The 144,179-nt window shown below is 40.6% G+C and overlaps 6 protein-coding genes and 1 pseudogene across 26 annotated transcripts; 3 read left to right on the top strand and 4 right to left on the bottom strand.

Moving 5' to 3' along the window:
* Positions 1-24,503: 24,503 nt before the first annotated feature.
* LOC131245374 (pentatricopeptide repeat-containing protein At2g44880-like) lies at positions 24,504-26,904 on the top strand (annotated as a pseudogene).
* Positions 26,905-36,013: 9,109 nt separating this feature from the next.
* LOC131245373 (uncharacterized) lies at positions 36,014-53,164 on the top strand. Of its 15 annotated transcripts, none has more exons than XM_058244789.1 (10): positions 36,017-36,397; positions 45,838-45,998; positions 47,993-48,097; positions 48,265-48,357; positions 49,776-49,850; positions 51,298-51,360; positions 51,570-51,679; positions 52,512-52,551; positions 52,694-52,769; positions 52,845-53,164. In XM_058244789.1, exons 1-9 carry the CDS (start codon positions 36,151-36,153, stop codon positions 52,697-52,699), a joined length of 900 nt encoding a protein of 299 aa, XP_058100772.1. In that variant the 5' UTR covers positions 36,017-36,150; the 3' UTR covers positions 52,700-52,769; positions 52,845-53,164. The 15 variants fall into 15 exon arrangements, with proteins under 15 accessions (XP_058100783.1, XP_058100777.1, XP_058100779.1 ...); XM_058244792.1 differs by having other exon boundaries at positions 36,019-36,397; positions 45,877-45,998; XM_058244791.1 differs by having other exon boundaries at positions 36,019-36,397; positions 45,874-45,998.
* A 15,208-nt stretch (positions 53,165-68,372) lies between these two features.
* LOC131246914 (uncharacterized) lies at positions 68,373-69,559 on the top strand. Its single transcript, XM_058247380.1, has 3 exons — positions 68,373-68,513; positions 68,627-69,117; positions 69,181-69,559. The coding sequence occupies exons 1-3, from the start codon at positions 68,373-68,375 to the stop codon at positions 69,557-69,559; spliced, it is 1,011 nt and encodes a 336-aa protein (XP_058103363.1).
* Positions 69,560-73,289: 3,730 nt separating this feature from the next.
* Positions 73,290-75,015, bottom strand: LOC131245371 (plant-specific TFIIB-related protein PTF2-like). Its single transcript, XM_058244788.1, has one exon. The coding sequence runs from the start codon at positions 75,001-75,003 to the stop codon at positions 73,420-73,422; it is 1,584 nt and encodes a 527-aa protein (XP_058100771.1). The 5' UTR covers positions 75,004-75,015; the 3' UTR covers positions 73,290-73,419.
* A 3,844-nt stretch (positions 75,016-78,859) lies between these two features.
* LOC131245370 (probable inactive dual specificity protein phosphatase-like At4g18593) lies at positions 78,860-82,460 on the bottom strand. 6 transcript variants are annotated; one of them, XM_058244783.1, is made up of 4 exons: positions 82,312-82,383; positions 79,719-80,007; positions 79,445-79,638; positions 78,860-79,214 (listed from the first exon to the last, which is right to left on the bottom strand). In XM_058244783.1, the coding sequence occupies exons 2-3, from the start codon at positions 79,999-80,001 to the stop codon at positions 79,484-79,486; spliced, it is 438 nt and encodes a 145-aa protein (XP_058100766.1). In that variant the 5' UTR covers positions 80,002-80,007; positions 82,312-82,383; the 3' UTR covers positions 78,860-79,214; positions 79,445-79,483. The 6 variants fall into 6 exon arrangements, with proteins under 6 accessions (XP_058100766.1, XP_058100769.1, XP_058100767.1 ...); XM_058244786.1 differs by lacking the exon at positions 78,860-79,214 and adding an exon at positions 81,754-81,872 and having other exon boundaries at positions 79,371-79,638; positions 79,719-79,977; positions 82,312-82,415; XM_058244784.1 differs by lacking the exon at positions 78,860-79,214 and having other exon boundaries at positions 79,371-79,638; positions 79,719-79,977; positions 82,312-82,460.
* A 4,412-nt stretch (positions 82,461-86,872) lies between these two features.
* LOC131246913 (ketol-acid reductoisomerase, chloroplastic-like) lies at positions 86,873-100,572 on the bottom strand. The gene is made up of 11 exons (XM_058247379.1): positions 100,377-100,572; positions 97,374-97,708; positions 97,156-97,248; positions 92,806-92,871; positions 91,139-91,279; positions 90,172-90,399; positions 89,896-90,013; positions 89,602-89,741; positions 88,396-88,563; positions 87,556-87,711; positions 86,873-87,462 (listed from the first exon to the last, which is right to left on the bottom strand). The coding sequence occupies exons 1-11, from the start codon at positions 100,570-100,572 to the stop codon at positions 87,094-87,096; spliced, it is 2,010 nt and encodes a 669-aa protein (XP_058103362.1). The 3' UTR covers positions 86,873-87,093.
* Positions 100,573-101,161: 589 nt separating this feature from the next.
* On the bottom strand, positions 101,162-136,375 carry LOC131245369 (clathrin heavy chain 2-like). Of its 2 annotated transcripts, XM_058244780.1 has the most exons (30): positions 136,181-136,375; positions 131,274-131,478; positions 129,794-129,882; positions 129,613-129,691; positions 129,338-129,465; positions 127,584-127,682; positions 127,351-127,459; positions 117,789-117,868; positions 117,487-117,714; positions 117,347-117,412; positions 114,971-115,087; positions 114,430-114,627; positions 109,847-109,963; positions 109,616-109,675; positions 109,241-109,327; positions 108,255-108,338; positions 108,046-108,180; positions 107,286-107,348; positions 107,101-107,205; positions 106,907-107,019; positions 106,561-106,813; positions 106,257-106,393; positions 105,708-105,986; positions 104,602-105,604; positions 103,987-104,472; positions 103,210-103,380; positions 102,926-103,111; positions 102,322-102,435; positions 102,112-102,231; positions 101,162-101,816 (listed from the first exon to the last, which is right to left on the bottom strand). In XM_058244780.1, exons 1-30 carry the CDS (start codon positions 136,223-136,225, stop codon positions 101,673-101,675), a joined length of 5,100 nt encoding a protein of 1,699 aa, XP_058100763.1. In that variant the 5' UTR covers positions 136,226-136,375; the 3' UTR covers positions 101,162-101,672. The 2 variants fall into 2 exon arrangements, with proteins under 2 accessions (XP_058100763.1, XP_058100764.1); XM_058244781.1 differs by lacking the exons at positions 106,561-106,813; positions 106,907-107,019; positions 107,101-107,205; positions 107,286-107,348.
* Positions 136,376-144,179: the final 7,804 nt, after the last annotated feature.

Below are 144,179 nucleotides of genomic sequence, written 5' to 3'. Positions count from 1 at the left end.
CTCGATGTAACATGCTGATAAATGAATATGAACTGTTTCATTTTATTCATTTTTTACTCAGTTTACATGCCTGTTTTTTCCGAGTCTTTTTCATTGCTTTGCCGTGCGGACTTTAGGGGTAATAGGTTTTCAGATGCTCGGCGTTCCACGGGTGAGACAATAGTCATCCGGTTAGGTCTTCCAACTGATATGTCCCTGGTCGAATGGTGGCTGAGACGATATAGGGCCCTTCCCAGTTGAGTCCCAGCGTTCCTGAGCCAACTTCCTTAGTGTTGAGGAACGTATTTTGGAGAACCACGTCTCCCACTCGAAAACGTCTGACTTTGACTCGGGTGTTGTAGAAATGAGTAACCTGCTGTTGCCGAGCTCTCATAAGTTGCCGAGCTCTTTCTCTTTGTTCCTCAACAAGATCGAGTCCGAGTGTCAGGAGTTGTTCATTATCTTCTTCGTCAAAAGAACTGACTCGGGCTTAAGGCAATCCAATCTCGACCGGAGTGACGACTTCCAAGCCATAAGCAAGGGAGAAAGGAGTTTCGCCCGTAACAGTTCTCGTTGTAGTTCGATATGCCCACACTATTTTCGGGAGTTCTTCAGCCCACGTTCCTTTGGCTCGGTCGAGTTTGGTCCGGAGGTGGTGTTTGATGATCTTGTTGACTGCCTCAACCTGCCCGTTCGTCTGAGGATGGTGGGGCGATGAGTATACGTTTCTGATCCCGAGGTTGCCACACATTTCTCGAAAGCTTTTATTGTCGAACTGCTTCCCGTTGTCGGTAATAATGATCCGGGGTATTCCGAACCGACAGACAATACTTTCCACATGAAATCAATGATCTTTTGTTCAGTTATTCTCTCCAATGACTTGGCCTCGGCCCATTTCGTGAAGTAATCAACGGCCACGACAATGAACTTAGTCTGGCCTTTTCTAACTGGAAGCGGCCCTATGATGTCGATTCCCCATTGTGCGAAGGGCCAAAAACTGGTCATAGGTGTCATCTCTTCTGGAGGTCGTCTCGGGTAATTCGCGAATCTCTGACATCTATCGCATTTCTGAACGAGCTTACGAGCGTCGTGTTGAATGGTCGGCCAGTAGTATCCCTGACATAACACCTTATGCGCGAGTGACTGACCTCCTGAATGGTTCCCGTAGATCCCTTCATGGATTTCCCGTAGTACATAGTCCGCTTCGCTGGGGTTTAGACATCGCAGTAGTGGAGTATAATAACCTTTCTTGTATAAAGCCCCGTTGAATATGGTATAACGGGAGGCTCGGACTTTTAATCGTCGGGCCTCGTCGCGGTCTTCAGGTAACTCACCCTTATTGAGATATCGGACGATCGGATCAATCCAAGAAGGTTCCGTGTCGATCGTATGTACGATCGTGCTAACTGGTTCCTTGATACTTGGCTTAGCTACAAACTCGATTGGAACAGACCTGGGTATATCGTCTTCATCGGCGGAGGCGAGCTTTGCTAACAGGTCGGCTTTAGTGTTCTCTGTCCAAGGGATTCGAATAATGATACAATATTGAAAACCTTTGATCAGTTCTTTCGCGTTCTTCATATACGCTTTTAATTGTTCTTTTCGTGTTTGATATGTACCGGTAACTTGGTTGACGACCAGTTGAGAATCGCTGAAAATATTTAGATGCCTTACACCCAGGCTGGCCACGAGTCGAAGGCTGAGTAATAACGCTTCATATTCTGCTGTATTGTTCGATGCTTAAAATTCGAGTCTTAAGGCATATTGCATGTAGGTCTGATCTGAAGTTTTCAGGACTATTCCTACCCCGCTTGCTTTAAAGTTGGAGGAACCGTCGACATACAGTTTCCAGGGTATCGGATCAGCCGATGAGACGGGAGAAGCAGTAGTTAATTCTTCAATGGGCTCGACAGTATGCCCATTTGTCACGTTGGCCTGCGGTGTTACTTCAGCAATGAAGTCGGCCACAACTTGCCCTTTGATTGCTACTCTCGGCTTATATTGAATGTCGAACTCGCTGAGTTTGATCGTCAATTTCATAAGTCGGCCGGAGGCATCCGGTTTCTGTAGAATCTGACGCAATGGAAGATCGGTCATAACGACGATGGTATGAGCTTGGAAATATGGTCGAAGTCAGCACGAGAAAACTACTAGAACTAGGGTTACCTTTTCTAAGAGTAGGTATCTTGTCTCCGCCGGTAATAGTGCTTTGCTGACATAATAAACCGGCAGCTGCTTTCCTTCGTACTTACGTATCAGGGCTGAACTAACTGCCGCCTCGGATACCGCCAGGTACAACAGTAAAGCTTCTCCTGACTCGAGTTTTGATAAGACTGGGGGAGATCCGAGGTATGACTTTAACGGCTGAAACACTGTTTCGCACTCTTCCGTCCAATTCGATGTTTGTCGTCCCCTCAATTGTCTAAAGAACGGGAGATATTTATCCGTGACTTTGGACAAGAAGTGATTAAGTGCTGTTACACGTCCAGTTAATCTTTGTATATCTTTAATCGTTTTTGAAGACTCCATGTCAAGCAAAGATTTTATCTTTTCCGGGTTAGCCTCTATCCCTTGCTGATTGACCAAGAAACCGAAAAACTTTTCCGAGCTTACGCCAAAGGCGCACTTGTTCGGATTTAGCTTCATTCGGAACTTATGCAAGATGAGGAACGTTTCTTCTAGGTCGGCTATGTGATCGGTCACGCGTACACTTTTGACGAGCATGTCGTCAATGTACACTTCCATCGTCTGGCCGATCAGCCGAGCAAAGAGTCTGTTTACCAATCTCTGATAAGTCGCACCAGCATTTTTCAAACCAAATGGCATCACACGGTAACAATAAAGGCCTTTATTAGTGACAAAGGTCGTTTTAGATTTATCGGACTGATACATTATAATTTGATTATATCTTAAATACGCATCCATAAAGCTAAGAAGCTCATGCCCCGCGGTGCTATCTACCAACTGGTCTATCCTTGGAAGAGGAAAGCTATCCTTCGGGCAGGCTTTATTTAGATCGGTATAGTCTATACAGACTCGCCATTTTCCGTTAGCTTTCTTCACTAGTATGACATTTGCTACCCATTCCGGATAGTATATCTCCTCTATAAATTTTACTTTTAGGAGCTTGCTAACCTCTTCCCTTATGACTACGTACCTTTCGGGGCTGAGAGGTCGTCGCTTCTGTCAGATTGGCCGGTAGTCGGATCGACATTGAGTCGGTGGGTGATCACCGACGGATCGATTCCTTGCATATCTTTATGGCTCCAAGCAAATATGTCAGCATATCGTCGGAGCAGGGCTACCAGATTATCCTTCAATGGTGATCGTAGAGACGAGCCAATCTGCACCGTTTTGGACTCATCTGCCTCGACCAAGGGCACTGAAACAAGATCTTCAAATGGCTGCCCTCGTTCATGCGTCTCAACCCGGGGGTCTAGTGACTCGATAATTGATACTTTTGTTAGAGCTTTCTCGGTGGGTCTCTTTACAGCGTCATGTAGCAACGCCTTGCGTCCTGCTGATCTCCTTTGACGACTCCTACTCCCGACTTAGTTGAAAATTTCATGGAGAGGTGGTACATAGATACGACGACCTAGAGGATACTCAGGGAGGGCCGACCGAGTATAGCGTTGTACACAGACGATTGGTCGACTATCAGGAAATCAACCATTGTTGTTGCTTGGTGCGGATGATTCCCGGCTGTGAGCGGTAGTGAAATGATCCCTTCCGGGAGTATCTGTCCCCCCGAGAATCCTACCAACGGAGTACGAACCAGTCGTAACGTGGATCGTTCAATACCCATCCTGTCGAATACCTGAGTGAATAATATATCGGCCGATGACCCTGTGTCGACGAGAATGCGGAACACCCTTTGGTTGGCAATGATCAGAGTAACAACCAATGCATCATCATGTGGATGATGGATCCCTCGGGCGTCCTCATCAGTGAACAAGATACAACACTTTTCCTTCTTCCTTTCTTTTGGAAGCTGAGCTATGATCAGAATATCGGATTCTGGTCGGCTGGGGCTTCTGGCGTGATTTTTCCAGGCGTTATTTGAGTCGCTGCCGCACAGCGGTCCTCCGACTATTGTCCGGATTTCTTCCGTAGCTCGGTTGTTGCTCGGTCGTTCTTTCGTTATTCCTGTTCTCTCGACATGTTTTTTGAGCCGACCTTCTTGGATAAGCCTTTCGATCTCTTCCTTCAAGTGATAATAATCACTTGTATTATGACCGTGATCGCGATGATAGTGACAGTACTTGTCCTTATTCCGTCGGTTTGGATTACTCCGAAACTTATTCGGCCAACTCATGAATCCTTCACTTTTGATTTCCATCAGCACCTGTTCCCGAGGTTTGTTAAGCGGGGTGTATGTAGAAAACGATTGGTCGGGTCGCTTGCTTGACTTGCGTTCATCGCGTGCTCGGTCGTCTTTGCGCTCCTTCCCTCCGGCCGAGTCAACCTCACTTTTGGCCGACCCTTTGACCGTGGTTTTTGCGTTCTGGACGGCCTCGCGCAAGTTGCGCGTTTTCTCAGCGTCTGCGTATTTATCTGACTGAGTCATGAACTCCGCCAAAGTTTCGGGTGGATTCTTGTCTAAGGACGCCAAAAATGGCTTGTCCCTTACGCCTTGCATGATGAAGTTGAGTGCTGTCTCTTCTTAATGTTTCCGAACTTGGAGCGATTCGAAGTTGAATCGTTTAATATAGTCTTTCAACAATTTTCCCTCATTCTGGGCTATATTTTTCAGGTGCACTGGAGGTTTTAGCTTCTTCTTCCCGCCAATAAAATTAGTCAAGAAGGCGTCACTAAGTTCTGTAAAGGTTCGGATGGACTTTGGTTTCAGCTGTTTGAACCAAAGTCAGGCTACGTCGGCTAGGGTGAGGGAGAAGGCTCAACACATCACGGCGTCTGAGGCATCATGTAGTTCCATATATGTTCGGAAGCATTCGATGTGCTCGGTTGGGTCGGATTTACCCGTGAAAGGCGTAAATTGTTGAAGATGGAAACGTTCTGGTAATCGGGCCTGCATCACTTCCTCCACAAACGTGGATGCTTTTGTTTCGAGCCGATTATGGTGTAAATCCCGACCCTGCTTCACGTTTTCGATCTCCTCCTGCACCTCCCTCCTGAAATCTTGGAGGTCAGCTTTCCAAGGTTCGTTACTTTCGACCATTCCCTCAATTGGAGGCCGACTTCGTCTTCGCCGATCAATTTCACGTTGGAGGTTAGTGGGGGGTAGAACGGCAGTAGTGGAATGAGCAGGGGTCGGCTCGGACGGACCTTGGTGCTGACTTCTTTGAGGGATTGGTGGTTGCGAAGCATCAGGCTCGGGGTCAACAACTTGCTGTGGGGCATTAGCCGTTTGAACACCCGGCGAAACTTGCTGCCGGTGTATTTGTTTTAACAGCTGTTTCATGATGTTGATGTCGGATCTGAGTTCCTGTACATCTTTATCCAGTCGCCCATTACCTCGGTTCCGCTGAGTGTTCCTCGTCCCAGTAGAGGTCGCTGGTCGAGCAGCGAAATTCTGGCCTTGAGTCCTTCGAATAGCGTTTGCATCCGACGGCTCAACGGCGGCAACCTCACTCGGATCTTCTGAGATCGTCCTTCTAGTAACCACCATTAAAGCACGTTTTTCAACCTCTAGATAGAGAGTAGGAAATGACTTTTTGTATCGTTTCCCACAGACGGCGCCAAACTGTTGATGCAAAAATCTGATCGTCCCTCGGACTTCCTTCGGTTACCTGCACAGGAAGAAGACAAATGAGACCCTGGCTAGAGCAGGGGACCCTCCGATGCCAAAGTCAGGCTAGGAATCTGGGTCTTATAGTATTGAGGGAGTTTTAGAGAGAGTGTTTTGCGTACCTTTCATCCTTGGAGTCTCTCCTATTTATAAAAGGAGGAGGAGGATCCCGCCGTACGGGGATTCTTTCCCGATCTTTTAGAGATTTGATTTAGGTGGTATTTTGTTTATAGATACTTCCTGATCCCGAGATTTTCAGGATCGGGGATCCTTTTACAAAATTCTCGGGACGGTGTTTAAGATTACACCGTCTCTTCTTTGCTTAACTCGGTCTCAATAGATCCGTAATCTCAGCTAGCTCACATAGGAGACTTTTTGCCTACTATCGGACGAAATTGGGTCGGTTCAGGGCTGATGCTTTCCTTCTATCCGATAACCGATACTACAACCAGTCATACATGGGTTGTTTTTATAGTCGGTCAGGCGGCTTTCTAATTTAGGACCTTTAACAGGTCTTTTTAGACGTTGTTGCCTCATTAACCGAGTCAGCTTAATGCGTCCTATACCCGCCTAAGGCTCTTGACTCTCAAGTTCAGTCGGGATTCATTCCCTGTAGATCCAAACAAGTCTCTCCTTTGGCTTTATCAGGTTTGATCCAAACTTTAGGCTCGGATCCTTCGGTCGGTTTTAATAGAGATGGTCCATTCCGTAACCGAGTCTCCGGACTTGTCATATTTTTTCCCCAATAATAATGATGAGTTATACTTTTATATTTTGTATTAAATAAGCTTTTGTTATAAATAAAGTGAAATGAGAAAGAAATTCTTATAGTCGAACATGAAAAATAGCTATAAAATACATTTTTTCAAGTGAAGAATTGAATCCAGTGTGTGAGTGTAAACTTAAATTATAGCTAAAATTATCGGCAACTTAATTAGCTCTATGGAATGTAAACATCAGACGAAAAGTGAAGGATTGTACTAATAAATGTAATTTACTTAATAGAAAAAGTAAATAATGTAATCGACTGATAATTGAAAAGATAATTGAAAGATATTGTTTGGTTTGATTTGGTTAGTAGAATACGAAGTTGCATTCATTTACTATTTATAGCTTTAATTAAGGCATTTAGATGTTTCTCATTTCCTCATGATTGCTTTCTCCATTTCTCCTTCAGCCATCTATCATATGATTGCTTCCTCACGATTGATCTTCCATTGGTTGCTTGAACGATAAGGTAGCGTTGTTTGAAGTGTTCTAGCTGTATTATCAAGAAATTTTCTTTGTACGTCTCTGCAAATTCTTAAATACTTCATGTGAATTCTTTTAAATTACATGAAACCTGATCTGATTGATTCTTATGAAGAATGGTGATAATGGGGATGAACGAGCAGATTGAACGGTATATTATACCACGGTGGGCCCATAGGGAACTAACGGTCAATGTTCCATCCCAACTCGTCCTTATGATGTGTCCTATATGAGTTTTGGACCAAACCAATTTTTGGTTTTCAAGGTGAAGAGAAGGCACCGCACCTGATGGATGAAGTGGATTCGATGCATTATCTTTCCATGTGCTACTAGTTATCTTGCAGGAACACAACGGCATGTCTACCCGCAGTCAGGATAAGCTCTGTCGCTTCCTTCCATTGGCTTCGCTAGAGCTGTACATGAGTAGAGTTAGCTTGATAACTCGCTCGACTCGGCTCGAAAAAGCTCGACTCAACTCGGATCGAACCTCTGTTCGAATCGAGTCGTTTAAATCGAGTAGAGCCATTTTTTGAGAGCTCGGAACATTTCGAGTTGAGTCCGAGCTGGACCTAGTTCGACTCGGCTTGACTCAGTATTGAGCTCGGCTCGACTCGACTCGACTTAGATCGAGTTTTAAGTGAATATATAAGGATTTTTAAAAAAAAAAACAAAACCTCATTCGCCCAACCCTACCCATTTCACTCAACCCAGCAATCTTAACCCATTTCTCCCTCCCTTTCACCCAAATCACCTGACCCTAATCCATTTCTCCCTCCCTTTCGCCGAAATCGGCCATCCGTTTGCCCAATACTCTCACCATTCTCCACCGCTCGGTGAAATTCTTTCTTTCAGCGTTTGTCTGGACGATCTCCTCTCCCAAAGTGACTCCTCTCCCTCACTCTCTCCATTTTTTCCAGTGAGTAGGTCTGTCTAAGTAGCAAAACACATCCAAAACTCAGCCCAAACTTGGCTCAAACTGGACCAAGCTACTGGCTGAGCCGAGCACGAGCTGCTGTTCCAAGCTCAAAGGCCGAGCCGAACCGAGCACGATTTGAGACTCAAGCTGTTTGAGTCGAGCACGACGACTGGGCTCGGCTCGTGTACACCTCTAGGCTTCGCCCATTTCCTCAGTTGTAATCGCCCTGCGCACACACAAAGCATTGCAGTTTAAGATTAACCTACAACTCAATGGGTTCATATCATCATGACATTTTAATTACATCCAATTGTCCATCATGTTCAATCCATCATGATCTCTTCGAAGCCCACAGATCAGGTCGACCCAAAACTTAGGTGGGCCACAACCTCTGAAATCATGCCTAAAACCTCTAGCATCAAGTAGTGAGTCGTGCCTGAGTTTTTAGAATGACCTGATTCTTTGGATTTCCGTTCATGCTGATTGGTATCGTCTTCTGGTTGGATTAGATGGCATATGCAAAATACCGTGGGCCTAACACTTCTGGAAGGTTTTCAATAGTACCTGTCCCCATCCAAACTGTTATATACAGGGCAGCCATCCCTAGCTTTGGATTTTACCGATTTTTAGCTGCCCAGGAGATTATAAAGGAAAGCACACGATGAACAGATTGGATAACGTGCATATATCATGGTGGGCCCCACACGCAAATGGGCCACAAGAAAAGATTTTTACCACAAACTCCCCTGGAATCCACGTTTTGCCAAATAATGTCTCCCTGCCTGTGCTTTTAGAGATAGGAAATCAAAAAATAGCCATCATTTTTTGTTATTTTCTTTAAAAAAATAGTGAAAGTTGAGTCTCGTGGGCCTATGACGCAGGGGAGGACGTGAGGTCGAGCACCGTCTTCCTCAAGAGGATAACTATTCCGAATCCACGGAACTTCTCTGGACTCCTCACAGAGACTTCTCGAATCCACGAGGAAAGAAAGCAGAAAATAGAAGTAAATTCTAATAAATTCGAAATTGATTGATGAATAATTGATGATTCCTAATGTGTCTCCTTACACCATTAATATAGGAAAAAAAATAAACTAAAATTCGTAATTACCAAAAATAGCAAAATTCTAACTCTAATAAAAATCCTAATTCTAATAAAACTCTTCTAAGGCCTAATTTCTAAAAATAAAAATTGCAAATAAACTTTCTCTAGAAGAGTCATAGTATAACTAAAAGTTATTTCTAAAAGGAAAGAAAATCTAAAACTCTAAAAATATTTAAAAAATCGGAATTACTAAAAATAGTAAAATTTTCCTAAAAATTCGTTTTTGAGCTGAAAGCGCGCCTTTTCTGACGAAACGGACAGATGCGACCCACAAAGTGGGTCGGTTCACCTCGGATGGCCCATTTCAGTAAAGATTGATAGGTTGTGCGCCCCGTAACGATACCCGGATCAAAAGTTATAGTCAATTCACGGTCCATCTTCTTTTGGTTCAACCATGCTAAGAACGTGTCTGTGGTACATCAGAACCCCTCCACTTGAAAAAACTCGTCCTCGAGTTACGCAAGAGACTTGGCACATGAGTCCGAGATAACTTCGACGTCGATGTTCAATAAACTTTTTGTACTTGGCATTAAGCTTTTGAGCCGATACGATACATATACTCATGCTTTCCTTGACTTGACTAATATCGATTAATTCCTTCACATCTGTCTTCAAGATTTCATATTTTTTCTGATAATGTGGGCAATTAGGCGGACTTACCCCTGCGATAGGATCAACGTGATTTTGCATATCTCGTATGGGAGGTAATTTATTAGGGAGTTCATCGAGTACAACCCCCTTGAACTCCTGCGATACTGGTTCCAAATCCTCTAAGATATTTACAAGTTCCACATATTTTTTCTCTTCAACTAATGCATATATATCTCTTGTTTCCTCAGATTGTTTAACAAAGGCCTGTTCAGTCATGAGAGATTGTCCCACCACTTTAGAAGTCTTGAGTTGGCTCACCGTTCCCATAGAGGTCACATGTTTTCCACTGATGAATCTTGTGGTTTGTTGCAACTCCGTTTTGACCCGGTCACCTCTCGCCGACAAATAATAGGATTTCTCTGCATAACCCTTTAATGATTGGTTATCTTGCCAATAATTTTGATTTTGTTGGAATAATACCTGATCGTAATTGGTAGGGAAGAATCGCATGCACAATAACTTCTTCATCCGCGACCACGTGTGGATTGGCGCCTTCATCCGTCTCGTTCGCTCGAGTTGAAGTTGTTCCCACCAATCTGAAGCTCTGCCCGTCAACTTGTAGGCTACGAGTTTAACTTTCTTTTCTTCCATTATGTTCATGTAGTCAAAGAAACGTTCGACTTTAAGCAACCAATCGAGGAAGTCCTTGAAGTAGAGTTGACCATTAAAACTAGGAAGATCGACTTTCATCTTGAATTCTTGATCCATCCGATCCATCTGATCAATGGCTCGTCTAAGATGCTGTAAAATCATGTCGCTAGATCCCACTTTATTAGAAGGGATCCTGCGGTTCACTGATAGCGTCGCCCTACGATCAATATGATTACTAATTCTATCAATTGTTAATGGTGGATCACCACTATGAACACGGAGCTGCCCTAGGGCCTCCGCCAAACGATCCGCCATGGGATCTATGGAAGCTTGCTAACCCTTGCATGGCTTGCCGATTCTCTCGCCGTGTTGCTCGAAAGGTGCCGCCGTTAAAGGTAAATTCACGGAACACCGCCCATGAGATTGTTGCCCGACCCGTCGTTAGAAGCCATCTATCAGGAAAAACCTCGCTTTGATACCAAATCGACGCAGGGGAGGACGTGAGGTCGAGCACCGACTTCCTCAAGAGGATAACTCTTCCGAATCCACCGAACGACTCTGCACTCCTCACAGAGACTTCTCGAATCCACGAGGAAAGAAAGCAGAAAATAGAAATAAATTCTAATAAATTCGAAATTGATTGATGAATAATTGATGATTCCTAATGTGTCTCCTTACACCATTAATATAGGAAAAAAAATAAACTAAAATTCGTAATTACCAAAAATAGCAAAATTCTAACTCTAATAAAAATCCTAATTCTAATAAAACTCTTCTAAGGCCTAATTTCTAAAAATAAAAATTGCAAATAAACTTTCTCTAGAAGAGTCCTAGTATAACTAAAAGTTATTTCTAAAAGGAAAGAAAATCTAAAACTCTAAAAATATTTAAAAAATCGGAATTACTAAAAATAGTAAAATTTTCCTAAAAATTCGTTTTTGAGCTGAAAGCGCGCCTTTTCTGACGAAACGGACAGATGCGACCCACAAAGTGGGTCGGTTCACCTCGGATGGCCCATTTCAGTAAAGATTGATAGGTTGTGCGCCCCGTAACGATACCCGGATCAAAAGTTATAGTCAATTCACGGTCCATCTTCTTTTGGTTCAACCATGCTAAGAACGTGTCTGTGACAGGTTCTACATCAGCCTACATGGTTTGTGTGAAACATCTAACCGGTTAAGTATGGACCTGCCGTGGTGGTCACACGAACAAATAATTAGGCTGATCAGATCATCAAATGGACTACAGTTGAATTTGAATTATTTAAGTGGTGTATATTATTTTCATGGATTGGTACATTTTATGATTGGATACTCCACAATTATGTTTCATCTAATGATAGCGATAATTTCTATCTAGTAATGGGTTAGATGTTAGGCACATACACATGGGCCTGTGAATCTCAATCCCCATTTTGTAAAGAAAAACATAGACAAGGTTTGTGGTATAAAATGACCTATGAAAAGGCACTCGTTTTGTCGTAAAGAAGGGCGGAAAAATCCAAAAAATGAAAATAAAAAAAGCCTAATAACGTTGGCTGGTAGACCCATACACGGGTTGAATTGGGCCGAACTCTACCCTAGTTCAACCCGGCTTGTTCAACCAAGGAGCCTGTCTCGAGTTCAGCTCAACTTGATCATCGAGTTGTTGGAAAATATTTCACAAATGTGTTGTCCTTAAAGCTTAATTTCCCTCTTATACCATTGAATTGAAATCACTGATGAGTTATACATGAATTACTTCCAGGATAAAACAAGCCTTTTTTAAGGTTTCGTGTACAACAATCACAAAGGGACCTACTCAAAGACTTAGTTAACACAATTTTGAACTTTAGCGGATTTGTTGAGTGGTCAAACCCAATGACTTAAACAATGTTCGATTCACCCAACGAGCTCTTGAATAAACTTATGAGGAAAAATGTTTAGAGAAATCAGATCGAATTCTGATTGAATTTGTTAGGCTTATAATTCTGAACCCAGAGGGGGAAAATGGGGTGTGGACCATTGCTAGGTGGTCATCAATAGTTTAAAACATTTGTGAAATGTTTCGAAGTGCAAAGTGTGTCATCTACCACCACTAGTGCCACATTGCCATGCTCAAGTCCAAGCGCGCGCGCGTGCGTGCAAGCTAAGCATCTTCATCTCCATCTCCATTTATCTAAGTAAAAATACTTCACACTCAAAGATTTATAAACCAAAAGTTTTCTCGTATTCTTATCCGCTATGGGACTAAATAAAAAAGCAACATTTTGTTTTTTTTGTTTTTCAAATTCGTTTTGGTGAGAGATGATTTTTTTTTAATTATTTATTTTTAACCAAAATTTTAACATAAGCTAATTTGATCTTGAATCCTACAAGTATGTTGCTCCAACCCTCAATTTCTTTGTGAGTGTTCATTTCTTAGCGTACTTGCAGGCCATGATCAAAGGATAAATTAAAAACATTCAAATGAAAAATAAGGCCTTTATCAATTTTGCGGCAGGTGGGCCAGGCCCTTTTTGGCTTGGGCTGGGCTCAAGCCGAAAAGGACCTTATTGCCAATCCTGGCCCAGTCCAAATCCGGCCGGCCCTTTCCACTCCTACTAAAGATGGGGTGTATCTTGATTGGAAATTGGTGCTAGAAATCTTCTTTCTTCTTACATCATTTGCGACCCAGAAATTAAAAAGCTAGGATCTTTCCAGCATGACCGATGATCAAGTACTAATTATCATATCCTCGACCTGAGGATGTATATTATCCACGGACTTATAGGTTGAACTAGCCACGCCCGAGGCTTCTTTTGATCTAGATCGCTGATCTAGTGGGTCATGAAGTGGATGGACCGCAGTCCTCAGGGAAACAATCACAACCCTAGCCGGATCCCCTGTAAAGTTTTGGAGGTTAGGGTTAACCTACGGTGGCATATGCGTGACCCGCTATGATTTTCACGTGACATCTGATCCGTTCATCATGTGCACCCTCTCATGTTCCTACACACCCAGAATAGGCCAATCCAAAATTCAGTTGAGCCATAACATGCAAAACATTCCTGAAATCTCTAAAAACATGTGGTGCGGCCCACCTGAGTTTTGGAATAGCCTGATTTTGAGGTGGTCCATTTATCCCAGTGGGGCACATCTACTGAATAGATTAGATGGCAGACAAAAAAACATGTCGGCCACACACATAATCTAAATGGGTTTTATAGGGTGCCCATCCTATTCTACATTTGTCCTGTGGTGAGGCCCACCTGGGTTTTGGATTGCCCCGATTTTTGGTCGCCAAAAGAAAATACGAGGGGACGCACATGATGGTGGAATTATATGTTACGAAACATCACCGTCGGACCAACACAAGATAACCCCCAAGACGGGGGGCCATTAGTGTGGTGAGTGGAGCTGGACGGCAGGCTCGGCTTGGATAAGCTCCAATCGGCTCAACTTGAAAGCTGGGTTCAGGCCAAGCTAAGCCATTTTTTGAGCTCCAAAGTATTTTGGAGCCAAGGTCGAGTTGGGTTTGGATTAAAGCTGGGCCGTAACTCAACTGATTTCAACTCATGTAGGTGTGATGAGGAATTAGAAGGGGTCATTTGGATGCTTGTAAATCTTTTAGTTGTAAACACAATACACCTTAAAATAATTTCAGGTGTAATCGGTTTACATATTGTACTGTTTGGCTTTTAAGTAGTAATATGTTTACAGGTAAACATATTGTGTGTTTAGCTAGGTTGTAAAGTGTTTATAATGAATAGAGTAGGTATTCATGCCATAAAGCTTGGGCGGTGAACCTTTCGAAATCTGAAAAATCATATAAGAAATATTTGATTTTTTTAGGGTCCTAAGAGGGCATTAAAGTATGTAGATAGTAAACAGATTGGATGTCTTCCACCCATAACAATGGGCCCCAAATACAATCTAAATTTTTTTAATGGTGGACGCCCTATTCTTCTCCTATGTGGTCCATTTGATAATGGACAAGCTATTTTTTTAGGGCCACAAGGGAGCATCAAAGGAAGTACATGATGGATAGATTGGATATATCATACACATTATGATGGGCCCCACATATCATGAGTGTATGTTAACCATTGTGTTCTAACTTGTATGATGCCTTTTTAATGGTAAAAACTTTACCTATGATATGAAACATGACTTTTTACTAGGTTTCAGATTACAAACATAGCTTTTTATCAGGTTTCAAATTATAGCTAAAAAAGTTGTAATCTGTTTATAACTTGTAAAGGCTTTACATGCAAATACATTCATTCTAACAGCCCTTGTAATTAGATTGCATGTGATTCCTTTACAACATGAGGACATTATAGGCATCCAAACAACCACTTATAGTTATTCCCACTTGTGCTTCTCAGTTAACGGACAATAAATCCATTTTCCTTTATTTCTCTTCCCACTTTTTCATTTTGGAACCCTTTACTCCGATCTTCCAAACCAGCTTTGATTTTCTATCTCTTAAGTGGTTTCATTTCTTTGAATTTGAGGAGGTTTCGGTCTGTATTTGCGCTTTAGGGTTCGAAAGCGGTTTCTAGCTAGGATTCGGAGGGTTTTTGAGTTGGAGGAAGGAAATCAAGGGTTTTTTAGCAGGGATTTGTGGTGCGATATAATGACGATGAAATTATAGTAGCAAAAGCGTATCCTTTTCGTTTTTCTATGATCTTTTTGTGTATTTTTTACTCCAATATCTTAATTTTACAATATTTCTTCTTCCTAATTCTTATTGATATTAATCCCCTATCAATGTTCAGAAATGATCTTTTTTTTTCTTCGATTTAGGGTTTCCTTAATAATTTTATTTTTTTATTAGTACCTTTTTAAGGAAAAAATATTATTTGGGTTGCTTGATCTGGTAGATCCATGTAGATTAGGGATCTTTAATTGATCTTCAATTTAGATATGCTCTTCGTGCTAGTTATGGATCAATTTTAATTTTCTTTTCTTTTTAAGAATTTTTCTAGTAGCTATTACGGATCTTTGGTAGTTGATGGCTTAAGTCGAATTCAAACTCGGCCCGAGTTGTTGACTGAGCTGAGCTAGCCAGTCAAGCTCGGGGGCTGCGCCAAACCGAACTTGAGTTGGGGTAGTGTTGGCTAAACCAAGCCAAGCCGGGCCAAGCTCAACTCAGTTCGGCTCGATGTCCAGCTCCAGGTGACCCCAACAGCACTCAGTGCTATGGAGCCCACCATGATGCATGTATTTTATATATATGTTGTCCATCCATTTTGCCAACGAAATTTAGGGCATGAACAAAAAAATGAAGCAGATCCAAAGATCAAGTGGACCACAACAAAGGAAATAGTGGTGATTAAACGTCCACCATTAAAAGGTTCTTGATAGCTACAAAAGTTTTGGATCAAGCTAATATTGGTGTTTTCCCTTCAAATTGGTTTGTGTGGCTTTATCATCGGGTTAGATGACCAAGAAACATTACAATAGGCCTTGAGAATGCTTCATCGTGAGTGTCATTATCCCTATGAGTGTCATTATCCCCATTATTTTCATGTGGTGTGGTCCACTTGAGCTTAAGATCTGCTTATTTTTGGGCTCATGCCCTAAATTGAGCTAGCAAAAAGGATGGACGATGTGGATATAAAATACATATATCAATACATACATCACAGTTGGCTTGACAGCCAAGTGGTGTTGGGGTCACCACCCAATCAACTTCTTTCCCAAGGGTTCTATTCACTTTAGCGGAGTGGTGGTTGTTGCGCCGGCCTAAAAACTTGTATATATGACATACATTGGTTCATGCAAAATTGTTGAAATTGTGAGACCCACAATAGATTGGTTAAGGCCCAAAATCAGATTAATTCAAGTGTTTACATCTATTTTCAATGTCCTAACATGAACTACTAAAAAGTCATCAATGTTGACACTAGGGGTTTAGAGACCATCATGTGTGTGCCTTTACGGGGGCGTGGTTAATGAGTTAGAGTGCTTGGCGCATATATGAAGACCCATCGATAGAAAGAATCATATCACGGATCTGGTTATGATACACTTGGTAAAGTCGTTTCTCATAATCTTTCTAAAATGGAAGATTTTCTCAGAAATATTTGAAGACTTTGTGAAGATCACAAAGATTATGAATATCCAAAGACCAGACCGATATTCGAGCAAATCAATTTGCATATCAAACCCATGTCAGGAGAGGATGAATACAAGCGAATTGAACCCTCGTCCATACATCAATCAAATTTAACAGAATGAGAGAGCTCGATGGCTGATCCGACTCCTCCAAACTATGATCAGAAGAAAGGAAAAAATGTTCAAGGTCATGGGGGAGGTGGTTTGATTGGGTCATTCTGATGCATGACCATAATTGATTTTAACAAAATCTTTGAATTAAGATGATATTTGTATGGTCTCTTCAGTTGGGTGTTTGTGACCTTATCAACAGGTTGGATGACAAATAAACATTCTGATGGGACATGAAGTTTTTATGGTCAAATTCAATCACGATTATTTTCTATGGTGTGGTCTACCTAAGATTTGAGCCAGTTTCATTTTTAGCATAATCTCCTAAAATGTGTTTTCAAAATGGTTGGACGGTGTGGATTTAAGGCACAAAAATCACTGTGAGCCCCACAGTCAGGTGTCCCACCCACCTTGCTGGATCAAGGTCTCACTTAATCCGCTCCCCTTATTGATGGACTCTTGTTTACTGATCCAGCGGCATTGGATATTTTTCGTTTCGACCGCCCAATAAATGCCCTAAAATTTTCATCGAGACGTTGGATATTGTTCATTTCCACCATCCAATAAATGCCCCCAAATTTTCATTCCAGTCGTCCAATAAATGCCCAAAAGTGGACTGTTAGGTAATTAGATGAGCGTTATGTTTATTGCAATCCATCTAAATTTTGGCCACGATCTGAACGGTTGAAGTTGAGTTTGCTTGGTGCTGACGCGCCAACCATGGCATTTTACCAAACTGTCGAAGTTATTTTCTCCCGTCTATGTGTAGAAATGCTCCACTGGTCTAAGAGCATTGTAAGTAATAGTGTTTCTGGTTGCAATGGTTTACTTGGTCGGTCTAATCAATTGATGTGAACTGTCCAGTATGTCCAGGACGCATTTCACTGATCAGATGATCCAATCCATCGTTGATTTGGCTGCTTTTTTCTAATCCATGGATGGGATGGTTACGATTGCCTAACGTGAGCATTTCTTTTCAATCATAAGCAATCGATGATTGGCCCTTAAAAAAAAATGGATTAAATTGTTTATTGGACCTTTTAAAAAGCAAATGGTTGTAACCGTCCACATAAATGGCATTAATCGAATAGATCACATTTGTTAGATCAACATGATATCTGCAAGCTAGCCCAAAAAATGCGCTGGACCTAATGAACAATCTAAGTCAATCAATTGGGCTGTCTAAGTGTGTCCCTCTGTTTCTTTTATTTTATCAAAGAAATAAAACATGAGGATGAACATGGTCATGGATTTAAACTTTGTTCGGTCATGTGGCCTCGTCACATATTAGATTAATCAGCCATGTCAATATTATTAATCAGTGTTCAAAGAAATAGCTTATTTTTGTTGGTAGTTGTTTTCATTAATTCGGTTGTGTGGTAAGTGTAAGTGTGCCGGAATTGAATTTGTAGCTCAATTCAAACCAATAATTATGGCCCCAAGCGTTGAGATGGGCAGGTACGCAATATATGACTGAGATATGCATCATATGACCGAGATCAAATGAGATCGGTCATCAACCACTCGCTCGATGTGTAAATAAGATTAGATCATATTTAGAGATTAGGGTTCATCGTCCTCTAATAATACATTACACCTTTGACCCCAAAAAAAAAAAAAAAAAAACATTACACCTTTGACTTTGTACAAGAGGACTTTTCAATATAAATAAAAGAGAAATGAGAAATGAATTCTTATCATCAGTCGTGGATAATGACTTTGAAACACCTTCCTAAATGAGAAACTGAATCAACCGTATAAGTATAGATCTAAATTATAGTTAAAATTAACAGCTACTTAATTAGCATAACGGATTATACTATGAAATGTAAACAACAAGTGAAAAGTAAGTATTACACTAAGAAATATAATTTATCTGGTATAAAAATAGAATGATTACACTAATAAACATAATTGCCTATAATTGAAAGGATAAATGAAAGATAATATTTGAATTTGATTAGGTTAGAATGAGTATCAAATATTATACTGTGTACTATTATTTTATTTTTTTAAAACTTTTTTAAAGAAAAGAAAGAAAGAAAAACTTTGATACCTTAGTAGTGTACGATTGAATATACGCAAGCACTTAGCAATTACTGGGAAATTGGATATGTGCCACGTGAGTAGCTTGATTAAACTGTCTATATTATGGTAACTAGTATAAATGTATCATGAAATAAAATATAAAGCTTATTTGACTATCTTACCATCACATTGGTGGATATTTATTGGACAGTTAAAAATGAATAAATCCAAAGTCCCATTTCACAAACTAGTGTTCAATGGAATAGAGGTTATGATTGTTTGATATTGGCCCATAACTTAGTGACATTTTACACAATTTTGTTGGTTTATTAGTTAATATAAGTGGCATGTGTAATTTCTAAGTTCCTCTGTATCTCCACATCTGCCAGAGCGTGTATGATCCTGTAGAGAATTCCAGTAAATCAGTTCTTGATTTACGGAATCCTCCTTGATTATAGGAGACATAATTTAGATTATACGGTTTCCATTTGTTTGTTATACGGTTTCCATTTGTAGTTATCTTTCCTATTTTATCTCTGTATTCAAACTCTACTCTGCTTTGTATACGTCTATATAAATGGAAAACTCAACCCCATAAAAGTATGGTGGTTTTACAAACATTGTTATGGTATCAGAGCCTTCTTTGGATTAACCTCCTCGATCCCCTCATGGCCGATTCTTCTTTCTCCTTCAACACCATGATCCACATGGTTACTATTAAACTCTCCTCCACAAATTATCTTCTCTGGCGAAATCAACTTCTCCCCCTTCTTCAATGTCAGAACCTCCTCAGCCATGTCGATGGTTCAGTTGCAGCACCTCCAACCACCATCGCCTCTGATTCTTCCTCTTCTCAACCGAATCCCAAATATGTGGAATGATAACTTCAAGATCAACGTCTTCTCAGTCTTCTCTTCTCCTCGTTGACTGAAGAAGCCATGGCCGAAGTCCTTGGTCTCACCACCGCTCGTGATGTTTGGCTTGCTTTGGAAAATTCCTTCAGCCATATTTCTAAAACTCGTGAGCTTCGCATCAAAGATGATTTGCAACTCATCAAAGGTGGCACCCGAAGTGTCACTGAATATTCTCGTTCATTTAAGGCTTTATGCGACTAACTCACTGCAATGGGCCGCTCGGTTGATGATACAGACAAAGTTCACTGGTATCTCAGAGGATTGGGGGCTGACTTTGCTAATTTTTCTACTGCCCAGATGTCTCTCACTCCATTACCAGCCTTCAAAGACTTGGTTCCCAAAGCTGAAAGCTTTGAGATTTTCCAGAAGTCACTCGGGTCCTCCTCCCCTATTTCCTCTGCTGCTTTTACTGCCACCAACAGGTCTCTTCCTACATCTCGTGGTGGTAGTTTCTCCAAGTCTTGTCGTTCTCGCGGCGGCCACAATGGAGGCCATGGCCATGGACGTGGTAAACGGGGTTCTTATACCCCTCGGTGTCAAATCTGCAAGACTGAAGGTCACACTGCTGATCGCTGCAGGAACCGTTATGATCGTGCTGAACCGACGGCACAGCTTGCTGAAGCTTTCACCACAGCATGTTCCCTCTCAAATGGCTCGGAATCTGATTGGTTCATTGATACAGGCGCTTCCGCTCACATGACCCCTGACCCTTCTCAGTTGGACAAGGTTGAGTCATATCATGGTAAGGACTGCGTAATAGTAGGCAATGGTGCTTCTCTTCCTATTACACACACTGGCACGCTCTCTCCCTCTTCCAATTTTCAACTTTTGGATGTTCTTGTTGTTCCTCGTCTTACCAAAAACTTGTTATCCATCAGCAAACTGACCTCTGACTTTCCTCTCTCTGTCACTTTTTCTCATGATCATTTTGTTGTACAGAATCAAGTAACAGGAACGGCAGTGGCAAAAGGTAAACGAGAAGGTGGTCTGTATGTGCTGGAGCGTGGCAACTCTGCATTTGTTTCTGTCCTTAGAAATAAGAATTTACATGCTTCCTTTGAATTATGGCATACTCGCCTTGGTCATGTAAATCACTCTATTTTATCTCTTTTGAATAAAAAAGGACAATTATTTATTACTTCTCTGTTGCCTAATCCATCTCTTTGCTCTACTTGTCAACTCGCTAAGAGCCATCGCTTGCCTTATTCCCCGAATACTACTCGATCTAATGTTATTTTAGGTCTCATCCATTGCGATATTTGGGGTCCCGCTCCCGTCAAATCTAATTTGGGATTTACCTATTATGTGTTATTTATCGATGATTACTCTCGATTTACTTGGCTCTATCCAATGAAATTAAAATCCGATTTCTTTGATATTTTTCTCCAATTTCAAAAATTAGTTGAAAACCAATACTCCATCAAAATCAAGATTTTTCAAAGCGATGGTGGCGCTGAATTTACAAGCAATCGTTTTCAATCTCATCTTCAACAATTTGGCATCCACCACCAAATGTCTTGCCCATATACTCCTTCCCAAAATGGTAGAGCTGAGCGCAAACATCGTCATGTGACAGAAACTGGCCTTGCTCTCCTATTTCACTCCCACGTTCCTCCTCGGCATTGGGTTGACGCTTTCAGCACAACAACCTACATTATCAACCGGCTGCCTATGCCTGTTCTTGGTGGTCTTTCACCTTTTGAAGTTTTATTTGGTAAGCCTCCTAATTATGAGAATTTCCATCCCTTTAGCTGTAGAGTTTACCCATGCTTACGTGATTATGCACCTCACAAAATTTCTCCCCGTAGCTTACCGTGTATTTTTCTTGGTTATAGTTCCTCACATAAAGGCTTCCGTTGTTTTGATACTATAATTTCTCGCACATATATTACATGGCATGCTCGTTTTGATGAGAGTTTTTTCCCATTTTCACATACTTCCAGTGCTGCTACTCTTGCTGACATTGATTTTTCATAATTTTTTGAACCCTGCGCCCTTGAACCATCTCCTAGCACATCTTCTCCTACTACTACGCAGGTCCCTCCTTCTCCTTGTCATTTTTGTGCAGATGACTTTGCTGTTGAGTCCTTGCAGGTTCCTTCTTCTGCTACGGAGTCCACATCCCCATCTGCTGCAATCTCGCCTGCACCTGCAACTTGGCTCCTCCTGCAGCTCCTATGGACCCGATACATGTCATTACTTCATCAGCTCCTTCTACTTCTCATCCCATGACTATACGATCAAAACTCGGAATTTTCAAGCCCCGGCATCCTGCGCATCTCAGCCTTGTGCAGTCTTCTCCATTGATCCATGCACTGCTTGCCACCTCTGAGCCCAAGGGATTTAAATCAGTTGCCAAAAACCCAGCTTGGCTTGCTGCCATGGATGAAGAGATGAAGGCGCTTCAAACCAATGATACTTGGGATCTTGTTCCCCGGCCCTCCAACACCAATATTGTCAGTTCCAAATGAATTTTTCGGACTAAATTTCTTTCTGATGGATCCATTGAGCGCTTCAAAGCTCGCCTCGTTGCAAAGGGCTATACTTAACTTCCCGATCTTGATTACACGGATACCTTCAGCCCTGTGGTCAAAGCCTCCACAGTTCGTGTTGTTCTCTCTCTCGCCGTGTCTCACAAGTGGCCCATACGTCAACTTGACGTCAAAAATGCCTTTCTCAATGACATTCTTCATGAAACTGTCTATATGGAGCAGCCCCCGGTCTATGTTGATCCTTGTCATCCCCTTCATGTTTGCAAATTAAAGAAGGCCCTCTACGGCTTGAAACAAGCACCCCGTGCTTGGTTTCAACGGTTTAGTTCATTTCTTCTAAAACTTGGTTTTTTTTGCAGCCACGCGGATACTTCTTTATTTATCTTTAATAGGCAAGATGATCTTATTTATCTCCTCCTTTACGTTGATGACATCGTACTCACTGGGAATAACTCTGCTCTCATCAACCGATTTATCTCCCAGCTGCACTCTGAATTTGCTGTCAAGAACTTAGGCCCGCTGAATTATTTTCTTGGACTAGAGGCATCTTCCACACCAGACGGTCTTTTTCTCAACCAAGTTAAATATGCTACTGATGTCTTGGCCCGTGCTCAATTGTTCGATAGCAAACCGGTTACTACTCCCATGATTGTCTCTCAACGACTCTCCTCTGAAGGTACTCTATTTGCAGATCCGACTCTCAATCGCTCCTTAGTGGGAGCCTTGCAGTATTTAACGATCACGCATCCTGATCTTGCCCATTCAGTCAACTCTGTAAGTCAGTTCCTTCATGCACCTACTGATGTTCACTTTCAGGCAGTCAAGCGAATCCTTCGCTATGTCAACGGAACACTTAATTTTGGTCTCCAGTTCACTTCCTCCTCTTCCATGGGCTTAGTTGCATACTCGGACGCTGATTGGCCTGGCTGCCCGGACACTAGACGCTCCACCTCTGGCTACTCAATTTTTCTTGGCAAAAATCTTGTCTCTTGGAGTGCCAAGAAACAGCCGATAGTTTCACGTTCAAGCTGCGAATCCGAGTATCGAGCTCTCGCCCTTGCTGCTGCTGAAGTCTTATGGCTCACTCATCTTCTACAAGATCTTCGAGTTCGTTTAACTCACCGGCCTCTCCTTCTTTGTGACAATAAGAGTGCAATTTTTTTGAGTTCCAATCCCGTGTCCCACAAGCGCGCCAAGCACATCGACCTTGATTACCATTTTCTCCGTGAGCTCGTTATTGCTGGCACTCTACGTCTCCAGCATGTTCCGTCTCACTTACAACTGGCTGACGTCTTCACCAAGAGTGTCTCACGGGATCTTTATGTCTTCTTTCGATCCAAGCTACGAGTTTGTGTTAATCCCACTCTTAGCTTGCGGGGGGCTGTAGAGAATTTCAGTAAATCAGTTCTTGATTTACGGATTCCTTCTTGATTATAGGAGACATAATTTAGATTATACAGTTTCCATTTGTTTGTTATACGGTTTCCATTTGTAGTTATCTTTCCTATTTTATCTCTGTATTCAAACTCTACTCTGCTTTGTATACGTCTATATAAATGGAAAACTCAACCCCATAAAAGTACGGTGGTTTTACAAACATTGTTAAATCCAAATCTTTGATGGTCCAATGTGATGTGTGCATGAAATCCACTGGGAATATCAGTTTATCTAACTCATGTTAGTATGGGAGACCAAAAGTAGCCAGATTATAGACTGAAGTTAGCCACACCATTCTAATTCAGTGGGGAGGGGGGAGATAGAGAACCTGAGCCGTTGTTACTCCGTCTCTCCTTTATGGCTAAAGATTTTCAAAATATGACAGGAGATAGATGGCCTTTTTAGCTCCATCTCTCCTTTATAGTTAAAGATTTTCAAAATATTTCTGCCAAGTCGAGATAAATTTTTTTCTTTTGTTAGCTTGTTAGTACACCCTACTGTCAGTTCACACATCGCTGTTAGCCACCCCACTGGGAAATCGATGCCAAAACCTCGGTGTTTAAAGATATATCTTTCACTCAGTCTACCACTTGAGCTATGGAGCAGCCGAGATAACTTATAAATTAGTTACAAGTAAATAAATTATCTCCATTTTCAAGTATTTGTAAGTGGAGAGTACATAAATTATTACCATGTAACCTATTATTGGGTATTGCCTTGACCGTGGGACCAACCTTGTGTCGTATATTTGTGCTGTACATCAGTTTTCTAACTCATTTTAAGGCTTGGTCCAAAAATGAAAACAGGTCTAAACCTCAAGTAAACCACAAAATAAGGTTTGAATGTCCTTTTAAAATTTTTTAAGGAGGTACAAAAGTTTTGAACTAAGCTGATATTTGTGTTTTCCCTTCATCCGTGTTTGTATGACTTTATCAACAGCTTGGATGGCAAATAAATATTTCGGTGGGCCCTAAAATGTTTTTAATGGTGGGTGTTTAATGACCACTGTTTCCTGTGGTGTGGTCCAATGAAGATTTGGATATAAATAATTTTTAAGAAAATGTACTAAAAGGATCTGGAAAAAATGATGGACGGCGTGGATATACAACACATACATCAAGATGGGCCCCACGGTCAGGGGCTATGCCCATTAACGTGTTACCCGATTAACACCTAATCCACTCCCTTCAAATGGGAACCTACAAGGCTTTCCAGCGGATCCGGCCTTGTGAGTTGTGAGTGCAAGATCAATCAACCACCATTGACGTTTTGATGCTCTGTAATTCCTCTCAGTCTCAAAGCTGTAAGAAATTGATGAGAGAGAGAGAGATGAAAGGTGGAATCTCAATTGCTCATGAACGAATCAACAGCAGCAGCAACTCTCTGGAGCCCAAAAGAAAAGCAATGCATCTCTCTCCTGCTACAGCATCAGCAGCAGAAGAGGGGGTGGTCCACCGCCCGAAACCCTCTCCTCCAAATTCACGCATTCATCCTCAGGCACGCCCTCGATTCCAACCTCTCCCTCCTCACCAAATTCATATCCGCCTGCTCCGACCCCACCCCAGCTTCCGACCCACTTGCCGGAATCCGACACGCCCGCCGCGTGTTCGACAACCGTCGCAGCCAGGATGCGTTCCTCTGCAACTCCATGATTCGGGCCTACCTTCAGAACTTCCAGTTCAGAGAGTCCGTTTATCTCTATAGAAGCCTTTGGCAAGAAGGTTGCTTTGCTCCGGATAACTACACCTTCCCGTTTCTCGTGAAATCCTGTGCTTCCAATTTGGCCGTTGAAGTGGGCCAACAGCTCCACAATCAGGTTATCAAGATGGGCATCTACTTTGATGTGTATGTGTCGACGGCTATGGTTGATATGTATGCTAAATTTGGAAAGGTGGAGTCATCGAGGAGGGTGTTTGATGAAATGCCTCACAGAAGTCCGGCGTCTTGGACTGCAGTAATTGTCGGTTATGCAAGGTCAAGAGATGTGGAAGTTGCGAGGGAGTTGTTTGAGTGGATGCCGAATAAAGATCCTGCTTCCTTTAATGCCATGATCGATGCTGTTGCTAAATTAGGAAACATGGTGCTTGCACGCCAATTGTTTGATGAGATGCCAGAGAGGAACGTGATCTCGGACTTCAATGATCTCAGGCTACTGCAAGAACAGGAACTTGGATGCTGCTAGATGTCTGTTTGATTCGATGCCGGAGAAGAATCTGTTCTCTTGGAATGTGATGATTGGTGGGTACTGCCAGAATAAGCAACCACATCCAGCACTTGAATTGTTTCGGCAAATGCAGTTTGATTCGTTGTTGCAGCCAGATGAAGTGACTGCTGTGAGCATCATTCCGGCCATAGCTGATTTGGGTGCTCTTGATTTGGGTTGTTGGATCCATAGCTATGTCCGAAGAAAGAGACTTGATAGATCAAGCAGCGTCCTCACTGCTCTCAGAGACATGTATGCCAAGTGTGGTGAAATTCAGAAAGCGCAGCAGGTTTTTCACAAGATGCCTCAGAAAGAAGTAGCTTCTTGGAATGCTATGATCAATGGGTTTGCCGTCAATGGGTGGGCCAGGGAAGCACTTGAGGTGTTTTTGGAGATGCTGAGTGAAGGTGTTAAGCCAAATGAAGTGACAATGATAGGGGTATTGTCTGCCTGTAGTCATGGGGGCCTGGTGGAGGAGGGGAAGAAATGGTTTAGTGCAATGGTAGAGTATGGCATTGATTGAAGGATCGAGCACTACGGATGCATGGTTGATCTTTTGGGAAGGGCAGGTCACGTTGAGGAAGCTGAGGAGCTGATCGAGAGGATGCCATGTGAGGTGAAAGGGATAGTCTTGAGCTCATTGTTATTTGCTTGCAGATGCCATGGGGATGTCAGGAGGGCGGAGAGAGTAATGAGAAAGGCACTCAAACTGGAGCCATGGAATGTGGGGAACTATGTCATGGTGAGGAACATGTACGCTGGGGAGAGGAGATGGGAGGATATGGCTGAGGTTAAGGGGATGATGAGAAGGAATGGGGCCAAGAAAGAGGTTGGTAGTAGTGTTATTGAGGTGAATTGTAGAGTATGGGAGTTTGTAGCAGGAGATAGAATGCACCCGAAATGGGAATTGATATATGAGGTGCTGGGGAATCTGCGGGCGCACATGATGGTGCAAAATACGGAAGGAAGTATGGCAATTGCTGGCAATTGGATATGAAATGTAGGGAGCAAAGGCATTTGTTTTTGGGTAAAAATGCAAACGGGTACCAGGTAGTTGAGGCAAACACATACAAACTCACTCATGGGACTTGAGTTGCTTTTATTTAAGGGGATCAAATCTAACTCATTGGATGTTTTGTTCGACGATTAGTAGTTAGTCAGGCTAGGCCTGTTGAAACTCAAGCTCAATTAATTAATTAGGTTTGTTGGTGGCAATTTACTACTTGTGTGAACTAAATTTTTTGAAATGCTTTTAAAGTCTTCGATTGTTTGGTCCTCTCAAAAGACCACATCTCGGCTTCTATAAACCGTCTCATCCACTGAATTCGATTACGTGTAACTGATTTTTTCATTTGTATAAATCAATAAGATATGAGTCATAGATTTGTCATCTAACTTCAATCTCGATTCTTTACGTGCATGCACAAAGGCTTTGCATCCGAAACCTCAACAAGTGCTAGTATGTGATTTCTTTCCCTCTAAATTAATTCCAGGACTTCTCCTTGAAATGGAGTTGATGGAGACAAGTTGATCAAGTTACATGCTGTTCTCATTTCTTCTCCTTAAAGCAATTTAGGTGGTCTTGAAGAAGACAATAAACATTAAACTCTTTCCACAGTGGTTGGTTCATGCATTTTGTAATAACATTTTGCTGAGGAGTGTGCGGAGTTGTCTTCTCATGCCTTATTCCATGTTTTACAAAATAGTCTTCGAGATGTATTCACCTCCAATGTTTATCTGTAAACACTTTAAGAGTTTTTTTAGTCTCCCTTTCAACTAAAACATAAGAAATTTTTAAGTTTATTCCCATACTTTTTGGATACATCATCAATAAATGTTACAAAATGAGCACCACTGGTTACCACGGTTTTCATGGGAATGCATACATCCGAATATATTTTCTCTAATATCTCGGTGGCACGTTTAGAGCTCAGCTATCTCTTATGAAAGCAATTCTATGTTGAAACTTTGATTATCAGAAGGAGGATGACTTCCATCTTATTCTCGCTCATGAGGTTGAGCTGCTTATGTTATAGGTTGAATAAGGAGCCTTCTGAAGTAGCATTTAGCTTCCCCTTATATTAAGGTCCCTTCACCTAGTACAACGTACCACACTTGTTGCTTTTTGCCACCACTAGTGTGCCTTTTGCGAGTTACCAAGTCGCCTTGCCAAAGACGACAATTTTGCAGGTTGATATGAGATTCATACACAAATCCATAACACGTCACACTACCTTTACCACGAGCTTAGTTCTTGTATTAGTTTCTCTACATATGTTACCTATACCAACAATTTCGGATCTCTTTTCTACCCATATGAATATACTGAACTTCCTCAACTTATAAAAGGTGGACAAATCCTTGCATGGTATAACTTGATAGAAAGCTCCCAGTTGATGACCCAATCTGTGTTGGTGTCCACGAGGTTGAGACAGTTCTCACTTTCTCATGCAACGAGTATCATCACTTGCCACATTAGAGATGGTTTCTCCGTACTTTTCTTTTACTTCTCCTTCCTCTTGTTTCCTGTGAACTTTTGATATTGCCTCATTGTGGGTGTGGTGCTGCCGCAATAGCAACAAAAATCCTACGCCTTGACTTTGATCTTGGCTTGGACTTTTCTCAAATATGTTACCCTCTAAGTTCTACCTTTATCTTCAATTGTCAAGACTTGTGAATTTAAAACACCCTTATATTTTTTCCATGTTTCTTCATTCAACAAACTACTCAAATGAAGATGGACTAATTCTTGAGTTTTCACATCTAAATCCTCCTTTCAGAAGCTGTGTTGTGACCCTGACAACAACTTTCCGTCCTCCTTTTGGCATACTTCGCCCTCCCCATGTCTGGGCATTTCTTTGGATGACTATTAGAGGAAGAACTCTCACAATTCATCAGCTCAAAAGATGGGTTCTCATTTCAAATAGATGCATTTGGTGTAAAAAGGAGGACATGGTGGATCATCTTTTGCTTCACTGTCCTTTCATTCAAGCGATATAATATGGTTGTTTCAAAGTCCTTTTGCATTGTTAGGCCTATCAGAGGAAGAATGTTAGAGAACCTCAGCATTGGGGTAACTTCCATTTAAGTCAAGAGGCAAGATCTTTTGGAAGATGATGTTGCTTGCTGTTTTTTTTTTTGGGTAGTTTGGCTTGACTATAACAGGGTTTTTAAAGATGAGGATATTCCAATGCAGAAAGTGGCAGGAAGGATCCTCAATGCCTTATGCTGAGGGCCCTCAATCATAAGTGGTTCAGGGTTTAGCTATTGATGAATCTTTCAAAAAAAAAAAAAAAAAAAAACCACTGATGATATTCACAGAAATTCCTGAAATATTGTCCCACTATCTTATCATCTGGCCCACGAAGGAAACATTCGTTCTTTTTCAGGCCCTATCAAAGCCTCATATCCCTCTCGCCCTGGCCCTGAGGGAGACTATTAGTATTATATTTACTCAATTTTAGCCTCTCAAGTTGAGATCATGGGCTTAATAGATGAGTTCATGCAATGGGTTCCAAGGGAGGTTTGTCCCTATAGCGATCTTGGTGTAATCTTTCAGGACATTAGGGCCAGAGCAGCTGATTCCATGGGGTGAGATTTAGCAAAAGGAGGGCTCTCTGCCACTCCTTATGCTATAGGTTTCTCTTCCCCTCCCTTCATTTAATATAATCTCAGTTATCATCCTCCCTCAAAAAAGAAGGAAAAAATAAAATAAAATCACTGACTAATAGTTAAACACTATCCAGCATCAAATCATTTAGGGGAGTTTGGATTGTGAGTTGCTTAAGATAAGCTACTAATGCCACAAGTAGCTTCTACTTATTAAGAAGATAAGTATGTTTGGTAAACAATATACTTATCAGCTTCTTATATCTTTTGTCTCTCCTAATGCCTCCCTTCGGCAACTTATGAAAAGTAGAAAAGCTAAATAAATTAACTGAATTGATTAATTACTTTTCAGTAAAATTGTTACCTATAACTAATCATAAACCAAAGTAACTTATTTGGTGGTGTCCAAATGGGCCCTTAGTGATTCACATGGAGGGGAGACTTTTTTTCTTTTTTTTTACACACGCACCCACACCCCATGCACACACACCCACACACTCAGGCCGTAGTGGGATTACACCACCTATGGGTACTCAAACCCTTGACCTGGTGTTGAAACTCTTGTGAGTCTACTACTGGGTAAGAGTAAGGACCCGATGGGGGAGACTTTCGCATCTTCGCCAACAAGTGATACAGGGCCACGGTTGTTTATTCATGGTAGTATTATTGTGCATTGATTTCTCAGTCAGCAACTTATGAACCAATACCAATCAATGAAGATGGTATTGAATGATGAATTGGAAGCATTATTGTTACTTGGCCCACTATTGAAAAATTAGGAAAAAGTTGGTGGCCATTTGGATCGGAGTAAGTAAATGAAGGTAAATAGGGGGAATTTGGAGTAAATGGAGGCAAATGGTATTTGAAGTGTGTTTTAATGTGAGTAAATGCATGAAATTGAAATGAAATGGGAGATAAATGGGCATATAAATGAAACCGTATTTCTTTAGAGAAGATTTGGAAGTAAATGGGAGATGAAATGCCCTTTTGAACTCAGTTTGAGAGTCGCACGAGTAAATAAAAGTGCCGCTACACATATGTCCACCATACACGTGGCACATTGATAATTCTCCAAAATAATTCAATTATCGGCTACATCACTAAAATCACGCCAATAAAATGATCTAAATCGTTCAAAGGCTAGCCATCCAAATGGACAAATAAAAAATGTTAGCAAGTTGCTTATTTGTAATCCTTATGTTTGTGATCTAACTGGGGCTTAAATTTTCTTATTTTTGGTGTGTGTGTGTGTGTGTGTCTATATATATATGGGCTTATTTCAATTATTCTATTAAATATCACATATGTATATGAATTCAATATATTAAATTTGATTTGAGATATCATATATATTCCTGTGAATATATTATAAAATTCTAATGCATTTCAAGTTCTTCCATTTACTCACATCCAAACACAATTGAAGTCATTTACTTTCAAATTTCCATTTACCTCCATCATTTACAAACTCCCAAATAAGCCCATTGAAAGTCGGCTGATGAAAAAGGCCAGTTTTTCTTTGACAAGTGTGTAAATTTGTAGCATGCGGGATGCATGTTCGGTCTACCTTTGCCTATACCGAGCTCAAAAGAGGCTGGGCTCTGAGGGGCTATTGTTATTTATGGGTTTACCTACACCGTCTGTCCATTTTGACATATCATTTTAAGGTAAAAGTTCAACGGTGAGGCAGATCCATGGCTTTAAGTAAATCACACCATACGAATCAATGGTGATAATGACTCCACCGTTGAAACCTTCCCAGGGCCCACCGTGATGTTTATTTGCCATCCAACCTGTTCATAAGATCAAATAGGCGTACGAAGGCAAAACACAAATATCAGCTTATCAAAACATTTGCAGCTCCCAGTAAGTTTTAATGGTGTGAGTTTAATCCCCATCATGTGGTCCACCTAACTATTGGATTTGCCTCATTTTTCAGCTCATATCTTAAAATGATATCACAAAAATGGATGGAGGGTGTTGATAAACCCATGCATCACGGTGGCCCCCTCAGATCTCTAGCCTGTTCTGAGCTCGGGATGGGCCCGGTAGTATCTAATCCGTGCGGGTAGCATGTGGTTGTGAGTTGGACGGACAGCTCCACACATAACTTAAGTGGGCTTGAAGCTATGCGGGAACCACGTGAGGTGCATCTGTAGAATCCAAACTGTTCATTTGGGGTGCTTCTTATGTTTACTTGGCACTTCGAAAGTCATCCCAATCCAAAATCAAGTTGGACATAACACTGGGGGCAATGTACCACTACCCATAAATCTTATGCAGTCACGTGGTGAGGCCCACCTGAGTTTTGGAATAGTTATATTTTTAATTCGCACATTCACTCTGGTAAAGCACCAGTGCTGACTGGTTTGGATGACATTTAAATAAGAAAGTGTACCCCACATTTTATCCATATGATTCAATGCTGAGTGTCACCTCCTCAATGTCTCCCATTGTTCCCTTTGTTGTGGCCCACTTGAGGTTAGAACTGTACAGAGTCGAGTTAGCTAGGTCAGCTCGCTCGATTGGACTCGGAAAAGCTTGACTCATCTCAGCTCAAAATTGGATTCAGACCAAGCTGAGTTGGTTTTTGGAGCTTGAAAATTTTTCGAGTTAAGATCGAGCTTGCCCTAACTTGACTCAACTTGGATCGAACCTCAACTTGAACCGATTCGGATCAAATGAGCTTGGCGACTCGGTTATTTTGATATGGATGTTGCTCACCGAGTGTTTGATGAAATGACTTAACGAAGTGTTGGTGATGAAGGAATGGATACATCGGCTGTTTGATTTTTATGATGCTCGCCCAGGCGTTTGATTTTGATGCTGCTCTATAGGGGTTTGATAAAATACCAATGAAATATTGTTGCTGTTTTACATTCCGTGAGAAATTGTATTTTATCTATTTGACAAAATGCCGAACATGCTTGAACTAGCCCAAGCTACTAAGTGAACTGAACCAAGCTAGCAAGATAGGCTCGAGGACCAAGCCAAGTTGAGTTCGAGCTGGGGTTAGCTACTAGCTGAGTTGAGCTCTGCCAAGCTCGACTTAGTTCAACTCGTGTACATTACTACTTAAGGTATAAATTAGGGTAGATTATGGGATCTTAATCCAACGTGGAGGGGAGCATCTCATGGATGGGTGGGCCCCATTGAGCTTGTAGATATGTCATCATATGCTGGGATCTAATATATAGACACATGCATCCTGTGTTATGTTGAGACTTGGGACCAGATAACAGAGAAAAAGTGAAATGATAATAGAAATTATAGGAATGAGCCTGCCATTTCTAAACCATGCATGTTAAGTCATATTTATTTCACCCATTCTGATAATAAAGGAAATGGACAATGATTATAAGTTATACTTCTTAATTACTAATGCTTATATTGTTTGTATTTGTTTTATCTATGTAAAAACTATTTTAACATAATAATATAATATAAATTTATAATGATTACAAATTCTTTACTTATCAGCTATTACATTTGTATTTAATTATTTAATTATGTACTATAATACTTATTTAAACGTACATGTGAAATAGTAATATTGACTCACCTATACTATATTATCATAGAAAATGGCAAGACAAACAAATCCTGAAAGGGTGCCTATAGCTAACATATAGAGGAAAGATTTGCCTAAATGCAATCCATCCTAACCGCTAGTCACACAACTCTATTTTGAGGATTGATATGAAAATTTTTTAAGATATAAAAACTCAAAGTGGGAAACAACATAAGGATGTATGCAAAATTATCCTTTAAAACTCTAAATTCACATGCCGTGACCCATCTGACTTTGAAATAGCTGCTACTTTTGGTGGATTCATTCATCTTTACAAGACGCATTAGAAGAACGGATTAGATGGCATATAAACACCAAGATGAGTCGAATACATAGCTAATAGTGGGTGCTCCATCTCAATTGTTCCTGTGGTATGGCTTACGATTTTTGTGTCCCACGATCAACAAATTTTTTTAATTTTTTTTTGGGTTAGCTTGTTAGTACACACACATGTCAGTATACACCCTCCATGTTAGCCACTCCCGCTAGGGATCGATGCCAAGACCTGAAGTGTTGAAACGAGGTATCTCCACTCAGTCTGCCCGTTGAGCTATGGATTGAAACGAGGTGTTGTCCCACAATCAACATGAACCAACATGGATTGACTGATTTTTGCGTCCCAGAATTGCAGCTTTGAATTGTTTTATGAAGTGGTTCTTTATGAGGAGCATTGGTAGACTGTCAGCCACGCCGGGCCTAAGGTTGTTTCCGGCCCAAATTTGAACCGTTTGAGCTGTGACATCAGGCCAAGCTTACACTTCACATTTGCTAGCCCAAGCCGCCCATCGACAACCTAGGTGATGGACAACTCAAATTAGGGTGTTAAAAAATTAGATGTGGATATGAGATTTATACTTGATTTAATTTTTTTAAACCTGATTAACCAATTATCCAACTTCTAAATAGGTTATAAATGAATATTACGAGATCCATATATACTTAATTGATTATCTGATGGGCATTTTCATAATGTTTTTAACTAATAATATTTGCAACTAAAATATTAAATACTAATACATAATATATAAAATTCTATGATGTTAACTCACATTAACACGGATAATGGGGTTGATATGGTGACCATTGTTGTTAATTTACTTTATTTATTGTCAAAACCGATTAGTTTTTATTTAAATGCTTTAGGATTTGTAGTTTAATATTGACTACTTATTTTATTTTATTTTTAGGTGTTCTATTAGTTTTATTAAAAAATTATTTTTAATTAGATATTAGTTGGATATCTTGTTTTATATCCAAGTTATATCCGACTTCTTGAGCCAATATCCATGCTGGATTCGTGTACGATGATAACATCTAAATCTACGTGGGACTTATTTATGGTCTGTCACGATTGGTGGCACCCGAGTCCTTTGTAGTCTGAAGATGTGGGGGCCCACGGAGATTCCGGTGATAAATCCATTCCATACGTTAGTTTTAAAAGACCATACTAAGACGTAAAGATCACGCAGGTCCAAAACTCCTGTGGGCCACACCAGTAGAAATCTTCTTAGATCCCACCGTGATATTTATATGCTGTCCAAACAGTCCACGGCCTTATTCCACTCAAAGTAAGAGGTCATTAGGCACCATGAAATAGGGAGGATTTGAAGGGATTTGAGGGGTTTCAAGTCTTCAGGTTGAGTAAATGGGGTTTCAAATCCACTTAAACAGGATTTTAAATCACAATAAAAGCTTGAATTACATCTAAAATCCTTCCAAGAATTGTATGCATAACATGTCTGTCACTGGATTATTAATCTATTGAATATATGACCCACTAATGATATCCTAAAATAATTAAACTATCAATTGCATCACTACTATAATTTCTTTAATACGATGATCAACTCCATCCAAACATTATCCATGTAAATCAACAGTTAAAAATTGTTGGTTAATTACTCGGACGTGACCTTATGCCAGTGGCCCATTCCAGACTTGGAATTTCATCATTGTCAGGCAAATGATTTATTTCAGCTGGGCTTATAACAACCATTGTGTCAAAAATTACACAATAAGAGTATCTCATGTAAATATATCATGCATAGCTACTTTTGGATTAAAGTTGATTCCGAATCCTAAAGTAGCTACTTTCAAATCTAAGGACCCGTTTGGCGGTGGATTGGAAGGGATTGGCTGGTATAGGAAGGGATTGGAGGTTAAACCCTGGGATTGGCCGTGCGTGCCAAGCAAACGGGTGATCTGATCCGGGATATGACAATCCCTTGGATCTTAAGACAATCCACTGACAACACTATCATTACCTTCAAATCCCATCCAATCCACCCTAATCCGTTCAAATTTGCCAGGGACGGGTTTGGTTCGAGGGATTGGAAGGGATGGGAAGGTTTAATCCCGGGATTGGCCGGGCGCACCAAACAGAGGTGATATAGCAATACCGGGATACAGTAATCCCATGGATCTTAAGACAATCCACTGGCAACATCCTCGTTACCTTGAAATCCATGCCATCCACCCTAAAACCATTCAATCCCTTCCAATCCACCCGGCCAAACTGGCCCTAAGGGGGAAACGGATTGGCTACTCCCCCTAACACCAGCCCCGGAGCTGGTGGTCGGTGCTCTGTGGGCCCATCATGATGTATGTGTTTCATCCATTTCGTCTATCTATTTTTCAAGATCAATTTATGGTAATAGACTAAAAACGAGGTATATCCCAATCTCAAGTGGACCACATTACAGGAAAGAGTGTTTAATGAACTTCGACCGTTAAAAACTTTTTGGGGGCCATAAAAGTATTGGATCAAGTTGATCTTTGTTTTCTCCCTTCATCTGGGTCTTTATGACTTAATAAACGGATTGGATTTCAAATAAACTGTACATCAGGCCTTAGGAGGATTTAAATGATGGATATCCAATCACTATTTTTTTCCTGTGGTGTGATCCATTTGAGATTTATATCCCTCTCATTTTTGGGATAAAGACATAAAATGATATTTTAAAATGGATGAACGGAATGGATGAAACACATACATCATGGTGGGGCCCACAGAGCACCGACCACCAGCTCCGGGGCTAGTGTCAGGGGGAGTAGCCAATCCGTTTCCCCCTAAGGGGTTCTGAATCCAGGCTCTCAAACGGGCCTAACTGTAGGCAGAAATATCATCGTGATGCAAAACTTTGGTGGCCCCACAAAGTTTCCAATGACGGGCGTTCAATTCCCGCTGTTTCGTGTGGTGTGGCTGACAGTAGTTTCCTGTGGCGTGGTTCACTTGATATTTAGATATGCTGAATTTTCGGGATCATTCTCTAAAATGATATGGAGAAACGTATGGACGGCGTAGGTGTAAGATACGTACATAAAGCTGGGTCCCACAGTCAGGTATGCACCCACCTCGGTGGGTTCGGGTATCCACCGAAGCCGCTCTCCCAAACGAGCCCCAGACTCTTTCACGTTGCTGGCGGGTAGAGATAGTAGAGGAGCAGGTGCGCGAGTGAGAGATGGGAGTGTCTCTCTTCTACGGCCCCAACCCTCCCTCTCTTCTATCATCATCTTCTAGCGGGGATTTCAGCTCCAAGCCTCCCCTTCTATCATCATCTCCTTGTGGGGTTTTCAAGGTGGGTCCAGGGCCCCTCTCTTTTCCCAAGCTGCTGTTGCTTCGGAAGAAGAAGATTAGGCCGATGATGCCACTGAGTAGCCTCTCTTGCGAATCTCAAGCTGCTGCCCAAAATGGCTCTCCTAACACTGGTATGTCTTCTTCTTCTTCTTCTTCTTCTAGGGTTTCAGGGTTTCCTCTATTAAGTGCTCGGCCGATTATTGGTTTAATGAATTGTGGGAGTAGGCACCTTTGATTACCTGAAAACATTCTTGTTTTGAAATTATAAACTTTCACTTGAAAAGGAAATTATCTCGAGAAACCATCTTCTTCCAAAATTCGCACAACCTGGGCTTCTGTTATAATCAATTTAGAGTTTGGACTGTCCATTTTATTAGCCAACGGTTGGATGTTGTTATTCCTAAAAGGAGCAAACAGTCCAAGGTTGTCTCCACTGATGGTTTGCCTTTGCTGTTGTTATCAATTTGGGCACTTTGTTTTAGTAGTAATCAATCGGCGGATCAAAGTGCCAGTTTAGAGGTGCATGCAATAAAAAAGTGGGCCCACACAATGGACATTCCAGATCAATCGTTAATACCATTGTTTCATGCTGTCTATCTTCATGGTCATTGCTCTGATGGTTATGATCATCTGATCAAACTGATTCTTGGGGGCACATGCAGTCAAGATTGGGGCTAAATGATGGACAATCTGAGTCAACTGTTTGGACCTTTTCCCGTAATTGATTTGGATTGTCCATTTTCTTCGCCATGACTAAATGGTTAGGAACATGCAATCCATGTGATTCTTGAGGGGCGTGCAATTGAAAGTTTGTAGATAGCCCATATTTGTAATTGATGATTACCTTTTCCATATAATCAATCTTGATTGTTCATTTTCTTGATTATTGATAAGATGTTTAGAATAGGACCATCCAATCGAAGTGATTCTTATACGATCCCATGTGTTTCCATTAATAGACGTTCTAAATTCATGCTCGGGCCTTTTCTATGAGAAATCTGGGCCGTCTGTTTTACACTTCTTTTAGCAACCTTGGAGCAACCTGCGTCCAAGGAACATTAAGGATGACAAGCGGGTTCTAAGCCTGTTCCCCTAGCAGTGATATGTCTCTACCAGCTAGTTGACAAACGAGCCAGAGATGTGCAAACCGTTTTACACTTTTACCAGCCTTTGATCAAATTGCTAGGACGATACTCTGAATGTGATTTTCAAGAGGCACGTGCAATTGGTCTTACTGAAGCCTTCAATAAAACAACTTTTAAGCTCTTAATGTAGTCTCCAAAAGATAACGGGATTGGCATGAGAAATTTCAAGACGTCTTGTGGGAGTATTGTATGATGTGTTGAATGGCTACACAAGCAACTCCACAATCACGTGTCTTCGAATCAGAGGTGGTCCTGCCCCTTGAGGTTCAGGTTTGTCACTATGCATAACTGTATGTTAATCCCTCATTGACGAGCTAGATGATCTCGGCGAAAAGCATGTGCAACCAGTGCATTGAGTTGTGCTGCTGTTGAGAACTACAAAACTAAAGTTTTTCAGAATTATTTAAAAAAATTCAAAAGCAGCTTATGGTCCACCTGGGATTTCGATCTGTTTCATTTTTGGACTCATCCCCTAAAATGATTTGGAAAAATGGATGGATGGTGTGGATGTAGAATACATACATCGAGGTGGGCCCCACGGTAAGGGCCTCACCTAATCCGCTCCCGTAGCAAGAATATCCCTATTGGTGTATTATTATTATTATTGTTATTATTATTTTGTGATCAGTGTCAAACTTTTCATTGGACAAGGTATATTTGGTCTAGCCTAGCCTATCCTTTGTTATTCAATATGTCTACCCTGATTCCAGGCCAAGACTGGACAATTCTATGCAAGATGTGATCGGTCTGAATGACCTTTTTTTTTAAATGAAAGAAAGATGAGTGCATCTGTGGGAGTGTGATGATGTGATGGATAATGATGGTTCATGCACAAAGAAGGCCTGGTTATTCTTTCCTTGGCGGGGTCATTAAGCTAAGGAATTGGTCTCCCTCAATACTTGTCTAGAGGGTACTGTATAGGCTGAAACCTTTTTTTAATCTTGTCTAGGCACTACCATCTCAAGGACATATCCAAATTTACCAAGATGCCATGAAAAATCGGGGATGTTTAGTTCTTCTGTGAAGCACTTAACTAACATCATGAAGGTTCCCTGAAAGCAGGCCAAATTCATTGACCTTGAAGTCAGGCCTTCCGTACCCCTTTGCCACCTTGTGTGATGCTTCTTCTTCTTGAAAGCAGACCAAAGTTGTTGACCATGAAATTAGGCCTTCCATACTCCTTTACCACCTTATGCGATGCTTCTACTTAGTGTGGTCAATAGTATGGTCATTTCATGTCATTTTTTTTTTTCTTCTTGCTATGGTCATTTCTTCTTCTTCTTAGGATGGTCATTTCTTTTTCATCTTGGAATTCCTATAAACGATTGTCATAACTAGCCCGGATCAAGATGTCACCGGGAAGTACGGTCATTTCTTCTTCTTCTCCATTCAAAGAAATAGCTCCTTTCTTGCCAAAATGAGAAGATCGGGAAGAAGCTGGTTGAGATGGGGCTGCAGAGTGAATGAATACAGAGAAAGTTCTAGGCTATTGTATGATTACCAACCCAAAATTCCCTGCCAAAGACAAACTCCGTCCATCTCCAGTCTTGAATCTTACCCCTTCAGAGAATACCTCACCCACGCCTTTTGAATCATCACAGAACTTTCAGATGCTCATTGAGGTAACCCTTTTTCCCGAAGGTGAGGTAACCATTCCTTCTCACTACCCCCTGGGATGCAACTCCTTTTCCTCCCCATATTAGACATCACCCCCTCCACAGCCTACAGTGCTACCAGTTCTCTCCTAAGTCTTCACACTATGATACTTGGATCCTTCTAATAACTAGAGTAGCTGAATCAGGTACTCGGGCACTCGTGAATCAGGTGCTCAGGCACTCGTATTAGGGATCCCCTTTCCGTAGCACTTTAGATCCAAATTTATTGAGATTTTGAAGTTGAGAGTTATTGGTTATTTAAGGTCGTAGTGAAATGTGCGACAACCCATTCAACTAATGATATTGTTAGTGAAGTATTGTAATATTATTTTTTTTGAAAGATGACCAAATATCATTAAAAGGGGAGGAGAAAAACAAAGGGAAAAGAGCAGAGAAAAACAAAAGCAAAGCCCAAAAAAAAGAAGGACGGAACAGCGGCGGTCCGCTGAGAAAGCGGACCACACAAGGCTTTGAAACAAAACAGATCGGACTCCTTAATCTTCGAATCCACCGCTGCCCACTCAATCAGCAGGCGCTTCACCCCAGCGATAGATTGGAGACATAGATGGAGAGGTTGCGGAAACAACGATTGTTTCTCTCAGTCCAAACGGTCCACCAGATAGCTAAAATCGCCATGCTCCACAGCCGCTTCTTAGATTTGTCCATGGAGACCCCAAACCAGGCCAATAACATGCTATTCACCGAATCAGGATTGCACCAACTTATCTTGAAACAGAGGAAGAATTCCAACTAGATGGAGGAGATGAAACTACAGTGAAGAAGAAGGTGATCAATTGATTCCTCCCTTTTCATGCAGCAGCTGCAAACATTCACCAGCGGCATTCCCCGTTTCTTAAGGTTATCTATTGTAAGAATTTTCTTGAGACCCACAAGCCAACCGAACATCCTGATTTTTGGAGGGGCCCCACATTTCCAGATGAGCGGCGAAACAGTAGGAGGAGTAGCAGTGTTAGCTGTCAGATTCCGATAAAAGGATCTCACCGTGAACACACCTGATTTGTCCCATTTCCAGGAAATTCGGTCAACGTCATTTGGGAGAAACTTGACAGAGTGGAGGGCGGACATCAGATTAATGAACTCAAACTCTTCTCAATCGAAAAGATGTCGCCTGCAGACCACGTTCCACACCGCTTCCCCACCAGAAAAAGAAACGCACCTATTTAGCAAAATGTCTTTACACTCTGCTAAACGGAAGATATTAGGGTAAACTTCTTTAAGGGGCTAATCACCTAACCAAGTATCCAACCAGAAACAGATACGATTACCCTTGCCTGGGATAAACATAACCCCTTCTAACACCTGCTTTTGCATGGCGAAGACTCCTTTCCACAGGGCAGAGACCTTAGAAGAAGGGGGGGACTTAGACCACCATCCACCCAGAGAGGTGCCATATTTTTTCTTGATCACCTGATTCCAAAGGGACCCTTCTTCACACCCGAGCCTCCAGATCCATTTCCCTAAGAGAGCTGAGTTCATGATCTTAAGGTCTTTGATGCCAGCCCCCCCTTGTTGAAAGCTGCAACACAGCTGGTTCCACTTGACAAGGTGAAACTTAGCAGTCTCAGATTTACCAGTCCACAAAAAATCACGCCGCAATTTGTCCACTGCCTTCATAATACTAACGGGACATCTGAAGATGGACATGAGGTGCACCGGCAGATTGGAGAGAGTCGCCTTCACGAGAGTAACTCGACCACCAAGGGAAAGGAAGCGACATTTCCATTTGGCGAGATAAGATTCAAACCGCCCGATCACTTTATCCCAAGCAGATTTTGGGGGCACCCCAACACATAGGGGCAGGCCCACAAAAGAAGAGGGGAGATTTGCCGTCGAGCAGCCCAGCTTGAAGGCATAATCTATCAGCTCTTTCGCCTCCAAATTGACCCCGAACAGCTTAGATTTGGCCAAGTTCACTTTCAATCCTGAAACCGCTTTAAAACAACGGAAAGCAACATATAAGTTGTCCACAAAATCCGAATGCGCCTCACAAAACACCAGCGTGTCATCCGCATATTGTATATGCGAGATAGAAGTTTCCATGCCTCTGATTCTAACTCCTCGAAAGAGACCTTCCGCTTCACCTTTGGATAATAATATGAAAAGAGCCTCTCCAACAAAAAGGAACAATGCGGGCGATAAAGGGTCTCCCTGACGCAGCCCCCTAAAGCTCTTGAAGAAGCCTTTGGGAGAGCCATTCAAGAGGATAGAGAAGTGAGCCGAACTAATACACTCTCCCATCCACTGGATCCATTTGGAACCGAAACTCAATTCTCTTCAACAAATAAAGCAGGAAATCCCAATCAACGTGATCATACGCCTTTTCAATGTCAAGCTTACAGATAAGAAACTTGGATCCGGAAATGTGAGCAGAATGAAGACATTCATTAGCGATGAGAGCCCCGTCCACAATCTGCCTGCCTGGAATAAAAGCACACTGATTTCCAGAGATAAGCTTCCCAATAATCGAATTTAATCTGGTGGCTAACACCTTCGCTAGGATTTTGTATGGCCCGCCAAGGAGGCTGATGGGTCTGAAATCCTTCAGAGCAGCTGCGCCAGGGGATTTAGGAATAAGCGTAATGAAAGAGGCCCCTGGACCCTTAGATAGTTTGCCCCTTCGATGAAATTCATTGAAGAAGTCCCACAGGTCTCCTTTGAGAGAATCCCAGAAATTATGGAAAAAGGAAATGGGAAAACCGTCTGGGCCTGGGGCCCTATCCCCACTAAGAGAAGCCACAGCCTGCCAAATTTCATCCATAGTGAACGGAATTTCCAGCGAATTGGCCTCGACAGCAGAGATAGAGGGAAATTGGAGGTTATCCAAGGTAGGCCTGTCGACTCTCTCACCATGGAATTGGGCTTCGAAGAACCCGACCGCCTCTTCTGCAATTTTGTCCCTGTCCTCTATTCGAATCCCATCAATCACCATGCTATTGATTCTGTTCCTTCTAGCGTTCATACTGGCAATGGCATGGAAAAATTTAGAATTGCAGTCCCCTTCCTTGAGCCATCTAATCCTGGATCTCTGCCTCCACTGCGTTTCTTTTTCCAGAGCTTTTGCTGAGATCGCTTGAATTAATTGAATACGTCTGTGAAGGAAATCAGAAGGCAGGTCACCCGACTCAGCTTTTGCATCAAGAGCTTGAAGGTCTTCCAGCAGGGGGCGACCGACTCCGAATCCCTATTACAGAGGATAGATTGATTCCAAACCTTGAGTTTCTCTTTCAGCCGCTTCAGCTTACATGATAATCTATAACCAGCGAAGCCTTCCACCTTCCCACCAATCGGCTACCATCTGCGAGAAACCATTAATCTTATACCAAGAATTTTCAAATCTAAATGGCTTAGGGCCCCAATTCTGATCATCCACCGAGAGGAGTAAAGGACGGTGATCATATGTGGTTCTAGGAAGCGCCATCTGATTCGCAGAAGGGAAAAAATCCAGCCAATCTGGGGAAATCAAGAATCTGTCCAATCTACAGAAGATCGGGTCCGCTCTACCATTAGTCCACATATATCTAGCACCAGAAAGGGGAAGATCCATCAGCTGAAGATCGTTAATCCAAGCCGAGAAGGCCCGCATAGCTGGGGATAGATTACGGGCCATGGGATTTCTCCTCAGCTGATCTGACGACGTTAAAATCTCCAACAAAGCAACACGGCCCCGCATACCTCTGCCTGGACCTAGAGAGCTCTTGCAAAAATTCCTGTCGGCGGGCGTCCGCAGACGGACCATAAACTGAACAGATAAGGCAGCAGAACTGAGAGGATTTATCTTGAAGGATAACCAAAACAGAGTATTTCCCGACCCAACTGTCCACTTTGAGCCATTGAGCCGATCTCCACACCACCAAAATACCCCCCGCTGTACCCACTGCCTCCAGTAAAACCCAAGGGGCATCAACAGCTTTCCACAGCGACCGCATAAGCCGACTATCGATCTGCAGAACCTTCGTTTCCTGAAAACAAATAACATCCGGATTTCTCCTCCCACACGCCTCCTTAATGAGTCTTCGCTTCTACGTTGATCCGACACCCCTTACATTCCACGAGAAGATTTTCATTGAGTAACTTCACTGCCCCGAGGAACCTGAGGAGCGACATCCGTCGTTTTGCTGACTAGAAGAGCAGGTCTGTCAGCGAGATGTCGCAATTCCCTGTTACTGCACGACTTAGAAAGACGTCTTCTGGGGGACCTCTGATTTGTGATTGGTCTCCCACGAGACTCGACACACTGAAACAAAGCAATAAAATCTTCCGGGCAATCGCCAAAAGATAAACCAAGAGCCCTTCCCACGTTACCGATGGCATTTTTCACCCATTTTTTCCTCTGGATAGAGTCAAGAAGCTTCGCCCTTTCCCCAGCCTCGATAAGCTTCTGATCCACAGTGCCTGCTTTTACGGACGACCAACCTGTACGAATCTGTAAAGGTTCTGCTTCCAAAATTTCATCCTCGCATCTGTCTTGGAACAGAGCTTGCAAATCTAGGTCAGATAGAGTGTCCCTTTCTGGGAGCGAGGAGGAAGGGATGGAAGAAGGAGAATCGGGGCCATCCGTTGCCCACGAGGCATGATCAAACTCGCCGGCCATTATCAAATCCGGATTGAGCTTGTCCCGTCTCAAGTTTGGAGGAGCTGGACATGTGGAACTGGTCTTTCTCGGTAGCTTCAATGGGGGCGAAGAAATCGAGACGGGAATAAGGCTTCTACCCACTGGATCAGGCTGGGGGAGACTGTTAAGATTGAAGGAGATCAGTCGAGATGAATCCGACGAAACCATACCATCCTCCTCGCCGTACGCCTCAGTTACCACCCGCTGGCAATTAACAGAGTCGTGGGTCAGCTCCCTTCCTGCTCCCATATCAGGGTCCTGCCCCATAGAGATCGTTGAAGACATCACTGTTCCCGCTCCCAACTGACAGATCAGACTGTCCGACTCCCATTTGGACATCCCAAATGATTTAGGGACCCTGACATAGACACGCGTCGCGACTGCAGGAGTCCCTCTGTTGCTCTCAGCATTAGGAGACAAAAGCTGAACGGAGTTGTTGCGAATATGTATTTCGCACGCGGAAGGAAAGCGCGCGTCACGTGTCTCACACGCTGAACCCATGTTATTACTCTCTGCCCGCGCCGATGGCTGGTGAGTGGAATTAATGCACTCGCGTGTCTTGTACGCCAAGGACACCTGCGGCGAAATACGTATCGGTTCTACACGAAAAGAGGACCCGATCTCGAGGCCACTTGTAGAGCGCTCCGGCCGCATCGGGTCCGCACGAGAGATCGGACCAGTCTCCTCGCCACACCTTAGCTCCACTCGTGCGAGAGAGCCATGCGCATTAGGATTTGGATGATATCTTTCAAGTGAAGGGCCTAAATCTTGCGGGCTACGTGTAGCACGCGATGGGACATCGAGTGTACAGCGAGTCTCCCGATGGATGCCAGCTATTGGATGACGATCCTGTGCTTCAGCGGAGTAGCAGAATCTACGCTACACCTCCAGACCTTCTGCCTTCCAGACGTCACCCCACCTTGGGTGAAGTTCCTCCATTGTCTCCCTGATCACTGGGAGTTCTACCACTCTATATTCCACGAACACCTTTAAATGCACCAGCATCGATTCTCCTTTTCTCCTACTGATTTTGGCGCGGATTACTCCCAATTCCTCACCTATCTTCGTCTTTTGATCCAGCTCTATCAGGGCACTGATTTTTGAGATGGCTGTAGTAAGGAAATCTTCGTACCATAATTCAAGAGGGACCCCCCAAATAAGTACCCAGAACTCTTCCATGTTGAAAGAAGAGAGCATCCCACATTTGAACTTTAACAATCAATTCGTCAGGGTGTAAAACACCAGCCATTACGAGAAGCTCCGGATTTACATCTGGGCAGACTTTAATCCATATATCATTATAACCGATAGGCTTTATGGAGTAGGTGTCTGGAGTAAGGCCGCAACAATCCGCAATCCACTAGTTGACCTGCGATAAAGAGACTCCCTCTCTGGTGGACACGACCACCGTGTTCTGCAACGTCATTTTAGACTGAACAAATCTGTCTTTGCTTATGCTTATTGACATGGGGTCGGAAGACTCCGTGGTCACAGGGGAATCAGGTTTGAAGAGTAGCGTTCCGGATTGTCGAGGAGACGTATGAACTGGATCAGTGGGTATTGTAGATTCCGCTACCACCGATTGCAATAAAACCTCCTTGAAAGATTTGCCCGAGGTAGATTGGATGATGTGATCGGTTTCCTGAGGGATTGCAGATGTAATCCCATCGGAAACCTTCTTTGATACCAGAGACGAATCCCCTGGTTTCCTGAGTTTGCCTTACCGGACCAAACCGAGCCCTTTGAACCAACATCGGTTTTCCGGCAAATCTTACCCCATGGAGCATTTGAACTGCTCTTCCCAGCTCCTCTTCGGAACCCATCCAGACCAAAGCAAAGCCTCTGTAAGCCTTGGATATCCTGTCATGAAGTATTTAAATATTATTATACTTATGAGTACTAACCACTTGTTTTCGTACCCATACCCTGAGACTTCTATTCTTAGCATTTGCGGCGTATGCCAAACTCAATCCTTGTTTTTTAACGATATCTGTATACACATCCCATTTTTGGGCCTAAATGTCGATTTTGGATGTTATTTATCAACCATGGAGCATTCATTTCGGAAGATTTGATTTCTTGAAGTGTTATGCATGCAAACTTCTATTAATTGATTTCAATTCCTTCAATTCTGCTAGGTAACTTTTCTACATCCTCAAATATTGCATTTTCAGCAGGTCGCTTTGGAGAGGTCAAAAGGGTTACAAAAGAAACGGATGTACTAGTGAAACTAAACTTGGATGGGTCAGGAATCGCTGACTGCAGCACAGACATTCCTTTTTTAGATCATATGCTGGATGTGAGTATTGGGAAATGCTTAATTTTTATAATAAACTGTTCATCTTCATCATCGTCCTCCTAGCCTCATTTGTGTCGACTTTATGAATCCTGTTTTGCCAATCTAAACAGGAATTTTCATAATTTTCATGCACACCAATTCCCATGTGCTGACCAGAGACGGAATCGTATAATTTTACTGGTTTCACTTGCAATGGAGGAAGAAAAAATGAGAAAACCAAAAACATATCCAATATTTTAGACCTTTAGAAACATAAGAAGGAAATTTTCAATCGCGGATGGGTCAACTTTTCTATTTCAAGTCTGTCCACATAATTTTTGTCCAATTCATCGCCGAGCAGATGACATATCCATTCCATGTTTCCCGAAATGGGAGATTCTAGGCATTTCATTAAATATGTTGGATTGTTTGAAATCTTCTCAGGACCAGCTAGGAGAATCTGAAGTTGGTACCAGTTGCATGTAGACAGTGCTATCCAGCCTGAAAATTAAATCTTACATTATTATATTGTTCTATTTTCGTTTATCGTGCTTCCGCAAAGTCGTAAGGATTGATATTGGTGTTAGATCCAAATTCTAATACCTAGGGTTTGATCCGGGTTTGTTGTTGGCCCGGGTTTATATTGTTGTGGTGTGAAGAAGAGCCGGTTCACTCACAGCACCTTTTTTTTAACCGGATTCTCAAATATGGGTGGAGATCTTGCCAAATTGATCAATTGGCTCAATTACGGTGCTTGCCTAGACTCTGAGGGTGGTTTCGTCTATACGTTTAGTTGCCAAGGATAGGATGTTGACCATCAACCATCACCGGAGAAGAAATATGATTATCATGAACCTATTCTCTCTTTGCCTGAAGGATGCTGATGCAGTTGATCACCTTTTAATGCATTGCGATTTTGCCTCTCACTTATGGAGGAGTCTTGGTTGATATTTGATTCCTCACCTTGGTGCCACCAATCTAGAAGAGTTCCAACTCAAGCCTAGGCCTTAATGGTTATAGTTATATGAAAACCTATGATACCAAGATGCTTGTATATACACTTAATGTATTGTGTCAGACACGGCACCATATTGATAATAGTTATAGACTTATGTGGAAACCGCTGTGATACCCAAATGCTTTTATGTACACTCAGATGTATTCTGTCAGACACAGCACCATACTGATGGTAGTACTGGATGCTCATGGATGCTTCTATCAGATGTTTTAACTTTTTTTGTTTTTTTTTGGGAAGATGTTTTAACTTTTTAACCGAATCTTATTGTATTTGGCTTGTTATGTCTGAAATATTGACAATTTACTTACATTTTTATCATAATATGTACATATTTCAAAAATTGTAAAATTCACACAATCAAGTTTCCCATGCTAGAGGGATTGAAAACAATACCTTGCTTAATAAACTCAAAAATTACTAGAATGGGTCAAATACTCAAATAAATATCTTAATACTAGGTCTCCCCCTCGTTAGATGGGCTGGTAGAGAGTGTAGGTGTGTGCGAGTGATCCAGGGTTCAATCCCTGGAACTGTTACGCCCCCCCAAAAATACTTGTTTCCATATCCCTGTCCTGGATTATTGAAAAATTGAGAGTTTCATCTCAATTGCTATGTGTCTGTATCAGTATATATGTATCTGGTTATCATAGTCATATATCTACTTTCCCTCTCTCTGCTTAACTACATAACATTGTAAAGCAAGGTGTTTCGTGCATTGTTTCCCATAATTTGTTCCCTAGTGTGGAAACTGTCAAGCTAGTCCTTGGTTCACCATATAGCTGCAGCTTTAACTTATTCACCATTCCATCTCTCCAAATATATTATTGCTTTATCAATTAGTATTTGTTTTTGGATGAATTCATTGACTAGTATTTAAATTTGCAAACTGTGGCTGTCTTTCTTGGTGGTGAGTTCGTGGAAACTATATATACTTGACATCTGATAGTAAATGAAGGAACTGGCTAGGTGTTTACTAACATCTGGGTGAATTTGGCAGCAACTTGCATCACATGGGCTCTTTGATGTCCAAGTAAAGGCTCACGGTGACATTCATATTGATGATCATCACACAAATGAAGATGTTGCCCTTGCTATTGGAACAGTGATGCTCTTCCTACAAAACTCACTCTCTGTGTGTGTGTGTGTGTGTGTGTGTGTGTGTGTGTGTGAGCGTGCGTTTGTGGTTTCTCTTACTGTTTCAGCTGAGTTTCTCCATAAGGGGACATTTGGTTCTTGGTGCTTATATGCATCCTTTATCTGAGCTTGCAGGCACTTCTTCAGGCCCTTGGTGATAGAAAAGGAATCAACCGATTTGGAGACTTTTCTGCTCCACTTGATGAAGCTCTTGTACATGTTTCACTGGTATAATGCTTGACCCGAGTTTGGTTATTGTATTAACTGCAGGATGCTGTTTCCAGGAGGAATTAAAGGCTGGGTTTGGATGCACAAGTGAATTGAATTGTGAACTTTCTGTTGGATCAAGAGGAAATGAAAAGCAATAAGAATAACAATGATGATGTTTTCTATTATTTATAGTGAGAGAGTAGCCCCTTAATGGCAGTTACTTTTCTTTCAAGCTGAGTTATGTAATTGCAAATTTGGAGCCCAGATCCTCAATATGAATTCTAAGGAAATTACATATTTGTTACCTAGGGTGCATTTGGTTGCACCAAATATCATGATATTTCATGATTGATCTATCAATTTTGGTTCAATTTTTTATGACATTTCATGAAATTTGGTTCAATCAAACACACTCTTAAATAGACATAATTGCAGTTCAGTTTGACAAGGCAGTGAGCATGCATGACAGCGTGGTGATTAGGGCTGGCAATGGATATCTGTTCACCTGATTATCCAACATTTCAGAGCCGAGAAAATTGGATACAGATATTGGATTTTGATCCGATTAAAAAAAGTTACTTGATTACCAGATTATCCGATTATCCGGCTTCTAAGTGGGTCGGATATGGATAAAACCATATCCATATCTGCTTACCCAGTTACCCAAGGGCAGTTTCATGTTTTACTCCACTAATAATATTTTTGACGAAAATATTAGATACTAAGTTATGATATATTTGAGGCATAATGAGACTAGACACGACAAATACATTTTTAGGCCTCGTGTCATAGCCAGGATTGAACTGCTATGGAAGGACAGGGTCCGTGATGAGCTTTGCCTAACATTGACATGGATGGCGAGGTTGATTTGATGACCTTTGTTATTATTGACTTTATCTTTTGTTAAAGTCGGTAAGTGTTTGTTTCAATGCGTTAGGATTTGTACCTTGATATTAGGTAATTATGATATGGACTTTTTTCTTCCTATTTTTAAGTATTTTTGTTAATTTTATTAGGTATTTAACTTAGTATTTTAGTTTCTTAATTAGAGAGTAGTCGGATATCCGGTTACCCTACCATCCAACTTTTATTATCCAATGTCCAAGTCGGATATCAGATATGAATACTGCAACATCCGACCTGTATCTGCCCCATTTACATACCTAGTGGTGATATGTCTCCCAGTATAAGCTGAAAACTGCACCATTTGACATGAACCTATTACTGGATGGCACTGAATCATTCTCGTTGATGATGTGTGTGGAACTAAATGATATTTTCGGCTCACCATCTCCTCATATTACAATCATTCTATTAACACCTTTTTTTGTTTGGGTGTCTTTATCATTTTGTCACTTGTTCATTGTTCACATGCCCATGCTTTTGTGTTGAGTCATTTATTTCATTACTGTCCATTGTCAAATTGATTATTTCAGGATTTATCTGGGAGACCTCATTTGAGTTATGATTTAAACATCCCCACTGAAAGAGTTGGGACATATGACACTCAGGTAATTTGCTTCACTTTCTTTCTACCTCATATGAACAGTTTTGTTCCGCTATTTGCTTGCTCAACTCCAAAATGTAAGCAAGCTTCTTAAGTAGATATACAATGCTCGCTATTTGCTCATGGGAACAAACTTCACGGCTCCCTTTAATCTTGCGTTGCCAATAAGGCAACAAATCTGTTGTCTCAACAACAGTAAGAACACTATGCTAGTTGTTACTATATATATATATATATATATATATATATATATATATATATATATATAATGCAAGGTTGTTGGATTGGGAAAGGGTATTTACAGGTGGAGACTTAAACAAATCATGCAGGGAAGGATGGTGGTGGGTATGATTTATGAGAGCGTACATGGGTATGGGGAAAGAAATTTTTAGAGAGGTGATCCTTGAGTTCGCAACAACATATGACTTGTCAATAGCTATCTTAAAAGAGAAAGATGAGCATTTGATTTCCTTTAAGAGTGGACTTCTTGCTTAGAAAGATGGGTGTGGTCAACATGAAAGGGCTAAAGTTATACCAGGTGAATCCTTGACCATAGTTTTTTGATAGATAATATTAATATAGCTTTTAAAGTTATACGAGGGGTGCAACATACTGCTCCCTTGTTGTATTGTTTTGTTTCTTTTTCTTAATAAAAACTATATTATCCACTAAAAAGAAATAAAAAGAAGAATCCTCGACCTTAGTTGCATGAACTTTCTACCAAGGTGTTGCTCCCACTTTCTACCTGATAAATGAAAGAATCAAAGACTAGCAGGTTGTTAAAAAATCATACTTGTCCTTTGGTGGGAGAACTGCTCTTATTAAGTTTGCCCTTTCTATCTTCCAGTGTGTTTCCTGTCACTTTTCCAGATGCCTATAAAGGTTGCTAAAAAAATTGAGAAATTGCAAAGAGATTTTCTGTGAGGAAAAGGTTATAAGCATAAGTTTCCTCTTGTGAATTGGGGAAATCAGGGGGAGTTTTAGGGCTATGCAAGATCAGAAAAAAGAGTTGGGCCATGCTTGGATTAGAAAAAAGAAAAAGAAAACGAAGTGACTCGTGGCATTGCTAACTTTTAGGGTGAATGGTTCTGTTCTGGTTCTTCCAAAATGGTCAGAACTGTGACCTTTTGTTTAGAAGGGTAAGGTTACCTATTTACTGCAGAAAGTATTCTGTTTGTCAGTGGTGAATTGTTTTAACTATACTAAGCCCTATGTCTAGACGCTAAATTCTTACTCTGGCCAGCTTATCCTGACTGATTGCTTTGAATGTGAATATGGCCTTGTAACCCTCGTTCACTTGTACATGTGTCCAAACATGTTCATGTTCAGGTCTTAAACAAACCCTCATAATTAAAAAGTTAGATTGAAATGTTGAGTTCAATCTTTCTTCACTTTTAAACCCATATGTGGTGAAATATGCTGACACCATGGTTTTGTATTGATCTTCTAAGCTGGTGGAGCACTTCTTTCAGTCTTTAGTGAATACATCTGGAATGACTCTTCACATACGACAGGTGATGCAGCCTTGATTGTTCAACTGTAATTTTCTTAAAATTGAAAATACACTTGCCATTTCATATGCTTTATAGATTTCAACTGTTTTTAAAAGCATTTTTTGGGGGGCAATTACTGCTTACTTTGAAATTTTACACAACAAAATGTTGAATTGTTTGGGATTATATTCTATTTTTACAAGACCTATAGACTTTTTGGGTTGAAACAGCTTGCTGGGAAAAACTCACACCATATTATTGAGGCTACATTTAAAGCTTTTGCAAGAGCTCTTCGACAAGCAACTGAATATGATCCACGGCGTCGTGGGTCTGTGCCAAGGTATGTTTGGATTCTGTAAACAGTCAGCTCTTTTTGACACCAAATTTTCCAGCAACAACTTGTGATCGATCTCCATATTGTTGGCATTATAGAAGTTGACAAAAAGTAAAAGTGTCCAGAAGGAAGGAAAAGAAGTAAAGCTATCATCATTATTATTATTATTTTTGGCAATGCGCAGGAAAATGATTAGAAACCAAGCAAATTGGAGTTATATTTTGTTGATAGTTTGAAACCAACCCTTTGATTTTTATTACATGTCACAAACACACGCATGTGCACACATGGTAATGTCATCACACAAAATACATATACAAAGGTACTACCGTGGTATCATTGCCACCACAGTTGTGCTGGTAAGAGTCTTTTGAGGCGCTCAAGTCTGCATTTATGCCATCCAACCTATCCATCAGGCATGCCCCCTCATTCTCTGCCTCGAGCCGAATGAGAATGGCCATTGGAATCCTACTCTCCCTGCACATACCAATGTGCCACGTCTGTGGGTGAGGATCAATCATCTGGTGGGACCCACTGTATGCTTTGTGGGCCAAATTATCAGGTTGGGCACATGTCAGAAGAATTGGATGGTCATAGAAATTTATAGAGATGCCACATTTAACGGATGTTAGACCTAGATCCCCCATACACAGTGGAACCTACCTTAAGACCGGACCAGCTTGATTTTCTGGTCGGTACCTACAAGCAAGCAGTCCATGACGAGGCCTATGGCAACTGGTGATGCTGCCCAGCATAACTGGAGTTCTTATTTGAAGTTTCATTGGCTGTATGTGCAAGTATATGTTGAGCCCTCATTGCCACCTGCTCTTGCGACCAGGTTCTTAGGAAATCTCGATTTAAACTGGGACACCAAAATGGTACATAGCTGGAATTTAAACAATGAAATTATTTGATACATGATTCCAAGGAATCTTTATTATCATTATTTTTTTAACAATCTGGATTTGGAAAGTGCATCCAAAGTGATCTAATTGTTATCCTTTTATGTGTTTGCCACAGCTCTAAAGGGGTTTTGTCGCGTTCCTGAAATTGCACCGTCAACTTTTGGAGGGCCAACAATTGCAGCAGCTTTGAGGTAATACATATTTTCTATTTCTGCTTGCATGTTGAAGGATTTGGGTTCAGTTGATTTTTCTTGTGTTGTTTTCAGCTTGGCTAGCATTACATTGGTGAAGTTGACGTGTACTGTTGCTCATTTATTTCATATCGCAAAGATGGCCGTTGAATCCTGGAAATCCCAAGTACTGTCAAAGCAGAAATTGCATTGGTTGATAATTCGACTGTAGGTGTGAGTTGGTGCCTAGAAGAAGTTGGGGGGAATTAAGTAGCTGTTTCAGTTTTATTTGTGTAATAAGTTAAATAGTGATTCCAATGTCATTTGTGAAGCATATCCAAATATTTCTAGTTGGAATTCTCCCTTGACCCGCATGCTTCATGAAATTCCGTGACCTGGATCCATCTTTACTCTTCTTCTGTTACTTGTTTATGGTGATCGGGGCTGTTGAGTTGGTGGGCGCCATGCTAATCTGTAACAAGTAAAAGACTAGGGTGTAGGTGGACCTTGATAGCCATCTGATCAATATTTAACCAGAAAATTGGGTGATTGGCTCTTGTTCCTTGGCTGAATTGGTAGACACCTACCAATAGGAATGATCTGGGCGCAACTGGTGATATGCATGCTTTTCATGTTCGAAACCCACTCGCAAAAAAAAGAAAAAAAAAAAAAAAAAAGGGTCCAGGACTGTCAAGCAGCCAACCTGGCCCAATGGACATCGAGCCCAGCCTGTCAGGTCCACGTATGGGTTAGTTAAGCTAACCCTAGGGCTGTGCCTCAGCCTGAAAATTAAGGGCCCGTTTGGCCGGGTGGATTGGAAGGGATTGGATGGTATTGGGGTGGATGGCATGGATTTCTAGGTAATAATGATGTTGTCAGTGGATTGTCTTGAGATCATGGGATTGCTCTATCCCTGGACTGCTATATCCAGTCTGTTTGGCACGCCCGGCCAATACCGGATTAAACCTTCCCATCCCTTCCAATCCCTCTAACCAAACACGTCCCTGGCAAATTTGAAAGTATTAGGGTGGATTGGATGGGATTTAAAGGTAATAATGGCGTTGTCAGTGGATTGTCTTAAGATCCATGGGATTGGTATCAGATCACCGACTCTGTTTGGCACGCCAGGCCAATCCCGGGATTTAACATCCAATCCCTTCCAATCCAACTGGCCAAACGGGCCCTAAGCACATTGATAGCCAATGCCGAGATATGTTTCGGAGCCGAAGGCCGAAGTCCTTAACCATGTTAAATTAAGAAGAGTTTTGGTTGAATCCTAAATAAGGGTCTTTTTTCTTTTTGCTATTTTCAAAGAAGGGCGATCCGCAATGCGTTGAGGGTTTGAAAATGATGATTCTACCCTTTGTCATTCTGGAAAAGAGACGAGCCTACTACTAATGGGTGGATCCACTTTACGCGTGTCGCTATAGTACACGTGGCTGTAAATTGCCATGCATGTGGGGCATACTTTATTAGGTGATACACATCGAAAATTTTTTTTGGGGGACTACATGTTATGATCCACACCGTTCATGTATTTGGGAGCTTTATTAGGTAACCCATCGTGATGGTTGGTACATTTGGGGATATGATGGTTTATGTTTGGACTCGTCAATTGTTCACATCACGTATTCGGTCTGTCCACTAGATGTAGACTAATCTTTCTTTCATCAATGCAAAAACCACAATCTCTTTCATAAATTTCTGCGAGCCACCGAATGGATGGTTTGTATCATCCGGGTCATTTTGATTTTATAAATTTTGATTATGAAGAGCGGGTTGGGCCTCATGGACGGTTCCGATAGGTGATATGGAGGCCAAAGACTCCAAATGCAAATATGTGCTAGTAAGGTTCAGATACCTCGACAGCTTTATTGATGGGTTGCTATCTAATAGGTACGACCGTATTCAATTGAAGCATCGTAATATTGTTTAACTTTGGATATTTGGGGGAAGTCCATCCATCCATCAATAGCCAGGACGACGGAACCATGGGTCCCACTCGTCAGAATCCAGACTATTATTACAATATCATATAATTCCTCCTCAAGGTTCACAATCTACTCGGCCCTTCTGTCCATCATATCATGCTCCAGAGCGTTCACCTGGCATTCCAAAGTACAGATGGTTCCCGTTGAAGAGATCCCACCCGTCAAATACTCACCGTACTTAGAAGGAACGATCAAGTAGCCCGTTAAGCTAATGAGTTGGGTTAGGGTTAGGTGTATGGTTGGGTTCGCTTTAAAATGTATTTAACGAATATGAGGGCATTTTCGGAATTAATTAAATAACCCACCCTCATTCGTAAATAGCAGAGGGGAAAAAATCCTTATTTGAAATTCCACCAAAAGATAGGTCCCCTAATGAAAAAAACCCTGAAATATATAAGAGGTGATCATAAAACCGCAAGATTGATTGGTAAGTTGCTATTCAATCACTCTATAAGTTCCAACCTGCCATGTGCATCCAAGATCCAACTCGTCCAATAGGTTGGCCCCACCTTCTTGCCAGCCTTCTTGCCAGATGGGCCACATAGCAGAAAACAATGCATAGCTAAGTGGGATATATATATATATATATATATATATATATATATATATATATATATATATATATATATATATAGAGTCCCGGTCTCCTGCGAACCGTCCCGCAGGATACTTGGTGCGGTCCAATTCTCACCGCAAGAGACAGGAATGCGTTAACTACTCCTCCTGCCATACGGATTAGCTACTCCCCCAGCCACAACCCTGTGGCTGGTGGTCAGTGCTATATGGGCCCCACCATGATGTATGTTCTTAATCTATTATGTTCATCCATTTTTATAGATCATTTTAGGTCTTGATCCCAAAATTTGTAGGAATATAAATCTCAGGTGGACCACACCACAGGAAAACAATAGTGATTGGATATCCACCATTAAAATCCTCCTAAGGCCCACTGTACTGTTTATTAGACATTTAATCTGTTGATTAGGTCATAAAAACCAAGATGAAGGGAAAAAAACAAAGATCAGCTTGATCCAGAACTTCTATATTCCCCAAAAAGTTTTTAATGGTCAAAGTTCATTCAACACTATTTCCTTAATGTGGTCCACTTGAGATTGGTATATACCTCAGTTTCGATCTCATACTATAAAATGATCTAAATAAATAGATGGACGGCATGGATGAAACACATAGATCATGGTGGGCCCACAGAGCACTGACCATCAGCCATTGGCCGGTGTCTGGGAGAGTTGTCAATCCGTCTCCGCAAGAGACCCTTGAGCGGCCGCGGATTGGCTACTGACAGGTTGAGTAGCAGACTGTTACTGAATTTGTGGCCCCACTTTAATATATGTTTTGTATCAATCCCGTACATCCATATGGAGAGATCATTTTAGTGTGAAATTCAAAGAATGAGTTACATCCAAAGCTCCAGTGGACCCCACTAGATAAAACAGTGGGGAGAGTGATGCCACCCTTAAAAACTTCTAAAGGCTACAAAAAGTTTTCGATAAAGCTTCATTTATATTTTCCCTTCTTTAAAAATGGATGAACGGAATAGATGAAACACATACATCATAGTGGGGCCCATAGAGCACCGACCACCAGCCACGCCAATATGTTCCAGGAAATCACATGGCGTACCGAGTAAACAAAGTTAGGCCCACGTTGAATGTATGTGGTCTATCTACGTCGTCCATCCGTTTTTCCAACTAATTTAAAGGGTTGAGCCCAAAATTGATGCATATCCAAAGATCAAGTGGATCACACCACTGGAAATAGTGGGGATAATGATTTCCACTGTTGAAACCTTTCTAGGCCCCAAAGTTATGTTTATTTTTCATCCAACTTGTTCTTAAGATCATACAGACATGGATGATGGGAAAAAACAAATATAAAGTTGATCCAAAACTCATGTGGCCCTCCAATTATTTTTCAACGGTAGACATTCAATTTAACTGTTTCCTGTGGTGTGGTCTATTTTAACATTGGATATACCTCATTGTTTTGTTCTAAGTACTAAAATTATCTGTTAAAATGAATGGACGGAGTGGATAAAATAAGTAAATCATGGTCGACCTCACAGAGTTTAGTCAGTACGACTAAGCGTATGAGTTACTCACCACGCAATCCGCGTCCTAACACCGGACCTCACTCTACGGAGGGGACGTCACCAAGTTCTGTGGACCTGATGTATGTGTTGTATCCACAACGTCCACCTATTTGGAGATATTATTTTAAGTCCTTATCTAGAGAATGAGACGGATCCAAAGCTTTAGTGGACCCCACCACAAAAAACGGGAAGATTGATGCCCACCGTTGAAAACTTTCTAAGGCCCACCATGATGTTTTTTCAAAATCCAACCTGTTCAAAAGTTAACAAAGACATTAAAGAAGGGAAAATATAAATATAGGCTTGATCGAAAACTTTTTGTGGCTTTTAGAAGTTTTTAACAGTGGCCTCTTCCCCACTGTTTTCTGTAGTGGGGCCCACTGGAGCTTTGGATGTGAGTCATTCTTTGAATTTCAATTTCAAATGATCTCTCCAGATGAATGGACGGTGTGGATATAAGACATATATCATGGTGGGGACATAAATTCAGTAGCAGTCTCCTTACTCAACTCGTCAGTAGCCAATCGGCGCCCAGCGCAGGGATTTTTTGCGGTGAGAACAGATCGCTCTAAGGTATCCTGCGGGATGGTTCGCAGGAGACCGGGACTCTATATATATATATATATATATATATATATATATATATGCGCTCGACCTCACGATAAGCTCCCATTAGGTCGAGCTGTGTGGGCCCCACCGTGATGCATGTCGACCATCAACACCGTGCATTTGATGGGTTCCCTCTAAATTATGGGATATCCCAAAAATCAGCCGTATACGGAACTCGGCTGGGCCATACCATCTAAAATCATGTGAAGACACCGTTAAAACATAAAAAAGCACTTGGTGGGGGCCACCTGAGTTTTGAATGCTGCTGAAACTTGGTCTGAACCCTCATCCAAGTGGGACACACATAATGGATGGGCTGGATTTTCAAACCACATCTCAGTGGGCCCAAAAAATGGTTACCCTCCCCACTTCTGTATGTGGTGTGGCCCACACAAGTTACGGATTGACTTGATTTTTGAGACCTAGGCTCACGATGGAATGGTGCATCTGACTGATGGGGTAGATGTTCGAAACGCATCACGGTGGGGCCCACACAACTCGACCTCATGGGACGGTCTTGTGAGGTCGAGCGCATAGTACCTTTTCCCATATATATATATATATATATATATATATATATATATATATATATATATATATATATATATATAGGTACTATGCGCGGTCAGTGATCTGCAATAACATTTAATGGGATCAAAGAACGAATAGTCAGGACAGGTTCAATTGATATTGACTAACATAACATAGGACAACAAAAATACAAACTCCATACAAGCAACCTCTCTGAACTAATCTGGTGAGAGAGAATTTTGTCCCTGGATGATGAGAGAATCTCCCAAGATGGGATAAGGCCTAGGAGGAGGTGGTGGTGGTGCCAGTGATAAGGATGATCATGAAATGAAATACATATATGTAGGTCTCAACTCCAACCATTTGGACCATAATTCATGGTCCACCCAGTCAATAACTTCCAACCTATCATGTTTGTGTGATGTTCAACCCTTTCAATAGGTTGGCCCCACCATATCCTTGAGAAAATATCAGTCCAATCCACTCATTAAGTGGGCCACACCATATAAAACAATATTTTTCCATTGATAAATAACAAAATACAAGTGCCATCCACTTTGTGAGCAGATGTTGCTGATCTTTGCACAAGGTAATACTAATAATTGGGCCAACCTATTGAATAGGTTGGATGTCACACGCTCATGAAAGGTTGATAGCTGTTTGCTGGGGGGACCATGAATTATGGTCCAGCCGGTTGGACTTCAGACCTCATATATTTGTCTGTGTGCACGCACACTAACATGCCCACCTTCATGGGGATGTTGGCAATGTCATGAAACCTTTTGAATGGCACACGGGATGTCCAATAATCAATTTGAACAGTCCATTCTTTTATACTAATAGGGATGAGCCATGTTGCAAAAATCACGCCAATTGGATGATCCAAAGCATCTGAACAATACCATGGAAAATGGACAGTAAGGATTGACTGGGTAAACAAAATAGGTTCAATCATCATCCAGAACCATCTATTCAATAGATCCCACTTTGTATTGCTTATGATTCAAAAGTAGCACTTTGGTTTGATGATTCTAACCATATGATCAATGGCTTGTAAAAATCAGGTGGTTCTTGCAAATTGGTCTCACTCATAATGTTAGGATCATACGATCATCGTGATTCATGCACTAGGGCTTGTTCCAAATGTTACTATTGACTGAACTGTCCTGATTGATGATTGGGCGTCCCATGTGTCGTTTAAAATCTTTGGGGATGTTGCTAACGTCCCATGATAGATATGTATGTATAGAAGTCCAACCGGTGGGCCCAGTGGATAATTTCCAACCTTTCATGTGTATACGAAATCCAACCAGTTCAATAGGCATGTCGGGAGGATTAACTCCTATATATATATATATATATATATATATATATATATATATATATATATATATCGAGTGCATCAAACTTGTCATCATCACATGATCTACACCTTCTCCCAAATTCCCAACTAATTGGGGTTGGCTATATGAATCCTTTTCCACCATTCCACTCTATCAAGGGCAATGCTGCCAAATGACATAAGCGATCCTGTGCAACCCAGTGGGGCTGCGCACATGCAATCACATAATTGCATATGCGGTCGCATAGCTCCTTGAACTCTTTTGCTTTTGAAAAAATGAAAAATAAAATGAAAAATAAAGGGAAAAAAAAGAAAATTTATGTTTTTTTTTTAATTTTTAATTACTAATTTGATTAAAATTTTATTATATTTATTACATCCATTAGACTATTAGATTATAACAAGTCCACTAACAAGTAATCAAATGAATGTGAAAAATACAACATAGAAATTTTATTCATGTAGAAATACATTATAAAAATTCAAAATTTAAAAATTAAAAATAGGCTATACGCATTGATCCCCAACCAATTGTAGATGAGAGACTTCTAGCCTTGTTACTTGAACGAGTGAGAACCTTGATTCTTGAAACTTGAAAGAGCGGGAGCGTTCGGTGAGAGAGAGAGAGAGAGAGAGAGAGAGAGAGGGCAAAATGGGAGGCTGGGAGTGCCTATTTGTAGGCAAAAAGGGAGACAAATGGAAGAATATATATATATATATATATATATATATATATATATATATATATATATATATATATATATATATGAGCTTTGGAACATTATGCCATCGCATGCTGCCTATTTATAGGCGAAAAGGGAGAGAAATGGAAGAATAAAAAACGTTAGTCCCAAGTCCCAACCAATGGGACATTATGCTATCGCATACTGAGTATGTCATGACATAATGACATGATCATGGCTTATGCAGTTGCATGCTTTTCTGTGCAACCACGTAAAGCCCAACGGTCCAAAAACCGATATGCCACCATGGCATATGCAGTCCATCCTTCCAAAATGGCATATGCGATCACATATGACAACACTGATCAAGGGCCATAACTTCAGTTAGACCATAGGTCTTCAAGTCTTTACTCACTACCTCCACCCATGTCCTTTTGGGCCTTCCCCTTGCCCTTTTAGGACCTTCAACTTGTACGAACTCACTCCTAACTAGTAGTTCTTGGTCTCTGTTGCACATGACCAAACCATCTAAATCTACTTTCCCTCATCTTGTTACCTATTGGTGCTACTCTTAAATTCCCTCAAATGCATTCGTTTCTAATTCTATCCTTATCTTGCCACTCATCCACCTCAACATCCTCATTTCAGCTACACATCCTATGGACATGTTGTTCTTTCAACTGCCAAGCATTCAGTCCCATAAAGCATGACTGGTCTTAAAGCCATTCTATAAAATTTCCCTCTTAATTTGAGTGGTACACAACGGTCAAATAAAGCTCCAGAGGCACATCTCCATTTCTTCCACCCCGCTTGAATTCTATGGCAACATTCTTCTCAATCCCTCCACTCTCATATCAACACAAGATGCAGAAAGTGGTCATTTTGGGAAACTTCTTGATCAACAATCTTTACTAATTTGTAGTTCCCACTCCTATTGTTACTAAAACTGCACTCCATATACTCTGTTTTAGTCCGACTAATTCTAAATCCTCTAGATTCTAAAGCAACTCTCCATAAATCTAGCTGTGTTTATGCCCTCCCTTGTCATGTCAATCAAAACTATGTCATTTGCAAACAACATACATTATGTCAATCAACATACAAGTGCACAACACTTGTATTTTGATATTTATCAATGGCTAGATATTGCTTCCTATTGTAAGTTCCACCTGATGAGTTGATGGGACTGATTTGTTCACTAGGTGATCTCATGGTAGGACCAACCTATTGGAAGGACTGGATTTTGCATGCACTTAATAGGTTGGAAGTTATCCATGGGTGGACTGTAACTTGTGGTCTGACCAGTTGGACTTGAAACCTTTCTCTATGGGGCTGTTTGATTTCGATTTACCCTTTCAAATACTCTTTCAAATACAAGAAGGTAGGTAATAATAACTTCTTGGGGGTGTTTGAATGAGATGGAAATCAATGAGCATTTCGACCTTGAAAACCGGTCTCTAAAGGGTGTTGTTGAGTTTGACTTAAATTTGTGGGGCCCAACGTAATGTATCTGACTTATCCACGCCATCCATCCGGTTCACCAGCACATTTAGGTTATGAGCCCAAAAATGAGGCAGATCCAAAGCTCAAATGGACCACACTACAGGAAACAGTGGCCCTAAAGACGTCCACCTTGAAAATTGTTTCCTTCGTAGGGCCCACATCGATGTTTATTTGTCATCCAACCTGTTCATAAGGTCACACAGACATGGATAAAGGGAAAAAACAAATATCAAATTGATCCAAAACTTCTGGCCCCCCAAGAAGTTTTTAACAGCAGGCATACAATTTCCACTCTTTTATATAGTGTAGTCCATTTGAGCTTTGGATCTGCCTCATTTTTCACCTCAGGTCCTAAAATGGGTGGGTGGAAGGAATGGATGGCGTGGTTAAGTCACATACTTCACGATGGGTCCCACAGTTCTTGTGCATTTCCACCTCGAGTTTCAAGACAACATGTTCAAATAGCATGCCTGTCAACGTCACTTTGGAATGGGTGCACGAATTACAAATGTAAATAATGATTATCCACTAATAGTGAATTACAAGGGGAATTAAAAAATCAAACAGCCCCTATATATATCAAAAGCTTTATAGCGTGTATGATATAGTAAGAAGTGTCTCCAATGGCAAGGACCCAATGACGTAGAACTAAATCCATAATCTTAGCAGATCACATTAGCCCTTAAATACATTGAAACAAGTGATTCCTTGAAAAAATTATCCCATGAGGACATTTCACTTTTAAATAACCAGTAACAAATCAAATAAACCATGCATGAAGTATGTATTCTATTATTACTTGCAAAATTCGCTCTGCTTAGTAATCCATACCCATGTGAAGCAACCTAACATCCAGACATTTTAAATGGCATGGGATAATTAGATAAACAAACATATGCTACAAGCCTTTCAGAAAATGTCCAGTGGTGAAACATGTGCAATGCTCAGAAGTATCTATCATAAACATGGATCACTATAATTCCACGCAATACAAAACTAAAACATGAGTTACCAGTGGTGGGTGTCTGAACATATCTCTTTAAGTGAGTTGGTGCAGAAGTGTGACCTTGGGAAGAAGATCGTTGATCCAGAATTTCAACTACATCAGAGTAAGGGATTTTAAACTACTTACCTACAAAATTAAAGACAAACCTCTTGATTAAGCTTCTTTAGTGGACACCCAGATCCATAGCTCAACTGGCAGACTGAGTGGAGATACCTCGTTTCGACACTTGAGGTCTTGGTATCGATCCCTAGTGGGGGTGGCTAACATGGAGTGTGTGTACTGACATGGGTGTGCACTAACAAACTAACCCAAAAATAAAAAATAAAAAATTCTTTAGTGGGAAAAAAAAATGAAGAAAATCTTTGCAGATCTTTTTTTTTTTTTTCCCTTCCCTCTTTGGCAGGCAAGAGCAGCATCAAACTTGACCAATACTCGCCGTTACATGCAGCTGAGGTCTTTTCAACGCATGCCACAAAGGGATTGGCTTCCTGATCTGTATTTCTGTAGACTACGTTGATGCTCATAATGAATACTTCGAAACAATGCACCATTCATAAGCACCAACAAACTTCCTTTACATTAGTCCCATCCATAAATGTGTTGGTTTTGTACTTGTTTTATTTTGATATCTTCACAGATATAAAATGTTTTCTTAAAAGTGTTTACAGATACAATGACATAGATTGATATCCTAAACCTATCAAATATTCGCTCTAGTAATTAGATTACAGATTAGCTTGAAGATTTAAGTAGATATGGCCAAAAACAGAAATTTGAGGATTGGAGAAATCCTCTACGTCATGCAACTAGCATTGCCCATGCAAACAGAGAAGCCCACTCCACCAACCCCCCCCCAACACACACATGCGGCTAACCACAATCTGAAATCCCAAAAGAGCTCTGAGCAGGTCCTTGGCCAAAGCATCAAGCCTAATCATTAGCCACTCGAACCACGTGGACAAAAGAGGCATCCAGCGATTCACTACTATCCTTTAAGATGTTGGCCAACAACCATGAGAATCTGCTGGACTTGATCCATTGGATGAAGTTTTTGGAATCCCCCTCTATTATTATCGGGCTGAGGTTGAGATTTGGCGTTATCCTGGTTCCATGTATCAGTGATGAAGCTTCCGCAAAGGTGGAGCCAGAGGAGTCTACAAACTCCCCAGGGCTTGGGAACTCAAATTTGATGCCCCCCCTCCCTGTAGCTTCTGGCAATACCAGTGATGCTCGTATGTCCAGGTTCATCTAATGAACAAGCATCAAAATTCACCTTGAGGTGATGTGTTGGCAGAGCCCTCCACATTTCTCTACCCTGCACAGGAGGTCACCACATATGAGGGTCACATCCCAATTGGAGGACAAAAACACTACAAGAATACCCATCAACACCCTGGCCTGTTTACTCCAGTTCATACCCGTCAACACCCTGGCCCGTCTACTCCAGTTCATAGCTAAGGACATTATGATGCAAAACACCACCCTCCTTAATTTTTCCATCCCATGTTAAGTCCTGGAATTTCTTCAGACCTGATGCGCCATAGAAGTTCTTTCAGAGATGAGTTCCACAAGATTTGCCGATAGGACCCACATGACCACTTTCCAACTCGAACAGAGAGCAGTCACTGAATCAGGCATCACCCACTTCACACCAAATTTCATGAAGATAGCTGCCATAATCTTTAAACAGAAGAACAATGAATCGACAGATGAGTGACATATATTGCTCTGCCTGACACATGATGCACATGTCGGGGATCGTTATTCCTCTATGTTGCAAATGATCCACAATCAACACCTTGTTAAGGAAAATCAACCAGCATAACACATTGGCTTTCATGGGGGAGATCCCATCCCAGACCATAGACACCCACTCCACTTTGTTGGGCTCAAAATCCTTGGCAATCCTTCTGAAGACACTGTAGAGGAGCCGTCTGCCTCCTGATTTCTGTGATCCACATAATGTGTATTGAATGCTTGGTTTTCTTTACCCCTATTTCAGATCTCGTAATGTCTATGCTTGTGATGGAATTATTGTGATTGATTTAATATTTTAGTTGCTGAATTATTTTCCAGAGGATATTGAACTTGTTACTAACTAAAAGAAATGAAATTGATGCAATATTTGAAGAATGTAATATCTTAATATCCTTGAAAGCATCCAAACTCCAAACACTCATTTTCTTTTTCTTTTCTTTTTCTTTTTCTTTTTAGAACACTGACTCTAATTTCATTAAAGAGGAAAATGAAAGGCTGCCATTGCAAAGGAATCAGCTACCTTGTTCGCAACCTTCAAGACATCAGAGAATACAATTCTGACATTAGAAGACTTGGCCATAATTTTTTGAAATGAGAAAATTGAATTTCCTAGGACATGGTATCCTCGTAAAAGCAAAGGATGCGTTTTTGTCCAACATTTTATTTTGCTTTGTTTCATGTTCTCATATGAACTATGGTGTTTTATTCTGCTCCCTTTATCCTGAATTTTTGAGACAAACAGTTGTTTTAGTTTGGTGTATTTGAGACTAACAGTTGTTTAAGTTTGTTATCTTATAAACATGGTAGAACACGTCTAGACCAATTTTTAAAATATCGACGATGTAGGCTGATATATCCACGATATATCTTGTATCCTACCTGTGGGATATGAAACGCACAAGTAGTGTTGATATATCCCACATGTTCCTAGGGAGCAATTTCAATTTTCGATCCCCTTTTTTTGTTGGAATTATGTTAAATCGGTGCCAAATGGTAACAAATCCACTAGTTCTTCATATTTTGCATGAAAAATCATGGAGTTGGAGTTTTGATTTTGATATCCATTGGTTCTTCATGTTCTCCATGTTTTTGTTTTTGTTTTTGTTTTTTTTAAATTTTCCTTCAACCAACTGTCAATTGAGACTAATTTTGAATTATTAGGAGTATTTGATGAAATGATCATCACATACACTCTAATTTCAAATTTTGAGTATAGGTGGTCCGGTTTGGGAAAATTTGGGGAAAATTCAAATTTTCCCCAATTTCTCCCAAATTGCTTGCAATGTTGCACTCCAAACATGAAATCAAGCATGTATGAGGATTGATCTACTGATTTGTTAAGTCCTTGTCAATTTTCAGAAAATAAAATTCATTTTTAATTAAAAATTAGTAAAAAATATTATTATTATTATTATTTTCAAAATTTCCCTTCAACCAGCTGTCAATTGAGACTAATTTCAAAGCATTTAGGAATGTTTGATGAAATAATTATCACATATACTCTAAATATTATGCACTCAGTTTGAATACAATTGCATTAGTTCAGTGCACAAGGTACAACCAACCATCCATTTTCCGTACGCAACAGATATGCTTGAGAAATCTTCTATATAATTAATTTAGCCACAAAGGGGTAGAGATGATGTATACTCTTCTGGTTCCTGTCATGAAGTCCATTATCTTTTAAATCATATTGAAATCTGTCTTTCTGATTGTTTATGTTTTTCTGGATTATTATATATTATATCAAGAAAGCATTACTCCTGGAATACATTAATTAGTTTGAGGCAACAACACTGTGTGGAGGCGGTACAGAAGACTACCGCTTCCGGCAATGCATTGATCGGAACAGTAGAAAACATTGCAGGAAAGGACAAGGGAAAGAAGATGGATGACTGGATACAGGGAAAGAAGATGGATGACTGGATACAGGTAGGACGAAAGAAACCGGATCGGGGGAAAAGAAGCTCCCATTACGACTCTCTTCCAACTCTCTTTGTCAAGGGCTACCCCCTTTGTTGGTTTCCGCTAAATCTCAAAAGGGTCTTTGGACATGCAGGAGCAGTAATGGACGTGATAATGCCCCGAGACAAAACTAATGGAGAATACAGGGGTTTTGCTCTGATCAGAATGAGCTCAGAGGAGGAGCTATCCCGAGCCGTTTCCATGCTACATGGCTAGAGTTTCGGTGGAGAAAAACTGCTAGTACAACGCGCCAGATTCGGGCCGGAAAGGAGACCTACAACGAGAGAAGCCCTCCCTCGTGAAAGGAGACCTACAATGAGAGCAAGATCAGCTGGACCGATTAACCAACCCAAATCGGATATTAATTCCTCTATGCAAAGGGCAAAGTCATACTGGGATGCCCTAGCGAAGCCTGCCGTCGTGAAAGGAATAGCGTCTGCCCAGATAGTAACCGACAACATAGGAGAAAGGAAGAACGTTTTAATTAATACTAAGGAAGCAAACAAGATCACGATCAATGCAGAGCGCATAGCTCAATATAAGGAGCTGCAGGATTCCGTGGTACTGCTCATGAGAGAAGGGGTTACTCTTCCCCAGATCAAGGAATGGATAAACAGCGTCTGCCGTATCCGATCTGCTCAATTCTCCATCAGGCCTATAGGGTATAATGAACTCTGGATCAAGCTCACACCGGGACTGAATCCGGATACCCTCAGGATTGCAAGAGCTCTACATAACGACGGACCTGTTCGATCAGTCCACAGCTGGGAAGAATTTTCCATATTTGGATACAAGGAGGTGTGGATTCTAATTTGGGGGATCCCGTTAGAACTCTGGTACGACGATTTTTTCATTCAAGTGGCAAACGAGTTAGGGCAACTGATAGAGTAAGACCAAAAAACAAAACTCGGGGAGGAGATGGGCGTTGCTAGGATGATGATCAGAAGGAAGAAAGGCGTCATCACCCCTCCTCAAATCACGATTATAGCCGAAGACAAAGAGATCCCTCTCCCAATTCAGCAAGAGGAGAAATCCTCTCAATCCCCGAGATGGGGAGACTTATGGCGAGCTAGGGAACCTCCAGCAGTCTCCGACATCCCCACTGGTGTGGAGCAAGAAGGTTTTCCCCTTCAGAACTCCCGCATAGTACTGGATGCTAAGGCAGCGTTGTTACAGGTAGCTATTAATGCTTCCACCTGCCGTCCCTCTTCACGTCAGACGTGTGGAGCATTCTCACCCGATCATCAAGCCAGAGGAGCTGCCTACGCGACAGGTGGTCCGGCCTTTTCACCTCGAGCGTCGCCCCCACCAGCTCATATTTCTGAGATTAATTGTCCATCGGAAGGGAATGAAGACGAGAGGTGGCCACGTAGCCACTCTCTCTCGGCAGATGTGCTAAGGAAGGCTCGCGAAGCCCCGGGGGCCTGTTTGCGCTATTTGGATTTCGGACCCGACTCCGATATCTCTGCTCGTTCGGGGCCAGGTCTCGCAGGTCCGTCGGGTATTTTAAAATACCCTTCAGGTCTGACTGGTATCGGGTCCGTCGTCCCAGACCCGACAGACCTTAACTTACATCACCCGACAGACAGTACCCAACCCCCATTATCTTCCAGCGACGCTCTCATTCTTCATCCAGGCGTTTACGGAGAACCGATACATTATGAAGAACACCAACAAGGGGACCAACTCCTATCACAGCCTCATCCTGATCAAAGGATGATGATCTCGGGAGTTGAAATCGATCAAGGCTCTTTCTACTCTGAGAATCCGCCTACGCAGGACTCCGTTCCCTCGTCTCCCGTGTCCTCAGCTAACCACTGGTCCGACTATGGTCTCCCTAATCTATTCCAGGAACATCCAGAACTTGAGGTTATTGAGGCGGAACCTTTACAGACCAGAGGGGGCATGACATCGACTTGCAAGGAAGACAACCCCCAACAACTGAAAAGGGTTAGATGTGAAGCAGAATCGAGAAGATTCCTCACAAGAAATGGATTAAAGATGCCATGGGACACGTGGGCAGAGCTCTTGGACTTTCCTTTGGGGATTGCCCGGAGGACTTCTTAGCGTTATTCCAATGTGTAGAAGCAAGTGGCAGACCCCTCACGAAGCACAGATCCCCCAAGATGCGAAGATCAATGCCAACTTCCAACATGATAATGCAGAATACTCGTAGCGACAGGGAATTGCACAACTTATTTACAGGACAGGGACTTTCGGTTACTCCTTCGAAAAGGACCTCCTGTCAGGGTACTCGGGGAAGCTATGTTTCCAAATGAAGCTGCTCTCTTGGAATATCCGGGGGGTGGGGTCCAAACAGAAAAGATGCATCATCAAGGACACTTGCGACAAATATAAACCTGATATTATCTGCTTTCAGGAAACCAAGTGCCCCAACTTCAACGACAGACTGTTGGGTTCTCTCTGGCGGGCCGCAGATGTGAGTTGGGTGGCTAAAGATTCTATGGGCAGTGCAGGAGGTATTTTAGTTGCCTGGAAGAATTCAGCATGGCAGGTTCTCAACAGCTGGACGGGTAAATTCTTTGTTTCGGTTATCCTTCAGCACATTTCCTCTAGATTCACTTGTTGCTTTTCCTCTATTTATGGGCCGAGTCAGGACAGGGACAGAAAAGCTTTCTGGGAAGAACTTTCCCTTTCCAGGCAGAAATTCGTAGGTGCGTGCTGTATAGCCGGGGACTTCGACATTGTCAGGAATAGTCAGGAAAAATCTCACAGCAGATCGAATACCCCAACCATGAAGCAGTTTTCTGATTGGATCAAAGAAGAGGAACTCGTCGACCTCCCCATTCTTGGTGCTAGATTCACTTGGTCCAATGGGAGAGAGTCCCCTACAATGTGCAGGTTGGACAGGTTTCTTATCTCCCCCGACTAGTTAGATCAGTTCCCTTCATCCTCTCAGTTCGTGCTTCCCAGAACTACATCCGATCACCATCCAATATCCCTGGAAGTGGTGGAGCAGAACTGGGGGCCAAAACCTTTTCGATTCGAGCTCTTGTGGCTTTCTATCAAGGGGTTTGCCACCAAGATTGTTGATTGGTGGAAAGGCTTCAAGGTCCAAGGCAATGCGGACTTTATATTGTCGGTCAAATTGAAGATGTTGAAGAAAGAGCTAAAAGAGTGGCACAAGAGTGATATGCAAAATAGAGACCTCGACTATTCTAAGCTTCTATCTGACTTGTCTGCCTTAGACGCTCACATGGAAATAGGGGGCTCCTCTCCTGATTTGCAAGCCACAAGGATAAATCTGATTCAGGAAATCGCCAACAGAATTCTTCAAAAAGAAATCTCCTAGAAACAAAAGGCGCGTCTGACTTGGTTGAAGGAAGGGGACAGAAACACTCGTTTCTTCCATAGGATGGCAAATTGGCACGCGTCTAATAACAAAATCAATAGCATTTTGCTAGAAGGGGTTCGATTTGAGGACTAGGATGATATCTCGGATATTATGGTTTCCTACTTCAGTTCGCTCCTCAACGGAAAACAGTGGCGCAGACCCAAGCTAGATGGTATACATTTCAACGTCATATCAGAAGATGACGCGTCCTCCCTTGAAGCCCCATTCACGGAAGAAGAGATTAAGCGGGCTATAGATGATCTTGGAGCTGATAAAGCCCCAAGGCCGGACGGATTCCCGATTGCGTTCTTTGCTCAATTCTAGGAAGTGATCAAAGCAGATGTCATCGACTTCTTCAAAGATTTCCACCTGAAAGGATAGATTTCTACCAGCCTAAGGGCAACTTTCGTCACGCTGATTCTGAAGCTAGCAGGAGCAGCGTCTCCCAAGAACTTCGGACCCATTAGTTTGGTGGGGGGCCCCAACAAGATCTTGGCTAAGGTTTTGGCTACTCGTCTGGCGAAGGTTATTGGGAAGTTAATATCAGAAAATCAGTGTGCTTTCATTGCTGGAAGACAGATTGTCGACGCAGCCCTAACTGCTAATGAAATTCTAGATTCTTGCGCAAGATCGGGCCGGAAGCATATCACTTACAAGTTGGACATCGAAAAAGCCTACGATCATGTTGACTGGGGCTTTCTTCAATACTTGTTAAAGCGCATGGGGTTCGGGGTCAAATGGAGAGACTGGATGAGAGAATGTACAGGATCAGCCCACTATTCTATTTTACTAAATGACTCTCCTAAAGGGTTTTTCATAAGTAACAGAGGTCTTAGGCAAGGTGACCCTCTCTCCCCTTTCTTATTTTTGCTGATAGGAGAGGCATTCTCTAGAATGCTTTCGAAGGGGCAAGAGGAAGGTCTTCTAGGTGGGATCGAAATCAATGGCTTGCCACGTCCTATCACCCACATCCAACATGCGGATGATTCCCTTATTTTTTCTGAAGAATCGTATGAGAAGGTGGTAAACCTGGGCACTACTATCCGCTGTTTTCAAGCCATTTCCGACCTAAAAGTGAATATGACAAAATCAAAGATCTTTGGGATTAACATGGAAAGCGAGGAGGTCAACACTCTCACTTCATCTCTTGGCTGCTCCGCAGAGTCACTCCCTTCTTCATTCGTGGGCTTACCGCTCTGCATCGGAGAACCTCCATTGTCTTCTTGGGACAAAGTCATTGGCAGATTTCAGTCAGTTCTCTCCAGATGGAAGAGCCGTTATTTGTCTCTCGGTGGATGTCTCACGTTAATTAAAGCCACCCTCTTAAACCTCCCTGTGTATTATATGTCTCTCCTGAAATGCCCGGCTACGGTTAGAAAGACCATCGACAAATTGAGACGTGATTTCCTTTGGCAAGGCAAGGAAATAGGTAAGAAATTCCACCTCCTTAACTGGTCAGAGGTCTGCACCCAGCTGTCCCATGGTGGAGCAGGGGTTAAAGACCTAAAGGCTATGAACAACGCTCTCCTTGGAAAGTGGATCTGGAGGCTAGGGGCAGAAGAAGGCGGTCTCTGGAGCTCTATAATCAGGGGGAAATACAGCAGCACTTCTGATGCCTGGTGGGTGAAAGACTTATCGTCGAACAAAGTTTCGCACATATGGCAGGACATTATGAGAATGAAAAAGGAAGTTCTCCCTAATATTGGTTATATCCTCGGCAATGGTAAAAAAATCCGCTTCTGGGATGATGTCTGGATAGGAGATCAACAATTAAAACTCAGATTCCCCTCTCCTATCGGATCACAACGGCTAAGAATGGGTTCGTTGCTGATTTCCTCCACACCTCTGGGGGGAATCTCGTCTGGAATGTTAGCTGTAGAAGAAGCTTACATGACTGGGAGATTTCGGAATACGCAGGTCTGTTAGAATGCCTTTATCATTCAGCTCCTTCTACTTCCTCAGAAGACAAATTATGCTGGAAACCAGAAAAATCGTCCTGCTTCTCAGTCCGCTCTCTCTACAATCAGCTACGCAAGCAAGCTTTAGTGTCGCAATTCAATCACTCTTTCATATGGAAATATGACGCCCCTCCTAAAATTCTGGAGTTCGGATGGTTGGTAGGGAAAAAGAAAATTTTGACCATCAACAACCTTAGGAAGAAAGGTATGATCATCCCAAATATATCTTCTACTGCATTGTCAGTTCGTCCATTCCATCTGGGCTGAGTTTATGAGCTCTTTTAACATACCTTGGTGTTTCCCGAGGGAGGCAGATCAGTTCCTTCTTGCGTGGCATGGGACGTATTTGGGTAAGACGAAAACAACCATCTGGAGAATGGCAGTCCTTGCAGTGTGGTGGTCTGTGTGGAAGGAAAGAAACAATAGATGCTTTAGAAACCTTTCCAATTCGGCTGGGTTCATGGCATCTTCGGCTAAGCGTCTCATCATCGAATGGGCTCTGAATGTTAAGGACCTGTTGGGTTAGGATCTCTATTTTTTGGGCGTGTAACCTGAGCGCTGCTTTCTCAGCACCCTCCTCTTTTGTTTTTCTCTGTTCTCTTCTTCTTAATGAAATCTTCTCATCTTTCAAAAAAACATTGTGTGGAGGTGGTGTTATTTGCTTGGTAGCAGCGTGAATTTGACTTGTCATGTTTGTGTTGATTCCAAAGGGTTTCAGGTGCAGATTGTTTCGCAGTTATCATTGGCAATGGGATGGAATATTTCAACTTCAGAAGGTTTCATGTGCCCCCATGCAATTGAAAATGTTGATAGGGCCATGATTGGTCATGAGAAATCTTAGAAGTGCAGAAAATTCAATTCACCTAGAGTGAGGTGACTGTGGAAGATAATGTAGTCACAAAGTCCGAAGAGGAAATGGGAGGTCACATTCAGAAGAAATTTAGAATTGATGGTTGCAAACTTGCCGTAATAGTAAAATTCAAGCTAGATATTGGATTTGGGTGGGTGGAGTGCACATGATTTAAAAAAAAAAAAAAATTCAAGCCAAGTTGCAGTGATGACTCCATTACAACAAGGAACTATGCGACAGCAATCCTCGGTCCTCCCCACATGCATGACTTGTACCATGGGTATCAGGCCATTCATCAGGTGGACTGACCATGTACATTCCGAAGCCAAAAACTTATCCTAGTTCAGTTGTCAGGTGGGCCACACATTTCGAATCTGGAGCATCAGTAACTTTAATTGTGCATTTTCCATACATGCATGGATGGCCTGATTTCCAGGCCAACAAAATTGCACGCACATGTGGAATAGTAGGAACCAGATTGCATTTCTTTACTATGAGTTCTAGCTGTCACTGAAGATCCTACCAAATCATTGGGGATAAAGCTCCTAGTCTGTCGATGTTGAGTTCTTTTGCACTTCTGTTCTTCTTCACATTATAATCTGCTCCTTAATTCTGTTGTGAAATTTTCACACAAAATCAGCCCCACTGAGGAATAAAACAACTTCATTGTTAAAAAATAGAAAAAAAAGGAAACAGGAAAAGAGTAGAAAGGGAACTTAATGCAACAATTAATAAAAAAACAAATAAAGAATCGCAAATAGCAAGAAAGCTAACTCCCAAAATTGTAAAGGAGAAGGGGAACCAACTGAATTGATGAATAAGTAAAAAATCATAATTTATAAAAAAATAAGAATAATAAATGGACTAGAAGGCACGCCTGCTTGACAAAACATCACCGATTTTCTTGTGTTCGCCAAAGTCTTAGGAAAGAGAACTATCATGAAATGTCTCTCGAAGCCTCTATGTCGATTATAATGCATCATAAATCATAATGATTACTGAGTTCATCTTCAAAGTGCAAATGCCTTGTGAGGGCTCGAGGAGTAGAAGACATAGAGGTCAAGCAACCTATTATAATTTCCTTGCTCTATTTCCTCCTCTTTCACCTGATGGAGGAGTAAGAGTTCAATTATACAATCTTCCGAATCAATATTGCATCTTTCTGCTCCATTTTGACATTCTTTCCTAGTTTGCAGTTGTTTCTTAAGGATTCTATGCTTCTCGACAACTGACCCATTGGTTGTTGGCTTCCTAATCACATCGATTTGAAGCTTTGCAGCATTTATCTTTTCTCTCCTTCTCCTACATGCCTCCGTACCAGCCACAAAAGATGGAGGAAAAGCATCAAACCCAACATTTTTCTCAAGTATTTGCTCGAGTGAAAGCCTTTTATTTGAATCCAATTTTACCACCCACTCATTCCACCCCACAATCCCACTTCCTCTCTTTCTCTTATTCCTGCATTCTGCCCTGACCTCTCCACCCGACAATTTAAAAGAATCCAACCCATTTAGAAAATCTGTGTGAGTCCTGCACAAGCAATCCTCAGAAAGCTTAAGCTTCTCCAAATCATCAGAGCTTGCACCTGCCGCCCCATTCCGATCGTCTACCTTTCCTACAGTATAACCATCCGCAGCGTATTCAATTTCCTTTTTCATGCCCTCACTTGCTACTTCCTGCAAATCAAGCATGGTCAGCTTGGAATCCAAAGGCTTTTCCTTTGATTTCATCGACATATATTGGAGGATCAAAGGTGCATTCCGAACAAGATTTTTTACCGTGACGTCCTTCCCCCATGGCAACGCCTGTGCGACTTTCACGAGCGTCTCCTTCAACTCTTTATACCGCCGCCTACTTGTGGCTACCCCTGCATGGATGTCCTTCGCTATATCATCGATCGTGGGCCCTGCCTCATTCACCTCCGAGACGAAAGCCAGAACAGCAGCGACCATTGGGAGTGGCTGCCGGCCTGTCGTCAAGAACCACTTCACGCAGCACTGCAGGATGAACCGCCCCTGCTTAGCCATCTCATCCTGTTTCTCCTCCTGGATGCCTGAGAAGCAGTGGCAATTCCTTACAGCTCGATCCAAAGCCATCACGACATTGAATTCAGGCAGCTTGAGGTCCATGAATTCGGTGACGCGGCCCACCATGCGTCCAATCTCGTGGACATCATAGCCGGTAATGGATGCAATCTCGGAGATGGACAGTGGGAGGTTGTTCCTGCGCGTGATGACATGGGCGCATGCGGCGATCAGGACCTCGAACCAGCGGCCCATGCCATACTCGCCATCGGTGATCTGTTCAATCATGGTCGTTATCTCAGAGGTGCGCTGGGCTGATAGGCTGAGGGATGATGATATGTCGTCGATCTGGTTTCGGGCGTTGAAGCGTTTCCTCTCTTTGTAGTTGAATTCGCCGATGTGGATGAAAGTGCCCTGAGGGCCGTCAGCGAAGCGGGGGGCTTGGGCTTGGAAGTTGTCGAAGGACTGCTCACAGCCGCAGGATGTGCAGACGCGTGCGTTGGAGATTGGGTCGACGATGATGGACCGCTCCCTGCAGTTCTTGCAGAAGCGGGATGAGGTGGGGTCCATGGAGAGAGAGAGAGACAGAGAGAGAGTTGTGAAGCCTATCAGCCCAGCGCACCTCTTATAGGTTGTAAATATACTAACAACCGAGCCTGGATTCGGAACCCCTTGGACTCGCAATCCTCCCGGCGTGTTTGGTAACCAGGAGTGTGAATCAACTTTAATCCAAAATTACCTACCCGTGGTAGAGTATATTTACGGAGATTTGAATTTAATTACTAAATTAACTTTAATATCTCTAATTAGTGAGATATGTAATTTTTGATACAATGGTTGTGATAAGCCCGCTTGCCCGAAAATAATGAAATTCCAAGTCTCGGATGGACCACAAGCACAAGATCATGTCTAAGTGACTAACCAATGATTTTTAATCATTGATTTATATAGACAATGTTTGGACGGTACTAGACAATGTTTGGACGATGCTGATCATCATTAGTGGGTCATATGCCCAATAGAATGATAGTGTATAGTGACACACATGTTATACCTGCAACTATTGCAAACCCTCGCTGGGAAATCCCGTGGATTTGAAACCCCAGTTACTTTATGCTACCAAACAATCAGGATTGAAATCCCCCTCCAATCCCCAACAAGTGCCGAACGACCCCTAAGTAGTGAGAAAATAAAGATGGATAAGATAGCAGAGGAGAAGGGAGAGTGAAAAAACGATTGCATAGCGGTAGAACGCAGCACCGACACATGTATCCATGGCAAAACTCTGTGGGCCAGATGTTTTACATTCATGCTGTCAACTCATTTTGCCCAATCGTTTCAGGGCATGATCCCAAAACGGAGGCAGATTCAAAGCTGAAGTGGACCACGCCACGGGAAGCAATGGGATAACATGCTTACCGTTGAAACCTTATTAGGGCCTAATATGATGTTTATTTATTTCCCATCAAACCTGGTCATAAGGTTGAATAGACATGGACAGAGGGAAACACAAATATCAGCGTGATCTAAAACTTATGTGGCTATAAGAAGTTCAAATGATTGACGTTCAATCCCCACTAAAACTTTGGAATTGTTTTATTTTTGGGCTTATAACCATAATTTTAAAGAATCAATGGATGGCATGATAAATCACAAAATTTTGTATCACGCTAAGGGGTCGTTTGGCACCATTGATTTGAAGGAATTTGAGAGGATTTGAGGGGACGCCATAAAGTAACGAGGTTTCAAATTCCCCCAAAGAGGGTTTTGAAATCTATCATGAAAGCTTAGATTACATCTAAAATTAGTATAAGAGTTGCATGTGTAACATGTGTCACTGGACTATTACTTTGTTGGGCACATAGCTCACTAATGATGTCCTCAAACAATTAGATTATCAATTGCATACTATAATTAATTTAATATGATAATCACTACCATCCAAACGTTGTCCATGTAAATCAATAGTTAAAAAATGTTGGTCACTGGGACATGATTTTGTGCTTGTGGCCCATTCGAGACTTGGAATTTCATCATTTTCGGGCAAAGCATATATTTCAATAGGCTTATTACAACCAGTGTCAAACATTACATACATTCACTAATTAAATATATTAAAGTTGATTTAGTAATTAAATTCAAATGCCATATATAATGGATAGCAGTTAGATTCCCAATCCCAGTGTCGAACTTTACTTTCCCGAACTAAGCCATTCTGTACGGATATACTATTTTAAGACGAAAATACCCTTGCATGCAGCATGGTTGCAGCATCCATTCTGTCTACCTATGGCTACAGATTATAACCGCAGCTAATAGTAGAGTAGCCATAGGAGACACGAGCCTTTGCAAATACCGAAGACTATGCTACCAATAGCTACGGTTATAATTCGTAGCTATAGGTCTACAGAATGACCGTACAACTTTTTTTCGTCTGCAAATAGGGTGTCCGCACATAATGGTTTAGCGTGGGAAAGTACAGTTTGGGAGCGTGTGGAAAAGACGGTAGGTTTTACGGTCGGAAATTGCTCAAGGGAAAACATGAATTCCTTCTGCTGCGGTTCACTTGAGCCTTCAACCTACCTCTTTTTTAAGCTTATGCACTAAAATGATCAGTCAAAATGGACTGATGGCGTCGATAAAATATATACACTATGGTGGGCAGCTCCACGGAGCCCCTAACAGGAACTCTCCTCTCTACCTAGGTCCTGGTGGTACCCAATCCGCGTCCCTCTATCACTTAATTATTTTATTATTATTATTGTTGTTGTTGTTGTATTTGTGGACATCTGAGCCACTCAAACAGTGGTCCTATGAGGCCAGTCGACTCATCAGGCGGGCCACACTTCCCAAAAGAAGTGACGGCGGATGATATGATTCGACGTGCATTTTAGCATATCTAAAGGCTTCTTTGTGATTTTTCAGGCATATTGACTTCATTTTTTATTTTTTATTTTTCTTCTTCTATTTGACTTCATGATGAGGCCTAACTTTTGATATGTTCAGATGTCCACCATGTGTCAAACGTGGGTAAGAAAACACATGTGCCTGATGGGTCCAAACTCCATGCTCTCTGCCTCGTTTAATTAAACTTAAAAACTCTGGCAGGATGTGCTTATTTTGCGGATTAGGTCAGACCCCGGACTCACCCAAGACGGTGCAGCCCTTACCGTGGGGCCCACCTTGATCTTTGTATTCCGTATTCATGCCGTCCATCTGTTTTTTCAGATCATTTGAGGGCATTATTCCAAAAATGAAACAGATCCAATTACCAGGTGGACCATACCACAGGAAACAGTGGTGATTGACCATTAATGGGCCATCAAAATTTTGGATCAAACTGATATTTGTTTTTTTCCCTTAATCCAGGCTTATGTGACCTTATAAACAGATTGGATGGCAAATAAACCCTACCGAAACACTAAGGTGCGCCCTAATAAGTTTTTAACAGTAGGGCATTCAATAACAACCGTTTCCTATGGTATGGTCCACCTGACTATTGGATCTGCTTTATTTTTTTGGGATAATGCCCCAATATGATATGGAAAAACGGATGGACTGCATGGGTATCGAGGTGGGCACCACGGTAAGGGCCGAACCGTCGTGGGTGAGTTCGGGGTCTCCCTGTCCATTTCACCCATACAAGTGCCGCGACATGATGAGTCGCCCAAACGGATTTATTTATTTTTTCCAACAAGATGAGGGCATGCTCATGCAAGACCCATTCTAATCATCTGGTGCTGTTTACGGTGTTTGTGGTCGAAGTCAGGCCAATCTATTCATTAGGTGGGCCACATTCTATGAGAAAAGTGGATGCTTACAATTTAACATGATTCCCATTCAACGCACGTGACTACATGAGCACGTTGCATGTGTGGGGAGAATACGATTTGAACGGCTACTCCTACAAGCCAAGTCAGGGCTCTGGTATGTGTGGGGAGAGCAGCATTTCAATGAATGCTCTCCCAAGTAGTCAGTAGTTGAGCCTTCTTAAGAATTGATTATTTAACAAGAGAACTCACCTTCATACAGAGATGCTTGTCATCACATACCCATGGAGAAATGATCAAGTGGGGTAAGTGTATTTAAACCTTCAGATGCACCTAGTTGCATTTGGATGTTCACCTCAGCATCATCTATCTGGACCATCCATTAGACCGCCCAGTTCACTCTTTATAGGCTTACTTGTAAAAATAAAAAACCATATTGATAGGATAATCCAAAATTTTAAAGTCAGCGGCATGGAAAAATGGATGGAGAAGGAAAGGTCCAGTCACAGATGCTCAGGACCATTAAATTGATGAGTTTTGTAGAGTAGGAGACAGACAGTGTGTTGGGATCAAAAAAGATCCTTTCTCGACCACACAGCAATATCCAAAAAAAAAAGAAAACAAAGAAAAAATACAAACCACATCACCCTGATCCGTTATGCTCAAAGGCAAAAAATTGAAGCAGCAGCTCTCAGTCCAAATACAACTAAGTGCATCATGAGGTTTCCATAAATTAAGCCCACTAGATAATTTCTCTACTCTCCATGTTTGGTAAAGGGAAAAATTTGCATGTACACAACGCACATTTAGAGTCAATATGGCCGTATCGCCTACCATCCCATAATTGTGGGAATGATTTTTAATACACACTTCCTTTCAAACATTCAAAATTCAAAATGCTTGCCAGAATCCTGCCGACAACCTTTAAATGGCGACCTGGAGGATGGATGAATGCTGCTTGGGGAGTGTAGAATAGACCAGCTGAAGATGGAAGAGTGAACATTGTGGAGCCTAGAGCACGGGGTGTCAGTAGTTGGAACATAGTAGGCGTTCTAAAGCTTAGGAGAGGAGAGGAGACCAACCCTCAATGCACACTATGTGCATTGAAGTGGTGCCCTTACTTCAAAAATGAAATTCACAAAGATAACAACAGTATAAGATCCACCATTAGTCTTATGAAATGCATAAATGCAGATACTTTTTCATGCTATATCGATATATGGAGAAATGGGTTTCCTTACCATCCTAATCCACAAACATGAAATGCAAAGAAATCATTCTCAAGTACAGCATTCGTCAATTCGACTCTTATGGAGCTGAAATGCTGGATTTACCCAAGTTCCGCAGCTACACTGCATGCCAGCCCAGTTGAACGAACCCAAACGAGCCTTGCAACCCAAGCACTGGAGTTTCTCTTCCACAGAACCTTCTTGTACTGCCAAAATCAAGATTACAGAATAAGCAAATGATTCGATCATATCATGCTCGTAAACTGAATTGGTTTCAATCAGTTACCTGCTTCCATCCATTTTAATGGCTCGACGAATATTGAGGAGCACTCAGGTTTCCTATCAGTTTCCAAGGAGTTGCCTCTTTTCTTCCATTTAAAGCATCTTTCACCTTCTCCTTGCTTATGGGGTACCATGTTCTCTTGAGCAGCAACAATTCTTCGGCATCTTTTACAGCGATATACAATTTGAGGTTTTGTAGCAGTTCCCGCATCAATATCATTAACTTCCATTAGATTGAAGGAAGTGGGTATCCTTTCCGTTTGCTGAAAAAAGAAAATCCCATACATGGTATCCTACTGATCAATTGAAGCAAAAAAAAAAAATGTATAATGCTTTGCATAATCTTAGGGTGTTCGGGTGCCACCTTATTTTTATTTATTTTCTGTTCCCACCAGGTGGATGGTGACGGAAAATAGCTGCTTCCCCTTTTTCCCCTCTTACAAATGAACCAACCCCATCCTTTTGTCGCACATGGTGACATGGCATGTGTTTGGAAGATCAAACTTCCACAAGATGCACCTTTCTGTACAAGGCCATCTAGATATACAGACCACAGTAGAGAAAACCATCCTAACTTTATGCATAAGACCTGACATGCACTGACATCACTATTGCAGTGTTGGCACCTTGTCAGGAGACTACTGTTCAAAAATCAGTTTTACCATTTTTAAGGTGGCACCCGAACAGGCCCTAAAAGATTAATATAAGTGCTGAGTTCCTATAGGGACCATCAAATCAATATCAATAAGCACTGTTTGAAGAAGCATTTGCATGAAGAGATCCCATGGTACTATATGTTGTTTGCTGATGGCATAATTTTGATTGACAAGAAGTGGGGTCATGAACACAAAGCTAGATTTATGGAGAGGTGCTTTAGAAAAGGATTTAAAATTAGTTGGACTAAAAGAAAGTATATGGAGTGCAATGCTAGTAACAACAGGAGTGGAAACAAGGAATTACACAAGATTTTTGACAGAGAAGTTTTCCAAAATGACCACTTTCGATGTCTTGGTTCGGTAATTCATGAGTGGAGAGATTGAGAAGGATGTCGCCCATAGAATTCAAGCAAAGTGGAAGAAATAGAGATGTGCCTTTGGAGTTTTATGTGATCGTCATGAACTACTCAAAATGAAATGGAAATTTTATAGGATGGCTATAAGAGCATCCACCTGCCCAATAGAAATTTTTTGAAGGATGAAGATTTACACCTGCCCAATAGATGATTGAAACTGATTGAAAATTCATCCTCCCATGTACAAACACATTATGCACTTCCATACTTGTTAACTTAACGTACGTAAGGTCCAAGCAGCTATTTAGGGGCCATTTGGATGCCTGTAAGTTTATAAGTTGTAACCTGTTATGGGTAAAACTGAGTTGGTGAAGTATGAGGTCGGCTCGGACATCTGTGCATGTCGCATGGTCGGCCAGCGCCGGTCATGACCAAGGAGCTCCTCAATGACCAGAAAGTGATATTTTGTTGTACTTTATTATACGACGCCGAACTCTTCCATGGCCCCATCCATGTCCGAGCTAATGTTCAGATCTCCTAGAGAAGCCTCCGAGGCATGATCCCGTATAGGACCGAGCACGCCCTACTCGAAAGACTTGTGAGAGAGTCCCTGCATGGTACGACAAGATGAAGAGGATGGTCATCCCCGATTTCGCTTATGTTCTACTAAGGGAGCTCGGTCCCAACGCTCAAATATGACATTTGGCGGCAGGTCGGCAGGTCGACAACCTACTTGAATGTTAAAGGGGAAGCCCGGCCACGGCCCCTCAGAGATTCCAAATCGGCCTCGGTCTCCTGCTACATGTTTCTTCTAATCCCAACCACTCAGAGCTTACCAAAAAAGATCTCTCCGAGATCTTTGCCAAGGATCTCGAAAGATTGCCCCGGCACGCTCAGGATAGGATCCCCTCTACAATACACACCTACCAAGCAGGGAGATTGTCATCTATGCCATCACATCCATCAGCTATAAATAGAGAGCCGTTCTACAATGAAAGGTACACACAATTCACATCGAAAACCCTACGTTCTAGTAGATCCAGCTTGCCTGCCTGACTTTGGCATCGGAGGGTCCCCTGCTGTAGTCAGGGTCTCCTTCTCTGTCTTCTCTTGCAGATATCGAGTGATCTGAGGACGTCCAGATTTCTGCATCAACATAAACATTGCTTCTTTTTTTTCACAGAAACAGTGCATTACAATCCTAAGGTCTGGCCGTATTTGGATGCCCAATTGAATTGAATTGAATTGAATTGAACTGAGCGGAACTGAGCAATATGGGCTCGCCCCGCTAGGCGACTAGAAACAGTGGTGGCTGGATTTTGGGGGCACTCCCTTGCAAGAAGGGGAGCCGAAGCAGACCCGTTTGGGTCATCTACCCTTAGTTCAACTGAATCGAATCGATTTGCAATTCAGTTCAATCGAGTGACTCAAACGTGGATATTTCGGGACAGTCCAAACGGGTGCTAGAGATTGGAAATAAGGGGAGGATAGAACTTTTGGAATGTTAACAGAAATTAAAACCCTAGAATTCAAGATTGGTGCGAAAGAAGAAATCTGCTGAAATCATCTCACGAGAATGACGTACCTACTTGTCAGGAACTCCGGAGCAATGAAATTAGGGGTCGGCTGCGCGCGTCCTCTCTCCCTCACTCGCTCGACCACGCCCAAAAGGAATTGCCCAGGGAAGCGGATTGCGTACTGAGTAAACTCTGTGGGGCCCACCGTCATTCATGCATTGTACCAACTCCGTTAATCCGTGAACCCAAAAATCAATCATATCCAAAGCTAAAATGGACCACACCACCTGAAACAGCATGAATTGAAGTCTATCGTTGAAAAGTTCTTGGGGCCCCGGAAGTTTTAGATCAAGATTATATTTGTTTTTTCCCTTCATCCATGTCTTCGTGATCTTATTAAGAAGTTCTGGATGACAAATAAACATCACTAGGGGCCTTAGAAGGGTTTCAATGGTGGAAATAAATACTTTCACCGTTTCCTTTGGCATGGTCTACTTAAGATTTTGATATACGTCAATTTTGGGCTCAATCCCAAAAAGATCCGAAAAAACGGATGGACGGCGTGGATAAATCACACGATTTCACGTGAGCCCAACGGAGTTTACTCACTACGATAAGAGTGTACAGAGTAACTCAGTACGCAATCCGATTTATCTTCCGTTGAGAAGCGGATTGCGTTCTGAGTAACTCAGTACGCTAAGCAGCTAATGATAGAGATTACTAATCGTAAGTGGGCCCCACTCGTCAGCGTTGAAGACTGTGGGGGAGGGAAACATGCCTGCATTAGCCGAAGGACAGGGTTGGGAACCTAAAATTAGCAGGGTTCGGGTTTGAAATTCTAAGCTGGTTGTCCAGGGCAAATGATGAACAGCTCTCAGCCCGGCATGTTGCCCTGTCCCATGATCCAAGACTCTTTATATGGACTTGCTTTGCATGGAGAATACTTTTAAATAAAACTATATTCTTAGAATGGATTATTTTAACCATTTGATCATTTAACTCTTTTCCTTACAAGTAAACCTGGTTTAGGCTACCAAGTGCGAGTTTAGCTTGCCACGAGACATGAATTGCTCATGACCGTGAGTTCACAGGCTTCCTACAACCATTGATGTGGCCCAATGCATTACAGGGAATTCCTGCATCTGCTGATGCGACCCAATTGAAAAGCATCATGCCTACTTGATGATACAAGCCCTGAGAAGGGTAAAGCACCATTTCATCCCATGACATCTCCAAAGTGATTTGTGGGCCCTACATTCTAACAAGAGCATATGGTGCTTTTTCATTTGGCTTTCTTATAATCCCCAATTACATGTCCTTTGTCACCTTTATATGGATACTGCTGGAATTGTATGGTACGGGATTTTCCACAGAACACACAGCTTCTGAATGACATCTCCCGTTCCCCTATTTTAGGGTCTGTTTGGGCAGTGGGATTAGAAGGGATTAGGTGGGATGGGATTCAAAAAACATAATTATTACCCATGACAGGGATTGTCCCCTATTGCCATGGGATAAGATTAATGCCCTGCTTTGTTGATAATATGGTGGTATATTGAATGATCCGTTACAGATGCAGCTTCGTTCTGGAGTTGTGGCAAAGCAATGCCCCGGCCATCCAGGTTGTGAGTGCCTGCAAGTAGCTTATGATATGCAATAATCCAATATCATGCAATCCATTTTCAATTTCTTCATTCTAGGATAACCTAGGGAAGTGGCCGTGGATCACTAGAAACTGCAAGTGCCAATGGGCCGGGCTAGGGTTGTGTTGAGGTTGGCCTTAGCTTGGCCCTAGAGAACCCTAAGCCTTAGCCCATGCTAACCCAAGCCCTAATGGGCTAAAGAGGCCCTTTCCCTAAAGGGCCAGGCTGAGCCAAGGTTGGGCTAGATTAGGGTCGGAATGTTGTCGTCCTTATAAGTTAGAGAAGAGTTATGTATGTACTATATATACAATTAGTTTACAATTAGTAAGTGCATGTTCATGAATCATTCTCTCCGAAAGTATTAATTTTTCACCTACTTATGTCAAATAAAGATCTCATCGGCCAAGCACATGCCCTACTCAACTATCCACCATCTGCATGAACTTAAATAAGTGCATCAACGTACAGTTTACCAATTTAAACAGAGGTTCCTAGATATCATCCACCATAGTCAACTAGAGTATCAGAGTTCTTCATTTTACTCTAAACATACACTAGCATACGGACTAGGGCTGAAAGTCAGGCGGGTTGGGTCGGGTTGGTGGTCAACCCTAGCCCAACCCAAGGTTCCTATACCTCAAACCCAACCCAACCCAACCTAAGCTCAGGTTGGGAATTTTCAACCCAAGCCCAACCCAAGTGGGTTCAGTTGGGTAAATATATGCTAATATTTTCATTATTACATTAGTTTATTATATTTTCAATACAAGTTTTATTTTTTATACCTATAATTGTATTAATTATATATGTAGTTATTTATCATAAAGAACATTTTTTCTTAAAAAACGAGCTAAAATATAAGACTACTCCTTTAAAAGTCGTATTGTCTATCAAACAATCTATCTGGGAGAGAGAAATCCGTTGTATCTTGTTAGCTTGAGTCATTGGAAATGATGTGGACCAATGAAACTGGACGGCATTGGAATTTCCTGTGCCTTCAACATAGACGATCCGCACTCGATTATAATTAATTTATAAGGAACTTACATATTGATCAGGTTCGAGTTAGGTCAGGCAACCCGAGCCCAACCCAAGTTTTATTAGGTTGGCGTTTATATGGCCCAAGCCCGAGACCAAACCCTATCTATACATCCTGCCCAATCCCAACCCATTGTCGAGTCAGTTAGGGGTCAGTCGGGTTGAACCCGCCCAACTTTCAGCCCTAAGACGGACTGTATACTTTACACTACTAGAACCTATGTACCATAGAGCATACGCTAGGGCAACGTGTTAGGTAGGGTCAGGTGAACTAAGCTATTAACCATTGGCCCTAGCCTTGGCGCCTTGGCCAAACATCAAGCCCAGATTTCAAACCCAAGAGGGTTTGAGTATAAGGAGTTTCAACACAAGGTCTTGGGTTTCTACGGCGTGAGTGTGTGTGGAGTGCGTGGAAAAAAAATAAAGATTTCAAACCCAAGACCAGCCATCATGCCAAGCTATGCCAAGCTGCCACACCATTAGAAATTGACAAGCAACATCTTTGGTGGTGACATCTAGTATGTGAGCCAATATTTTGAGTGAACAACAAAATCATATCCATATAACAGTTCCCCTGATCTACAATTAGTGTAACATTCCCTTTCACGCTCCATTGAAAAATAACACTACGGATGACACTAGCATTTTCAATATCGATACATGTATTGCACCCTTGGGATACAAAGCATATTGCACATCGCATATATCGCATAATGCATTGCTGTTTTTTAAAAGCATTGGGAAATTGTTCGAATTTTTCAATGGAACTTCAAGGGATGTTGAAAAAGAAATCATTATATACTTAAAACTCAAAATATCACTAAAAAGCAAGTACACATAATAAGTTTCTTTTGCAAAGGATCTTAAACATCCATTGTCACAAAAGCGATGGAATTATATTACAAATTAATTCATATAAATTACAAATCATAAAAGGCATGAAAACACAATGAATACATTCTAAAGCCAAAAAAAAAAAAGGAAGTGAAAATATACATGTGATGTGTAGTTAATCTTTATACTAGCCTTCAACTACCCAAACACCATTTTACCACACTTGAATTGCAGGTTAAATGTGTGAAATTTTATAATTCCCCCAACCTCTCCCATTTTCCCCCAATTCCAATTCAAGAATTAGAATGTAACTGATATTAAGATCAACCAACACTCAACACTCCTAAATATTAAGGCTAAATGACATCTAGTTGATTGAATTTATAAAAAAAATTAAATTAAATTAAAAAAACTAAAAAAATTAAAATTATTTTTAAAATTTTAATTATTGTTCAATCATTTTTAATTAAAAATAATTTTATCTCAAAATTTTCAAAAAGTATAGTTAATTTGTAGATCAGCCTCTGGCCACTCCAATGTGAATTTTCCACACTCTAATTGTAAGTTAAATAGATGAAATATGAAAAATGATGAAATTTCCCCATTTTTTTCCAAATTTGCAAATCGAGCAGTTGATATCCATTATTGAGCATGCAAAACTTGCAAAATAATGGATTAGCACCTTTATTATACTGATTCCATGTGATTTGAAGTAGATAAAACTATTTAAATTTAGGGGAAAAAAAAAAACTCATCAACTTTTCTTCCCACCTGTTCCCAATCTCAATTTCCACACCCAAACTGCCTCTCACTAGATAATCAGAAGGGATTGGTCAAAATCAACTTGGGGGGGAATGGTGGTAAAAAAACAAAAGAAATTGTGATTTTAGAAGATATTTTATGATTTTTTACAAATTGCTGGAATGTATCAACAATTCGTATCTATATCTACTGTATCGCTAATGCTTGGGATTTTATTACTGCGATATTTTGAAAATATTGATATTTCAACGATACATTGCAATATTTTATTAAATTATCAAACGACACCTGGAAGTACTTCCTGGCAGTTCTGTATCAGGGAGCTGCTATGCTGAATTGGTTAATACTATCAACTTCAATCGATGCCATCAATAGATGAGACATGTAGCGGTCCAGCACCAATGTAAGTCTTTCTGCACTAATAGAATAGGAAACTGTCACCGCAACACCAAGCCCAAGGAAAGGGACATAAGTTAGACACTTGAAAACCCCAACTTTGACAAGGATATTCCCCAATTAAGTATATCACCTCCTGCAGGGTATACTTAGCTGATAGCTAATTCCTCCCACGACCTAATTGCTAGGCTGACGCAGCTCCGGGCGCACGAAATCTGCATCAGGCGGCACTGATATGTCGACAGTTGGCCTCAGCTGTGCACACACTTCAATGGCATTGTGAACAGGATCAGAGAAGAAGTTGCTGAGGAGGTCTTGGTTTATGGGCAAGCCGTTGTCTACAGCCACATAAGCCTGCTGGGTGAGAATGTAGTCGAAACGGGGGGCCCACTTTCTTGATCCCAACCGTGCTGTTGTAGAACAGTTGTCGACCATGAAAGAAACGCCACGAGCATGCATGAACGGGTTCAAAGAATCCACCGACTCAATAACACTTTCGTTGATGATCTCCGAGTATGAGTGTCCCTTCTTCCTCAACACTTCAATCTGCATCATTTAGTCATTAGACGCTGTCATAAATGTCCAAAACATGGCTAGGTCTACAGTTGGAATTTAAAGATGCATTCAAACCAATCTCACCTGGGCCATCATTAGTGCCACATAGACCCCGGCAGTGAAGGGATGCAATGGACCTAAGTCGCCTTGCAGCCTACTCGCCCGGACCCGCTCACCAACTTTCCACATTCGTGTCTGGTCAATTTTGCCCATCGGAAAAGCAGGTAGCCCATCTTTCTCCTGTCAACATGTACCAGAGTTCCTCGTCAAGTACATTTCAATTGCAACCAAAGAAATAGGGATTTTGAAGTGTAATCTCAACTGAATATTTTCAATGTATTATATAATTACAGACTCAAAATTAAATTTCAAAAACTTACTGAGAAAGGGCACAATACTAAGCATGTCCGACTTGACTCCATGATTAACCAACCCATCTCACTTCTTGGTTGCAACTATCATGTGTTTTCTTTAACTTAATCTTTGCAGAAATCTGAATGGCTAATGCATGCTGAAATGTGATGGACTCAAATCTCTTCCCATCATATCATCATGAGTATCAAATGATCAAGCACCATGCGATAATTCTTGTCATGTCTTGTCATGTCAAACGGAAATGTTGGATGCAATAATTTTGCCTTAGATGGTTTTATTTATATAATTTTATTTACTTCTAGATGTAAGAACACGAATTTACATAGAATATTAAAGCTATAAGCTATAAAGATTTTTTTTAGAGGCCTTATTAATTCAAGTATGTTGCATCTGGGTACTTTCATATAAGATTTGCCTAATGAGGTTGGGTTAGAAGGGGTATTATCCCAAAATCAAATCCATACAGAAGATAATTTTTGTATGTAGTAAATTAGTATATAGCTGCACTGATGTGTCAAAAGATTGTTGGATTGATAACAGATAACCTACATAAAAGCGCCGCCCAGCCAAGACAACACTTCGGATCTCACTTCCACATGCGACATCTTCATAGCACTCATACAGAATATCCATGCAAGGATAGTATGATGCACTGTATGCAGCCTCAAATTCCTTTTTGCCATCCTCAGACAATGAGTTGTATACAGAGAGCATGCCCTGGAGGAAACAAGTAAATCTACAAATGAGTACATTCCTAAGAATGTTAAATAGGGCAAACGTTGGTTCAAGAAATGAAACACGAGGACTGCAACATTATTGAGATCAATTGGGTCTCTTCTGGTGTAGCCAGAACATAGAAATATGCGTTGCATAAAAGAAAAGAAATAAGTTTTTCTTTTTTCACATATCCGAAATTAGGTGTTTTTTTTGCAGATGACACAATTTTGATTGACAAGATGAGGGTGGGCTTAAACACAGAGCCAAATTAATGGAGAGATGCTTTAGAATCTAAAGGATTTAATTAGTCAGACTAAAACAGAGTATATAGAGTGCAATTTTAGAAACAATGGGAATGAAAACAAGGAAGTAGTGAAGATTGCTAACCAAAAAGTTTCCCAAAACAATACCTTGGGTCAAAAAGAAGGATGTTGCCTATAAATTTCTTCTTCTTCTTCTTTGGGGGGGGGCGCGGCAGGGCAATGGAGATGTGCATGTGGAGTTTTATATGATCATTGTGTACCACCCAAAATGAAAGGGAAGGATATCTATAAGACCAGCCATGCTTTATGGGATAGATTGTTGGGCAGTTGAGGAACAACATGGTCATAGTATAAGTGTAGTTGACATGAGGATGTTGAGATGGATGGGTGGCAAGACGAGAAAGGATAAAATTAGATATGAATGCACTCGAGCGAACTTAGGAACAGCACCAATAGGTAATATGATGTGGGAAAGTAGGCGTAGATAATAATTTGGTCATGTGCAACAGAGACTAGGAATCACACCAGTTAGGAGTGATATGGTACAAGTTGATTGCTCTAAATGGGCAAGGGGAAGGCCCAAAAGGACGTGGATGGAGGCAGTACAAAAAGACTTGATGACATATAATCCAACAGGTCTGGTCTTGATAGAGTGGAATGGTGGAACAGGATTCAAGTAGCTGACCCCAATTAATTTAGTATAAGGCTTAGATGATGATGATCCGTCTCTTTTGAAAAATGGCATTCCAATATTTTAAGAGGGAGGGGGAACAACCTTTGTTGAGATGGTCTTTGATATGATTCCTGTTATGCATTCCACAGTGTTCTTGTATGCCAGATCTTCATGCATTCCGTTTTCAGTATATCTTCTAAACAAGGACTCCACCATTCCATGCACAGCTCCAAGTAAAATGCCTATGATATCAAGTGGGCAATCAGACAGACACCACTATAGTCAGAAAAGCAATGAGAAATGCATCGAAGAATTTTAATGCCAAAAGATGAGATGGACAATCAGGTACCAATGTGGTAAAAAAGCAACAGATACATCGATAAATGCTAAGCTCACCACGCTCCCCAAAAATGTCGCTCTTGTACTCTTGCTCCAATGTAGTTGCAAATGTAAATGGAGAACCAAGGGCAATTGACCAGCCAAGGGCAATGTCTGTAGCTCTGCCATCAATATCCTGCAGGAAAGAGAGCAACAAGCTGTTAACCAACCACTGGTGCGAATTACAACAAATTCAAATGGCTGATATTTTCCATGGGTATCAGATTGAAAATTGAACTCCTTTAGTGAGATGATAACTTGTTTCTACAAGGCAGGAGACGAAAAAAAAAATACCTGATGAACAGCAAAACTAGAATTGATCCCTGCACCATTTATCTCCTTGCCCTGGACATAAAGTCTCCGTACAGATGGACCCATTCCCTTGGGGCATACAGCAATCACACTGATATTCTTTGGGAAATCAAGCCCAAGAGACTGTAAATGTCCCAGAAGAAAGCCATGTGAAAGCCCAAGGATGCTGTTTGGTTTCATGTGAGAAAATACTTTCTCATAGTTATCCGCCTGCAACATTTGCGCAGAAGATTACAACCACTAAACAATTTCACAGAATCCCTCCCTCCCATATCTTCAGCAAATTCGACTAAAAAATTATCATGCTCAAGAGCTCAAATCAGACAGCAAAGCACAAAAGAACTTCTGAACTCAACACCAATAAATGTTATCATTTACAAGTTTTTTTAAAAAAAAAAATCTATACCCCTGCCCAGAAACAATAACCATCAGATAACCGTTTGCTCTGCCAGTAAATTCATCATTGAAGATTAAATTCTTCACAAAGGAGAGCTGTAAACTTTGGATTCTACAATGCAAAACAAAATGTATGCAATAGAGCCATATAAGAGGATTCCACATGCACCAGTGCTTGAATATACAAGCAGCTTTTGCTACTTGGAAGGTGCAACAGGAACCACTTGAGTCTTTTGGATTTAGCTCAAAACTTTCCAAATGTAGTTCATAAGTTATTCAGTCACAGCCTAGGTACTTCAAACCTGCGCTCTTGCAGCTGCAAATTTTGCGGGGCAGGATTGTGCAGGCAATACTACAGAACAGATGTACCATACTGAGCATATGTTCTGACCTCTAGCTCAAAAATAAGCAAACATGGTCGTCTTTAAACAAATTCAGAATGCAAAAGAAGCATTCGAGACAGACACAAGTACATTGTGGCATTGCCCAATAAAGATATAGAGACAACTATAGCTAACACCAATCTGAAATCTCCGGTGCATGATCTCCTGACCTGTGCAGAGTCAGAAATCAACAGCAATAAAAGATCGCTGCTTGAAACAGTCTCCCAGATATCACCCAAAGTCCCATTTTCTTCTGTAAATCCAGCAGCACGTGCTTCAGCGAATGAATGAGAACCTTCCCTCAGCCCAATCTGCACTTTTGAGCAACCGCAAAAATGGTATTAGTGCACATGTCAGTAACATGATGAAGAAACTAACTTAAAAACAATGACTTGGCTCCTGTGAGAGAAAGAAAGTTACAGGAGAAGCTAGAAAGGTGTGGTGAGTACATTAGCCATAGAAAATGTAGTCATGTCTGCATGTAAATTAAGAACTGCCGAGATTCAAGTAAAAGGCCCAAGCTTAATATCAAAAACTCCTCCAAACATTTGCCAAAGAAAGATCTTATGGCAGCAGCAGCAGCAACTACCACTACTACTAAGGGCGAGTTTGATTTTCCGGTGAAATGGTAAATATCGTGTAAAAAAGTAATAATTATTTCCCCATACATTTACAGCATACCCGATTTGACTGCTTACTTTTTGACACGAAAACCAAGAATATTACAAAATATCTGTGGGTCCCACTGTGATGCATTTTGCTTATCCACACCGTTCATCTATTCCAGTTGAATTCATAGCATGAGTAAAAAATTGAGGCATATCCAATACTCAAGTGGACCACATCATACAAAAAAGGGAATCGAATACTTACCATTAAAAACTTTGTGGGGCCACTGTTTCTTTTGGCGTGGGCCACTTGAGTGTTGGATCTGCTTCATTTTTTGTCTCATGCTCCAAAATATTGTAATAAAACAGATGGACGGAATGGATATATCATATGCATTACCTTGCAGTTAAAAAATTAAAATTATCTCTTTTGAACCAATTTCAAAAGCACAAATTCCTATGAATTTTCAAACACGGTGAAATCGTAATAATTAATATTTACTGTGTATTTCCCATTGCTTTGAAGAAACAAACAGGCCCTAAAACAAATTCATTCCTCAATTCAGATTAAAGATAAGGGAAATGATAGGTGCCGGTCATTATGCCACAACCACGGTGCAGGGAAGCCTCCCCGAAGGTACACACAGCATGCACCTCAAATCCGAAACAACCAAACAGTGGACACACAACAGATTACAAACCAAGAATTGTTCTCTAAGTATGACCCTAACTAGCCAATTGGTGGACAGACAATGAACAACTAAAATACAAGTAGTAAAAGATACAAATTCAACAAACAGAGGTCCATTCATCAGAGGTCAGGATAATCTAATCAACCAAATTTTGGGGATGTGACCAATCTACAAGGAGGCCTCCAAATATTGATCTTAGGTAGATACAATGTGTGCAGTAGGGGGCCACCCAGCCACCCCAACACCCTAGTGTTATAATATGCCCAGCAAACTATAATTCCCCTAAGGTAACAAAAGGCACATGCATTGCATATAAAACTGACCTATACGAAATCATGCTCATTTTCGGATATTATATACTTGTAGATCCTTTAATAGATGGATTCTTATGATAGCCATCAATCGTCATCATCGTCTCGACAACAAGAGCATATTATCATAGAAAAATACCACCATTGATTAAATGAGCACCACCCAGCTTCTAGGCTAAACCCAAAAATCCAAAGAGACTGCCTCAAATTTCTGAGAGAACCTCACCTTGACAACAATGTCAGACCCTGCCACCGCAAGTGAATCCCTCAGATTCTGAGCTTGGGCAGGACCCTGCACAATAATAAATAAAGAAGATAAATTTTTAGAAAGACTGATAAGGATGATCCTTCTAAAGAAAAAATGAATATCAAACCAAAATACGATATATAACTATAACTAAGGGAGCCTATTTCTCCTCATAAAGGGGAAAACCCAGCTGTCAGGAAGGATGAATCACGCAATATTTCTAGAAAGGAAAGAAACACAAAAACGAAAGAGAGAGAGAGAGAGAGAGAGAGAGAGAGAGAGAGAGAGAGAGAAGAAGAAGAAGAAGAAGAAGAAGCTAAAGCTAAAAGTATACATTAACTGATGATATATACCATTGGAAAAAGTAGCTAACCATACATATGAAAGGCAATATGTTGGAATAAAGATGAACTTCTCTTATTTCAAATAACAACAGTCATTCAACAATACCTCAGAGAACCACAAAAGGCAAAAGCCACTCATCGTGATCCATCATAATAATCCTTTGCTCAAAACGAGTTCAAAAATATTGTTTGAACATATCATATTGTTTATTGGGACACATTCCAATTACAATAAAATAACATCAACCACATTAAAATTATCCAGGAAAAAAATGCATCAACAATAAATTCAGATACTATGAATCTGCATCGAAATGTATTAAAATACACTAATTGATACAACTCATACTTATTTATGCATATACAATTTGCATTTTTTATTGGTAATAAGAGACTTTAATATCCTGTCTGCAATATATCGTATTGTCTAGTGCATTTGCCATGTCAACATGATACAGTGCTATTTTGAACCTTGCTCAAAACCAATCTCATCCTCACCTACAGAACTTTCAGACTCAAACACAATAACTCATCCCAACATTCTAGGCATCCAAATTTCACCAAATTATGACCACCCAAGTCACCAAATAGAAAAAGAAGGTAGTTCCACAGACCACATAAGGGGTCATTTTGATGCCTGTAAAGTCCTTTAGGGCCTGTTTGGATTGGGGATTACCACAGTAATGCAATAAAGTGCTATTATTACGAATTACATGTCCCCTGAAAACATCTGCTTTTGACTAGCAAATGCCTTGTTTGGTCTATCAGTGTAAGAAATAGAAGATGTCCAGTGTTTGGATTTTGTAGGGGAATGATCAACTCCAACATACGTCGATGGTGATGGTCTTCGACGCCATTCCTAATTGCATTGGATCCAAGGTATGCTAAAATGGTTAAGTAATGGCCATTATGTAACAGCAACAGTGGTAACTTTTATGTGTTATGGGGCCTAATCGGTTGTTACAGGAGAAAGGAAAAAAAAAGGCTCATCATAGTCCCATAACAGGGCTAAAACAAATTTATTTATTTTTTCAGCAAAAAAAAAAATAGGCCATGTCACAATGGTAACGCCACCGGTACCATTATGGAATACCTTGGCAATAGTAACTCCACCACTACCATTATGGAATACCTTGGTTGGAGATGTGAAATTGTGAATGCCGATCGTCAAGTGGTTCTGATGGCAGGGAAGCATAAGATTATGCATGCATGGATAAAATTCATCTCTAAACTGAGACCAAGATACAGTTGTGCACCTGACCTCGGAGTTTAGACTGCTGTGTTGTAAAGATTTCGATCCTGCTCCATTGACAGTGATGGTGAAGGACACTGGAGATGTGATGCTGTCGCTCCTGCACACCAGTTTCTTCCTAACGGGGAGAGAGGTTGGAGTGGTTGACGATGGGACATGGAGGAAGGGACTAGGGGAAGTTGAATGGGTTTTTGGAAGGGAGAGAGATCTCAGTTTCTTCCCTCTAATGGCAATGCTGCACAGGAACTGGTAAGGATGAATGATGTACATGCAGTCCAACGGTCATCTCCTTTATAGGAGAGTGACCATCGAATCCTGAGTATTCTACCCTTTCCAAGAGATTTATATTGACAGGTATGGTAGTCAAAGACGGCTGATAAATGCAAGATTTTACAATGCTATCCAATCGATGCTAATTTGCACTTATTACACTTTTCAGACGCATTACTATAGTAATCCCCAATCCAAATATGCCCCGTAATCACTTTACAAGTTGTAAAGACTTTAGAACAAAGGGAAATTTGTTGAAACTTTTGCAAAGGTCAAATTTTATAAACTCAAGGAGATATGTGCATCTCCCAAGCAACCAGAAAGGCCTTTGCGCACAACTGGCAACCATCGTACCTCCCTCTAGCGACCACAAAGGCCTTTGCGCACAACCGGTAACCATCGTACCCAAGGCACACAGGTATTTATTATTTACCTATTCGGAGCGCTACTAAACCAGAGTTCACTCCCTTTTCCAATTGGAAGAGATGAGGAAGGAACAGATACTTTGGTATCCTTTGTTATCGTTAAAAAAAAAGTGTGGTGCATACGCACTGTTTGCCGGCCCCACCGTGATTGGTGTAGGCCATCCAATCCGTCTATTTTTACATCCCCATTTTTCTATCCTTGGGTCCCAAAAATCAGATCAATCAAAAAATCAGGTGGCTCACACCAATAACCTGGACAATTTTGATGGAGAGTATACCTGTCACAATTGTTATTTGTGGTGTGGCCTACCTGACTATTGGAATGGCCTAATTTTCTGCATCCCCAACCATCCTGGTCAGATGAACCATTGACTATATAAGATGGTATATACAATTCTTAGTGAGCCCCACAAATAATAATAATTTGTTTAAGCATCCCAACTTATGCTCGTGGTGTGGCCCACCTGATCCTTGGAATGGCATGTTTTTAAGGAGTCCAATCAGCCTGGTCAGAGCCATAATCTGACTGGATTGGATTATATATATGGTCCACAGTGGGCCCCCACAAATAAGCAAATAAAAAATTAATGGTGACCATCCTGATCCCAAGTGTTGCTTGTTGTGTGACCCACCTGATCTTTAGAATGGACTTTTTTCGTACAGTCTGCGTGTTGCAGAACTGGCGGATTGAAATGAATTTATGAAGGTTAGTTAAACTCTTTTTTAAAATTAAACTTCTTTTATAGAATTCCTGTGAAAGAAAGAACAAGTAATTACCACTCTACAGGGAGATGGAGATTATATGTGGAGACGACAATGCTATGGGAAACACATCAAGCACTATTAGCGAAAATACAGAAGATGAGACCCAATCACATCATCCGATGGATGACATCCCATTATCCCAATTGCCCTTCGAAAGATTTGCACCATTAGATGATGAGTTTTCGGAGGGAACCTATCTGCAACCTCAACAATTCAGGGGAAATGGTCATCAATATGCGGGAACCTCAGCTTCGAGGCCAACGAAGATGAAGAAGGTGATCCCCATGCATGTGTGATGCAAACATTGAATCATCTTTGCAATACAATTGACATATACGCCAGCACAAAATCAGAACTATCTTGCAACCATCACTGACGAAATGATGTGGTAGGCCTCCAACTATCTTGCAAGACAGCCAAATTTAGCCAAACTCCTTCATAAAATTCAGACTGAGCTTAAACATATATGGCCGAAAAAGAACATTCCATTATGAATATTTTGTAGACACTCTGTTAGTTAGTTTTGGATGTTATTTATTGAAACATTATGTTTAACATTTTATTAAATTTAATTTGCTATTATTTTGTGTCCAATTATTTATATGCAATAGTTTCTACACATGAAAAGATATTTGAAACAATTGGACCACTTTTGTGGCTCGCTTGATGCTTGGCTTCAGCGCAATGGCCCATCTTATATCAAGTTCTTTATGTGATTTGAAGATTTTGGTTGCTCCAAGCTTTGAATGGTGTAAATATCCACTCTGTAATATGTAAATACTTTATAGGTTACCCAAACACAGAAAACTGTTTACGCATAAACACTTTACAACTTAAAGCCAAACAGGATAGGCTGTAAACACTTACACCTGAAAAGAGTTTCAAGGATAAAGTAATTACAACTTAAAACTTTACATTCATCCAAACGACCCTTTAGCGGCGGGAACACCCTTTCGTCATCGAAAAAATTTAATAAAAAAAATTAAAAATTAAAAAACATCGATGTCAGCACCATCAATTGCAATAAAAGAGAAGCAAACCAAAGGGTCATCTGTCATCAATCACTACAATACTACAATATGCAAAGGAAAAGTTCATCAATCTAAAGCAATCAAACCATAAAACACCATTCGATCTCACGAAAATTCAGTATCAAAATAAACAAATCAGACCATGAGAAATCATTTGAAGCACTTTCCATGCATTAGAAGAGCAAAAAAGCGGGGAGAAAAGGAAAAAAAAAAATTAATAATAATAAGGGTAGTAATTTGACCTGAGAACCCCAACCAAGTACACCAATCTGTTTAATCCCCTTGAACGCATCCGGCAGAAGACCGAACAGATCCCTCCCACCTCGAACGATATACTGCAAAACACTCCAAAAAATTCAAGAAATCAAGAACGAAAAGGACTAAAGAATGCAAACCGATGGAGATTGAAAGAAGAAAAACAGGAAATTAAAAAATAAAAATAAAAATAAAAGAGGCTCACCTCATCGTGACCGGCGAGAGAGATTTTCTCCTTCTTGAAGATGGAAGTCTCGAAATCGAGCAAGGTAGAGGGCTTGGTAGCAGGCATTGAGACCAGCTGAGCGGAAATGACAGCACCACCGGTGCCTCCAGTCGAGCAGGGATGCAACCGAGAGAGGAGTTTTAGAGTTTTTGAAGAGGAAGAGAGAAACCCTATCCCTAACCCTTGGGTTTTTAGAGCTGGTTTTAGGTTTTTGGATGACGTCGGAGCCAGGGCCAGTGAGAAGGAGCAAGTGCCATTAGTCAGAACACGACAGAAAGGGTGATGTTGGTAGGGACGCAGATTGCCTACTGATGCTGTCAGTAGCTACTGGACTGGACGGGGATCGCGTACTACCCCGCCCGTCCCTAGCTCCGAACGGCCAGTTCTGTGGGCAGGCCCACCGTGATGTATCTGTACATCCAAGCCGTCTGTCTCTTTTCTCAGATTATTTTAAGGTATCAAAACAAAAATGAAGCAGATTCAACGCTCAAATGGACCACACCACAGATGACTCTTGCATTTAATGCAACTGACATTTAATGCTTTATGCATTTTAATGCAACCAAGCTTATTATTTGGTGTGGCCAACTTGAGCTTTGGATCTACCTCATTTTTGTGCTCTTGCCTTAAAATAATCCGAGAAAAGGGATTGACGGCTTGGATGTTCAGATAAATCACGGGGGGCCTGCCCACAGAACTGCCCGTTCGGAGCTAGGGACGGGAGGGGGTAGTACGCAATCCGCGTCCTGTGGGTTTCTTCTATCTATCGGGCGGATTGGCTGCGTACCACACACCACCGACCTGGCTGATGTGTTGACGTCACCAGGTTCTGTGGTGGGGGCTGATGTGTTAACGTCACGAGGTTCTATGGTCCCACCACGGGGTATGTGTTATATCCAAATTCTCCGTCCATTTGTAAGGTTTGTTACGAAAAATAAGACAGATAAAGATTAAGTTGACCACAATGCAAAAAGCAGCGGGGAATTGATCGACTTGCATTGAAATACTTCTAGGGTAACAAAAGTTTTGGATCAACATGATGTTTGTTTTTGCTATTTAGCTTTGTTTGTGTGATCAGATTGGATGGAAAATAAACATTCTGGTGGGCCCTATGAATGTTATAACGGTGAGAATCATTGATCCACTGTTATTTGTAGTGTGGTCCACTTAAACTTTGGATATACTCATTTTTAGTCTCCTATTGCAAAAGGATCTTGCCAAATGCATGAACTATGTGGATATAATAAATACATCGTTGTGCGGCTCACATAACTTTGATCTCCTTTCAATGGCTTGTGGATAGCCTGTTAGGTCGGTGGTGTATGGTACAACCACCAATCCGCTTCCACTTTTATTCACACATTCCATCAATTTCTAAAGATCATTTTAGGTCATGAACCCAAAAAATAAGACATCCAAATCTCATTGACTACACTTTTGAAAATAGTGATTTAATGGACATAATTATGCTCAACCTAACTTCACCTGAATCCATTTAGTAAATGGAAGGGTCTAGTGTATGTTGCAAGGGACCCATTCAAATTTGGACTACCTAAACCTGATTTTAAATCTGGTAAAAAATGTTTGGATACTTTGGCAAATAAGGAAAATGAGAAATCCATCCAATGTCCGACTGCAACTATGAGGTGTGCACAAATATTCACTTTATCTAGAACTTTTGTTGTGCTCAAGGAGGTTTTAATGATGGCCATTAAATCACTACTTTCAATAGTGTGGTCAATGAGATTTGGATGTCTTATTTTTTGGGTTCATGACCTAAAATGATCTTTAGAAATTGATGGAATGTGTGAATAAAAGTGGAAGCGGATTGGCAGTTGCACCCGTACATACGTTCTCTCTCATGCTAATATTATTAGCAGGTGATGCGTAAGGGGGCATAGAACGTCAAGAAGGCTCATATGGGGGCATACATAAGTTCTCAGGTTTTTTTTAGATCCATTAGAATAGCCTTTTTGAGCAAACGCCTAAGTTCATCCAATAAAATTGAAATTGAGAGAGATGCGCCTGCTGAACATGATGGATGATCAAGATAGATGGCCCTTCTATAGTCATCGACCCTGCATTTCCAGCATCATTCCAGTCGAAGCACCTTTTAGAGGGATGAGCAATCAAAGGCGAGCTCTACATTAAGTATAATCAATATGGACCATACATTTTCTTGAGCCCCGATCAAAGTTATTTCTAAGAGAATGGGCAAGCAGAACTTTTTTTTCCATGCTAGCCACCCCGGCCAGGGATCAATACCAAGACCTCAAGTGTTGAAACGAGGTATCTCCACTCAGTCTGCCAGTTGGGCAAGCAGAAATGGTAGATCCAAATAGTCAATGAACCTTTACTGGTATTGTATATTTCCTAGTATAATCAATATGAACTATACATTTTTCTAAACATTAAGTTAGGGTCACCCGATCAAAATGATTTTTGGAAGTTCTGGGCAATCAAAGGCAGGTCCCACGTGATGGACAGCCTAGATAATTGATGAGACCTTTTCTGGTACAATCAATATGGACCGGACCGTCCATTTCTCAGAAGCGAATTGCGTCCTGCCTCGGCCTGGATAATAATCCATCCAGGCAGGCGTCTATGGGGCCCACCATGATGTATGGGTTTTATCTACGCCTCCCATCCATTTTTCCAGATCATTTTAGGATAACATGAGGCAGATCCAAGGCTCAAGTGGACCACAAAGTGGGGATTGAACTCCCACCATTAAAATTTTCTTATGAGCGGCAGAAGTTTTGGATCAATCTGATATTTGTGTTTTCCCTTCATCCGGGTCTATATGACCTGAAATAAACATCACGGTGACCACTCGGAAGGTTTCAACAGTGAGCTTCATAATCGCCGCTTCCTGAGGCGTGTTCCACTAGAGCATTGGACCTACCTAATTTTTAGACTCATGCCCTAATATGATCTTAAAAAATGGATGGATTGAAACCCATACATCACGGTGGGGCCTACAGAGCCCCTGCCGTTTTGGGAAGGATGGGTAACCAAAGGCGGGCATCACATGATTCACAGTGAAGAAGAGAGATCGTACATTCCAATTTGTCACCTGCAGTCGATGCTGAACCGAAGATTGCCTGAAATTGGTGGCAAGAGAGTTTCTCAGGCCTGGCCGATCCACGGTGGGACCCAAGAGGCCAATGGTCAGCATGACCGAGCCTTCAACCCCACTAGTAGTAGTGGAAATCACGTAGAAATCACGTATACCTCGCGCCGAGGATCCTATAATCCCGCATGAAATTTGATTCCCCACGCAATCCTAATGACGTAGGTAAGATCTGGTACAGGCAGACCCCACAGAGAACCTGTCCAGGCCCAAAATCATTCTCATCCAAGTTTTTCGTGGTAGGAATGTGAAAAGAAATGGTCAATTGTTCGTCTGTCCTCATCAACCATCTCTTCTCCACGCTAGCAGCACTCCTGATTAGCCGACTGGTTTGAATTTTGGCCTAAACCATAATCACTGCAGATGCCACCTGATGAATGGCCCAGATCTCACACAACTGCAACACATTTAAATGTGGGCTACATGGAGATAGCCAATTGGGCCAATTGTTCCTTCGTGTTCCAACCCAGCGTACTGGATCTAAAACTAAATCTGAGAGACAACTGCCTATGTAGTTCCCACATCTCAACCAGGACAGTGAGCCCATCTCATCAACACCACCCAATATGGGCATTTGACTACCAAAAACTCAGTGAACATGGGATCCACAGCATAATCAAAAGTGCACCTCAACTCAAACAACAATCAGAGATCTTGCAAAAGAACACAACAGTTGAAAAGAACAATGTATCCAGAGTCTTGAACTCTAAATCCCCAAACAAGAAGAGAGTAATGCTGATTAACTACATCTAAGGTTTTTTAACTTCATAAAATCATCTAACTTTTTTATTATTGTGACAACTATAAACACGATCACACAAAAGCACTCCTAACCTCGAAGTTCTGAAAATTTTACAAAGAAGTATTGAAGTGCAACAAGCAAACAATTATGTTACTGAAAACTGGTAGAGAGCCTAACAAGACACTCTCCCTATCAACCTTTCACATATAAATGTCAAACGGAACCATATCCCTCATCTCAAAGAGTACTCCACACGCACAACATGGAGGGAGGGTGCTGGCAAGAAAGAACTAACCTCCTGGATATGAAGACGCACTTCTTCCATGATTTCCAAACACGTTGGCAAACTATCTCGACAGGTTCAAGCTCTCCCTCAAAGGACCTCACACAAGAAAGTTTGGTTTTAATATCCTCCCATGGGCGGCATGCCGTAAGCTGGCATCGGAGGCATCCCCATACCCATTGGCGGTGGGGGCTGGAATCCCCCACCCATGCCCGGCATTGGTGGTGCCGGCAAAGCAAGCGGAAGCAGCTGCGCATACATGTTCTGCAAGGTACACAACAGAATCAAAATGAGCACATGAATGTGGTAAACGAAAAATTGGAAACAAAAAACAAGGACTGTGCTGCTGCTTCAAATGATTTCCATTCAATAGTTGACAGCTTCGGACATTGGTGAAATGAAAAATATTGAATGATACAGTTTACAAGGCCAAACAAGGATTGTGTGCCAAAATGCATGCACTGTCTGTTTGGGTGGATGTTGTCTACGTGGTTGTTCATGCAAGAGGATGGCACTCGACCCATCCATATAAGGGTCACCAGAGTGTTATTAACCCTACCTGTTGAGCCACTAATTCCTTTTCCTCGTTCTCTTTGCTCTTCACTTCTTGTAATGCTTCAAGTTTATACTTCACTAGCTCATCTACTTTACCCGTATACTCACGGATGAACTGCATCAAGTTGTTGACAAAATTAGATCATAAACCCTAGAAAAGGATAACATGTAGAGGAAAACATGCACAAGTAATTTGATCACGTGCCTGCAGGAGATACGGGAAAGCAAAGTCGATCATGTTGTTCATCCAAGCCAGCTCAAGAGCAATATCGGGCCGGATCAAATCATAACACGTGAATAAGCAAGATGCAAAGCACTCTTTCTTTCCCTGCATACATATATCATACGCCCCATGTTTACTTTAATAAATCATCATAGTAAGAGCAATGTAAAATGGGTGCCAATTGCTAGTCATCAAGGAATAATAACAGATAGGTGAAAAACCTATGAATGCAAACAGATTGGCAACTGATCTTCACAGTGAAAACAATCTCGCATTCACGAAATGTCAATGTATGAATTTTTACTTTCGCTAACAATAGGAACCATGGTTTTAAGACTCGGGAAGAGTCTGATGTGACTCATTCGAGTTGACTCAGATTTGTTACTACCCAATATGGCGTGATACCAGGAGTCGTCCACCTGAGTCAACCCTGACTTTGGCGAGTCGCTACTCAACTCAAGACTGAATGAGCCAATCCAAGTCGCCGAGTCTAAAAAAACAGGACAGGAACAGCTAATTGATTTTTGAAGGAAAAACCAATGTAAATTGAGGCATCAAAATCGAGAAAGGATAATCATTGAATGTATTCAGATACCTGATCAACGAAATAAACCAGTAATTCCTCAGACAGTTCGCGATCTCCTGATTGTGAGCAAGTCTCCATGGCATCTCTGTAGAGGTTGTCCTTCTTGGATAATGCAACTGATTGCCGCCATCTACCTGCCTTCTTGTATATGTAAGCCGCAATCCTTCGCATCTCGAGTAGTTCATGTTTCTCAACCTGTTTGTATCACAGTTCCAGTTAACAAAGGTGGATGGACATGATATATTGAAATGGAAATGAGAAATAAAAGGGATACAAGAAAACAAGATGAATACCTTCTGTGCCAGGCCTATTTGGTCAAAGTTATCATGCATGTCAACTGATTCCCGCAATCTGTCATAATCTTCCTCTTCAATGTAGATTTCATTCAGAGCCTCATTCACAGCTGCTACATTGTTGCTCTGAACTGCAACCATGTATGGCTTCACAAGATGCAAGTTCCCTGCCTGGAAACCCATAGAAACCAAGACAGACAAGTGATTATCGAGCATCCTATTCTAACAACCCACAGTAAATGGAAGCATCTTAAACTGCAAAAGTTGGACAACATAATAATTCTCCATTTTACATAATTTGTACTGGCAGCTTGTTCAGAACATTGTCAATGACCACTTTAGTCTTTTACCTTGCACCTCAACTTTGCACATGTAGATGCCACTTCCAAACAGAGAAAGTTGATCCACCAACTAAATTCAGTCTAGCAAATGCAAAGGCATTCTGGAATTTTCATTAATAACAGGACGCCAGTAATATTTTAACCAGTTCTATATGTTTAATATTCGCCTTTGGAGTTGTAATAAAGATCAACTTTTATATGTTTGAATGTATTCAGTGCTGAATTTCTGAGAATTCCAGCAATTACACTAATCAAACATGAGTTCCTATAAGACTTTCTTCTTATTAAAATTGAAATGCTAGTTTGTTTTTTTTTGTTTACATTATTATGTTATCAGATCAAACTCCTACTCCTAGGATATGTCTCGTCTCTTACGAAGCAGAGAATATCAACAAGCTTCAATAGATTGACAATGCATCTGAAGGAGAACACATACCTTGCGCATTATATCAACCACACGAGTGTGGTCCACTTTAGTCGCGAGAACATTAAGGAGATCGTTGATGAGATCTGGGTGCTCTTGCAGGTAGAAATGCACTGCCTTGTAGTATAATTCCACATTAGCCACCTTAACGGCAACATCCTTGAACTGCATATGATCCCATGCTTCAGGGGAGTGGTTCATAATCGTTGTAGCAGCATTATCGAACTCATCATATTGAATGTATAGGTAAGTGAGCTCCAACCAATGCTGCTGTTCATCGCAGACACGGATGAGCTTTGGAATGTTGAGGCGTGTTGAAAATAACCTGATGTGTTCCATAAGCTTCTCCGGACGATATCTTGCATACAAGATCCCCAACTCTGTAAAGATACCCATGTGTGCCCGTTCGAGTCCCAGACCACTCTCCATGAGGGAGATCAGTTCATCAAAGCATCCTCTGTTTTGATAATAATCACTTACTTCTTCCAGGTCATCCACCTGAAATGGCAAAGTCAGCATATATCAGAAGTCCACACAACGGAATTGAAAATAAAAGATAAATTACCTTTTGAAAAGCAAGAGAAATTTAAGAAATACTCCAAATAAAAAATCAGAGTTCTAGATTACCTGTACAATGATGTTCAGACCACAAATCTGAGCCAAACGGAACTCCTCTGCATCAACACAAGCAAAGCAGACTTCCTTCCATGTTTTTGAGCTGTTGGCCTTGCGAGCCGCATCAACTGCACCTTGGAACTGTCTCAATTTAACAAGAGTACTAGCAAGTTTTGCCCAGTTTGAAATAAATGTAAATATGATCTTTGCAGCTTCATAAAGGGCTTCATCATATAGGCGATCACCAACAGTTTGGAGATTTGCCACATTAGGTGTGAGAATAAAATCTTCAATTTCAGCAAGCCTATCAATCTTGGCATATGCATAGATAAGCTCACTGTCAACCTTGGGCTCTTTCGTCTTTTGCCTAACCATAATCAGGTACCTGACTAAGTCATGGTATACATTTGCATCCTCGGCAGCCCTGATTACATCTAGGAACTGAGTGACATCATCTGCACGGATAAATGACTCTATTGCATCACTAACAAGTCCCTCCCTGAGTTGGGCTTTGGCCACCTGGCTCCATACAGCATCCTCTTCAACTCGAAACGCAAACTCAACGGCACGCTCAATGCTTTGGATATTATCCAACAGCACATTGACTGCCTGCACATTCAAGTTGAACTTTTTGAATATGGCAAATGCCTCTTCATACAGTTCACCCTCAACAGCAATCTCACCAACTGCAGGCCCATCAAAATTGTCGAGTCTGTTGACATAGTCCATGACCCTTGACTTGTCCGCTCTAATAGCAGTAAGGATCAGCAAGTTCTGCAGGTTAGAGTTGCCACTAAATGCAGAATTTTGGAGTACAATCTTCTCAAGAAGCTCAATTAGCTCATGTGGAAGATCGGCAGTCATAAAAGCTTTTACAGTCGCAGAAACTTGCTCTGGGCTCTTGCTTTCAGGTAAAGCTGTTGACACAACTTGATCAATAAGCTGCCGTCGATATTCATTCTCAGGCTTTAGAACGTTTTCCCACAAATCCGAATCCATTCTCTCCACAACATATCTGAAAAAGATCCAAATGTTAAAAATGTAAACATTCTTCAAGTGAATCTCAAGGTAACCAATCCCGCCAAGTTACCAATAGTCATTAAAGTACATTTACGTACCTAGCCTGAAGTTTGAATAGAGAATTTTTGTTGGTGACATTGATAAGTTCGTCATCACATTGGCCTCTCCGGTAAGCAACGACTGCGAGAGTGGGATCCCTCTTCTCACAGTATTTACCAACAACACGTGAATCATAGTAAGGATTGGTGGTAAGAAAATGTTCAGGGTTGTTGTTGCTGTCAATAATGATTTTGCCAAGAGCATTGTGCACATGAACATCTTGGCTTCCTTCACTCACTAGATGTTCTAAGAATTGCGTGAGCAATCGCAGACGATTCCTACCAATTGAAAAGACAGAAGTCAGATTAGAGAATATGTGCAGATATGAACGCCCACATGCCACAGGACACAGACACATCCCACTTGCATTAGCAATTAATTCCAAGCGCATGCATGCATGGTCACAAGGACGTGTGCAGTAGAGATGAGACAGGCAAGTACGCACATAAATGAATATTAAAAATCATGGCAGCATGTCATCGACTAAGGCAATTTTGATGAAAGTTAACAAAATAAGAAAGAAAGAAAGAAAGAAAGAAGAAACATACCTCTTCTCACACTCCTCAACCAAGGGCTCAACAGGAAGAAGAGAGCGGACAGAAAGAATAAGGCCTTTAATGAAATCTTCAGGACATTCATCATCTAGAAGCTGCCCCACCACTAAAGGAGCATTACCTGGATTAACCTGTAAAGCCCAAAAATGTGAAAAACAACTGTCACAAATATCTTTAGCAATATGCATCATCCAATCAAAATGAGGATCGCAGTTTCCTGACATTAAATACACACACGTACGCGCTCACACGCACACAGACATATTATTATAAGGATATTGCTCAGAAGAAATATTACCTTCTGGACATACCCTTCAATATACCGCAACATATTGTTTGAGTACAAATAGTGGGTCAGATCTGGTACAAATCCAAAACGATCACAAACATTGATCAGGGGGCGTGCATCCGGAAGCTTGGCTTCCATCAAAAAATTCTTCGTCTTCTCAGGGTCATAGAAATTTGACTCTCTTGTTACACGCTCGACCTCTTTTATTTGGCCAGTTTTAGCAGCTGCCTCTATGTATTTGAAATGTATATCAGGATCCTCGCTGCAAGCACATATTAAACCACGTTTAAGCAAGAAGATGGGGAAAGGTGAAAACATAAAGAACTTCTTCAACCACAGAAAAGAAATGAAATACCTGGAGCTCAAATATGAACCCAAGAAAAAGTAGAGACCTTCATAAGACTTAAACTGCTCAAAGAGTTTAATGCATGCATCCACACCCAACTGGTCTGAATATTCTTTTGCAGCCTGTCTTAGAAAGCTTACAGTAAATAATCTGGAAATTGCACGATTGAGAAGTGAAGAATTTAAAAGTGAATGAGCAATCACCTGAACAATTATCTGAAGATTTCCCCTCAGGTTAACCAATAGAAGATCTTTCATGCATTCCAATGCCCACTCTCTCGAAAGGGTTCCAAAGAATTCTACAAGTGACTGGAAAGGAAACGCATAAATCTCTGATGCAACAGAAAATTACTAAATGCCAAACAGCAAGTGAGAGAGATGATAAGAACCTGCGGCTCAATAGCATGAGTGTTCACAATTACACGCTTTATATCCGGTAGCTCAGTGTAGTGCTGCGCAATTACAGGCAATGAACATGTTGAGAATAGTGGATTTTTTCAGTGCAGTTCTCCTTTCAATCACCCCGCAGATGTGTCAGTTGGATAGAGAAGAGATTATTTCTACTAAATGTTACCAACATCAGAAGTTTGCAGAAAAGGGCTTTTTTACAGAGCAACAAAATGGAATTTTCGGTGCAAGTCGTTGTGTCATTATCTTATTTTAATATAGTACATTGTCATAAAAGATGATGTTATGGCTTGAGGCAGCTCCTATGTGGTTCACTAGATATATAGTAAAATGAATTCTTAAATCTTCAAATGGATTGGACAGAAGATAAACACCATTTTAGCATGTTATGGAAAGAAGCAATTTGGCATTTTAGCATATTTTATGGAAGGACATATCCATCAGACATGGAAACATTAGAAGACCACAAAATGGCAGTACATTATGCATGGCATAACATAATATCAAGATATTAAAAGTGTGTAAAACAATGACGTAAAAAGGTTCCTGTTATAAGGTTCCTTGTCCTTGACCAGTTTCATCTCCACAATATTTTGAGAAACAAGGACTTACCTGACTTTGAAATGAGTCCAGTTAGAAAACCTCTAGAGGAATAGGATGTCCAATTTTGTCAAGTAAATTTTCTTCTTCGAACAAAAGATTATCATGAAAAGGGGGAAATTCCGAACTTCCTGGTTTTACCTGAAGAGCACGCATAAAAAGGCCCGCCTTCTCACAAAGTTGAGCAATCCTAGGACGATCATAGTGGCTGAACATCCCATTTGCTAAGATGGCATCAGCAACATTTGGAAAGGTGACTAGATTGATCTCCAAAACCTGTATGGGCAGCATAAGTTAGTGAAAAAGTGAAGACAAACCTACCATGCTCATGCCTCTATGAAAAATGCTACCTTCGTCTGAAGGAACCCGTGTTCTGGCAAGTTTGGCTTCAAAACGTCTAATAAAAATGCAGTTGCTTCCCGAATCAGGTTTCTCTGCAGAAAACCAACAATTTAGTCATTCACAAGCTGCACGTTGACCCACACAAACAAGACAAGCTCGTGAAATTCCAGTCAAGTAGCATTCATTAAAGAAAAGCAGCAAATCTTTCAAACAGAAATATAGGATACCATTGATTAATGCAACAAAGAAACAAAGAAATGAGAGGTTCGTCACAAATTTGAGGAGCAGCAGTAAACCATATTATCCCATTAGAAACCATATTATCCCATTAGAACAATTTGTCAAAGACTAAAATATTCAAACTTCAAACGCATCCCTACTTCAACCCATCTAAAAAGGCTTAGCCAATGACTTGTAAACGCAAAAAGCTGCTGCATGTACACTCAAGTGGTTCAATGGCATGACTACAGAAAAATATAAAAATAGCAAAATCAACAATACTCATCTCTTACGAGCTTCTAATAAAATTGTTGTTAGCTCTCAAAAAAAAAAAAAAAAACACAAAAAAAAAAAAAAAACAAAAACAAAAAAAACAAGCAAACTTGTCTCAAACCCTTTCCACATTTAAGAAGAAAACAGAAGTGGGTTCATAATTGCAAACCTTTTATTACATTTAACAAAATGTAGAGGCAAACAAGGCTTTGAGGGGAAAATCTAATATCTATTTTTTTGTGAGTAAGTATCCAAAATGATGCTTCACAGAACATGTCTTGTACATTTCTAGAAGGGAGTGTGCAGGAACACTGATCTAGTAGATCTCCAGCAGTGTACATGAAGAGTCAAACAAGATCTGAAGTCCAACTCCTGTATAAAATGAGCAATCCCCTCTACAGGATAGTGGCGATATCTCTAAAGTTTGAACAGAACAATCATGAGAAATTTACTCATATGTTACCAAAAAAGAACTGACACACACAAAAATTTCTTCACAAACCTGAAGGAAAAGATCTGTAATCGTGTTGTAATCCACAGGACAACCTCCCTCCATTTGAGACATCATAAGAGCAAAATTAACAGCACCCTGCAATATCCAAGATCATAAATGACATGAGAATGATGTATGGTGTTACAGAAGAATCTCACTAAGTATATCATCCTCTAAGACTAAAAAATTCCCCCCATTGAAAGGACTCTAACATTGTAAGGACCTACCTTTTTTTCTAAATCATTGATCCTTCACAGGTATTTGAAAGTAATGCACATGACTTACAAATAGGCAGAGCAGATTCTTTATTGCAATTGAATGGTCAAATCTTAACTAATATATCATTACACTTTGCCTTGGAAACAATAGCAAAAGGAAGAATACCTGAGGATCAGATCTCAAAATCGTTTGCAGAAGGAATAGATAATCAGGTGTATACCCAACCTATACATCAAAAAGAGGCAGAAATAAAAAGATTATCACATAAGCTCATATAGTGCAGTTAAATTTTCTTCACATTTCAAGATATTAAAGAGAATGAAATAGAGAATTGGAAACAATGATTACAAAATTATAAAAGAAAAACTAAAAGAGAAGATGCCAGCATTCAAGTACCTGTTTGGAGTAAATAAGTATTTTATCAAATTCCCTTCGCTCAGCAAAAGCGGCGACAACTTTTGGGGTGGCCCTCGCTTTTATGTATATTTTTAGTGCAAGATCATTGTCAACCGTCTGTAGAACAACATGTGAGACAAGTGAATTAGTAGGCAAACAACCAAAACATCCTGCTTTCTACGCTATCCTTGTTGCATGCAAGAAATATATGACCTAATATTCTATGGACAAATGGAGGAGCAGGGAGCACTTTCAATATCGTAGCATCTGAGAGAACAGACCAAAGCATTTACACCCCACAGAGCAGCATAATAGAACCACAAAACTCTGCAGCATCAACTACTCTTGTCAAGTTTATTTAGTTATGTAGCCTATCTGAATATAGCCATCATCAATTTCTGAAACAAAATCTTCAAATAATAGCAGAAAAAATACTATTGTTAGGGATGTCAACATGCTGGGCCTCGGCAGGTTCAAGATCGGCTTGAGCCCAACCTGAAAACATAAAGCCCATGAACACGCTGTTGCCCAAATTGTCAGGCTCGCACACAACAGATTAAACAAGATATCGAGTGCCAGCTTGCCTGGCCTGTTTAACAATTTCTACTTTTTTTTTCACACACTCACGCCGTAGTGGGATCAAATCGTTTGCTTAAGATTTGACTCAAATCGCAAATCGTAGGATTTTGACAACACTGGTATCTGGAGAGGAAGTGGTTTGCAAATCATGGGAGAGGGAAGGAGAAGTGGTTGTAGAAAGTAGGTCTCTTTCAGGGGAGAGATGATTGTGGCAAAGCTTCATCCTAAATTGCCTAAATACTCTTTCAATTTCCTTGAGGGGTCATTTGGGAGCATGTAATAGGTGGTAATTGGTGTGTTTGGGAGATTGTATTTATGATTCCAATTCACATCAAATACACTAAAAGACCCCTTTTGAAGTCACAACAAAACCATGTGATTCCCTTTCACATGAATTTCGATTACCACTGATTCACAAGTCACAGTCCTCTCTCCCATTCACTTTTCATCAATGAATTTCAAATACAGATTGTTAAACACATTCACATGGATTCCAGTGTGTTCGATTACAGGCTGCCAAACGAAACTGGCGATTCCAATTCACATGGATTTCATGGTAATTGTCAATGCATATCAAATATAAGCTCTTAAACAAGGCATAAAACCCTTCTCATGTCCTTTCATATTACATAGCCTAATTGGCTTGCATAAGTAATATCATGTAATTTTGTGCCTTGGAATTTCTCATTAGACATACAAGACAAACAGATTGTTAAGGGTTCGAGAACCCTATTTTCATATTTTTAAGAAAGTCATAAAAAAATCTTACGATTTGCGATACGATACTATTCAACTCCTATTACGATTTGTGATACAATAACGATTTTGACAACATTGCTCCACACATGCATTGCAAACGCCAATTTTACTTGTGTATATTAATGGCATGTAATATGTATGTTACATGCCACTAATAATGGCATGTAATACATATAAATACGCCTAATATACATTATTATTATTATTCTCGATGCCTGAACCTAGTTCAGCCAGACTGGTTGGACCAATGATCTCAACCTGAGCACAGCCCAATTATTAGTGGGTCTGAACTTCAAGATACACACAAGTCTTGTTTCTGAACCCGGCCCTTTGAAGACCAAGCTCAAAGGTCCAATGGGCTGGCTTGAACCATTGACACCCTTAACTAGGGCCAAGGCTGCTTAAAGTACTCCTGAGTACTGACACCAATAAGATCAGCCCAAATAGGTTGGTATGGGGGAACTGATAGGGGGGAAAAAAAAAGGAGAAAGGGAAAAGTTTGCAAAAATATACAATGTTGTTTTGGCTTCTAAAGAAAACAAAAAAGAAAAGAAAAGAAAAGAAAAGAAAAGAAAAGAAAAAAAAACAGCATGCTTCCATTTACAATTCAAGACCTAAAAGCATCTTCTCTTGATCTGCTTAACCGTTTAGCTATCATAATTCAAGTGAACCTCATATCATCACCCTCGTCATCAACAACATCATAAGGGCCTTGTCCCCAACTATTCTAGGTCTGCTTCAATAATCCTATTTCACCAACAGATCCTATCTAAGGCCCTCTCCTCAGTAAGTAAACAAGGCTTATATCCATTCTCGCTACCCCAATCCAAAACCTTTTAGGTCTTCCTCTCCTTTCTTCAAGCCTTTTAACCAAGGCGTGCCGTAATGGCCACAATCATTACGGCTATTTTCTTTTTTCTTTTTCTTTTTTGGAAAATCTGGAAAAAAAAATACCTATATCGGCCCTGTAACAGGCCGTAACGGGCCATTACATGGTCCAATACAGGTCATTTCTTCCGTAACAACCATTACGGACATTACGACCCCAATAACGCGTACCAGTTGTCACCGCTACCGTTACATAACGGCCATTACGGAACACAATGCTTTCAACATAATCGACAGTAATCAATATTCCCTTCCTTAGCCAAAGCCTTATCTGCTCTTCATTGCACTTTGCTAATGAATATGATATGGGCCTACATAGGCCCACTTAGGTTATTTTGGTCGAGGACATAAAGGGGATTTTCACTTTGTTATTAATGGCATTTTTGTAATTATGAAACTTTCATGATATAAAAGAATGAGACGGGGGGTGTGAACCCTAACTTTGGCCCATTCTCCCCCCTTTCTTCGTCTCTATTCTCTCTTTCTTCTTCTCTATTCCATCTCTGTTTCCACTATTTTACATAGTATCAGAGCTTCAAGGTTTCCGGTCTTTTCTCCAAACTTCTTTTTTTTTTTCCTTTATCTTGCTTGTACTGAAATTTTCTTTAAAAACCTGGGGGGGTTTTTTGTTTCTTTTGTGGGTCAGGCCTTTTGTAATTATCTGTGTGTGCGTGGGAGAATGAAAACATCGGCTTCTTAAATGATAGCACCTCACATGTGATCGTTGCAAAAGTGTTGGCTATTGCCCATGTTGGATGATGTGTTCTTGACTATATTTCTTCATGGCCGGTTGGAAGTAGTAGAGTTGTGGGTTGATTCTTGTGTCTAAGGTGACATGTGCATAGTGTGAAATGTTCAAGTGTGGTGCTCATCGGTTGTACTAGGTCAGCCCGCATTTGTTCTTGTGAGGTACTCTTTTTTTATTTGTTGTGGAGATAAAAAGTACCCAAAATCTGGATTTATAAACCCTTCTAATTTTTTACGAATCCAAATAACCTCTATTAAATTAAATGGGACAAACTATTTACAATGGTCTAAGTGGAGTTGAAGTTGAGGATCCGGGAAGGTACAGAAGATTGGTTGAAATTTTATTTACTAAACTATTACTCGACCAAACATATCCCATGGAGTAAACGTGGTCAACCAATTCATGACTCTCCAAGAGTACATCATATGGAAGCAGTTATTCGAATTTTGGATTACCTCAAAGGGGCATTAGGTCGAGGAATTTTGTATAAACGAAATGGTCATTTTCGGGTCATAAGAGATTCATATGCAAATTGGACAAATTCCTTAGCAAATAGACGATCCACCACTGGATATTGTACATTTGTGGGAGGAAACCTAGTCATATGGAAAAGCAAGGAACAATGTGGGTTGGCCCCATTGTGTGTTAAAGCATCGCATAGAAAAATAGCTCACCTACTGTGAGTTGATGTAGATCAAGAAATTGTTGCAAGAAATAAGATTTATAGTGCACCTACCTATGTAGTTATTATGTGGCAATTAGGCTGCTTCACACATAGCAAACAATCCAGAACTAAATACATTGAAGTCGATTGTGTCGCTTCACACACACACACACACACACACACACACACACACACACACACACACACGTATTCCAAGCTTGGCATAGATAATATTTATGTTCCAGCTTGAGGAGTGTTAATGAATGTGATATGGGCCTACATAGGCCCACTCATATGGGTTATTTTGGTCTTAGGACATAGAGGAGATTTTTGCTTTTGTTATTAATGCCATTTTTGTTATTACAGAACTTTCATAATATAAAAGAAGGGGCATGAACACCAACTTCAGCCCATTCTCCTCTCTCTACATTCTCCTCTTCCCTCTTTCTTCCCTATTCCATATCTTTTTCCACTATTTTACACACTACGAGAACCTATTTGCATTTTAAAAAAATGGCACTTCTAAGTTTTGATAGTGTTGTAGAAAGAAGGATATAATAGATCAAGTGGTCTAATATTACTAGTTTAAATTGATTTCTAGCTATTCTCAAACAGTTTCGCTCATTAAAAAAGAAGCACTAGTACCAATCACGATATTAGTTTGCCCGAGAGTGGTATACATACTTCATCTTGGACCAACTAAAAGAAGAAAACTAGTCTCAGAAACTGCAATGATTTCACCAAACAATCTGTCAACTACGATGGGAAGACATTAAAAAAGGATTTGAATTTCGAATTTTCTAGCAATAATTGTGAAGAAGAACAAACCATTCCATGTGAACCATATATCCACTCAATGGAGAGGGAAAGATAACAAAAATAAGAGGCCAGCAGAAGATTAATTCAAGCTATTTACGTAAGACAACAATGAAAGTTGGAAAGCACCTTGACAAGATCACCCAGCTCCTCACTGCATTCAAGTTTATCCTCAGCAAGCCAATTCTCCAGAAGATTCTTTTTATTCTGGTTCACAACCAAACGGGATAACTCAAGAGATTCAAATGCATTGAGCTTCCCCTTTGTAAGCAATGTCCCAAAGTACTGCAGTAGTGGCGGCGTTTGTCCAGCTTGCACAGGAACACTCTGCATTAGAAACAGAAACATCACCAACACATTAAAAACACACACACACATGCCTCAAAATGCCAAAAGTACCATATCAGAAATGTATTATGCTATATGCAAAGAACCCTATGATGACCAGTTAAAATCCTCACTAAACTCAAAAGATGGCACGAAAGGATAGAAAATTCAAAACCAATACCCTATAGATGGAAGTTTAAATCCTTTAATGGAAGGATGATTATTACCATATGCCATTGCTGGATTGTTGATTTTTCTAGCTATATTTTAGAATATGTTAGTGATCTATATCGAATTGCAAGTGCTTAGACTATTGGCATCCGACGCCTTATATATATAATACCTGAAATTTTGCTACAGTATCAGGTGTGCGAAGAATTCCCTGTGGAGATTCAGCGGCAAGTTCGGCAGCCTCCTTATACTTCGTTTGAGAAAATAATTCTTGGAATCGCTGAACAACCTGCACTTCCAAGAAAAAGAAATCACAACTAACCTCCATTTATATTACTTTATTTGAAAGATGCCAAACTATGACACAGTCAAAATGAGGATATATTTACTGTTATATGGATAAGCATCAGCAACGAGATGAAGCCAAGTTCAGCACTCGCCACAAGACTGGTCATTGGATCGGTTGCTAGTAGTATAGGGCAAGTTGGAGTATATAATGAAACAAACCAATCATACATGGCATGTGCAAACTAATTATACAATCACTCAGACAACTTATCCATTGCAAATAGCGGTAGTTCATTGCTGGGATAACTGACACACGGGGGATACACAGACTGAATGAGGAACAATCTATTTATCAACATGCATCTTATCCACTTTTGGATAGAAAGGAAGCATAAGGACTAAGGAACAAGATACAGACAGAAAATGACTTGATATAATTAAGAGCCTTAGGACACAAGAAGTGCCTCATATAATACCATAAAAAACAACATCGAGACAATCCTTCAGTAACTTCACTTCCAGATATTCTAACAGCTAAAACTTGGAAAAGGTCTAGTTTTTCTCCAAGCATTACTGACATTCTGTTGACTAATCTTGTTTTCCCAAGCCAAGCCATGAAAAGATATATTAAAGAATTTACTTTTAGAGATATATTCATTGTTTGAATTATTCCCGATATTATCGAAATATCTCCAATATTATCCTTATCTCCAGCTCAGCGATATTGATAACACAGGTAGCGAGACCGATAATACTGGTAGTACCAGAAATTTCAGGTTTCAACGATGTATTGCTAAGTATCACCAATATATCAATATCCCTAATTTATCGCCAATATTTTCGACTGTGTAAATTCCAGGAGTAGCTTATATTGCCAATGTATCAATATTGCTAATGCATCACCAATATTTTTGACTTGTAAATTCCAAGTGTTGCTTGCTTGTATCACTAGTGTATCGGCGATATTTCCGTAATGTCATCAATGTATTGATTATCGCAAAATTTTTGTTTAAAAAAATTTCAATTTCATTTTTTTATGGGTGCAAGGTTATATGCAGTGTTCAATTTGTCAAAAATAATATCGTGATATTATCGTAATCAAAACTTGGGCAATATCGAGACCACAATTTTTCGTTTCCTTTTCGGTAATCGACAATTCCTCGGCAAAATATCGTGTGTTGTCAATATTCTAAAATATTGTTGGGTGTTTGGATGGATAGATGGGATGGTTGGATGGATAAATGCGATGGAATGGTTGGACAGATTTCTTACGACAACACATGCTTTTAGACCCCCATTAAATGAAAACTTATCATGTATGCATTCTTTTTGCAATTTTTTTATTCCTAAATATACAAATATGTGTATTTTAGCATCTCCTGAAGTTTCACTAAAAAATTCCACCATTTTTTTCCATGTTTCTCAAATGTTTTCCTGCATTTCCAGTTATCGATATTGTTTTTATATCCCCGGACAACGAAACTTGTAGCGATACCGATATTTTGAACACCGGATATGTTCCGAATTTTATTTTTAGGACATCCGCAGTGACTGGTTCATTGATAGAAGTTTCCAATTGACACAGGTTTCTGAAAAGCAAGGGACAAATAGAAAAAGACTTGAATAAGCAAGATAACCAAATCATTTATTAGAGCTTTCAGAGAATAATAGGTAAAGGTTCTTATGCCTAAATGGTATTCCAATGACAGTAATCTCTCAATATAAATACTGCTCTATATCGAAGTTCATCATTCCAAAATGATGGAATAAGCAAAGATCACTGTTTACATTGATATATGCATATCGAAAATTTTTAATCATTGCAAAGGCTCCAAGCATCGTGACTCAAGTGCAAACCATGTAAATGGAGAAGATGCATCATGTATCTTTCTTTCTTTTATGACGACAGGGTGTCCCTGCCCCTTTAAGGTGAGACTATTCCCTGCAGATGCATGCAATCATCCGCCAACCACGTGCATCGGGTAATCCACAGGGAGGGAAATCAAACTCGTGTCTGTGGGGAGCAAACCCACGACCAAAGCCATTCACCAAAACCATGACGAGTTAAGATGCATCATGTATCTCAAACCTGTACCACCAAAAGCAAGGACAGTTCACTCTTGGGGTATTGTTACAGCAGATGAACTACTTGTGTTAAAATATATAAAAAGAAATATCTCCTCTATAGTCTATAGAAAACATTCAAGCAGTTTTGCACCTAGTAGGAAGTGTAAAGTGGAAGGATAGGTTAAAAGCTCACCAAATTTTCAGCTCCTGGAAGATTTCCTCTCTTTGCAAGGTTTACAGCAAGTTCCAAATTGTTTAGCTGTAAAAACTAAAAGTTAAGAATTGTTCCACGCCAAAAGTTTCCTTCAAGAGAGAGATGCTCTCATAGCATACCTGACCACTGACAAAAGGAACAATTGCTGCTTCATTGACAGTAGCAAGCAAAACTTGCCCCCGCCTATTGATGGCATAGAAACCCCCCACTGATGATGCTTCTGAGGTCAAAAATATGGGATCTGGACTAATTCGGTTACGGTAAACTGCAGCAGCAGTCTCAAGATCATAAACAAATAGAAGTCCAAGCTTTGTAATTGCATATATCAGACTGTACTTGTGTGATATCTGCAGATCAGAGAAATTGAATCACTCCCAGTTTTTCCATTGCCTGAACATAGATAGAGAACTTACTAGTGTACCTGCATTGACACCGGAAAGTCATCCGCAAAATCTGGTGGGAAGAAGAGATCTGCTTGCTTCTTTGTAAAGCCTGGCTTCCCTGATGAGGCCACGATGCAAATGAGTTGCCAAATAAATCAGGTAGCGCAAAGATCAGAACCAGAAGCTGATTGCATGACCATTAGATAATTCCAATGCATGTGTATATGTACCATAATATTTTGCAAATTTGAACCTTTAGAAAAAAGAAAATGGAACAAACAATTGGTCAACCCAGTTATCAACTCAATGAGATGTTGATACCCAAATCACAAGAATAGACAACAGTACAAGAATGTTTGGGTAGAGAGAAATGAGCAACTTTATTGAAATGGGAATTTTTCCTTGCAACAACTTTACAAAAACTCATAAACACTTTCTATATCTATAGACCCTAAAGACAATTCCTATGAATCTTTAATGAAAATCCCCAAACTATTAGATTGATTTCTAATCAATCTATAATTTATTTAAGATAATAAAAATCCCAACAACAAAGATTTGGCCTAGCAAAAACAAATCCACTAAATACCCCCAAAATCTTTTGACCGTACCTTTGCCCTTATCTTCCATAAATGACAAATGTGATCTCTTACATTTAGGCACCAATTCTAGCAACAAACAGCCCAAAATCAGCAAATGTGGGGCCCTACAGGAGGTCATGAGCCTACATCATCCCCCCTCCCCCCGGGTTAGAAAGAACTCGACTCCAGCGAGTCAGACACTTTGGATGCTTCATACAAGTGGTAAAAGTCTGGATCCAATCTTTTGAATTTGTCACCCATGATCGATGTGCATTAAGAATTCAGCTTGTTCTTCCATTTCACCAAGTATTGCTCGTATTGGCCCGTCGAATATCAATAGTCTTCATGCACAACACTAGTTTAATATCTTTCTTCTTTTTCTTTGAGAGTTGTTTAGTCATATCAACAATGATTTCAACTTGTACATTAGATGCTTAGCCATGGTAATCAAACAAATCCACCACAATGAAAGTCAGCAAGATATCTAAGTCAATTGGCAACTCAATCTCATAGGCATTGTACTCAACTTCGCCTTAATTGGGCATTGACCAATCTTCTTAGACTTGAGCTTGTTGTAAGTTCCCCTCCGAAACTTCTCTCTATGGATATAAACAATAACCAAGTCACCTTCTTTATATATCTCCTCCAGCCAATATTCATTTGTAGCTTCTCAATTCCTAGCATTGTTCCCTTCAATCTTCTTCACTTGAACTTACAAGTCTTGGATGTGCTTGGCGAAGGCATTAGCATTTTTACTCGCTTGATCTTGTAACAATAATGGTACCAATTCAAGTCCATGATATGCACTTCTCCAATTTACGATCTCAAATGAAGATCACTCCAATGGTTTGAATTATTGAGCTATTGTTGGCAAACTCTACTTGGGGTAGAGCCAAGTACGACTCAGATATGGTGTCACCGATAATACTCCTCAAGAGTTTACCAACACTCCTGTAACTACTTTAGTTTAGTTATCTATTTTAGAATGATATGCCCAAGAGAACATAATCTTGCACACCAGAAGTGCCCCACAAGCTTTGAATCATGGCCAGAAGTTGCTAGTTCTGGCAACCCCATGAAGTCACACAATCTTCCTAAAGAATGTGTTCGTGGTATGCACAGCATCCATCGTCCTTTTGCATCGAATGAAGTGGGACATTTTAGAAAAATGACCCAATGCAACAAAAATCGAATCTACTTCCCTTTTGAGTCTTAAGAAAACCCAAAATAAAATCCATGAAAATATCAACCCACGACGTGACTGAAAAGAGAAGAGGTATATAAAGGCCAGTGTTCTGCACATGGCCTCCAGATCAGCACCATGGTGCTATGAACCGTTCAATGTAATGATTCACATGAGGCCAGTGGCATTTTTCCTCCACCATGGTCCATGTTTAATCTCTTCCAAGTCCACCCAATCCTCTTCCGTGCAACTTAGGATCTTTTCCCACGATAATCCTTCAAAAATGCATAAGCGTGAAGCCGTGAACACTTGAATAAATATCCATCATATGAGATGAATGACATTGTGGATCTCAACCATCAAGATATCTGTCAAGCACCATGCTAAAAATGGGTCTTGTATTGTTCTTTTAATGCCTCAAAAGTCAAAATTCCACAACCTCCACAAAGAGTGTTCTTAACAGAACCACATTCCGACACATAGCATTTGCCACTTTGTTCTGACTAAAGGAAAGTATATTCTTGCAAAAAAGCTATCAACTTTGCACGACAAGCACTCAGCTTCTTTAGAGAGTTGGAATATCTCAAAGCCTTATGGTCCAATTACAAAAGGAACTCCCAATGAATAAGATAATGTCTCCAATGTCATAGCGCCTAAACAACTGCAACAAACTTAAGATCATATGTGGAGCAATTCTTCACTAAGCTTCTCGCAAAAGAAAGTGATCAGTTTTCCTTTTAACTAAACACCGTGCCAATGCTAACATTTTAAGTGTCACTTTCTACTTCAATGATTATTGAAGTCTAAAAGTGCAAGGATTGGAGCCTCTATCATCTTCTTTTTTATGATATTAAAGCTTCGATCCGCTACTCTAGATCATTCAAACATGCTTCCATGCATGAAATTGGTGGCAGGTGCAAAAATAATATTAAAATTTCAAATAAATATCCAGAATAATGTCATCAAGCTATGAAAAGAATAGACCTACGAAAGGATTTATGGGGTGGGCCACTCTACAATGGCCTTAATTTTCTCCTGGTCAACCTTAATCCCTTCTATAGAAATAATATATCCCAAAAACACAACACTATTGATAAAGAAAGAGCAATTTTTCCAGTGGCGCAGCCTTCTAATGGGAAGGATCCTCCGCCCAAGAGTAGGCGCCTTCAATCCAAGCACGAGAACTCAAACAAATATAGAGAACAATTATATAATTTGATTCAATTCAAAAGTGCCTTGACACTAATCATCCCATGCCCTTATATAAGCTTTGAAACATACATACAAGGAAAATTCATAATGTCATTGACAACCGATGACTTGTTACAAATATAGAAAATAAATAAAAGAGATTTGACTAATGGATTATTCATAGCTAGCTGATTAATTTCGCTAGCTAACTACCTAAATAGGTTTTTTTTTTTTTTTTAAAGGCAACAAACTAAAAGGAGGTTTGGGCCGACTGTTGGGCTTGGGCTTGGCCCATAGATCGTGGCCCTAGATCAGCCTGCATCAATCCTCCCCCGCTTGAAAGAACTCGACTCCGGCGAGTTAATGGCTTGATAATGCTCATAGAGGTCAGGATTCAGACGCTGGAAGTAGTTGTGATCATCGAAAACATCAAGGATAGTGTCTGTAGATGGTAAAACGGTTAAAAGTGTGATGGCTAGTTCTTCGATACCAACGTCAATATGGTGCCCATGATAGATAGAAAAATATTCCACATTGAAAGTAAGACTGACAGGTAAATCTAGTGGGAGATCAAATAAAAAATAAAAATAAAAAAGAGGTCACACTTACAGATGTCTAAAGGCAAAGAGAGATTTTGCACAAAAATATGTAGTTGACGATCCAGATTCGCAGTCAAGAACTCGAAGGAATTATGCATTTTGCAAATTTTATCATATTTTTCTATTGTTTTAATTAAAAATATTAAGAATCATGTGGCTTACGCTACACACTATAGAAAGCCAAACACTACATTATACGCTATTTAAAACATTGATTACACGACTACCACGCACATCTTCCAAGATCCATCTTTTTTAAGAGTTAATAATATATGAAGAGCACAGGGTGGCATGCTTTCCTGAATTAACCCCTTCTGAACTCAGTAACTTGTCGATAAAGCTCAAAATGTTAGTTTGGACTCGTTCAATTGTGCACAAGATTCAGTAGGCTCAAACATGGCACTAAATCAATGTTGTGTCGAATGTTCCTCGTAACAGGAAGTTCGGCTAGGAGTTCTTCAACCACCAAGTCTTCATATTCATGAAGGAAAACTTGTATAGCTAGTAAAACATCTTACTGTTTTGAGCCTTCTTTAGTAACCAAGACATAAATGATGTTGGCCTCTAATATAGACTAGCATCATCTATGTCTCCATGCTTTCCTCTTCAATCTTTTCTACATTAAGTGATTTTTTTGCATCTTCTTTATCAGATTTGGGTTTGGATGATGATTGATTGGGTGCAATGCAATATTCACACTATCCTTGACGAAGGAATCGGCATTAGCCTAAGTCAAATGCCAAATGCATCATATCTCGCCCTCACAACCACGTCCTCCTTAATAAACTGAGGCGTGCATCCACACTATAAGGACAACATCACACGGCACCTCATTCTTACATTTAAATCCAATAACGAAAGAAACTAAGCACCCAGAGTTAACAGAAACTCTTCCCCTTTCTCAAACCAATGAATCTAATATGGGCTTGGATGCTCATGCTCTTTTGAGTTTTAGTTTATCAACCATTTCTGTGAGAATGTTTCCACTGCTTCCTTAATGGTGCATATCTTCCCAGCAGATGTGCAAGTGTCCGGAATATATTATATCACAACCATTGCCCCTCATCAATGATCAATCACCCAAGATGCCAATAGCATATTACGTTAGATAACCAACAACCCGCCCCATCACCATACGCAAATGCTACATCTTCCCAAACATGCGCCCCATCCTCATACACATGTTCTTCATATCTTGTGGCATCCTCAACTTCCATAAGTCTAGAGTGTCTTCAATATATTCTCCTTCCTCGGCCAATTCACTTTATTTGTGGATTGATGTTCATGACATTGAAAAGAGTAATGTCATGTCTTGGATGCCTACACTCAAAGTATGCAAAAGGAGTGTTGTTTTGCCCCGTGTTTAAGTGCAATAGCCCCTTGTCCATAACCATCTTGCCTCGAGTCGAAGTTTGGCTTCATTTTTTAATGTTGGTCCATTGTCCTTCGACCTGTGGGAAGCGCTTTTAGCGCATTACATGGGAAGTTAGCATGTTGCTCCATTGTTGATGACGGTCCTCGCAGTGCACCAAATCACCTCCCAAGTCCCCAATTAATTATCTCCTCAACTTCTAATGCAAGTGTGTACGCATAGAACATCTTAAATACATCTTTAAAAGCCAATTCATTATGTTAGGTTTAAGATCGTTAAGATACCTTGAAATCTTTTGGTCTTCATACACACAGAACCATGCACGTGATGTCGAGGTATGGAACTCTTGGTATATTCATTCACTGATTGATTATGAAATCTTTGATAAAGGTCATGGGCACAAGTTGTAGATAGAAACTTCCATTTTAACCTTCTTCCATCTTTTCCTATGAATTTACTTTCTACTTACCTTGATGGATCCATTTTTGGCCTGGAGATCATCCCACAATGCTAATGTGTGACATGAAAACTTCATTGCAACTAATTTAACCCTTGGATCATCCGTGATTTCCTTGTGTACTCGAACGCCTTTTCCACCTTTCTTGGTCAATCAATGAAGTCGTCCACATGCAAACAACCGTGGAATTTTGGAGTTTCCACTTTAATTCTAGGCCATCTATCACATTCCAACAATCGAAGGATTTAATCATTGTTATCTTCATCATCCAAGGCCACCTGTTATTAGTTAGGACCTTAGCAGGAACCATACCCTACGTGTCCTCATGTTCAACTTTAGTCTTTGAACTCCCTCCATGCTTAAGCTCTACCACTTGATTAATGAAATTGCCTACTGTATGCATGAGTTGATCCACTTGCTCAATTAGCATTAATTGGGTTTAATTGCGCAAACGCTTTTTATGTCACTTCTTTTGAAGCCATTAGGAAATGATGCAGAGTTGATAATTACCCGCTCTAATACCAAAATGGTGCAACCCAGTCATCAATTCAATGAGATGTCAATACCCAAATCACATGGAAAAGAGTACACCCACAAGAATGTTTGAAGAGAAAGGAACAAGTAACTTTATTGAAATTGAAATTTCTCCTTACAACAACTAAAACAAGAACTCATAAACTTAGAAATGTACAATACCCACCTCCTACAGCACCCCCATTTTATAGACCTAAAGACAATTCCTATGAATTTTATCCCCAACTATTTTAGATTGAATTCAAATCAATATATAATTTAATTAAGATAATAAATATCCCACCAACAAAGATGTGGCCTGAAGTAGAAACAACAAATTTATTGAATACCCCTAAAATCTTCAATCATATCTTCCACAGCAGTCTCCCTATGTTTCACAAATGGCAAATGTGATATCTGGCATTTAGGCCCCAAATCTCACAACAAACACCCCAAAATCAGCACATGTTGGGCCCTATAGTAGGCCGTAAGCCTACTACAACAAGAATAGTATGTGAAAATAGTTCACCTCATTTCAACTCATTTTTCTGATAAGTAATCTCGCGTTATAGACGCAAAAGCATCAACTCTTTCCAGGTTGAGAAGATGAGTTGGCTGTTGGCCCCTCAGCAAAACAGCCCTGCCACCACAATCAGTGGTTTGGCCAATGACATCAGAATTATTTGGAGAATTAACAAGGCATAAAGCTATGATGATATGATGATGACGACGACATAAAGTTTTCTTTTTTCAACATATGATGACAAAAATATTCTAGCTGAGAAAATGAAAATGAATGAGATACAAACTGGGAATTAAGTGCTCAAGACAGCGAAGATATATAAATGGAGGCAATTGAGAAGGTTTGGCTTTAGAATCAAGTGGAGGAGATAGATTAAGGAGTGGGTTTCATCGGCCTCTTTTTTCTGTTCAACAGGACCCCAAAAGGTTTCTTTCAGGGCTCCAAACGGTTCAACAGGACCCCGAAAGGTTTCTTTCAGGGCTCCAAAGGGTTGTGGCAAGGGTACCCACTGTCTCCCTTTCTTTTTGTGATGGTGGCTGAAGCTTTGAGCAGAATGGATTTCTGAAGACAGAGAGGAGGTTTGTGATGGGAAGAAATGGATCTCAAGTGTCACATCTCCAGTTCGCTAACGAAACCCTGTTGTTTTGTAATCCATGGGCCAACTATATTTAGCATTTGAAGTTGATTCTGAGATGGTTTGAAGATTTTTCAGTGCAAAAGATAAACTGGCAAAATTCTGAAGTTTCGGGAGTCCAAGTGAAGAAATGGGATATTGCAGATGTCGCTGCATATTTGGGGTTCAAAGCCGTTCTTTACCCTCCATGTATCTTTGACATGTGCATTGGTTAGCCTTAAAAAATGCTACGGGATCCAGTCACTGAAAGAGTTGAGATTTGAGAAGCATCTATTGGCCTGGAAGAGTAAGTATCAAACTTTGCTCGAAGAAAAATGTTGTCGGCTCTTGCTAATAAACCTGTTAACTTCATGTAGTTATTTCATTGCCCAGCTAGCATTATAGACTGTTTGGAAAAAAAAAAATCAGAGGAACTGCCCGTGGCAAGGAGGGAAGAAAGAGGAAATATCATTTGGTTGATTGGAGAAGAGTTTGTAAGCCCAAACAAGAAGGTAGCATGGATACTAGAAGACTCAAATCCATTAATTAGGCTCTTCTCAGTAAGTGGTTATGGAGGTTCTCTATAGAGGAAAATAGACTTTGGAAGTACATGATTAGCATGAAATATGTGAAGGGTGATAACGGCTGGGATATTCCCATAAGACCACCACAGAGTCTCGGGGATATCAATAAACATCCAAAAATGTTTTCATTTGTTCAGAGGAATCAAGTGCAGAGAAACTGAGACAGTAATGGAGAAAGAATTTAGTTTTCAGAGGACACCTAGACCTAGCTTGATGATGGGCTACTTCTCTTCAGTTTCAGAACTTGTATCGACTGGCTGTGAATAAAGATGTCTCAGTTAGCAGCTGTCTCAGTGGAAAAGGGGGGCAAATAGTGTGGTGCATTCAGTTCAGGTGTAATCTAAGTGACTCTGAAATTGAATGCTATGCAAACTTGCTACAGAAATTGGAAGACGATTTCATTCCTTCAATCAGTAGAGATTGCAGAATATGGAGGCGGAATCCACTTAGGTCTTTTTCGATCAGTTCTTTCAATGGCTTCCTTTCTGATTTGGGTTGTGAAATGCCTAATGTGGAAGGTTTGCTGCCCCTTTAGGGGCGCAGGTTTCTGCTGGGTAGCCAGGGCTCACAAAATTCTTACTCTAGACCGCCTTCATAAAAGCTAGCAAATCATTTTCCATGGTGTTATTTCTGCCTTCTTGTTCTAGTCATAGATTAAGATACTGTCCCACAACGGATGTGACTCGCCCCAACTCGTTGTCGACAAGTTAGGGAAACTCATTGCAAGTCATATCGGACAGGTGGGGAGTTGACATGTGAAAGTAGGGGTGCAACTTGAGCGGGTTGGGTCGGGTTGTAGCCCTATGTGAAGGAGACGGGAGAGTTGACATGTTATAAACAGAGGGAGTTAAAGTGAGAGAGAGGTAGGAAGAAGACGAAGAGGGAAATGAGGTAATTGTTATGTTTTTATTATTTTCTGATCTTTTTTTTAATTTGTTCTATTTTTCCCTTTTTTAACTTGTTTTTATGACTCAACCCATATCGAACAAATCATATCAGTATCACCTATACAAATTGGTCTGATAACCGGACAAGCTGCACATCAATACCAATACTTTTAATCAATGCTTCAAGCAGAAGAAACTGTCAATCACTTTCTTGTCCATTGCCTGTTTTCACAAGGAGTCTGGGACTCCATTTCTTTGACTATGTGGTGTCCTTTGGGTGATGACAGAGTCTATGGTTGGTCTTTCGGAGGCTTGGAATCTTGGCTTTCCCCACTAGTGTAGAGGCAAAATTCTTTGACATCTTGCTCTCCCAGTAGTTAGGTGATCCATTTGGAGAGAACAGAACAATAGATCATTCTGGAATAATCCAATCTCTAAACAGGTCGTGGGGATTGCTAGAAGAAATACTGTCTCCTGGGAGGTCCTTCGAAAAGAATTTAGGGGAGTTTGTGCTTCAATCTTGCGAGGGGATGGTTGGAGGTTATTGAGGACAATGTCCATCATTCGAGACATTAGCAAGAATGGTGTTCCCCATCCACAGGTAACTGGAACCTCAACGTAACTGGAACCTCAACTTCAACTGAAATTCCAATGGAAATCCAGGGCCAGCAGGTATTGGGGGGATAATTCGTGACAATCAAGGAGTAGTTTGTGGTGTGCTTGTTGGCCCCATTGGAATAGCCAACTGTAATGATGCTGAGTTTCAGACCCTTTAGAAAGGCATGAAAGAATTGATTCAGTCATACACTCCCAGTACGTAAATTAATGCCGTCTCTGCAAATACCATCCATTAGACCACCTCTTTTGAAGTGTATCCTTGGAGACTCTCTCATTGTGTACAAGATATAAGGATGAAAGGAACAATCACAAGTTCATTCATCCACTCTCATAGGCAAGCGAATGTAATCACCTCTTGTCAACAATCGGGCTGATTTTTTAATCTTGCAATTGGGGATTCAACCCTTGTAATTTTCTATTTTCTTCCTCTTTTATAATAATTTTTTTATCCTTCAATGTGTGTGTGTACAGACACTGACCTGGCTGAGCACCGAGCTCGATGACATGCAACTTCGAAATAATTTGACCGGCATTCATGGTCTTTGATGCAAAGCAAATAAGAGTAGAAGGATTCTCATTTCCAGCAACCTGCATGGGGACAAGTGATAATATTAAAAGTATATAACAGCGAGCCTGTAGTAATCGTGAACCAGGTGAAAGAGGTTGTTCAGATGTATATTTTTAAATGTAAAGGAATATGTGTGAAACTCACTTTAAACGTTGCAAAGGCAGCAGCATGTGCTTCTAAAGCTTGACTACGTTGCTGGTCTACGGAAAACAGTTGCATGTTCCCCTTAACAAGTTGTGGCCGCTGGACATACAAATATTCCACAGAATAATCATAAGTGCCGCTTCAACAGCATAGCTTACAGATCACAAAGAGCAACATAAAAGAACAAATACAAACTTTCCTGAATGGAATGGATATTAGATTGTAAGAACAAGTTACGCAAAGATAGAAACAGATCAAATGAATCATTCTAGAACCGGCATACCAAGTTAGAATATGCAGAATTATGAGTAGGTAAAATATTAGAATGACAGTGAGTTCCAGGAAAGGAACAGAGGAAAGAAGCAAATTAATGAACATTTTAGTTAAGTATCAAAACTCAGCCAAGAACAAATTTATAAAGGTTTCAATACAAAATGATGATAGAAACGTTCTAAATAGCTTTCGCTATGTAGCGTAGTGTAGGTAGCCTTCACATTACATAGCATATGGAAATAAAGCAAGTGATGTGCAGTGTACACTACAGGCTACGCTACACACTCTTTTTCAATAAAACAGTAAAATCAACTAATGTTTTCAATGATTTGTTACACTCTACTTTTTTTTCATTAAAAATTAGTAACAGCATTTTGTCTACACAGGATTTACATATGTAAATTGCTTTTATAGTAAAATATTTTCTTATGAAAGCATTCGCATGGTAAAAGTCTTTATCATGCAAGTAGTTAACATTTATGTTTTTGTTCCTATGTAAGTCACTTTCCTACATTTGTTTGCGCATCTATATACAAGCATGAAAATATTTGCGTTCAAGTATGTGTACAAAAAAATAAATATAATCTATTTGCACATCCGTCATGTAAGCCATCATGTGGGGGCCACCATTAACTGACCATCTCTATCAAATCACTTCGATGCTCCTAGCCATCCACCCAATGGGTATGGAATGGACATGTCATGTTTATTACAATAGAAAAGGTGTGACCATTGATTATAGACTGTGCATCATGTGGGGCCCACCCCTCGATTGCCAAGACCTCTCAAATCACTTTGATCGGATGTTTCTAACCATCTGATTGGTGGTTGGGAAGATGCACGGTTCATATATAGTATACTACAGAATTTCTAAGCATTGATGTTGATCACCCATCATGTTGGGCCCACCTACGATCACTCATCCCTCTTAAATCATTTCGATAAAATGATCCTAACCATCAGATAAGTGTTTTGGGACATAGATGGTCCATATTGATTATACTAGAGAGGTCCAAGCATAATGTAAAACCACCTTTGATTGCCAATCCCTCTCAAATCGCTAAGCAGATGATCCGAGGCATAAGATTCGTGGCTTAGGAAATGGTCGGTCAAAGATCCACATTGAGTATAGCATTGATGTGTACAAACCATCATGTGGCACCCACCTATGAATTGTGACTACCATCCATTTCATTTTGAGCAGACAAACCTAGCCATTAGATTAGTAGTTAAGGAAATAGGCAGTACACATTGAGTATGCTAGAATCTAGAGATCTAAGCATTGATGTGGACAGTCCATCATGTGGACCCACCTTTGATGGCCACACATATTAATATCAAAGTTCTCCAAATCACATGCCTACTTTAGAGGGGATAAAAACCAAATTTCAGACCATAGATCATGAACTGAGAGAAAAATCTTTTCCTACTACAGCATTCTCAACAGGAATACATAAATAACACATTCTTCATAGATATACCTCAGGTGCACCAGGAGCAATGCCAATCAAAACAAGCCATTTCTCAGAAGGATCACAGCGGTAATTGATGATTTGATTGTTCAACAGATTTGCCGTTCGCTCAAACATTTTCACGGGCTCAGTGTCACCTGCAAGTTACAGTGGCATGGATTGTAACCTCTTTGCACAGAAAATTCTAAAGAACATGTTTTCAAAGAGATAACAAAACTGGAGCGTCAATAGGAAAAAAGGGCATATGCTACAATATAAACAGCAGATAACATCTTCCAACTTACCTTCTATGGACCAATGATATACCGAGGTTTGTGTAACTAATCCCAACAATTTTGGAGTGATCCACTTCCAAAACACAACCTGCATAGATCACTACAGCATCTTCAGTTCCAAACTATAAACTGAAAGAAAATAAATCCTGAGCTGAATTAGACTACAATAAGACTGGATATATATAATTACCTGCTCAGGCATCTGATAAGATTTCACTTTGGCCTTCATCTCAATATTGAATATTTGCAGATGGTCCTGAGTAGTTTGCGCGAGTTGAGCTTCAATTTGAGTACAAACACTTTATCAGACACTATGCCTTAATACAACATTTCTACAGTTTAAAGTGCCGCAAATAGCATCACAAGCATCAAACCGACAAGCCACGATATAAAGTGAACTTTCGAAAGTCATAAATAGCATTACAACATGGTGTGCCGTAAAGGCCGTTACGTAAAGGTAACGGTGGCAACCATTACACGTTACAGGGTCGTAACGGCCGTAACGGCCATTATGGAAAAAAAATGACCTATAATTGCCGTTAACAGCACGTTACATCCCCTATAAAGGCCATAATAGCCCTGTAATGGTCTATTACTGAACATATACAGGTTTTTCATACTTTTTAATCAACATTACGGGGTAGAGATAGATTCTTCGGGGGGTTTTTCAATAAATAAAAAAGAGACCGTAACGGCCGTTACGGGGCCGTAACAGCCGTTATGCCCCATATCATAAAGGTAACGGTGGTGGCCGTTACGGCCACTGTTATCGTTACGGAACACAAGCTTCAAATTGGTAACCAAATCTCCAAGGCACCATCTCAAAAAATCTCATTGCAATGTCACATAGAGTTTAATTTCTAAATAACATATGGAAAAGAGAGCCAGGTAAAAGATGGTGATGTCAGCCGATCGTACAACTTTTATCAAGAAATCATGGTTATAAAGCTGAAACCAAATAGTTGGGTCAGGCTATATGATGATGATAGTCATTTGTTAAAGAGATTATTTATTCTGATGTCCCAAAAATTGGCCAAGGCAAGAATGGACATCAGGGCTGCAAATCTGCAATTTACCCAACCCACGTTCAGGAAGGTCAGGTTGTCAGGATCCTCAGGTAGGGTTGGGGTTTGAAAACTCCAACCCAATTTGAAATCGGATTGGGCTTAGGTAGAGTAAATTCAGATTGGGTTGGGAATAATCACATGCATTTGGATCAGCTTAGGTCAGGTTGGGTTGGGTTGGGTTGAGTCAGTTTACGGTTCAGCATAGAAGATGACTTTAGTTGGCGCTTGGGGTTGGAATTCAAGTTCGGTCGGGTGCGGGTTGGATCCTCTTTAGGCTAGGTCAGATCAGGCTCGGATTGACCCTCAACACGACCCAACCCACCCGAGTTGAACCCCATTGGACAGTTGGAAAAGAGCATATCTAAAGAACAGAAACTATAACTAAACTAAAAATATGAGAAAACATAAGTTGCAGCGGATCCTTATGGAAGCCTCCACTGAAAATAGAGGTAACAGTTGCTCAACATGTGAAAATTACAATCAGGTGCTCGACTTTAGCATCCACTCTGAGGAAGATAATTCAAAAACTAAATGTGACAACAGACATGATCTGTGTTTAAAGTGGAAAACATCAAGATACAATGAAAATAAAGGCACTGCTACCTTTTAATGCCAAGATTCTGCTATTGGGGTTCATCAAAGCAGAATCTGCAGTGATGGGCCTCCTCAATGGCTGCATAGGCATATTCATATCCACAATGACGATGCTATTCTGCGGAGAAGTTTCTCGCACGCATATGTACTTGTCAGATTCCATGGTCACATGAGTAAAGGTAACAAACTGGGGGTTGATCCCCAAGCTTGTCAGCTGCAATCAAGTCAGTGAAAAAAATATATTCAATAAGGTTCTTGGATGATGGATCAAGTAAATGCCTCTAGTTTGTAGAATTAAAAAATGAGAGAGACGAATTAGAAAAAATATATATATGGCACACCATCCTACATGATTACCAACATATAATATAAATTAGAAATTTTGCAGAGAGAAAGAGCGTGCTTTTCTGCTTTAAATGTCTCTAAACTTCCAACATATCCACAACAGAAAGAACTATTTTACCAGATTCTGCATCCATTTCTTATCAAAGGTAAATTCCTTATTAAAGAACAAGTCAGCTCAAAATAAGATCTGCTGCATGCATGTGTACATATGCTTTTTTTCTGACCACTTCAATGCATCACACCTTCACTTGTTTTCTCGTTAGCAGCACAGGTAAGCTAAGGATGTGCAAAGTTCTAAAACTCATTGACAAAGCCTAAAACTCTGTTGAGTTTATTTGGCTTCGTCAAATTTTGTCTTGAATGACCTTTCCAAGTCAAGTGACCAGACTGACTCGGTTCAAACAATTTAAATGGGAAAATAAGGTGTATTCTCGAACATTCTAATTGATGGGAACCTTTTCTGGTTTATTTAGTTCACAGCATAGTACTAAATTCTTCAGTTTGGCATGTATATGTGTTCCAAAGCCAATTAAAAAACCTATTGAACAAAAAGAACCAGCAGATACCAAAGGAACTCAATTGCGAATTGTAGGGTGTATCAACATTCCACAAAAAAAAAAAAAAAAAAAGAAATTACACATGCTAACTAGATCAGATAAGGTCAGATTCACCTACGACCACTCAAACTAAAATTTGTAATTACAAAGTCTAAAACATTATACTGGGTCTAAGTCATCAAGTTGGCCTGGCCAAGTGTCTTTTTTTTTTTTACACACACACACCCACACCACACATTCACCCACCCACACCACGTGGGCACTCAACCCCATGATCTCAGTGTTGAAACAGGGTCTATCTACCACTTAGCCATGGAGCCGGACCCCTAGCCAAGTTTTCGAGTCAATCCCAGAGTCAATATAGGTTTTTCAGACACCGAACGGTGTGTGTGAATTTTAGGGGTAGTTTCATGAACAGCAAATGGTTATAGAGTAGCTTTGTTTTCTTTTCCACCTTGCTAGCGGTTTCTAATAAAGTCTTTGTTGCCTCTCAAAAAAAAAAAAAAAAGTCATAGAGCAGTTTTTGTTATTGTTGGTAGCTGCAGATGGTGAATTGTTATGCTTCTTAGTTGTGAATGGTTTCCTTATTAAGGTTGGATTGCTGACTGTAACTGGTTTGATGGTTTCGTACTGAATTTGAATAGGGCTTTCAAAATCCCCAACATAAATATGTAACTTTTAACGTAAAAAGTGGCTTTAAAAGAAACCAAAGCCATATATCCTGTGTCGCGATAGAAGATATCGTTAGAGACTAATAGCTTCAGGCAATGTAAGCATCAATAAAGTTCGATCACGCTATTTACAGAAGGAAACAAGTTTATTAGACTGAAAGGAGACAAGAAAGTGGCCAAAACACCATGCGTAAGGTGGATCCTTGGTGATCAAAACCAATCATCCATTGACCATTGGCATTAATGGCCTTACATGCAAAAGGCTTATGACTAGAAAATCTTGCCCATTCACTGAAAGGATTTCTGTATGAAGGATGTAAATGTTGGCCTTCTTGCAGTATGTCATTCCTTTGTAGGACATGGTGGGACCCATGGGACAACGTTAATACCCAATTAATCTAGTTTCAAACCATTGGCCCATTTATTGTGAAGCTTCCATGATGAACAGCTCCAACGCATGGGAGGGCCTTGCATAGTCGAGGGATTGAGGAGCAAAGGTCCCATGGGCTAAGCAACTCCCGCATGTACGGGTGCAACTCAAGAAGGTTGGGTCAAGTTGGTCAACCCAAGCCCGACCTTACCTCAAGAGGACACAACTGCAACCCAACCTGACCTGAATACCAACCCTAGGCGCCGAAACCAAAGTCGGCTATAATCGACTCAACCAGACCTGATGCAAGTAAATTGAATAGAGGTAAGATCATTTTTGTTATGTACCTTTTTCTTGAAGATTAAAAAATTTAACTTCTATACGGGTGCAATGAAAAGCTAAAATTAAGGGTTGTAGATTAACATTCAACAACTTACTAGCCTCTATGCTAGTAATCACAATAAGCCCTGCTCTTCTTGGCAACACATGCCAAAGAGAAAAAACCACAAACAAGCCCGAAGGAAATAAAAAATAAAAAATCACATCATAACTCCTTAGAAAAGATTCTTTACATGATCTATTTCACGAAAAGATTAAGAATGACCAAAATAACCTTGGATCCCATCACAACCCTATAGGCTCTATGTAAATTGGCTTAACTCACTCAAAAGGTATCAAAATTGCAAGATCTTGGGCTCGATTGAAAACTAACTCAATAGGCTTTCAATCGAGACTAATTTTATGCCATTCATGCATCATGTGAGATCCAAAAAAGTGGCTGGTAAAACATTAAAAAAATAATAATAAAAGAAAACTAGTTCAACAAGACTCTTAACCCTAACAATTAACTAGATGACTACCAATGTAGTCCATAGTACACATTAGGACACTGATCTTCCATCAGATCAATCTAGACCCTCGAAGTTGCTCAAATCTTCAATTTATGCGGTTGGATAGTCTAGATCCTCTTTAATCGTGACCCTTGGATGGGCCTTATCTTTTAATCGGCCAGCTTACGTGACTAGGCTACATCATTCCCCTGGCTTCAGTGGGCAAAGAATCATCCTGGATTTCAGTCATAGCTGATGGTGAATGCCTACACGTTGACTTGGCATTGTTTGCATGGGATGTTGTTGTAGATCATACCTCTTTTTCTTTCACTTCTTTATTGTTCTTGACATTCTAGGTCTTGACATTTGCTTCTTTTGCAACATTGGATTTGCAAACTTAGATGGCCGGAATGTTGATCACCTTCATTCATTGTCATAGATTGGTTTCCAGTCAACACGGCCTCATCTTTGATCAATACTCACCTTTAACTTGTGTCCTCTAATTGTTGTTGAGACAATCCCAACATGTCCATCACAACTTCGATGTTCATAGTAGAATTTGCCGATACGATTATTGAGCAACTCATCCTTCACCTAGATGCTTGCATCTTCCATAGTTTCATCCTTTGATTCTGATCCACTTGCTCCTATCAATTTACATGTTAGCTCTCTTCTGTTTCAATTGATCTTTCATCCGATCCCATTGTTGATCCAACAATAAGGCTGCTCGCAGATCCGTTGATCAATCCAAGGGTGGATTCCTCATGAGCATGACCTTGGATTGAGATGTTGTCAATAGGAACCTTTTCCCATCATAACTCCTTTAAAAAGAGTTTTTACATGTGTGTGTATTATATAGTCTGTCTTAAAGTACAAGAAAACCTTAATATAATCCTAACCATGTATATATGTAGTCTTTTTTAAAGTAAAAGAAAACCCTGATATAATCTTAACTGTTTATCTCACTAAAATATCAACAATGATCAAAACAACCTTGAATCCCATAACAACCATATAGGCTCTATGTAAATTATCTTAAGTTCTTAACTCACTCAAACGCTATTATAATTGCAAGACCTTGGACTCGTTTTAAAGCTAACTCAAAAGGCTGATTGATTTCATGCCACTTGGACATCATTTGATACCCAAAAAGTGGCACCCAGTGACAAAAATAACAAAAGAAAACTTTTCAACCAAAATCTTACCTCTAACAACTACGTAGACAACTACCAATGTGGTCCAAAGCACACATCTGGACCATTGATCTTCCACCGGATCAATCTAGACCCTCAAAGCTGTTCAAATCGTCAATTTAGACAGTTGGATAGTCTATATCCTCTTTGATCATGACCCTGGGATGGGCCTGATCTTTGATCGACCAACTTATGTGGCCCGGCTACATCACGACCCAACCCAACCCAAATACATGTGATTATTCCCAACCCGACCCGACCAACCCAAATACATGTGATTATTCCCAACATGGCCTAACCGGACCGAATTTGCTCAACTTTGAACCCAACCCGGATTCAAGTCAGGTTGGCATTTTTCCAACCCGAACCCAACCTGAGCACCATGACAGCCCAATGCAATCTCAGGTTCGGTCAATCGCATTTGTGTTGACCCGAACCCAAGTTGCAGCCCACCCGCATGGCCAACATAAAAAACCAACAACAAGCCAGACAGCAGATCCATATTTCCCTCGAGTTTTTCAATGTCAAGTTCTTGGTCATAAATTCCCATCTTTTGAGAAATTCAAACAAAAAAAAAAAAAATTACAGAAAGAAAGAAAAGAAGAAGAATAATAACAAAGCTGTGATTCAGTGAAATTGTACGAGTCATGATCCATCAAATAAACCCTAGTTCTAGTGAACAGATACATGAAAATGCATTGAATTATTTCAAGCAACGCTGAAGATCTCAGATTCAGATCCAAGCATACACAAGAAGATCGCTGAAAACAGCTAATCAGTATTCAAATCAAACACTCCACATTCAGTTATAAAACACCACTCAGATCAAAAACCAACGGAAATACAAATAAGATTACAGAATTCACAGATCGATATCGAACTAAAACAGATCCGAAACACTCGAAACTGAAATTCGATGGGAGGGAAGGAGTTTAAGAAGCGAATCAAACCGTTAGAGCTTCCTTCATCGTGATCGGAGCACTCGCTGCAGCCATGATTGCAGCGATCAAGAACGCCTCTTCCAATGAAAACCCCTCGGTAGGGTTTTTTTTGGAGTAAAGAGCTAGACGAAGATAGTATTCTTCCTTCCCAGCCCTTTGCAAGGGTTGAAGAGGGCACGATTGGAAAAGTAAAACAGAGAAGAGAAACAGGAAGACTTTTGTTGGGTTTTTTTTTTAACAGATGCCTGCTAGAATGCATCTGTAAGATATACATACGCACCTTAGCATTAGATCTATGGTTATTATTCAGTGATCCAAACCGTCTATGTAATGGACCACACCTCGGATGGGGAAGCAAAAAAATAAAGACTCTTGAATTGGAATATTTCGACCCTTTGATGATTTGAATATGGACGGCTTCCTTGACCTTTGAATAATCAAAGGCCGTAAATATATCAACCTGAAAATCTTCTCACGGTAACCCCATCCCGTGAGGTCCATCTTGTAAACGGTTTGGTTCGTTGTAAAAGACCAGATGCAACGGCTAACGTTCCCAGTGTGATATTTCAATACGTTCGGATGTATTCTATAAAACCTGATTTTACATTCGCGAGATTTCGGGCTTTGGTTTCTCAAACGAGTTGTCTATGCGCGTACGCTCGTTTGCTATATTACGTCCGGATGTATAGTAAATACGTAAGCTGAATCCTAACCACTGGATCTTGGATCATGTCCCGTGATCCAAACCGTTGATAAGACGAAATGCGTTGTGTATATTTCCATTTCTAAAACTTTAAAAAAATCATTACCTTTGGACCGTCGGACTGCAAAGCAACGGTTAATGAACGGCCATGGTCAAATGAAAATATTTAAAATAATAGAAGAGGGTAAGTAATCCGAACTGAATGCCTTTTTTCCGTGTATGTACTTCATCTATGGTGAGATGAATACAATAAACGGTTTGGATCATTGTAAAATAACACGGGATCTAACAGCTATACTCATAGCATATCTTATGACAATACGTCTGAATGTATCGTAGCAAGCCTTAACCGCTAAGGCACGCGTTGCAAGTGGCCAGGCCAATTGCGTTTACAAGAGTCTGCACCTGTTTGTCATCTGCGGCGTGCGGCGGACCAACTTGATGAGTGCCACGTGGCCAAAATGGTATCGTCCAACCCTTCGGGTGGGCCATGGTGTGCATGGATTGTGAGAAAATGAAAACCAGATGTCGACATTCGAGCCTCGAGGTAATATGCGACGCACGTGAAAAGTGGAACTCTAGTCACCGGAGCGCACTCACCCAGACCGTTCGATTCATAGATAGGCTTCAATTTCGGGTCTGAGTTGGAAATGAGAGCACTATCTCGTGCAATCGCAGCCCGACGATATCGTTCCCGTGAGAGTCTTTTAGGGCCTGTTTGGCCGGACCGATCCCACGGTATTAGGTGGGATGGGATTTAAAAAACATCATTATTACCCATGGCAGGGACTGTTCCCTGTTACCGTGGGATAAGCTTAATTCCCTTTTTGGTTTGCAATACGGTGGTACATTGAAAGGATATACCCACCATCATTTGAAACTATTGACAATAACACACGTGTTATATCTAAATCGTTCATTTGTTTTGTAACCTCATTTTATAGCATGGGCCTAAAAATGAGGCAGATCCAAAACTTGTGTGGCCCCAAAGAAGTTTTCAACGGTGAGTATTCAATCCCCATTGCTTTCTATGGTGGGGTCCACTTGAGCTTTAAATCTAACAGTATTTTTGGCCCATGCTCTAAAATGATCTCAAAAAATGGGTGGACGGTGTGAATATAGCCCACACATCATGGTGGGACCTACACAACTTGCTAACGTTGAGTGATATTAGCACAGGACTCGATGCGATTCCATCTAGCCTACTTCCAAGCTTTTCCACACTTCCCAAACATGGAGTAGAATTGGCACAGGACCACATGCAATTCCATCCCACCCAAGCCCATATAATCCAGCCGGCCAAAGAGGCCCTTAACTAGGATTTCTTTAAGTAAGAATCCATACCGTATAAGTTTAAGGGCACGTTTGCTAATGCTAAGTTTTTGCACTTAATGCATAATTAGGAAAATGTTCAGTATTTAGTGGCATTGTTAACGCTGAAGAAAGAAAGTGTCAAGTGGTTTTTTACTGAATTCTTTATGTGATAGGAGTCTAGCTCAATGGTAAGTGCGAAATGCGCTCAATAAATTTTTCATTTACTAAAAGATTTTGCTTCCAAAATTACCTCTTTATAAGTTGTTATGGCAATCTCTTCTCTTTAAATGATCTACCCACTACAAAATCAACTTTTAACTGTAAAACTTCTTTATGCCCCACCATGATATATGTGTTTCATCCATTCCATTCATCCATTTTTAAAGATCATTTTAGGACTTGATATCAAAAATGAGAGGAATATATATCTTAGGTGGGCCATACCACGGGAAAACAATAGTGATTGGATATCCACCATTAAAATTCTCTTAAGGCCCAATGTACCGTTTTATTTGACATCCAATCTATTGATTAGGTCATATAGACCTAGATGAATGGAAAAAAACAGAGATCAACTTCATCCGAAGCTTTTATGGCCCCCAAAAAGTTTTTAATGGTCGACGTTCATTCAACACTGTTTTCCTATGATGTGGTCCACTTGAGATTGGGATATACCTCATTTTTGGTCTCATACCATAAAATGATCTAGAAACATAGATGGACGGCATGGATGAAACACATACATCATGGTGGGGCCCACATAGCACCGATCATCGGCCATTGGCCGGTTGCAGGGGAGTAGTCAATCTGTTTCCGCGGAGGCAGACTGGATACTAAGAGGTTGACTAGCAAGACTCGCTACTGGAGTTACGTCACCAAGTTATGTAGGCCCCATCATGATGTACGTTTTGTATTCACGCCGTCCATCCATTTGGAAATATAATTTTACGTAAAAATCCAAAGAAAGAGTCAATCCAAAGCTCCAGTGGACCTCACCAAAGAAAACAATGAGGAGAGTGACGCCCACCATTTAAAACTTAAATAAGCCACAAAAGTTTTTGATCGAGCTGATATTTATTTTTTCCCTTCTTTCATGTCTGTGTTAACTTGTGAACAAGTTGGATTTCAAATAAAAATCACAGTGAGCCTTAGGAAGGTTTCAATCGGTAGGCATCAATCTCGCCACTGTTTTTTGTAGTGGGTCAACTACATATTTGGATCTGCCTCATTCTTTAACTCATGCTCTAAAATTAAATCTCCAAATAGATGGACGGTGTAGATAAAGCACATGCATCATAGGGGGCCCACTATGATGTATGTGGGCCCATGAAACTTGATGACGTCACTTCGGTAGCGAATTTCCCTATTCAAGCTGTCAGTAGCTAATCCTCGTCCATTCGTTGGTGTACCTCACACCAGCAATATAGTTGTTATATTGATGTCAACAAGTTCTGTAGGTCCCATCATGAGGTATGTGTTATATCCAAGCCATCCATCCATTTGGCAAGCTTGTATTAAAGCTTGAGACGAAAATTAAGCTACAAAAAGCAGCGGGGGATTGAACGTCTACCATTGAAACCTTTTTGAGGTCACAGAAGTTCTGGATCAATGTGATTTTATTTTTTTCCCCTCTTCATACAGGTATCTGTGACCTTATGAACATATTGGATGAAAAATAAACTTAAACAGGCCATAGAAGTTTTAGATCAATATGTTTTCACTTCATCCGATTGGGAATGACCTTATAAACGGTTTGGATAGTATATAAATATAAGGTAGGCCTTATTTGAAGGTTTTGTTGCTACTGGTGTTCAATCATATACAACACAGTGACAATCTTCCCGCTAAGAGGAATTGAGGGCCTTATGATGATATTTTAGTTTCTTTTTAAGCATTTTAGTTTATTTGAATTAAATATAATAATTTTATTTTCATTTAATTAAAAATAATTTCTTTATAATGTAAAATATTTCCAAACAAGAGATAGGGCAAATGTGTCAAATTAACATATTTCAGACATTTAAGATGTTTGTTAACAAACAGTTTGCTTTAGATTCAGTACTTAATTTTTAGACTTCATCCATAATTATCAAACAAGTTTTTTTACTTCATATTTTAGATTTAGGCTTCAGATTTCAGATTCCATCTTTAGACTTCAGATTTAACAAACGAGGCTTAAGAGTTTATATTTGATATGCATTGGCAATAACAATGTGTATTTGATATGCATTGGTAATAAATATACAATTCAAGTAAACAGAAATCATTAGCTGTGTTAATATTCTGTGATTGAAATTTACCATAATCAATATGAATATATTTGACAAGATATGTTTGAAATATACAAGTGAAGAGGGAGAAGAAATGTAACTATCAAATATAGGATAATCCAAATCCATATGATATGGAATTACATGGTTTTATTATAATTTCAAAAGAAGCATTTGGTACACTTTCCCAAGTGTACCAATCACCGCCAACTCGCACTAATTATCACTTGTTTTACACGCCCGAACAACCTCTTAAGTTGGTGGAACCTCCTGCTAATCAACAGCAACCCCACATGTGGGTTGGGTTGGGTTAGGCAACATCAACATTTGAATGAGCCCTATGATAGGCCTAACCAGACAAATTTAAAACCAATCTTGAAATCAAACACATGCCTGCATTTTGTTATGCTTGATCAAAGGAGGCTAGAACAAGGTGGTGGCAACCTATCAATGAATGGATTTCTGCATGAGTGTCCCACTTGATTAAACGATGAATTAGAATATTCAAGTGTGAAAACGTGGATTTTATCAATTTTAGGGTCGGGTTATAGCCAGGCCAGGCCATTCTTTTAGCTTAAGGTTGGGCCTGCTGTACCAGGTGCATGATGGGGTTTTGCCTACCGGAGCCTAGCCCGAACGGGCCCATTTCCACCCATAAAACTTGACGAGGTTGTGTCTTTGAGTCTTTTTTTTTCCCCATAAGTCCTGTAAAGATACTAGCAAGAGTACACTATAATTTGTGTTGATAATATAAATTTAGAGATCCATCTCACTTGGAGGCGTTTAGCATCTTAAGTGTATTAATCAATTTCATGTTCAGTAAAGCCACTCACGTGTCATGATTTTTCCCAAATGAGGAGTCATGATAATATGCCAGGATCTTACTAAAATTGATGATGTGGGCCCGTCATCACTCTAAATAATTCGATTGGAGTTCCCAATCAATCGAATGATATTATAGTGCTTGATATCTAGCTTATATTAATACATCGCTTAGATAATATATATTTATTAATTTGCATGAGTATGTCATTTTCGTATATCCATTTATAAACTTTTTCAACATTCCAACTCAATACAATTATATATTGTGACCGGGTAAAATAAATTACCCCAAATAAAAAGAGTCTGTTGAGATTGTCTTGAGCTATATGGACTTAAACATTGCCCCATAAGAAATTGAACTTTATAGGCTATCTAACATCAGTACTAACTTGAAAATTGTACATCATAGCACTTAGGTAAAGTCTAATAAAATGTGCCTTACAATCACAAAGCATTTGATTTATATAATAATAAAGGATGCCATGCCTGACATTCCGAATACTAAAAAATCAATGATCGAAATAAAATTTTGATTCAAAAACCAGACAAAGCAAAAATGAGTTTGTTTTTTGTTCAAACTAACTAGTGCATTTTATAGAAGCCATGTAAATATTCAAGACTATATATTTGGGTTGTCCGACGTGGTTTTAAAAATTCGTAAGTTGATATTAATTTTTTTTAAAAAAAAAACTCATGATCTTTTTTATTTTTAACTCTCTCATTTCACAGTCTGGTTAATTTCAAATATATTACAATATCTAAAAGAAGAAGTAGATATTTAATAAGCCGATCTCTCAATGTGTTCATAAGGAAGATAGACTCAACAGGTAAGGAAAGGTACGCAGTGTACATATTGTAATCTCTAGACAAACACTCAATGGAGAAAAAAAAAACCGTAAAATAAACTTTAGGTTTTACAGGTGTCAGTTAGACCAAACTTTAAAACCGGTCAAAGAAAAAGAGGGTTAAGAACAATGTTTGGTTTTTTTATAAGAAATCAGACCATTACAATAAGGGATACACTGAATTTAAGAAATGAATAGTAAAGAATACTAAGAATTTAGTTTTAATCTATTTTAAAATACGATATAACTTATGTACCAATAGATTCCTAGTTGATAGATTACAATGTTTCTACTTATAATGTAATTCCATGAAGGACTGTTGCGCAGCACGCCAACAACGCAATGAACTGAGATCCAATCTCAAGTCTTACCTATAAATGATAAACAATAAGAAATATAAACTAGAAACAGATCAAAGCAATCCAAACAAACCACAAGACAAAATATCCATGGAAAAACCTCAAACTAGGGTAAAAAACCATAGATGCAAACTTTCACTATGACGAAAACAAAGATTATAAGGCAATATACTAACCTCTTCCTTGAAAATACAGAGAAAATCCTTTGCCCACACCTTTAGAATAACTCCCCAATATTCACCTTTACCCTAGGGACCCCAATTTAAAGTTTTGACAACTTTCCTTTCGCACCCTTACGAAAGGCGACTCAAAAATCCACAGTCCGCATCAAATTCAGAAACGAATCTGCGTAACCACGATCGGTCGAGCAAACTGCACGACAGGTCGAGCGGCCCCCACAACCGATCGAGCATGGGCCACGACCGGTTGAGCACATCGGAATAAAAAAACTTATGTTCGCTGGACTTTGAGTCGTGCCAGTCCACGACTAGTTAAGCAGGGGCCACGATCGGTCGAGCAAGGCCCACGACCAGTTATGCGGCCCCCAGATGTGGCTCCACATCTCAATAATCTCCCACTTGGAGACACATCGCCATAAAACTTTGTCTTCTTCATCCGGAGTGCACCACTTCCCTGTCTTCAAGCCTGAAGACCAATCAAAGTTGAACAGAGTTTCAGATTCTCTCGTGTGACTGTCTCGATCAATATATCCGCAGGATTCTCACTTGTATGAATCTTCTCCAGAGCAATTGATCCATCTTCCAGTAACGAACGTATGAAGTGATATCTGATAGCAATATGTTTGGTCCTTGAATGAAAGACTGAATTCTTAGCCAGGTGTATTACACTCTGACTGTCACTGTACAGCGTGCAATTTGTTTGCTTCTTACCCAACTCTTCCACGAAACCTTGCATCCACATCATCTCCTTGCATGCTTCTGTAGCCGCAATATATTCTGCTTCTGTCGTACTGATAGATACTATTTTCTGTAACTGAGAGACCCAACTGACTGCACCAGTACGCAAAGAAAAAACATAACTTGTAGTGTTTCTTCTGCTGTCGATATCTTCTGTCAAATATGAATCCACGTAATCTTGTAGCTTGATTTTCGATCCACCATAGCACAGCCCTACATCCTTAGTACCTACCAAATATTTAAGAATCCACTTCACAGCTTCCCAATGTTCCTTCCCGGGGTTGTTCATGAACTTGCTAACAACTCCCACTGCTTGAGTAATGTCTGGCCTTGTGCTCACCATAGCATAATAAGACTCCCAATACCTGACACGTATAGGATTTTAACCATATAGTCTCGTTCCTCCTGCATCTTTGTACCTTGCTCATTAGATAACTTGAAGTGGTTGGCTAATGGAATGCTAACCGGCTTAGCACCTCCCATATTGAATCGATCAAGCACTTCGGCTATGTACTCTGTCTGTGACAAAACCAGTTTCTTGTTTTTCCCGTCACGCTTTATCCTCATGCCTACGATTTATTTTGTAGCTCTTAAATCCTTCATAGCAAATTCTCTAGACAGCTGTCTTTTGAGATCTGAGATGTCTTTCATGCTTGAACCGACCATAAGCATATCATCAACGTACAGAATAAGGATGATGTACGACGTATCAAACTTCTTCAAGTAACAACAGTGGTTTGTATGATATATCATAAGACTGTTTCCTGACATGAAA

This window comes from Magnolia sinica, chromosome 5, assembly GCF_029962835.1.
Source record: "Magnolia sinica isolate HGM2019 chromosome 5, MsV1, whole genome shotgun sequence".
NCBI classification, from domain to species: domain Eukaryota; kingdom Viridiplantae; phylum Streptophyta; class Magnoliopsida; order Magnoliales; family Magnoliaceae; genus Magnolia; species Magnolia sinica.
Note: the sequence above shows the minus strand (reverse complement) of the source record. Positions and strands in the feature narration are given on the sequence as shown.

Excerpts from the sequence above, each read along its gene's own strand:
- LOC131245373 (XM_058244789.1), top strand. The coding sequence starts at position 36,151 with ATGGGAGTGTCTCTCTTCTACGGCCCCAACCCTCCCTCTCTTCTATCA. Across the intron at positions 36,398-45,837 it reads AAATGGCTCTCCTAACACTG|GTAACTTTTCTACATCCTCA; the intron begins GTATGTCTTCTT and ends CAATTCTGCTAG. Across the intron at positions 51,680-52,511 it reads CGTCGTGGGTCTGTGCCAAG|GTTCTTAGGAAATCTCGATT; the intron begins GTATGTTTGGAT and ends TCTTGCGACCAG.
- LOC131246914 (XM_058247380.1), top strand. The coding sequence starts at position 68,373 with ATGCGAAGATCAATGCCAACTTCCAACATGATAATGCAGAATACTCGT. Across the intron at positions 68,514-68,626 it reads AGGGTACTCGGGGAAGCTAT|GAAACCAAGTGCCCCAACTT; the intron begins GTTTCCAAATGA and ends ATCTGCTTTCAG. Across the intron at positions 69,118-69,180 it reads ACAATGTGCAGGTTGGACAG|AACTACATCCGATCACCATC; the intron begins GTTTCTTATCTC and ends CGTGCTTCCCAG.
- LOC131245371 (XM_058244788.1), bottom strand. The coding sequence starts at position 75,003 with ATGGACCCCACCTCATCCCGCTTCTGCAAGAACTGCAGGGAGCGGTCC.
- LOC131245370 (XM_058244783.1), bottom strand. The coding sequence starts at position 80,001 with ATGTATGGGATTTTCTTTTTTCAGCAAACGGAAAGGATACCCACTTCC. Across the intron at positions 79,639-79,718 it reads ATTAAAATGGATGGAAGCAG|TACAAGAAGGTTCTGTGGAA; the intron begins GTAACTGATTGA and ends TGATTTTGGCAG.
- LOC131246913 (XM_058247379.1), bottom strand. The coding sequence starts at position 100,572 with ATGCTGACCATTGGCCTCTTGGGTCCCACCGTGGATCGGCCAGGCCTG. Across the intron at positions 97,249-97,373 it reads CTCTCGCCGGTCACGATGAG|TATATCGTTCGAGGTGGGAG; the intron begins GTGAGCCTCTTT and ends AGTGTTTTGCAG. Across the intron at positions 87,463-87,555 it reads TGGCACTAATGATGGCCCAG|ATTGAAGTGTTGAGGAAGAA; the intron begins GTGAGATTGGTT and ends TAAATGATGCAG.
- LOC131245369 (XM_058244780.1), bottom strand. The coding sequence starts at position 136,225 with ATGGCTGCAGCGAGTGCTCCGATCACGATGAAGGAAGCTCTAACG. Across the intron at positions 129,692-129,793 it reads CTTATCAGATGCCTGAGCAG|GTTGTGTTTTGGAAGTGGAT; the intron begins GTAATTATATAT and ends TGATCTATGCAG. Across the intron at positions 102,436-102,925 it reads TGGTTTATTTCGTTGATCAG|GGAAAGAAAGAGTGCTTTGC; the intron begins GTATCTGAATAC and ends ATATGTATGCAG.